The following is a 144,179-nucleotide window of genomic DNA, read 5'->3' as shown; positions in this document are numbered from 1 at the left end:
ACAGGAAAAATAGTTACAGGAGATCCAACAATTATCTAATTAGAATTCTAGAAGGGGAGAAAACCAAGAGGAAGTAACCAAATAAATAATTATGTAAGCACATGAAAAAATTATCAATATCTTTAATCATTGGGAAAATGCAAAATCAAAACCACAATACAATATCACTTCACCCCACTAGGATAGATATTATCAAAGAAAAAAATCAGAAAATGACAAATGTTGACAAAGATATGGAGAAATTGGAAACTTCATGCATGGCTAATGGGAAGGTAAATGGTGTAGCTGCTGTGGAAAACAGTATGATGTTTCCCTAAAAAAAATTAAACAGACTTATCATATGATCCAGGAATTCCATTTTTTGTATATATCCAAAAGAATTAAAAGTAAGGACTCCAACAGATATTTGCATATCAATATTCAAAATAGCATTATTTAAAATAGACAAAAAGTGGAAACAACCCAAATGTCCATCTATGGATAAATGGATAAACAAAGTGTGGTATATCCATGCAAATATCTTCCTCAACCTTAGAAAGGAATGAAATCCTGATACATACTTCAGCATTATGCTGAAACCTTGAAAACATTATGCTTAAATGAAATAAGCCAGGCACAAAGCTAAAATATTGTATAATTCCACTTACTTGAGATCCTTAGGGTAGGAAAATTTGTACAGACAGAAAGTAAAGTAGTGATTACCAGGGGCTGAAAGAAGGGGAGAATGAGGAGTTACTGATGAGTGATTACAGATTTTGGTTTAGATTGATGAAAAGTTCTGGAGATAGAAGGTGGTGATGATTACACCATAATTTGTATGTTTTTAATGCCACTGGATTGTACACTTAAAAGTAGACTGGTAAATTTTATGTTATGTATATTTTTGACACAATGAAAAATCTTGAGACAAAACAAAGTGTATTACATATAGCTTTTTCATTTAAACAGACATTTTTTAAGAAGAAAAAATTATGTAAAATTCCATTGAACTTATAAGTCTTCAGAAAGAATTCATTGAATGCTGAGCAGGAATAATTTTAAAGGAAACAAACCTAGACACCTCATACTGAATTTTCTGAAGTCTAAGATTAAAGAGAGAATCCTAAAACCACAACAGAGAAAAAGTAGATTACTTACCAAAGCATAGGAATCATACTGACATCTTACCTACTGCAAGATGCTAAAAAACAATGGGGTGATGCCTTCAAAATTCTGAAGGGAATTCTTTTTAGTCTAGAACTCTTTTTTTTCAGCAAAACTGGCATTCACATGTGAAGGAACACAAGTTTGGACATGCAAGGTCTCTGTTCACCACTTTTGAACCCTCCTTAGAGCAATTATTGGAAGATGAAATAGGCAAACTGAAAAGTTGATTTTAAAGAAAGAAGTACAATTCAAGGAAACAATAGATACTAAAAGATATTTTAATTAAAGTGAAATAATTGTTGGGGTGCCTGGGTGGTGCAGTTGGTTGAACATCTGGCTCTTGATCTCAACTCAGGTCATGATCTCATGGTTCATGAGTTTGAGCCCCATATCAGGCTTTGTGCTGATGGTGTGGAGCTTGCCTGGGATTCTGTCTCTCCTTCTCTCTTCTCCCCCCCACTTGTGCTCTCTCTCTCACCTCTCCCTCTCTCAAAAATAAATCAGTAAACTTACAAAATAAAAAAATTAAAGTTAAATAATTGTTGATAATGTGCCTATAAACCACACTATAATTTTTAAGAAAAGATTTAAAATAATTTATAATAATTAGAATTTATTTATGTGTTTGTTTTTTATTTTACACAGAGAGAGTGTGAGTGGGGGAGAGGGGCAAAGGGAGAAAGAGAGAATCTCAAGCAGGCTCTATGCTCAGCATGGAGCCCAATTGGGGCTTGATGCCACAACCCTGGGATCATGATCTGAGCCAAAATCAAGTTGGGAGCTCAACTGAGCCACCAGGTGCCCCCATAATAATTAGAATTTTAAATTCAGAGTAATTTCAACAAAACCTGGGGAAGGGAAAGGAGTAGAGAAATTAAACGAAAAGATTTGCCTTGTTTTGAGGGGAGTGAGATTTTAGATATAGATTAAATATAAATTTCAAGAAAAAGTGTAAATTTATATACAGTTATTGGACAATAAAATAATACTGGACAATATTTAGAACTTTCCAATACCATGGGAAGAAAAAGAAAACTTTATTAGCAAAAGGGAAAAACACAGGCAAAAAAAAAAAAAGCAAGATCGAAGTCAAGAAAGCCTTGCAAATAGAAAACACAACACAAGAAGGTAGGAATAGAACTAATTAGTAGATTTAGCAAACACCCAGCACGTGTATTGTCCTAGGGACTGTCCTAAGTGCTTTGCAAGTATTGACTGATTTCACTAAGCATACAATTACCTCAATAAATATGAGTGGGTTAAATTCCTCAGTTAAAAGAGATTCTGATGTGGGGCGCCTGGGTGGCTCAGTCGGTTAAGCGTCCGACTTCGGCTCAGGTCACGATCTCACAGTTCGTGAGTTCGAGCCCCGCGTCGGGCTCTGTGCTGACAGCTCAGAGCCTGGAGCCTGTTTCAGATTCTGTGTCTCCCTCTCTCTGACCCTCCCCCATTCATGCTCTGTCTCTCTCTGTCTCAAAAATAAATAAACGTTAAAAAAAAAATTAAAAAATAAATAAATAAAAGAGATTCTGATGTCTTAAATTATGTTAATACAAGGGGAGAAAGGGAATAACAGTGAAAATGAAAGCAGGAGAGGAAAGAACACCTTAAAACAAATTAGTTAAATTTCTTAAAACAAAGAGCTGGGAAAATTACACCAAACCAAACCAGACCAAACAAATAAGCAAAGCAGGGGTGGCAATATGATTATTGAACAATAAAATTCAAGTTGAAAAGCATTGAATGAAAGAAAAGGATTATTTAATACTGATGAGAGCCATAGACTATGAAAAGCTTTAAGAGTACTGACTTATGAGCCTCAGACTAATATCAAAACATACGAATCCAAAACTGTTAGTAATACCAGGATTTGAATTAATTGAGGGGGTTGAAAAGAGAGGGAGTAATTTTTGGCAAAAAGATATTATCAATCAGTGCTCATACTGAAAAAGAGGAAGGCCATCTGGACTAAAACAGAGGGTCAGTGGAGAAGGGGACTGAGGAAGAAATAAGACTAAAAAGATGCAGCAGGTTGAATGCCAGGTGAAGGAGCCTAGATTTTACCTTCCAGGAAAGGTTATGAGGAGCAGAAGAGAGAAGTGATAAAAGATGTTCTTTAGGAAAGTTAATCAGGCAGCAGTTGCAAGACTGGCTGGAGAAGAAATGGACTACTGGCAAAACAGGCCAAAATATATGCTTACTATTGGTAAATCAGTGGTACGTTTTCATATTACCCTTATGTTCTTGGACTATCATAAAGAAGGGTTTAGAAATTGAATTCAATAGGGTATATGAAAGCACTCTGAAAACTGAGGTATTATAAATATGTAATATTAATATTAATTATTCTTATTCATTCTATAGTATTACATTTAAATACTTAGAGTCTCTAAATTATGATCAGTGTAAATTGGTATCTGTAATCCTTATCCTGTAGGTAATTGGGAGCTTTGAAGAACTTGATCAAAGTGAATTCTTTCACCAAGAAATCCAAGAAAAGCCACAGTACGAGCAATTATAGAGGCTATCCAAGCGTATCTTCTTTCCACTTCTTTTTTTTATTTGCATGGTTATCCCACTTTATATTATGCAGAAAGTTAAGATACAGGAACTTATAAAGGTCCTACTAACTAGAAGGGCATTTTCTCTTGTGGGAGCAGCTTTCTTTGTTAGGATATTAAGTCAGTTTTGTAAATTTAAGAAAATTTTGATATCTGCATTTTTTAGGAAATGTAATTTTTGACTCTATAAGTGCTTAGGACATGCACAGAAACAGGCCTGGTTTTGGGAACTGTTATCAGAGATGCACTCCCCCCAATTTCCTGCATTAGTGGAGAGTAGCAAGATGGAGATAATCCCAGGGCGCCTGGGTAGCTCAGTCAGTTAAGCGTCTGACTTCGGCTCAGATCATGATCTCACAGTTTGTGGGTTTGAGCCCCGTGTTGGTCTTTGTGCTGATAGCTCAGAGCCTGGAGCCTGCTTTGGATTCTGTGTCTCCCTCTCTCTCTGCCCCTCCCCTACTTACTCTGTCTCTGTCTGACTGTCTCTCTCTCTCAAAAATAAATAAACATTAAAAAAAAAAAGAGATGGAGATAATCCCAACAGTAGATCATTCAAAAACACATTGCTCTTTAGTTTGGGAGCATAATCAATTACTTCCTTTTCTTGCAGCTAGGTCTTTCTAATTGCATATTCCCTAGGTTAATGCTCAAATTCATTTGCTATCCCTGACCACACACTAATTTATAATGGGATGAATGGCACAGGTATGCTCATTATCAGTTGTCCATTAGCCCCGGACTAGCCATTTACCACAAATAATTACCAAATGGGCAATTCACACCCAATAACTGAGAATCTTTAAATATATATAATTTTGTTAGGACCAATTATTAAGTGTCTATAATATCTGTAATTCTGAGAGAGAGGGAGAGAGAAAAAAAGTTAAGAAGGATTTTATGGGGTACCTGGGTGGCTCAGTCATGTGAGCACCCAACTCTTGATTTCAGCTCAGGTCATGACCCCAGGGTTGTGAGATCCATTCCCACATTGGGCTGCACACTGAGAGTGGAGCCTGCTTAAGAGTCTCTCTCTCTCTCTCTCTCTCTCTCTCTCTCTCTCTCTCCCTCTCTCTCTCTCTCTCTCTCTCCTTCTCCCTCTGCCCCTCTCCTCTGCTCCCACATACTCTCCCTCTCCCCTGCATCTCTCTCTAAAATAAAAAAAAAAGAAGGATTTTATGATAATTTTATGGTAATGTTTTAGCTCTTAAAGGTAATTACCAAAGTCTTGCTTTTAGGGATTGAAGTCATTCTCTTTAGCCTCTCTCTAATTTGAATATGTGAGGATTTTTATTTTTAAAGGAAAAAGTTCAATGATAATCTTTAAGTAAATGATTTTAATGTCACATACCAGAAAGAGAACATATATATTAAATATGAGGTATCATTTCTCAACTGGTTTCATTAAGAATGATCATTTTCAGGGGCGCCTGGGTGGCTCAATCAATTAGACATTTGAGTTTGGCTCAGGTCATGATCTCACGGTCCATGGGTTCCAGCCCCACATCGGGCTCTGGGCTGACAGCGCAGGGTCTGGAGCCTGCTTCAAATTCTGTGTCTCCCTCTCTCTCTGCTCCTCTCCTACTGACTTTCTCTTTCTCTCTCAAAAATGAATAAACATTAAAAAAGGGGGGGGAAGGGGGGGGAATCATTTTCAGGATTTTTATCAAAGCTTCACACCGGCAACAAAAATAAACATAGTTAATTATCACTCAGGCTTCACAAAGCACCATTGTGAGTCACTGAGAGTACATGTTAAGACAGATGTAAATGCTGGGGCACCTGGGTGGCTCAGTCAGTTAAGCCTCAGTCTTTGGCTCAGGTCATGATCTCGCAGTTTGTGGATTTAAGCCCCTGGTTGGGCTCTGTGCTGACAGCCTAGAGCCTGCTTGGAATTCTGTGTCTCTCTCTCTCTCTGCCACTCCCCCATTCACAATCTGTCTCTCTCTCAAAAATAAATAAATGTTCTAAAAAATTTTTTTAAGATAGATTTCATTATTATTGAAGGATATGAACCATTTATATACTTTTTCATAACATCTATAAAATATAATAATTTGGAAGGAATTATAATCAAAGTGTATATACAATAACATTTTCTTGACAGATGGGAATGGGTGAGTAGTCCATCATTTGGTGAATCTATCCCAAATTACAAGTCTAAAGATAAGATAGTTATTGATAATTGGTAATAGCAATTGAGAAATTAAATGAACACCAGCTTGCAAGACCTTATATTGGAGATGACTACCATTCTACCCACCAGTCATTTTCTTGCTGCCCACTTTCTCCTCTTAGAGAAGATGTCTGACTGTGACCAGAAGGGTTCCTAGAAAATGTGTCCTTGCCTAGCAGACAGCGTGAGCTGATTGGACCAAGGTTGAAATCTCCCCAAACCTGAGGCCATTACATTCTCTCTCTTGGTTTTGGATATGCAAACTAAAATGCCATTTGTAATTGGAGATGGAAGCTGCTATTTTTAGGGCCATACGTAATAGAATATTTTTCAACAGACAAAAGCATGAAGCAGGTGCAGCAGGATAGGACCTGGAGCCAAAGAAACAGGGAAAGAAAAAAAAGTGAGCAAAAGAGAGAATTTCACTGATAACTGTTTGGTTCTGTAAAATTTGGCTATACATCCTGAAGTTGGGCACCTTGAAACGCATCTATATCCTTAAAATAAACTTCTCCTTAATTAGCCCAACTTGAGTGAATTTGTTCTTGCAACCACGCATAAGAAACTTTTCAACCACTATAGTAATTTTCAAGACTTCTAAAGATGGTGATAACTTAACATTTTTCTGCCAGAATTTCAGAGAAAGGCAAGCAAAGCAGATATCAGAAATGCATTTGCCTCACTTTTGATTTGGATCTCAAATCAGGTTAGGGAAGCAGTGTGTGAACATTACATTTACATGACCCACAGTCAACTTACTCTACTCAAAAGTGGGACTGCAACTCTATGGAGATAGAAATAGCCAAGAATTTTTAAATTATTTTATTTTAAGTGATGGTAATACCAAGTGTGGGGATTATGTGGAACAACTAGATCTTTCATTAATGACTTACAGAATTGTTAAATGTTACAATGACTTTGGAAAACAGTTTTCTATAAAGTTCACAATATATCTACCTTTTGATCCAGCAATTCCACTCCTAGATATTTACCCCAAAGAAATGAAAACATGTCCAGAAAAATATTGAAATAAGAATTTACTTATTGTAGCCTAAAGTATCACATATAGCATATGGTATCACTTATTATAGCATAAAATTAAAAACAGTCAAACTGTCCATCAACAAAAAGATGAAGAAACCAGCTATGGCATAATCACACAAGGGAATGCTACTTAGTGATAAAAAGGAAGAAACTACTGATACATACAACAGCATAAATGAATTTCCAAAAGACTACTGAGTGAATGGAGCTAGACCCCTAACCTACATGCTGTGTATTCAATAACAGGCAAATTTAATATATGGAGATATATAGAGGAGAGAGGTTGTAGACTTCAAAGAGAATTTTCTAGGGTGATGGCAATGTTCTATAATTTGATTGGAATATTGGTTTATAAGTGCACACGTTTATCAAAATTCATCAAACTTTACACTTGCAATGTGTGCACTTTACTGTGAGAGGAAAGTAAAGATATTATTTGGCCAAAAGATATATAAGAGGACAAAAACGGTTACTAAGACAGAGTTGGTAGGGGTGCCTGGGTGGCTCAGCTGGTTAAGCATCCAACTCTTGATTTCAGCTCAGGTCATGATCTTGCGGTTCATGGGCTCAAGCCCTACGTTGGGCTTTGTGCTGGCAGCTCAGAGTCTGCTTGGCATTCTGTCTCCCTCTCTCCCTGTCCCTCCCGTGCTCACTTTCTATCTCTCTCTCTCTCCAAATAAACATTTAAAAAAAAGAGAGTCGGTAAAACAGGAGAACAGAGGTGAGACACATTCAGAGGAAACATGCTCCAGCTTGTTGTTCAACTCCAAGGTTTTTAGCATATCTGCTTCCTCTGGAGACCCAGTAATAGACACTGACCTTGAAATTCTAGCACACATGAGATGTATGAGACCCTAGACAAGTTAGTTAACCTCTCAGCTGTAATATGGTGATGGTGACAATGATGGCACTCACTTAGTGGGACCACTATAAGGATTAAATGACTTAACACACATAAGGCTCTTAAAAAGTGCTTGGTATATAAGAAATACTTGATAAATGTTAGAATCTTGTTCTTTTTTAGAAAACCAAAAAAGAACTGTAAAGTGGATCCTCTTGCTTAGATACACTATTGTGCAAATCTTAATACACCAAGTTAAAAAAAAAAAAAAGATATATGGACTTTTGAAAATTTGAACCTGCCTATATATTTCTCTGAAAATAATGGTTTCTATTCAGGGAAGAGGCAGTTATGAACTTGATAGGGCTTTTCGCAGGAAATCAAGAGGCTGTGAATTGTAGTAACGGTTTCACTATGTTGCGTACCACAGTTGGGCGGGAAAGGCACTACTGGGGTTAAAAGCATTCCTTCCCATCCAATGATTGTAAAGTGAACATCCCATTAACTGAGGCAGTTATTGTGTCTGCTTGTTTTCTCCAAATTACATAAACTATAACTAGTCAGACTACTAGTGGAATACAGAATGGTGCATTTGCTCTTATTGGTTCATCCTTCATTTGATCAAAGGCCATGAACATCTTCATTTCACTTCAGATTTTACCAACAGTATCCATGAATTAGACCTCAAAATTACTACATTACTGCAAACTAGATTAACTTAGCAGGCTTATGTTACTGGCAATAGTTTGTCTTTGTTCTGAGATAGATATACTGTCCTAAAAATCTGATATAGCCCTCTTTAAAAAAATTTTGATGAATTCCCCAGTAGTGTACAGGAATCCAGAGACATTACTTACTGAAATGGATGCAACTGTATAATGTATCTTATTGAATCAGGACTATTTCCCAGTTGATTATTGGATGCATAAATCCAATCAGAGTTATCACCTATCGAACTGAAAACATTAAACTTACAAAGAAAAATGGATCACCTGGCAAATCATAAATATTGCCATACCATTTGACATCATGGTACTCTGTTGTTTTGAGTCAGGACTAGGGAGAAACATTAACTCTTTCAGGGGACCAAGAGTTAAAGTGTATTCTCCTAGAGATGACCCCCTGTAATCAGGTTTAGGAAGCCAAACTATCCTTCACATCTGAAAAGGTACCTTTCTAAGCAACACATGACAGCCTCCTTCCATCTCCCTGTCCTTTCTCCCCCTGGAAGCCAATGACCTCCAGAGCTGTAGACAAATCAGCTTTTCTGCTGCATTTGAAACAAACAAACAGCACAGGAAGGTGACCCCATGTGATCAAGAGAATATTAGGCTGTTCTCACTGATCATAAGAATGTAAAGTTGAACTCTCATTAATATGCTGTTCCTGCCTTCTTCCAGAGAGAACGTTGAATTTGGGGTTAGCAGGAGAAAGCAGGGCCATCCCAGGGTAAAGTAAAGTGGGCTTTTAATTTTAATTTTAGAATGGCTTGTCAAATCCTCTATTATTCCCCTCCTCTGTATGCCCCATTATGTTTTTCTTTGTCTTGTGTGTACACTTACACATCAAGTAACCATACATCTTACATATTTCTAGACACTTCTGCTTTCAAATACGTTATGCTATTTTAATTTGGAGACCAAGGTCACTAGTACACCCACGATGAAAAGACTGCCCTGTTTCCATACAGGCTGTCTGTCTTCATTCCTCTATCATTAAAGTGTGGCAGACATTTTGCTACATTGGTATTCTCTGCCATAGTCTGTATGTTAGTTAACATTCTTTTGGTTGCAAGTGAGAGAAACAGTCTCTGGCTAAGTTAAGTAAAACAGTAGTTTATTGAAAGGATGGTGAAGCAGTTCTCAAAATCTAATGATGAAGAAAACAGCCAAGCCTGCTGGCTGAAATCTTGGCAGCAGGAATCCCTGGACCTTCTCTCTGTAGCACTGCCCCTGACATGAATCAGCTCCAAGTGGTCCCATCTCTGTATGTCTCCATTCAAAATCCCAAATTGGAGAATCCTTCTGGAATCTGATTTTCTTAGCTTAGGTCAGATGTCCCTTGCTGTATCATTCAACTTCAGCCAGAAGGGAAAGCACCTTGACATAATATGGCTGCTGAGGACTGCCCCCTCTTCCCATAGGGCATTTCTCTGATAGGCACGGGAAAATAGCTGTGAACTGAGAGGTGACACCAAGAGGCATTTGAAGCTCAGCAACCCCTCTGTCTATTGCTTTGCCTGGCAAGCATTTCTTCAATACTTTGCCAGAGTACTTTCAACAATGGCTGGGAGTATTGCCTTTCCATCCAAAAAGAATGGCACATTCTTCAGCCCAAATGTTTTCATGGCTTTAAAAACATCGTTTGACTCACCTTGACATGGTATATCAAGAGTGCAAGTTAGCAATGGATTACAATATACCTACCAAGCGTGATAGACCAAGTTTTGAAATAGAAAACTTCTAAAGCCAAATAAGATACATCTACCTCCCAAAAGACATAATTTAGGATGGAAGAAAGAAGGGCTCTTTTAAAATGCCAGCTGGTTAGTTTATAGCCTCTATCAGAGCTGCAGAGATGGAAAAGGAAGGTGTCAAAAAAGTAAAATAGCTGATTTACTATCTACAAAAGATTAACAGCTTTGCTAGGCCAAGCAAGTCTGGAAGTAGAGCAGAGTGAAATGTTCCTGCTGGACCCACACTAATGAAAAGGGGTTGGGTGAGCAGATTGACCAACTTCTTTCTATTGTGGTGAAAAAAAATGCTATCCATCATGATGGAATCTAGTCAAGGATTTGGAAAACCAGATTGTTTAAGGTTCATTTTCACAAACAGAGACAAACAATGATTCTGGAACTAAATAACAAAATTTCCACTTCTTATCTAAATTAGTCTCCTCTGAGGATTTAGTCAAGTCCAGGTTTTTAAAGTAAGGGATACCAAAAGCTCCAGAAGAAAGTTGCAACTTGGTGAAGGTTAACATCGGTAGAGTTGATATGACCAAAATGCGGGTCAAACCTGGGAAACAAATGTCGGGCAGGATTGGAGGCAAGCCAGTTTCAGAGCCAGGATTGGCTTGTCCAGGCATCACATTGGCTCATCTTCTCTCTGAACACTGTGAGAGGCAAGTGCCTTGCTGGGAACCACAGCTCCTTCTGGCCTTGAAGCAAGAGCAGCACCAACCTCCCAACCAAGCCTGAGTCTGGAGGAAGGGGATGAGGAACTGAGCACAGGACAGTTGCTTCCACACAATGGCCTGGAACCCAAGATCACTGACTGAAATAATCTAAGGAGGTCATAAAGGCATGGCTAAATTCTGGAACATATTGAGATAAAAATTAATAAGAAAATACCTTTCTAAACCTATAAAAAAAATCATGTTGTTTAGCAGTGTGCTAAGAAAACCCATCAGAACCTTATCTAATTTCTAAGTATTTCCAATGTTAAAGATAGTTTTCTATTTACACATGACCCTGAGTATGACTCATGGAATGCACAGCCCCTCTCATATTTAAAGTGTGCTACTTAAGCCTCAGAGATATTCGGGTATTAGGGTAGTACTTTAAAACCCTGTCAGACCCAATATCTCCTTATAGAGCAAGTATTTTATAGACTCTTCTTTCCTATTTTGAAATGATAATCACAGATAATGTATCTTAACTTCACTCATAACTTGAAAAAATCAATATAATGCCATAGCTGAAATTTTAAGAAATAAAAGGAATGTAATTTATAATAAAGTATTGTATATTTCAATATGTAAAAGCTCAGACATGCCTGCATTACAAGAATGAAAATGTCAGATGTTGGTACCCATATGTACGATTACTATGACCACAACACCTAAAAACGCCAGTGTTACAGGCACTATGTTGGCAACTCCTGTGCCCCAAGCAGTATTGCTGTCAGTGATAACAATTTTCTGAAGTGGCTAACAAGTTTTGTTAAATTCACAACAAAGCAAAGTATAATCTTCCATCAATTTGCATGGTAGTTGCACTCATAGATAATTCAGTATATATTTAAACTATACCCAATATGGTCTGTGTTTATGTGAAAGGAGAGTTAGGCTTTAGGCTTACATAATTATAAACAGGTTATTCACCTACATTGATGTCTTTTGGGATGTTTAAAAGTCGTGTAGATCATGCATCAATTATTCACTATGCACAACCATCTTGTTTATTGCAGAATATATACAATCCCTGACACTTATCTCATGAATGGTCATTGTGCCCCCTAAACATTATGACAATCAAAAATTCTCCTCCGTGTTTCCAAATGGTCTTAGGGGAAGGTATCCCTGACTAAGGCATCTTAGTATGAGATACCATTTAAAAAATAAGGATCAATTAATTGGCCCTTAGGCAGTATCTTAAAGCATACAAGACTTGAATCTAGGGGCAGGTTGAGAGAGGGGACAACTTGAGGGTCCCTCAAATAATTGAAGCCAAGAACAAATAAGAATGTTATAAAAATTAGGCATTTGATCTAGAGAACTAGTAACTATATTGTTGAAAACTAAAATCATGGACTAACTTACAAGGCTGAACCTGCCAGGTTTTAATCAATAGTCCAGAATGGAAAGTGTCCGTCCATTTTAGCTTGCCTCATCCAACCGAGAAATCACTAACATGGTGTTAGATTCTACTTTGTCCTGTGCTTCTGACCTTCTCGAACCCAGGACCACAAAAGCAGGTCCTGTGGCCTGCTTTTATGAATGGGACACTAGCAAACATACCAAAGGAAGCTTGAAATGTGCTTGCATGTTGGGATTCAGAACTATTGCTTGGAAACCATGTAAGCAAGCTTGAACTTGCCTCCTAAAGAATAAGAGGGTATGGAAATACGTTGCAGCCATCCAGTCCATCCACGGGCTGACCAAAGCCACATGAGTAAGCCTGGAAGACCAGCAGAACTGCCTAAGTGAGTCCAGCCCAAATGGCCAACTCCTAGAATCATGATCTAATTGGTAATTGTTGTTTTAATCCGCTAAGTTTTGGGGATGGTTTGTTACATAACACAGTTGAACTGATGTAGTAACTCCACATCTCTCGGCGATAGAAACCTCATCACCACCAACAGCCGCTGTGAAGTTCTCCCGATGGCGCTGCAGAAGGCTTCATTATCTGGCTCACTGGAGACATCAAAGTTCCCAGCTTATCCAAAGGAACACTGGCCACTCTGATTACTGACTTGTTTTATATATCCAACTTTCACACATAAGGATTGCAATCTTGCGAGGTTATCAGATCCTGAAGCTGCCTGAGAAAAAGAAACTTCATGGTCCAGTACACCTACCTGACATTTTTAGGCAGTTTCTCTGACTTTAATTTTACCTTTGGCTTATGAAACCTTATATAATGCATCAGTTTTGCTCCCTAAAAGCTTCAGGGTTTTATCAAATTACATGTTGTTAGTTGACCTCTATGTATTTCTTCTCCGTTATGCTGGCTTACTACAAGGTACATGTGATTAAATATCATTAACCAAAGGGAACTAAGGAAGTCTCATATACAGATGGGCCAACTATTGAGCAAATACAGTTCGCAGGCTATCTCAGAAAAGAAATGCTGGAGTTTTCTTTTGGCACGTCTATTTCTGAGTTAAATTGGGGCCATATGAGGTGAAAGGAGTGCTAACGTAAGAGTAGAGAGGCCTGGTTTCCTACCTAGGCCATTCCCTCTATTTGCCATGAGATCTCAGAGTTATGTAACTTCACTAAGCCTCAGTTTTCCCATTCACTAATGGGGATGATGAAACCTGTTTTGCCACTCACAGGGTGCCACTCACCACGTTGGATCAATGGACACTTTCCGTGCCTGCAGGATTTCTACACTCCTTTTATCCATACCCCCTGACTTTCGAGGGGCCTGGGGCAGGAGGAAGAATGGGAATCCACATTCTCTGTGTGTAAATATTTTTAAGGTATCAAGTAAACTGGGGCTCCTGGGTGGCTTCAGCTCAGGTCATGATCTCACTGTCCGTGAGTTCGAGCCCTGTGTAGGACTCTGTGCTGACAGCTCAGAGCCTGGAGCCTGCTTCGGATTCTGTGTCTCCCTCTCTGCTCCTTCCCTGCTTGCACGCTGTCTCTCTCTCAAAAATAAATAAACACTAAAAAAAATAATTTTTAAAGTACCAAGTGAAATAATATAGTGGTTAGGTAAATATATTCTCATATTTTGACAAACATTGACCTTGAAGGCCAGTTTCAAATTTAGAATTCCTCAGGCTTCTCAAACTTCCTTTCCAGGACACGGTGGCTCCTAGCTCACCCTTTATATTCCATCCTGCACATGGAGGGGGTCTTAAGATCACACACATGTGGACATCTCTGTCCTCAAGCCCAAGCTCCAACCATACTCTCCATAAATGTTAGTGTTTTTGGCCACTGGTCAGGCTGAAGAGTGTGCTGGGGGAGTACTGTCCACATTCAGCAAGGCAGGCCCAGGCAGTGGTTTGCACAGGAAGTGGGTCTGTTGGGCAGAGACTTCTAGGGCCCTAGATACCTGGAGTATGGTTCAGAAAGGGAGTCAGGGTCCCCTTAATGGCTGTGTTCCCTTTGTCCCATCGACTCCTGATACCTTCAGCTCTCAGTTTCACCACTTCCCTTTCTCCATCTTCAAAAGCAAGCCATGACTCAAGAAGAGGTTGGTGATGACATTAAAAGCTGTTGTAAAAAAATTTTTTTGGTGTTCATTTATTTTTGAGACAGAGAGAGAGAGAGAGAGCGAGAGACAGAACACGAGTGGGAGAGGGGCAGAGAGAGAGGGAGACACAGAATCCGAAGCAGGCTCTAGGCTCTGAGCTGTCAGCACAGAGACTGACGTGGGGCTCAAACTCATGACCTGTGAGAACATGACCTGAGCCGAAGTTGGACGCTTAACCGACTGAGCCACCCAGGTGCCCCTAAAAGCTATTTTTAAAATGAACATAGCATGAGTACCATCCAATCATCCAACCATTCTACCGGTAAAAATAGACACAGATTATGAGCAGTTGCTATGGCCATACTTCTGCTTGGAGCTGGCATTGCTTTCTATCTGATATTTGTTCCTGGCTCATCCCACTCCCTGCTACACTGGCAAAGTCCATACAACTGAGGCTCTGTCCCAGTCCACTTGCTAGAGCTGGAATGCTTCCCTGACTCCTGTGTCCTTGACTGGAGCCCTGATACCCTTCCAGTTCTTCCCAGCTCCTCTTACAGGGACTGGATGCCCCAGACAATAAAATGACCTAGATGCATAGTGCCATTACCTGTCTGGCTGTGGTGAAACCTGCTGCCTGTATCCCCACGGCCCCTCCCCACCCGCTGGCATGGGCCCCGTTGAGCTTGTCTGGAGCTATTCTTCCCTTTCACGTCCTGGGCAGTGGGGAGCCATCAAACTAGTTATATGGATAGACGAGATGTGAAAACAGAGAACCAGAGGCAAGTCTTTGATTCAAGCAGAGTCCCATACATCTGGCCTCTGCTGTCCCTGTTTCCAGCCTTGATGGTCCCCGGTTTCTACCTTTGTGGCTAGGAGCTCCTTTTCATCCCATCCCTCCAGCCCAGAATTTCTCAATTCAGCATCTCCTTGCTCCACTTTCTTTCCACCCCTGGTTGGCTTCCCTCATTGGCTCTTTCTGCTCCCTGCTCCTAGCAGAAGCTGTGTCCTGTGCTCCAACATACCTTCTTGCTCACCCGGGTAGAGCATCTGACTTGTCACCTCCTGCCTGGGAGAGGTGGGATTCCTGGTGCCCTCCCTGGGGCAACAGGCCCTGTGTCCCGGGCAGGGTCATGTGGAGGACCTGGGCCCCAAGTAGAAGTACAAATAGAGGTCTATATATAGCATGTCTAAATATGTTGAAGTTCTACATACATCAGGCCAACCAACCGCTAAATAAAACATGTTCTATTATGTTATCTGGACAAATATACCTTCACACTGTCCTTGAAGTCTAGATTGAAAATTCGTTTATTGAACTCCTCAGAGTTTTATGCCAGAGTGTGGAGGTGCATAAGAACTAGGCCCCAACCTGCCTGACAACCCCCTTTTCTTTCTGACCTGGCTTTGCTCCACATGGGGAGCAATCGTGCAAGGACATGTGTGGACGGACATCCCAGTCCTCGTGCCCACATTCCATCCACTTTCCTTGAAAACATGTTTCCTTTTCCCACCCCATCCCTGGGGTGACTAACCCAGGGAAGAGGCCAGCACAGGCCCTGGAAGCAGGCCTGAGGCTATCTGGACAGGTAATTCTGGGGTACTGGATACCCACGCAGGTGTGGCCTAAAGAAGGGGATGTGGCTTTAAATGGAGAGTTCCTGTGACCCATGGACTTCTTGCCTTGTGGGGACTGGTGGGGAAGGGAGGGAATGAGGCCCTGTAATGCCTGAGGTCCAATGCAGGGCTCCTCTTCCTGGCCTGGAGGCTGTTAGGAGAGAATGAAGAAGTTTGGCTTTAGATGTGTCCAATTTGAGGATGTGGCCAGAAACCCACGTGGAGATGTCCTGGAAGCCTTTAGAAACATGGATGTAGGGGCCCCTGGGTGGCTCAGTCGGTTAAGACTCTTGATTTCAGTTCAGGTCATGATCTCACAGTTGTGAGATGGAGCCCAAAGTTGGGCTCCTCGCTGGGCATGGAGGATGCTTAAGATTCTGCATCTGCCTCTTTCTCTGCCCCTCCCCCACTCCTGCGTGCCCTCTCACTCTCTCTCTCAAAAAGAAAAGGAAAAGGAAAAGGAAATAAAAGAAGAGAAATATGGATGTAAAGTTTGATCAAAGAACCACAAACAGCAGGGGCACCCTGGTGGCTCAGTTGGTTAAGCGTCTGACTTGGGCTTAGGTCATATCTCATAGTTCTTGAGTTCAAGCCCCAGGTCGGGCTGAGCCTGGAGCCTGCTTTGGCTTCTGTGTCTCCCTCTCTCTCAGCCCCAACCCCTGCTTGCGCTTTCTCTCTCTCTCTCTCTCTCTCTCTCTCTCCAAAATAAACATTAAAAAGGGGAAAAAAAAAAGAAACAAATAACACAAACTTGAACATCACTGAGCTAAAGAAAAAAATTAAGTGGGATTTCCCATACTAACTGACAGATGGTAGAAAGTTGTTAGACAGTGGAGCTTTGCTATGCCCCTAAAATCACTGCTCCTAACAGTGCAAATGTTGTTGCCTCTGTTTGCTTGGTAAGGCTGTTTTAGTAGGATACATGGCTTACCAGGGGCCATCAGGGGCATTTGAAGGTATACTAAGACTAGGTGTGACTACAAATGCCAAAAAATATTAATGGCTTATATAGTAGCAGTCCAAGCTGCAGTGTTGGTGCTGCAATCACTAGGAGCCCAGACTCCTTCTATCTATCATTCTGAATAATAGTTTCTACCTCGTGGCTCAAGGTAGTTGCTCAGGCTCCAGTCATCACATCCACATCCTAGCAAGCTGGAAAGAAGAAGAAAGTATATACCTATCCTTTTAAGGACATTTCTCAGAAGTCCCGCAAGGCATTTCTGCTTTCATTTCATTGTCCAGAACTTAGATACATGGCCAAATCCAACTGCAAGAGGCTTGGAAATATGGCATTTATTCCAGTCAACTTGGATTATCTTCTCACTTCCCTAAAATGAGGGATTCTATTACTAAAGAATAGAATGGAGACTTAGGGACAATCAGACAATTAGGGACTCTGCCACAGGTTGGAAGAGAAGAGGTAACAAAGTTGCCTTAGCAACAGCCTCCCTTTGCTTCTGATACACTGAAAGGTCCTCGAGGGTATGCTCATGTTTACACCCTGGTCCTTCTGCTGCTGTTTAGGAGGGGGTGACAGAAACCTCCCCTACTCCCCAGCCCCATTCCTTTTCAAGAAAAGCCTGCAGCAGTAGGTATCTAGATACTGGGTGAGAGTCACGTCTTAATTTGTCCTTGCTCTGCTCATCAAAGGCTATTTCTCTCTTTGAATGAGCTGTAGCTGTAGCCGTTATTATGCCCGGAAAGGCTGTGAAGTTTCCACGGATCAGCAGTTTTGGTAGTTGACTCTGCCTGATCAGATGTAGAGCAAATCATAAACTATTCAACATGTAAACACTGAGGATGTGCTCTGCATGGGTAAATCATAGGAGATTTGGTTTGGCTCAATGGGTCCTGGGAGGGCTTTAATCCAGTCCTTGTGGGGAGGGGCGATTCTAAATCCTATCAGTCCAGTGTGGCAAAGTTAGGGAAGGAGAGGCAGTTGAAATGAAGGAAAGGGAAAAAAATAAGGAGTGGAGTCTTCCCTATAAGAGTCTGTCCTTTTCCTTCCCGATTAGCCCCTCGAAACCAAAGACTTCCTGGGAGCTTATTGATGGAAGTCTTCCACACACCATCACACAGCAGCTTAGGGAAGAAAAGATGGCAGTACAAGTCCCTTGGGGCACCAGCAAAGTGTCCACTCAGGCTCACTCCCAGCACCAACTTGCTTCACCTGCTAAATCCTTCACCAGAACAACGATCTCATTGATCTGATCTTTCCACCTCTTATCACTGCAGGCGCAGGATGGCAGAGCACCATTATGGCAGATGCTTTGGGTTTGGAGACAAGTAGACCAGGTTAAAATTCCAGATCTGCTATCTACTAGTTACATAGTCTGGTTTTTTTAAAAAAAATTATTTATTTATTTTGAGAGAAAGAGAGCGCACGCGAGTTGGGGAGGGGCAGACACAGAGGGAGAGAGGGAATCGCCAGCAGGCTCCGCGCTGTCAGTGCAGAGCCCCAAGCGGTGCTTAAACTCACGACCTGTGAGATCACGACCTGAGCCGAAATCAAGAATCAGATGTTTAACCGACTGAGCCACCCAGGCTCCCCATGTAGTCTTAAACATAGTAGCTTTCTGAGCCTTAATTTTCCTACCTGTAAAAGGAACGGGAGGGGGAAATACCTCACAGGATTGCTATGAGGCTTGAGTCAAGATAGTACGAATAAAACCCCAAATCCATTCTGGCCCATTCAGGTGTATGAGCTGTACTCTCCTTTCATCTTCCCTTCTTCCCCACTAGAAACACCAAAGCGTATGTAGAACCTGGCCAGGAAGACCTGCTGTATCTAACAATTCTTGCCCACCCCCACTGCTCCCAGCAACAAACTCCCTTCGGCTGCTGCTCCTGACTCTCTGATGGAGCCCCACCCTTATCCAATTCTGTTCTCAGCAGTCACAGCATGTCCTTCCTCAACAGCTGCCTGGCCTGCATCAAGTTCTCCCTGCCCCAGAGACTCATGGAGGAAGTCTTTAATTTCTCCTGCTACAGAAAACTGCTTGTTGGCTAAGCGATACCTCAGCCCAGATGACCTGCCTCTGGCCAGTCCAGGGTGACGGTAAATCCACAGCTGTGAAAACATGCAGTCCTCATAACTGAAGTCCCCTGATTCTGAAGGCCCTCTACAACACCCTCACAGGGACTAAAATCTTCTCTTGGATCAGAGCAGGATACAGGACTAACTGGAGAAACTGGAACCCTGGAAACTTCCTTCTGGGCTGTTGCACGTATTTGCAGTTCAAATCCCCTCATTCCTTCCTCAACTGCCTCTGACCTGTGACATCAGCTGCGGCCAAAGGAGCCTGGCCACAGGGAATCCAGTTAACCCTAGAGGCTTAGAGTGGCAGACACAGAACTTGCTCCTGATCCTGACTTGCTTTCTCAATAAGACACACTGGGGAGTACTGCATCTGCCTTATTGTCTTCTTCCTGCAGCCACAGGGCCAGGACCCTGGTGGCCAGCCCTCTGCTTGGGCTCACACCCCAGTCCTTGAAATGGTGTCTGCCATTATCTCCTTTCTCCTCTTCATTATGAATGCTTCCTTCTGGACTGGATCATTCCAAACACCATACAAACACACTTTATCATCTCCCATTTAATAAACAAAATAAAAGAGACTTTCTCCTCACCCTGCATCACTCTCCAACCATTATTCTATTTCTCAGAACCTCTTAGAAGAATTGTCAGTACTATCTGCCTCCTCTTTCTCATCCCCATTCCCTCCACGACATAGTCATAGTTGTGGCTTCCCTTCCTTTCTCTCTGCTGCCACTGTTGTTATCAAGACCCCAATGATCTCTATGTTGGAAAATCTAGGAGAATATTTTCTATCTTCATCTCGCTTGACTTCACATCAGCTTTCAGTGAAGTTGACCACTGTCCTTTCATCCTTTCCTCCTTGGCATTCATAATGCCAACTGTCTCCTGATTTCCATCCTTATTCACTAATCTCCCTCTCTCTCCAGCTCCTTTGCTAGTCTACCCTCTTCTGTCCAACCCCTAAATACTGGGATTTCTCACTGCTCAGTCCGAACCTCATTTCCCTCTTTACACCCTATCAAGGGCCAGATATGTCTCCTCAATTCTCTTGGGTTTAGATCTCTTTAAATACCATTTATATGCTGATTACTCCTCAATTCACAAATATTCCTCAAACTTCACCTCTGAAATTCAGACTCAGCTCACTAGTAGAATTCTCCATTGGGGATCTCATAAGTATTTATTTGCAAATGGCCAAAATGAAACTTTTGATTCCCTTAAACCTCTTTTTATTCCTCAGCATTCCTCAACCAAGAAAAAGGCATAGCAATTCTACCAAGTTAGTTGCTCTCGCTAGTGATCCTTGTTGAGTGTAAGATCCACAAGGGAAGGGATTTTTGTTTGTTTTCCTCGCTGGCATATCCCAGACAACTACAACAGTGACTGGCACATAGTAAGCACTCAATATGTATTTGTTGAATAAATGATTCCCTTAATTTTTCTCATGCTCCACACCTAATCCACCAGCAAATCTGATTAATTATACTTCTATTTCTAACCATACTCCCACCTGCCCATGCCTCTTGATCTCATGGCTACCATTCTGATGATCTCTTACCCGGATGTCTGAAATAGCCTTTCTTTTTGTCTTGCTGCTTCCACTTTTGCTCCTTGCCAATCTGTTTTCTCTCTAACATCAGATGATATCACTCCTTTGCTTAAAATCCTTCAGAGGCTTCCCACTGGGCTGCAAGAAAATATGAACTCCATTCTTTGGTTTACAAAGACTTGAATGGCTCTAACTTTTTGACCAAATTTCATAACCTTTCAAACTTTCTCATTAACTTTTAGTCATTGGTCTTCCATGCATTCCTGGAAATCTCCAATTTCCTTCTGCCTCAGGGTCTTTTCCCTCACTTCTCCTTTTGCCTAGGAGTGTTCTTTCTCTTTGCTCTTTGTATGGAGAATTAAGGTCTCAGCTTAAATATTCCTTTCCTAAGAGACCTCATTGACTATCCTACATAAATAGCCTGCCTTGGTATTTTTTATTACAGTCCTCCCATTATTAACATTGGATAGAATCTATCTTTTTTTTTTTAATTTTTTTTTAACGTTTACTCATTTTTGAGAGACAGAGTGTGAGCGGGGGAAGGGCAGAGAGAGAGGGAGACACAGAATCCGAAGCAGGCCCCAGGCTCCGAGCTGTCACCACAGAGCCTGACACAGGGCTCAAACCCACTGACCTGAGCTGAAAAGTCGGGTGCTTAACCAACTGAGTCACCCAAGCACCCCAGAATCTATCATTATTTTGACCATTTGTGTAAATGTTTATTGTCTCTCCCCCTGAGTCTTCCCCTACTCCTCCCACACAAATGTTAACTTCATAAAAGCAGAGGCTGTGTCTGTCCTGTCCATCATCATATGCTACTGGGTCTGGTATATGTACCAGCATTTGCTCTATACTGTATTTATTGAATAATGAGTGAATGACTCAGATGTGCCTCATCTGTCAATTTACATGTGCATTCTTGAGATATCTGGTCCTCCTTCACAGGTATTTGAATGTTAAGTAACTCAGACATCAGCCTGAGGTACCCATTCTTTCAGATTTACATATAGTTGAGAGGAACTCTCTTTCCTGCAAAAGTTCAATGTCCTCTTCAGGATGTTTATGAATTCCTGGTGTCTTATGTTCTCAAGAGCACTTCTGGTTTTAATTTGCTGCTCCTATAAATTCTCCGTCTCATTCACATCTTTCCTCACGAAGCTGTTCTTAGATTTCTGCTCCAACATGACCCAGATGAGAAATGGCTTTCTCATTGGTTCCAAACACCACCTGACCAGGCATTTGAGGATGAAGCAGACTTTCTTGAAGTCTTGGAGCATTAGTCAGGATGGAGAAGAAGCCAGGGAAGCAACAGTGTTTACACTTCAGCACTAAGCAACAAATAGCTTTAAATTTCAATGTTAAGCAACAAATAGCTTTAAATTTCAATGTTAAGCATTCTTGTTCTTAAAAGTCCTAGAGCCACCACCATCACCACCACCACCTGCCATTGGTGACTTCCACGGATGACATTTCATGGCTCCTCTTCTCCTTTCCTATTGTTCTTCCCCTAATTTCTTTTCAAAAGTAGCTTAATGCTCTTTTCCTGTTCTTTTAAACCAGAAGGTGGTGGGAGAAAGCAAAATGGGAGGGGAAAAGCAACACTTGCCTTTCAAATAAATACAGACATAGTCCGGTGCCTTAGAAACAGAGTGACTTCAGGTTGTGGTTCAAAAAAGCACTTCTTTTTTACTCTATTTTACCTACTTATTCTGTGTACCAATTAAGAGAAGTATATTTATTGCTATAAGTGCCTACATTAATAGTGATATAGAGGGATGATAGAGGGATAGTGAGATAGAGATAAAGATAGAAACAGATAGAGACAGAGATAGAGACAGAGATAAAGATAGAGACAGAGATAGAAATGATTGGGCCACTGTTTTGTTTTTTTCCAGAGAACACCTGTGGAAATGCCAGAGTCCCGTGGGCTCAACTCTCGATGAGTCATGACTTTGGAGTCTGAGCAAAGATTCCTTTTGACTGGGTCTGCAGCCCCCCAACCTCCACTCCTTCACAGTGTACCTGTTGTATACCTTGGCTCAGGTAGACCAAGTAAACAAGTCTGGTAGAGTGAGCTGTGAAAAGGATTTAAGACATTCACAAAAATCCCAGTTAATATTGGAGCCAGAGAAAAAATAGGAATCCTTATTTGGATATAAAAGTATGGAACACCAGTGCAATGGTTTGACTTGATTTCCAAAGAACAACTCTGAGCACAAAAGAAACCCCACACATCTCAGAAACAATAAGGAAAATAATAAAAGGACAATGTTCCTCTGGTGAAAGAGAGTGAAATCATTTGCTTTAGATGAAAACATTTGGAAAGGTCATGTTTAGATTACCCAAGGAACATAAGAGCTGACTCCCCAGAGCTCAGAGCAAACTGCACTCTCAGACTTTACTCTGCAATTGAAGTAGATTCTCTTTTGCTCTGAGTACAAGTCGATATATTCTAGACCATTCAGGTCAAGAAAACCTGGTCTCTAAATACAGAAGAATTTCTACTTTAGAGAGAGGTCTGAGCCATTGCTGGCTTGCTTAAATTAATGGGGAATGGGATTATACATGGAATGGTAAACATCAATATTTCTGTGGGTTACTGAGAGAGATACATGCTCTAGAAAGAACAGAGAGAGGACCGTCCCACCATCTATGGATCCATGGTGAGGTGGAGAAGCCAGTGGCTGTCGTCGTTCTGAAAGGGCGGGCCTACGCCAGCCGACTCCATCTTGTTATGTGTCCTTCACCTTGACCACACCTCCTCCCCTTGAGTAACCCCCCCTCACCTGCCTAACAGGACTCGGACCCTTCCCCAGGACCCTTCCCCAGCCAATCAGCTGAGGCCATAGCCATTACCTCACCAACTGCCCCCAGGCCCCAATAAAACCTTTGTCCTTTTGAAACTCGCTCCTTTTCCCTGGTATCTCACCGCTGCGTCGGTGCAGGTAGGGGATTGAGCTCGAGCTAGCTCGAATAAAGGCTCTTTGCTTTTGCATCGGACTCGGCTCCCTAGTGGTCTTTGGGGATCACGAATTCGGGGCATAACAGTTCCTGTGGCTGTCCTCTTCCCCACAGATGGTAAACAGGGCCAATGCTTGTTCCCAGCTCACTGCCTCTCCCAACATGCTTCCTTTGTAAGCCAAGCCTTTGAAGGAAGCTGGGGCCTGTCCACTGGGCCAGGCGCAGTCCCCCTGATGACCAGAGCTGTACTCTCGTTCTGCACATGGCTTCTACTACCAATGCTTCCATTACACCCTCCTTTGCCTCTTGCCTTCTTGACTGCTACCTCACTAGATTAGGTTCAGGGGAGGTCACTTGGTCAGAATTAATGACTAAATGGATTCCTACTCAGTCTCTTCTCTGCCTTCAGTCATAACTCACTTGGGATACTTACAAGTGAGGATTTAGGGGGCTTCTGGATTGATGTTTGTGGTCAGTAGGAACCCAAAGTCCTTTTACTTCCTTCACTGAGTAGTTCTGTAGCGCTACAGGCACTGACATGACTCCTCCCCTTCCTCCACTCCCTCCAAATTCAGTATATAGGCCAGACATTCAGATAGATCTCTCAAAGCCACCTCCTTCTCTCCATCCCCACTGCCACCAGCCCAGCCCAAATCGAGACTGGTGTGATTACAATTCCAGACACTTCCTTTTCTTCTCTCTGTTCCCCATTTTCCACACAGTGCAGCCAGAATGATCTTTTAAAATGCAAATCAGATGATATCTCTGTCCTGCTAAAGCCTCCACTGCACTTGCAGCTTCAGAATTTCTATACAGGTTGGAAGAAGGACTGTTGAGTGTCATTTACCTAACATTGTGGAAGCAGCAAGTAAAGAATGAGGGGAGGAAGGACTGATGGGGTTATTGGAGTGGGGGAAACCTCAAAACACTTTGAATAAAGTCTACTGTATCCTATGGCTTGAAAAGCCCTGCGAGGGGCAGCCCTCCTCTTTCTCTCTGACCTGGGATAGGCCTGCTGTCCCTCTGCTCACTGTGGGATGGCCACACTGGTGCCTCCCACAAGCCGAGCTGCTCTGGCCTAAGGTCCTTAGCACATGCTCTTTCCTCCATCTCTGCTTCTGCATGACTGGATCCTCCTTAGCCACAACGTCACCCCCCCCCCAGAGGTCTTCCCTGTCCTCTGTCTCTGTGAACCCCTTTCCCTCCGCCCTTCTCCCTCCCTCCCATTATTCTCTATCACCAGTCTGGGTTTTTTTCATAATACTTTTCTCCATTTTGTCAGTCTTCCTGACTAGACTGTAAATTCCAAAAATACAAAAAAGCATTTTGATTTTGCTTCCCAGCACCTAGTACAGTGTTCATCCTAGCACAGTGCTCAGCACTCAAAATATATTTGTGAAATATTCATGAATGAACAATGTACACCGGCTGGCTATTATTTCTTTTCTGGTTAAAAGAAAGAATCATGTGTTACTAAATTAAGAAAGTAGCAAGGATTAACAGTGAACTTGGGCTCTGCACACACAGTTTCAACCACTCACATGCATAATCCTAAAACCGGAGTTGGAAGTATAGATACATTATTAAAGGAGAGTCTGATGGCGTCTGTATCCAGAGACCAGGTATCCGGGATCTGGGAAGGCACATGCAGAAATATATCATTACCATGTTCAAGTACATCTAGAACCATATGGTCTAGTGCCGGGTTTCTCAGCCTCTATAATTCTTTATTGAGGGACTGAATAATTCTTTATTGTGAGGAGCTTCCATGTGTGTTGCAGGATGTGCAGCAGCATCTCTGGCCTCTGTGCGCTAGATGCCAGTATCATCAATTGTAAACAACCAAGAATGTCTCCAGAAATTGCCAAACATCCCTAGGGAGCAAATCATCCCAGTGGAGAACCACCGGTCTAGGGAAACACTTACCATCTTCAGGTGGATTACAGTGATCTGAAAAGCCTTGGATACCACAAAAGAAACCAAGGAGAAAATGAAATTGGTGATAGGTTGCTTTTTATTCCTGGCATGAGGACGAGCACGAAGTATTCAAAGGCCAGAATGTGTAATCAGTCTAGCTTTAGCTTCAGAAATAGACAAAAGATCTACAGGATGAAGCCTGAAGCTCACTAGAGATTTCCAAAAGAAGAGAGAGGTGAATTAAATATGACGAGATAAAATAATTCATGCAACAGCAACAGGACTTAATTATGGGTGACTGCAGACTATGAATGTGAATCAAAAAAGTGCCAAAGGCACATCGAGCAATGATGACTGAAATGATGCTCATCATAAATGACTGGCTTATAAACCAGGGCTTGCTGGATGGAACGCATGGAATAGCTGCATCTGGTAGTGGCCTTAATCAATAGGCGAGTCCAGGTAAGCAGTTCAGAAGCGGCGAAACTGATGGTATCATTGGCCCATGGCACTGGGATGAGAGTGCTTTATAAATCATCTTGACATCAATCCAAGCAGTAGGAAAGCAAAACTGAGGTTTCAGGTCTCAGGTCTGGAAGGATGCGGCATGTGCAGAGATAAACTGAGCCGAGAGAAATGATAGGGAGGAGACAGAAGTGAAATGTGCTCTGCCCATAGGAAATAAATGCCAAAACTATTATTGCGGAAATGCAAATTTAGACACAGAGAAGGCGTCAAAACAGTTAAGTAAATCAGCCCAGAAGGCACTTGGAATGGAAAAACGATTACAGCACAGAGCCCTCCCAAAGAAAACAGGAAACACGCTGCACAGGGAAGGGGGGGGGGGGGGCGGGGCACAAAACCTTCCTCAAACAGACGCTCTTCCATGCAAGTAGAAACTTGAAATGAGACATGGAGCCACAAACTCTCACACAAACACTCAGTAACCACATAACAGCTGCCTGATGCAGAGCAGAGTCTGTGAATATGTCTTTGAAATTATCAGTGGCAACAGCTGAATAAGACAGAAGCTGTGAAGGCTTCTTCTCTGTTAAGCGAGGCTTTTAGAAAATATCTAGGAGACCACGGGCTTCATGATTTCAGCAGCAGGGAAAGCGTTTTGAAGCTCCAAGGCACAGCTTGAATGTAGGGATTGCTAAGAAAGTTATGTTTAATTACAAAGAAATCAGCACACATTTTCAGCAGGGAAACTGTCTTGCAAACCTGTGAGGTTAAGCTGCAAAGGAACATGTTAATGGCTGAAGCAGCCTATCCAAATAATTCAAACACCTTTCTGGAAAGCATTTGACACCATTCTTTGTAAAAACCCTAATCTGCCAAAATATATTCTGGCATTTACAAGGCAAGCTATTTTAACCACAATGAGAAAAAGAATCCTCCCCACCCCCCCTCACCAATTTTGAGATAGGCTATCGGGTTACAGTCAATATTCTGGCATGGCAGGAAGAACACACGCTCATTTGAAATACGGTGTGCAGCTCTGATAAGGACATAAATATGGAGAAGGTGGAGCAGAGAGCAACCAAGTGATAAAGAGACTCAAAGGAGACATACTTTACATTAGCACGTATCTTGCAAAATCAGCAACTGCACAGCACTTGGTCAGCAAAGAAGGGGATTTATGAGAGAATTTCATTGAGATGTTGAGGGAAAATCTAAAGGGATTACAAATGGTAATGCAACAGGGCTGCTTGATTTTGAATGTAAGACCAGGGTCTGCAAATTTAGGTTGAATTTTAAAAATGTAAAAAAAAAAAAAATCCTGTTTGTTCATTGGTGAGGGCTTGGGTTTTCTGAGGTGGGGAGGAGCCTTGAGCAGTGTTGGGAAAGAGGGCACAATGGAGCTGCTGTCAGAACAGTGGGAAGGATAAACAAAGAAGGAAATGAATCTTATAGCATCTTGGACATGGCAGGGTAGACTCATCCCATCCGAGACCAGAGAAATAGATATTTTCCTCTTTGGGTCTATCTCATGGTTTTATGTATGGATATTTTTCTTCTTGGATCAGCCTCATGGTGGGTTTTGTGTAATCCTACTCCATGAGGCAGAAAGCAGGTTGTTTCACCATCATAGAGATTCTAGACCACATACATCAGGCTTCTTAATGTTCTCTCTGGCTTTTCTCTTCTCTTATTTCAAGCCCAACACATCTTTCAAGATTCAACCCAAATTCTATCCCCTCTGTGAAGTCTTTGCTGGCTTCTTTGGTTGAAAGTGATTTCTTCCTATTCTGAACCCTTCTGGCATTCTCTTCTTTTCGTGACACCATTTATTGTGCGTTTACCTTGTACCTAGCATAAGTTATATCAAAGAAAAAAATGAAAGACTATGGCATTTTGAGTGGGGAAATAAAGTAGGAACAGATGACAATTAGAGAACTGGGATCTAATTCTAGTTAAGATTTGAAATGGAAGAAATCAACTTTCTTAGAAAAGACAAAAAGGACTTTAAATGCTAATATAGGATTATGTTTATGCTACATTATGTTTTCATTATGTAAGCATAGTCTATGATATATGAGTGTGTACACACATGTACGTAAAAAAAATTTTTTTTTAATTCTGGAGGGACAGATACCTGCTAATAACTGTGACTTCCTCTAGGGAATGGAGTAACTGATAGGCCCTCAAAAAAGACCTAATTTACTTGACCACATCCAATATGGAGTGTGAGAAGGGAGAAAGGATGATTAAGGACTTGCATTTGCCTCTATTAGTGGATTATTTTTATTTTTGTAAATGCATGTTCCCCTGTGTATCTGCCAAGGTCTCAGAAGAAATAAACCACCCTAATTATTTTAACAGTGAGAATTTAACATAAAGAATTTTTAACCAGGTGTAAAAGAATTTAAAAAGCATAAAGAGAACACTGAAGTATCACAGAGGTAATAACTGCACAAAGTACCCACCACCTCCATCTAGGGAATAAAGAGAGGCCAGGATTATTAGTAGTAGTATTTTTTGGATTATTACATTTTAGACGTTTGGAAGGGAGCTTGGCTGGTGCTGGTGCCTGAGGATCTTAGAGAATGAATTCAGATCTCCGACAAGGGGTGTCAGCGAAGATTGGGAAAACTGCACAACTGAAATCATTGCCTCTGGGCGAGAGTCAGGGGGAAGGGCCATTGCTGGGTAACCCCCACGGGAACAGAAAGAACAGGAAGCAGCTAGTTCTTCCTCCTCCTTGCACCTTTGTCTCCTCTTTGGCGCCCCCTAATGGAGACAAATGGCAGAGCTTCCCTTTCAGTCCCAGGGAATTGTGTATAGCTTGTTGATGAACCTTATTCACAGTTTATCGAGTAAGTTGTATTGCAAACTCTACGATCCTTGTGGGTGAAATAAACAATTCAGCTCTGTCATAATCCTAGGAGTCAGAAATAGCCTCAAAGAGGTTAGCAACGTAACTAGTTTCCTTGGGGAGGAACATTGGTTTGGTAGAGAGTATGCATAGGTAGGAGCCAACAAGTTTTATTCTTTTTCTGGCTCTGCCACTAAGTAGGCAGTCTCATTCAAACCATGTAATCTCTTTTTTTTTTTTTTTTTTTTCATTTATTTATTTTTGGGACAGAGAGAGACAGAGCATGAACGGGGGAGGGGCAGAGAGAGAGGGAGACACAGAATCGGAAACAGGCTCCAGGCTCTGAGCCATCAGCCCAGAGCCTGACGCGGGGCTCGAACTCCCGGACCGCGAGATCGTGACCTGGCTGAAGTCGGACGCTTAACCGACTGCGCCACCCAGGCGCCCCCATGTAATCTCTTTTAAAATAGCAATATTAAGAATTAATCCCTGTCTAGTGCTTATTATGTGTTGAGCACTAGGTGTTTTACATATAGTAACTAATTTAATCCTTACAACATTTCTATGAGGAATAAGGACTTGGGGTGCCTGGGTGGCTCTGTCGGTTAAGCATCTGACTTTGACTCAGGTCATGATCTCACAGTTGGTGAGTTCGAGGTCCGTGACTTCAAGCACCACATTTGGCTCTGTGTTGACAGCTCAGAGCCTGGAGCCTGCTTCAGATTCTGTGCCTCCTTCTCTTTTTGCCCCTTCCCTGCTCATGCTCTGTCTCGCTCTCTCTCTCAAAAATAAATAAAGATTAAAAATTTTTTTTTATTTAAAGGAATAGGGACTTTAGTTAATTCACCCAAGGCCACAAAATAGTAAGGGGAAGACCAGCATATGAACACAGCAGTCTGATGTAGAGATTTTTCTCTCCACTAACAAGCTTTGCTGCCTCTCAAACATTTATATGAGGTTTATCACATGCCAGGCACCTTTCTAGGCCCTAAAAATATAGGGCCTCATCTACAGATTAGGAAAATGAAGCCTGAAGAGACTGTGACTCTCTGGCCTCCGTTTCCCTGTCTGTCAAATGAGGAGGTTGGACCAGCTGACACTGAAGGCTTTTTCTACAAGACACTAGGATCCTATTACAAAAAAGCTCAAGGGTCCTGACTAAAACAGAACTACAAAGAAAGCTTGTCTCACATATTTAGGGACCCCTGATCTCACAGGACTGATAACAGCACAATCTTGTACTTCAGTACAAAAACTGCCAACTTGACATAGGTTATTATTCTCCATCATCTATTCTCCTGCTAGGAGCTAGGTGAGAAACAAAAGGAAGGGGATCAATAGCTTTTTAGGAAAAAATCATTTAGGATAATCTGTTTCTTGCTTTGGGCATGTGGCACTGTGGTCATTTCACATCTGACTATAGCCCTTAGTATTAAATTGGGGAGAGGATAGCACATATTTTTTTATTACTTTTTTTCTCCCATTTTTATATCCTGTTTGACTTTTAAATTTTCAGTCTACCACAGGCCTTTGAGATGGGTTAGTGTTTTCAAAACGGGAAAGCCCAGAGACCACAGATGCTTGAGAACTTGCCTGAGGACACCCACCTGGTAAGAACTGAGCTGGGATTTGAACTTGTTATGAGTTTTACCTATAGTGACAGTACTAGGACTGCCAAGGCTAAAACTGATCTTGTCTTAGAAATCCTAGTTTTTAAATAAAAACTCTCCTGTCAGCATGTAACCTTGTAACTCTTGACAGGCCAGGGATAGGGACATTAATAAATTGCCAGCCCCTCAGTCAAATGACCCGACACTGCTGAGTTCCTGGAAGCATCACCAAAGCAAGTCACAGGCCAGCCGTCCACCATGCTGATGGGGTACACAGGTGTCCAACATCCCCAGGAACTTCACACCCCACTATAAGGCCTGATAGGTAAAATACGACAAAACCCCTAAAAGCCTCAGGAATTAAATGATTTTATAAGGACAGACACCCATTTTCTTAGAAATGTTCCTGTGGGGAAAAAAAAAATTGTGCACCTGAGCTAAATCAAGCCTTTTTCACCAACATATGCCACTTTGGGCTTATGAAAAAGTCCCTAATAGCCTTTAGGACCCTACTCTGCTGGGAAATAGAGGGCTCACTGTAATAACAAGAGTCCTGCCTTAGAGGAAGATCTTGATTCTTCATCTGAATATTCATAGAGCCCAGGAAAGAGCCTGGATAAGGAAGCAAGTGAAGGGAGAGAACGAGCCTCCCCAAAGAATGGTCCTGGAGTGCACGTTCCACGGTGGCTCTCCAACAACAACTAAGCAGGAGGCTGGCACGCGGTTCCTGTTTCTCCTCTCCCCTCCCCAGATGGGCTAGAGGTCTTTTAGGAATTCCATACCCTCTTTGCAATGCAGCCACAGCTTGTGCCCAATGTCTCCCTGGAACCTGAAAATGAATTACTTTAATCCACTATCAAAGTTAACAACTAATTGAATCCAATATTGCTGAAGGGAAGTTGGAAGGCACTGGGGGTTTCTTAAATCAGGGCTCAAATTCCAGGTCCTCCACCGGCTGTGCAAATCTATGCAGGTATGTAGCCTCTTGAGCCTGGTGTCTTCATTTGACAAAGGTGAGTAATAATGCCCCTCTCATTGGCTGGCGTGTTAGTTTCCTATGGCTATTGTAACAAAGCACCATAAACTGGGTGGCTTAAAATAACAGGGACTTTTACTTTCATAGTTCTGGAGGCTGGAAGTCCAAAATCAAGGTGTTAGCGGGGAGGGGTATGTTTCTTCTGAAGGCTCTAGGGAAGAATCTTTCCTTGTCCCTTCTGGCTTCTTATGGCTCAGACATATCTTGGTTTATGGCAGCATAACTCCAATCTCTGCCTCATCTTCTCACTGCCTTCTCTCTGCATCTTTATGTCCTCTCCTTTCCTTTGAAGGACATCAGTCATTAGATTTAGGCCAACCCTGATTCAGATGATCTCATCTTGATTCTTAACTAATTACATCTGCAAAGACCTTATTTCCAAATAGGGTCAAATTCTGAGGTTGCAAGTGGACATGAATTTGGGGACAGGGTACATGAAAAGTGCCTCACACAATACTTGCATGTTACAGGTCTTTCAGAAAGGAATGGTTCTTGGTTTTGATATTATTGCTGCCCCTGGAGCCATTTTCTTCCTAGAGAATTTTAAAAAAAGGTTTGACCTGGGAATGAAAGGGCAGGCCTGAGGAGTGGTAGGGGAAGGGACAGCATAAAGGCCTGACAGAGAAAGTAGGAGGTTCAGAAAGAGGGAGGAGAAAGTGCTGAGGTGACAATTACTGTGTGGGCTTGCTGGGTTTCTGAGTGCCCCCAAGGCTGAGGCCCAGGACAAGCTATTAATATTGGTCAGGAAAACTGGACCTCAGCTGAGCACAGCCTGGCCATCTCCCAGTGTGGCTGAACTTTTATGAGGGAAAAGGAACAGAAGAATCTGGGGAAAGAAACTCTCCACATCCCCATTTCTAGTGTACGTATTTCAGAACATTTCTTATAGGAGTGGAAGAAGAAGAGATTCTGGAAGCCACACTCCCATGGGCTGAGACCTTCTCACTGAAAAGTAAGTGACTCTCTCTCAGAGCTGAGCATGGACAGAAACTCCTACAATTTCAGATGATTCCTCAGGTGATTTCAACCAAGTGTAGTGAAAATGTGAAATCAAAGGCACTGGAAAAGCTAGGTCCCTTCCTCCCCAAGGTCAGGATGACAGGCCCTAAAATTTACTCAACACAATTCTGAATACACTAAAATTTCATTCTGATATAAATTGTACACTGACAAGCACTGTAACTAATACTTTTGATATGTTTGACATATCTTTATGTCACCAGAGGAGATGGAAGAGCAAGAGGTGAGTCACAACTAAAAATTATTAAGTGTAAAGATTCCCTTGAAGACTAACTTCTTTTTCCCAGAGACCAGCCTAGTGGCTTCTCAGCCAAGCGTTCCTAACCTTCTCTCTATACCGTGAATGCTTTTGACAGTTTGGTAAAGTCCATGGGCCTCTACTCAGAATGTTTTAAACAAAACAAAGTAAAATAAAATGACATAAAATAAAATAACATAAAATGACATAAAATGACATAAAATGACATAAAATAAAATAAAATAAAATAAAAAAGCAAAGTAAACTAATTTTCTCAATATTAAAATACCAACAACAAAAAACAAATTTGCTCTATGGTCCATATGTGCTTCTTTATTAATGTATTAAATAACAAGATCCAGCAGCAGGTCCTCTTGCTACTGGAATTTTGAAGTAATGAGGGATACAACCAATATTTCAAGATCTCTGCCACAACTATGTTGGGATCCACAGATACCTGTGATTTGTTACCTGCATTCATAATTAAAGAAAATGCTAAATTTCAGTTAGAGATTAGTGAAAATAAACAGTTTTTCCCTCACCCAAGTTCACAGAATTCTATCCATAGAGATGGTGGCCCCCAAATTTAGAACCCCTGTTCTAAGCAAGCTTTTCAGAGGTACCCAATTTCTGGTGGGTAGCCTGAGCTACCCAGCTAGCCTGAGCTAGCCTGAGCACGCCTGAGCACCAACTCAGTTATGTTGGCAAAGGAGGCCCCCTGCTGGCCGGAAGGCTCATGCTAGTCCTCGGAAAATTCATTTAATTGGCCGTGTTGGAAAACAATGGGTCAGGCAATTAATTCACTGACTTATATCAAGAAATGGAGCAGGAAAGCTACTTGTCAGCCAGGCTCTGGGGTATCTAATCAGTGCAGATTTAGAAGTTCCATTTGGCTTAATGGGGAAGTGCTGATGGCTTGTAGCTGTTGGTCATTAGTTGAAGAGGACGAGATGCCAGCCTGGCAGGCTGTTTGTAAGGGGGCTGCTTTGACCTGCTCCTGCTAAACAATAACAAAAACGCTGCAGATTGATTAAAGGTTAGATTTCCCAATGGGCTTGTCTAACCAAGATCTTTAGGACCTGCTTTCAGTACTTGGAGCATGGAGCCAAGTGGAAGGGAAGGAGAGCAGAAATGAATTTAGGACTTACTGTGCTGGAAACCAGGGTATGTACAAATATGCTATCGCAATCAATTCCTAAAGCAACTCTGCATGGAATTTTTAGATTATTTTGTTTGTGTGTTTGATTTTATATACGGATGTGAATGAAGCTTGGAGAGGAAACTTGTCACTTGCCCATGGTCACTGAAGGAACTGCCGTGTGGGCTGGGGGGATGGGAGCCCATCTGATGCCCAGTCTCCACCACCAGAGGCAGGACAGTGAGATACCCACAGCACTACGCATTCAACTTGGCACAGAGTCCGGGACCCTGTTGTCTAGTTTGAATCCCAAGCTGTACCACCTACTAATGGTGTGAATTTAGACAAGTTAACGAATCATTCTGTGCCTCAGTCTCTTGATCTGTAAACTGAGGATAATAACAGTACCTGTAGTAAGGGATGTTGCATTGATTACATGTAAAACCCACAGAACAGTGCCCAATATCTGTAGCAATCGCTAAATGAAAGGTACCATCACTCTCAGACAATACTGCCTCCTGAATACCAACACGGCAACACAGCAGCCAATAGCTTAAACCCGTGTTCTTCAACTGACGGCGAGTTTGTTCCCCTGGGGACACTTGGCAATTGCAAAGACGTGTTTGGTGGTCACAACTTGGAGCCAGAGATATTGTTAAATACCCTCCAATGAACAAGACAGCTCCTCCCACAACAAAGAAGTGTGTAGCCCAAGTGTCAGTAGGTCCGAGGTTAAGAAACTCTGCCCTGAACCGAACACAAATGAGGTAAAGAGTATTTTGCCAGATATGAGGAGGCACTAAGTTGAAATCAGAAGCCCCCATCCTAGTGGAGGAAGGCCAGACAATACACAAATAAATAAACAAGAAACTACTGGATGACAGTAAATGCTGTGAGAAAAATAAAGCAGGAACAGAGCATGATTGGGTCGGGCTGCTTCAGACTGGACAAGCAGAAAGTCTTCCTAGAAGAGGTGACATTTAAACTGGAACCTTCTGTCATTGAAGATCTGAGCAAAGAGCACGGAGCTGGCAAAGGGACAGGTTTTGCAGAGATACCACAGTAGGGACAACCTGGATGTGCCTCAGGAGCAGAATAGGAAGCTAGTGCTGAGGAAGGAGGTAGAAAGGCAAGTGAAATTCCAATCAGGCCACACAGAATGGCTTCTTTTGGACAATGCTGCCTCGTGGTGTACTCCCTAGGAAAAAATGTTGCCTCAAAGCACCTGATGGTAACTAAAATACATGATTTGGTATGTGGTGTAAATTTTAAGTTGGTCTTTTTCCTCCTTTAGGGAGCAATAAGAGGGAGCCTCTTTCCTAGCAGTAAATTAGTTAACAATAAATTAGCCAATTATTGGAATTGCTGTTTCTGTTTGAGATCAACCGTATTTTGCTCCATCAGAGCTTTTGCCCTGAGTAGGATGCTGTATCGCAATGCACATTCTGAGGAGGGATAAAGCCAGGATTGGGGGCGGGGAGGGGGGCAGACAGGGTGCTCCACTAAACCCATGCAGCTTTGCCCATATCTCCTCTGCACTCACAGTCAGAGGCTAAGGAAAGTCTCACCAAAGGATCTGATTAGGTACTTTTTCCACCGTTCCTGATGGATTTCTTCACATGAAGGCAAAAAGTATCACTACTACTCATACAAAATTGAACCAGAGTTGTAATTTATTAAGCAAGTGTATGAGGCAAATTTTGATAGAATGTCCAATAGACTGATTTGGTTTATAAAATGGAGGGGAGGACAGTCAAGAGGAGGTTTCTATTTTTGAATATGGGATAAACTATATCCAGAGTCCTCCAGGCAGGAATGTGTGTGGTGTAAACAACAGGAAGTGAGCCCTCAAAGGTCTGGATATATTATCTGGAGCATCCTTAAGCCACTCTGGAATCAAAATTTTCTCTGGGTGCTCTATTACATCAAGGTTTTAAAAACTAGTTGGGCAATGTTTAGGACTACTACCAGACCCCAGCTAGAAAGCATGTGGGGTCTCTAAAAGCTCGTTCTCAGTCAGCAAATCTGGCAAGGTGAACCTGTCAGCCATCTACCAGAGTCCACACTCACGATTCAAGCAACCTAATTAGAGCAAATTGCTAGCTGCGTCTTCCTCTTCCTTTAGTCTTAGAACCCCTAGTTTTATTTGGGGCAATTAAATGTACCCAGCTAAAACACTGTATTTCCCAGACCTAACAAAATTGTGTATGGTCGTATGACTAATTCCCAGCTAACGAAATTAAGTGGAAGGGTTTTGTATGATCTCTGGGAAAGCATCTTAAAAGACAACTGATGTATATCTTTGCTTATTCTTTCCTTCCCCCCATTCTGCCACTGGAATGTGGATTTAGTGGCTGGAGCTCCACTAGCCATTTTGTACTATGAGGACAAGGGTCATACTCTCAGGAAGGCAATGCTGACTGGAAGAAGCGTGGACACCCAAAGAGCGTCTCTGTGGAGACTCCCAACTCTGTGGAGACGCCCAACTCTGGAGTTGGCATACCAGTCCAAAGAATCCTATATCTGGACTTTGTGTGTAAGAAAAATCAACTACTTCTATATTATTTAAGTCATGATCTTAAAAGTTTATTTCACGCAGTCAGAACTAATCCTAAATGATACATTGATATTTGCATAATCTACTCAAATTGAGATTGAATGACCAAGATTAAGTACTCTCATAAGGTCTTATTTTATCTAAGTTTCTTAAAATTATTATTTTGAAGCAATAAACAACTTATCGGGGTGCCCAGGTGGCTCAGTTGGTTAAGCATCCGACTCTCGATTTCAGCTCAGCTGGTTATCTCAGGATGTGTGAGATGGAGCCCCGCGTTGTATGGCTTTGTAGTCATAGCATGGAGCCTGCTTGGGATTCTCTCTCCACCCCTCCCCTGCTCAAGCTCTCTCTCTTTCAAAATAAATAAATAAACTTGGGGCTTCTGGGTGGCTTATTTGGTTAAGTGTCTGACTTTGGCTCAAGTCACGATTTTGCTGTTGGTGAGTTTGAGCCCTGTATGGGGTTCTGTGCTGACCACTCAGAGCCTGGATTCTGCTTCCAATTCTGTGTCTTCCTCTCTCTCTGCCCCTTCCCCACTCATGCTGTCCCTCTCTCTCTCAAAAATAAATAAACATTAAAAAAAAGATAAATAAACTTTAAAAAATAAACAATATATAATAAAGGTTGACACTATATAAAGTCTTAGCCAATCAATTTTGAGTTTGTTTGATGCCCCCATTAATCTAAAAGGTTTTGCTCTTTTTAATTCACTTATTTATTTTTGAAGGAGATTGAGAGCACAAGTGGTGGAGGAGCAAAGAGAGAGAGAGGCAGACACAGAATCCAGAGCAGGCTCCAGGCTCTGATCTGTCAGCACAGAGCCCGTCATGGGGCTTGAGCTCCCAAACCATGAGATCATGACCTGAGTCGAAGTCAGATGCTCAACGAACTGAGTCATCCAGATGCCCTGCATCAAAGGGGTGTTTTATTCTTTATTTTTTTTTCAGTATATGAAATTTATTGTCAAATTGGTTTCCATACAACACCCAGTGCTCATCCCAAAAGGTGCCCTCCTCAATACCCATCACCCACCCTCCCCTCCCTCCCACCCCCCATCAACCCTCAGTTTGTTCTCAGTTTTTAAGAGTCTCTTATGCTTTGGCTCTCTCCCACTCTAACCTCTTTTTTTTTTTTTTTCCTTCCCCTCCCCCATGGGTTTCTGTTAAGTTTCTCAGGATCCACATAAGAGTGAAAACATATGGTATCTGTCTTTCTCTGTATGGCTTATTTCACTTAGCATAACACTCTCCAGTTCCATCCATGTTGCTACAGAGGGCCATATTTCATTCTTTCTCATTGCCACGTAGTACTCCATTGTGTATATAAACCACAATTTCTTTATCCATTCATCCGTTGATGGACATTTAGGCTCTTTCCATCATTTGGCTATTGTTGAGAGTGCTGCTATAAACATTGGGGTACAAGTGCCCCTATGCATCAGTACTCCTGTATCTCTTGGGTAAATTCCTAGCAGTGCTATTTCTGGGTCATAGGGTAGGTCTATTTTTAATTTTCTGAGGAACCTCCACACTGTTTTCCAGAGTGGCTGCACCAATTTGTATTCCCACCAACAGTGCAAGAGGGTTCCCGTTTCTCCACATCCTTTCCAGAATCTATAGTCTCCTGATTTGTTCATTTGGGCCACTCTGACTGGTGTGAAGTGATATCTGAGTGTGGTTTTGATTTGTATTTCCCTGATAAGGAGCGACGTTGAGCATCTTTTCATGTGCCTGTTGGCCATCCGGATGTCTTCTTTAGAGAAGTGTCTATTCATGTTTTCTGCCCATTTCTTCACTGGGTTATTTGTTTTTCGGGTGTGGAGTTTGGTGAGCTCTTTATAGATTTTGGATACTAGCCCTCAAAGGGGTGTTTTAATGAACCTTGGTAGATCTCATCAAATGAAGAAAATGGAATTCAGGTGTTCTATGGCCTTTTTCATTTAACACTGGTTTAAGATCTGCAATCATTGGTATATAGAAATAGAGACCTTCACCTTCAGGCTCCTATAGAAGAGTAGTAAATAATTCTCAACTAATAATAAGTCACCAGAAGATCTGGGAAGTTCCTTTTTCTCCTGAGCTTCCTGATCTTTCTGATGCAATAGTATGAGTTAATTGGCTCTACAATAGCCATTCTTAGAATTAAAACAAGAGAGATAGTTACCTGCAACATGTGCTAACTATTGTTACTGCTTACCCAATGCTTCTCAATCTTCCAGCCACATGATAAAATTGTACTTGGGGGACCTCTGTAGTTGAGAAGGGTCATGTTCTGGCCAATAAACTGTATCACTTCCAGGTTTAGGATCTAATTGCTCATGTGAGATCCTTCAGAGGTAGTGTCTCATTTACCATCATATCAGGTAGAGGCTGACCATCAGCTGAGTCCAGGAGGGCAGGTGATACCACTGCGGAGCACAGCCCCCAAGTATCTCTTACTGGACACGTAGTGTGAACAAAAAATATACCTTTTGTTTGTTTGTTTGAATCCACTGAGATTTAGAGATTGATTGTTACTGCATAATCTATATTATCCTAACTGATATACTACACCATCCAGAAAAAAACCTTCTGAGGATGGGGGTAATCACAGCAGAACTCAATGATAAAATCTGTGGTTCCAGCAATCAGAGAAGAGATGTAGGTAAGTTCCCTCTGATTTGACTGATGCACTTAACCCTTTTAACATCAACAAATTCTGTCTATTAAACTTTTTATTGAGCAGTTTCCTACAACATATCCATCTACGAAAAATCTGCCAGTAAGCAAAGCCATCTTCCCATTGCTCAGTGACTTCAGACCCTATCAAATTTACTGCCCATCCTGGCATTTAGATTCCATACACAATCAGCGCCACCGTGTGGTATTTAGAATAAATGACATTTATTATAGGACTGTAAAAGCAAGTTCACCTATCAAATTATACCATTTACCCATTGAGAAGGGGATTATACATAATAAAATAAACTACATACACCTTGCTAGGGCATCAAATCAAAAGCAGGAGGGAAAATGTTCCTGTCATGTGAGCATTGAAACTCAGTAGTAGTGAGGCTTGCTCATTGATTTATTCATTCAACTAATATTTCCTGAGGTCTGCCATGTACCGGATATTGTTCTGGGCCCAGGAAATACAGCAATGAACAAGATAGACAAAGTCCTTGCCTTAGTTGGAAAGACAGACAATGGAATAAATCAACAAAGTAATATATACTACAATGGCAGATATGATAAGTCCTATAAACCAAAGTAAATCTGGGCCAGGGCATAGAGAGTGAAAGGGAAGGAATTATTTTAAATGTTGACAGAAATAAAAGAAAACAGTCTACATTTAGCTGCCCCAAAGTTACTTTAGATAAATGATCCAAATTTGCAAATATATATAAATATGAGCATTCTCTTGCAGATATTCAATGTTTCAAGATACCCAAAGCTTGGTTTCTAAACATTATCCTGTTTTGGTCCATTCAGGTTGCTGTAATAAAAATACCATAGACTGGGTGGCTTAGACAACAAACATTTATTTTTCATAGTTGGAGAGTGGGAGGTCCAAGATCAAAGTGACAGCAGATTCAGTGTCGGTGAGAATCCCCTTCCTGGACTGTAAATGGCCATCTTATCACTGTGTCCTCACATGGCAAAGGAGCTAGGGAGCTTTCTGGGGTCTCTTTTTTGAGTGCATTAATCCACTCATGAGGTCTCTTCCCCCATTACTGAATCCCTCCCAAAGGCTTCATCTCCTAATGACATGATATTGAGGGTTGGGATTTTAACATATGAATTTGAGAGGGACACATTCAATCTATAGCAATCATTCTGAAAAGAAATCATGATTCTTTGAGGTAACATTGATTTTTTTCAAGTCTGAGGCAGGAAATAGATATGAAGATCCTGGGACATTTTGTTATGCTAAAAAATGCAGAAGCATTCAAAAACTAAAAAACAGGGTGATGATAGTCTTTAACCTGTCACAGTAAACAAATTATAGGGGCTCCCATTAGCCAAAATGGGGACTAGTTAAGCATCAAGAGAACATTAACTATAATTGATATTACATTGGATGATTAAAAATCATGAGTTTGCGGTGATTTATTTCTTTGAAGGGAAGGGGCTCTGTTTTATAGAGTGCCAATAGAAGGTATTATGGAATTAGAGAATCATTATTTTGCAAACTGTAATAGAAATTCATGCAAGGATCATCTTGTATATTAATTTCCTCTTGCCGACATAACAAATTACTACAATCTTAGTGGCTTAAAACAACACAGATTTATTATTTTATAGTTCTGGAGGTCAGAAGTCTAAAATGGATCAGCATGGCTGTTTTCATTCTGCAGACTCTAGGGCAAATCTGTTTCTTGCCTTTTCTAGTTTCTAGATGCTGTCTACATTCCTTGGCTCTCACGGCCTCGCATCACTCCCACCTCTGCTTCCATTATTGCATCTCCTTCTCTCTGACTCTAACCTATCTACTTCCCTTTTATAAGGACCCCTGTGATAACATCAGGCTCACCCAGAGAATCCAGGATACTCTCCCCATCACAAGATCATTAACAGTATCTGCAAACTATCATTTTGCCATGTAAGGTAACATATTCACAGATTCCAGGCATTAGGATATAAACATCTCTGGAGACTTATACAGCCTACCACACATATATATGTGTGTATATATGTGTATATATGTGTGTAAATATATGTGTATGTGCATATATATGTGTATATACATATACATACATATATATATACACACAAACACATATATATACATACATATATATATGATATAAAGGACACAGATCACTTGTAGGATATTCTTGCCAAAAATGTTGAACTTGAATCTAATCAAACCTTTAGCCCTAAGTTCCAGCCAGCTTACAGAAATGACACCATAATAAAATAACAACACATATTCCACATATGGGACATGCTATGTGTTTACTACCCTAGACTCCTCAAAATTACAATGTCATAAAAATGAATGAAGGATATTCTAAAAGATTTTTTAGTTTGAAAAAAAATGTTTTTTTAATCTTTATTTATTTTTGAAAGAGAGACAGAGTGTGAGCAGGGGAGGAGCTGAGGGGAGGGAGACACAGAATCAGAAGTAGGCTCCAGGCCCTGAGCTGTTGGCACAGAACCCGACAGACCTGACGCAGGGCTCGAACTCACAGACCGTGAGATCATGACCTGAGCCGAAGTCGGACCCTTAACTGACTGAGCCACCCAGGTGCTCCTCTCCTTTAAAAGTTTTAAAAGAACTTAAGAAACATGATAAATATATGCAATGTATAAACCTTGATTGGATCTTGGTTTAAAGTTATTTTAAAGACAATTGGTGGAACTTTAAACTTGGCTTAAATATTAGATGATATTGTGGAATTATTGCTAATGTTCTGATATTTATGTAGGATAATGTCCTTTTTTTTGGGAAATGAATGTTGAAATATTTAGGAGTGAAATATACACTGCCTGAAACTTACTTTCAAATGATTTAGATAAAAACTGTGTATGTAGAGAGGTGGGAGAAAGAGCAAACATTATGGCAAAATGTTAATGTTTTTTGACTCTAAGGAGAGAGTATGTAGTTGTATCTTGTACCTGTGACAGTTATTTTTATGAGTCAATTTTGCTAGGTCATTACACTCAGATATTTGGCCAAACATTATTCTAGATGTTTCTATAAAGGCATCTTTATATGAGATTAACATTTAAATCAGGAGATTTGAGTAAAGCAGATTTTCTTGCATACTGTGGGTGGGCCTCATTTAATCAGTTGAAGGCTTTCACGGAAGAAGATACCAATCCCCTGCAAGAATGAATTCTGTCAGCACACCACTTTTGTCTTGAACTGCAGCATCAACTCTTCCCTAGGTCTTCTGTCTGCTTGCTTATCTTGCAGATTTTGAACTTGCCAGCCTCCACAATCACATGAGCCAATTTCTTAAAATCTCTCCCTCCATCTCTCCCTCTCTCTCTAGCACATGTATACCAGGAAATATTTTATTATATATCATATATAGAGCATTATATAATATATATAGCACACACATAATAGGATATATATGTTACATACTAGTGTGTGTATATATATATATATACACACAGTGTATATATATATATATATATACACACAGTATATATATACTGTATATATATTGCGTGCGTGTGTGTGTGTGTGTGTGTGTGTATACATATATATATATACATACAGTAAAACCTTGGTTTGTAAGCATAATTCGTTCCAGAAACATGCTTGAAATCACAAGCACTTATATATCAAAGTGAACTTCTCATAAGAAATGGAAACTCAGATGATTCATTCCACAACCCAAAATATTCACATACAGATTATTACAATACTGTAATATAATATAAAATAGTAAAGAAAATACAAAATATAAGAAAAACAAACAAATTAACTGCACTTACCTTTGAAAACCTTTGTGGCTGGTGTGAGAGAGAAAAGAGAGAGGAGGGTTACTGTGCAGGACGACTTCCACTATTGCTAATGGAATCACTGCTATCTATTGGCTCAATGGAATCTTTTTTTCTGCATGGGGCCATTATATTCGCTTGCACAGATGTTGACTACAGTACTTACTAATAAACTCTTGTAATATACTGTATTTAATGTAACTGGCAATAAGACAGCAGAGGAAAGGGTCTATATCTCTAGACAGCCTGACATAGAATGAAGCAAAGCATTCCTAAGCTTACTCTTGCATAGATAAAGAAAGGACTCTCCATATGTGCTTTGAAGTGACAAAAATTACACTGGTGCCAGTTGTGGGCACCTTCCAACGTTGTGAAAAATCATTAATTTCTGCCAAACACCATACCCTGAGACTGAGCATCCAAGCATAGGAGACGATCACCCACAATCCCGCAGAGAGAGAGAGAGAGAGAACCATTGGCCCAGTTGTGATCATGTGACATTGGACGTCACATACTGCTTGTAATTCAAGTCATTGCTCATTTATCAAGTTAAAATTTACTATAAATGCTTGTTCATCTTTTTTTTTAATGTTTATTTTTGAGAGACAGAGAGAGCATGAGTGGGGGAGGGGCAGAGAGAGAGGGAGACACAGGCTTGGAGAGGCTCAGAGCTGTCAGTACAGATCCCGATGCAGGGCTCAAAGTCAAGAATGGTGAGATCATGACCTGAGCCAAAGTCAGATGCTTCACCGACTGAGCCACCTAGGTGCCCCAGAAATGTGTGCTCCTCTTGCGGAACACTCACAGAACAAGTTACTTGCAATCCAAGGTTTTACTGTATATGTATCTTCCCTGGCTATCTAATTTATACAGTTAGCTTGCTTAATTTCTAGCCTCTCAAAAAGCAAAAAAATGATTAAAAGCAGCAGGATGGGGGACAGCAGGAGGAGATTTAAATAACCCAACTGTGCATAAGAAAATGGCTTCGAAAGGGGAAAAAAATATATATGAATTGCACTACATAGGGACATGTCATTTTTCTGTTATGGATAATTGAAGGCAGATTCAAAATTGTAAAGGAAGTGATGATAAATTAATAACAGACTTTAAAAATAAATTTCAGGAAACTTTTAAACATAGTAGACAGAGTACACCCACCACCTGAAAGAAAGGAACTTTGTTCTCTTAGCATGACTGGGCTCACACCTAAAATAGGGGATTTAATCAAAAAAAGTACAATGAAATGGAAATTTGCCAATTTGGAGAGTTCTAACATGTAGCTGAACATTTTCAAAGAGCTTTAAATGGTAAACTAGCTAGAAATCAAACCAAACTTATGTCCCTTTAGATAAAATAACTGGCTCCCAATCTAATACCTTGGCAATTGTAAATAATGCTGCAATGAACATGTTTTAACTTTTCTAGAATTTCACAGAAATATAATTATACAGTTAGTCCTCTCTTGTATCTGGCTTCCTTAACTCAATTGTCTATCCATCAATCTACTGAACATTTGGGGGTCTTTCCAGTTTGGAGTCATTAAGAAAAAAGCTGTTATGAACATTCAACACTTTGTGTCGATGTATGTTTTCACATCTCTTGGATAAGTACCTAGGAATAAAACTGCTGGATCCTGTGGTAAGCACATGTTTAACTTTATAAGAAACTGCCAAAATACCTTCCAAATGGCTGTACCATTTTGAGTACTGACAATGTTAGAGAGTTCCAGCTGCTTCAGATCTTCATCAATATTTGGTACTGGCAGTTTTTGTTCTTGAAGCCATTTGGTGGGTTTGTAGTGGTATCTCCATGTGGTTTTCTTTTCCTATGGACTAAGGATGTAGCACATCCTTCTATGTGTTTATTGGCAATTTTAATGTCTTTCATGGAACATCCATTGACATTTTTTTGTTTTTTTTAATTTCCTTAAAGCCTTTATTAGGTGAGATCTCTCTTGCAGTTTAGATAACTGGAGAGAGCCTTCCTGGTGATTCCCCGTGGTCATACAGCATGTTTGCTTTTAGTGGGTTTCTATCAGAGGCCAGGACAGATTTTAACTGGAGGTTGTTGGAAGAAGGCCTCTTTCTTGCTCCATGAGGATGTTCTGACCCCAGGAATAACCTGGCACATCAGCCCTGAAGGTGGGCCCTTTGCCTTTTGTGCAGCCTTGAAGCCAGCAGGGAGTTCCAGTGGATACCTGGAAGCCTCAGGGGCTTGGAATTAGGCTGGAGCTTTTCCCTGCTCAATATTTAGCTCATTATGGACCTATAAGCATTATGTATATATTCCAAGTATAGGTCTTTTGTCGAATATATTTATCCCAAATATAGCATAAGTTTTAATGTTAATATATTCCAATTATTTTTTTCTTCATGATTCATGCTTTGTGTGTCTTAAGAAATCTTTGTCTATCAAAAGAAAGTGATTTCAAAATTCAATTTCTCTCTAGAATTTCTAGAGTTTTAGCTTTTATTTAAGTCTATGACCCATTTCACAATCTCAATTTTGTACTAAAATTACGTATGGGGTGAGGCAAAAGTTGAGCTTTATTTCCCATTTGAATATGTAATTTTTCCATTTGTTAAAAAGACTACCTTTCAGAGTGCCTGGGTGGCTTAGTCAGTTAAGCGTCCCACTCTTGATTTCATCTCAGGTCATGATTTTACGGTTTATGGGATCAAGCCCCACATCGGGGTTCTCGTCCCCTCTTTGGCTCTTCCCCACTCGTATGCACACACATGCATGCTCTTTCTCTCTCAAAAATAAATAAACTTAAAAAAAAAAAAGACTGCCTTTTCCTTACTAAATTACTTTCGTACTTTTGTCAAAAACCAAATGTCCAATAGGCATGGATCTATTTCTGAACTCCATTCTGTGCATTGGTCCTTAACATTTCTTATAAACCAGGTGTGCTGGTCTACTGGCAACAAATTTACTCATCTTTTCCCTGTATGAAAAAGTCTTTTCTCACCTTTTCTGAAGGATATTTTGGCTGAATATATAATTTAGGTTGCCAGGCTTTTTCTTTAAGCACTTCAAAGATGTTATACCAAGGTCTCTAATTTCCACTTTGAGAAAAGACATATATAGTCATTCTCTGTATGGAATGTATCCTTTTTTTTTCTCCAGCTGCTTTACAATTTTCTCTGGTTTGATCATGGTATACCTTAGAGAGGTTTTCTTTATGTGTCACCCTTCCTGTTGAATTTCTTGGATCTGTGAGTTTATAGTTTTCATCAATTAGGGAAATTTTCAGACATTATTTCTTACATTGTTTTTGTCTCCCCTACCCCAGCTTCTAGGATTTGAAATACAAGAATGTTAGAAGACCTGATATTATCCCAGAGGTGGCTGAGGCACTGTTGTAATATTTTACTCTTGGTGCTTGTAGTAAGCTTCAACTTCATTGATCTTTAGTTCTGCAGTGACCGATACAGAATTCCATCTAGTCCTTCTCAACTAGCTAGTGAACAGAGGTAATCAAATAGCAGCAGTGATTTTTAAAAATAAATCTTAGACATACTTGAATTATTGGTATAGATGTATTAACCACAAAATATTTAAGGACTATTAATTTAGAAATGTGTAGTTTTTTCAATACCTTCTTTACTGTCTATAAAATTAGCTTATGTATATACATAATATAGGTAACATTAGAAATGATACTGAAGGGGAACAGCATGGAAGTTTTTTTGTGTGTCTCCCATCCATGAAATACAGCCAGACCAACACTAAACCATCCTGCACACCTAGAAAACTGGAGGATTAACACAACAATCTGCACAACCTGAACCACAGAATTCAGCAGGCACCCGGTGCGGAGAAGTGAACTTGGGGAGCGAGAAGGCACAGGAAGGGAGGTGCTTTTGCAAGCGGAAAGAGGATGGAGACTGGGTGGGGGGGAGAGAATACAAGAAAAGCACCCCTCCCCAAAAGCAGCTGGAGAGAAAGTGGAAAATTGGAAACAGCCACAGGAACCAAACTAAAAAGGGAGAAAGGAGAAAGGAGGGGGTTTAAATTCCATTAAGACTGTAAACAAGGGGATCGCAAAGGCTGCAATTCTGCAGCTTGATACCTGGCGATGCTCTGGTGGGAAGGGTGAATCCCCAGGAAAAGAGTGGGGTCTGGGAGGTTCTCAGGCCACACAGGAAAAAGCAGTTCCACTGCCGGAAGGACATTTGGTAGAGACTGTTGAAGCCACCTGGTCCAAGCAGACCCCAGAAAACGACCACATTCACTGGTGCTGGAACAAGGTGGTTAAGGGTAAAGCCTGGTGCCAGATGTGTGATGTGATTTCCCATAATCCCTGAAAAGCTGCTGCTACACTAACTCGTGAACTTTTTCTGGGGTGGGCTGGCACCTGGCTGCAGTCTCGGGGCACCGGCAGCAGCAGGGTCCAGCAAGCGTTCCTGGGTGCAGCCGACATTTGGCCATTGCTCATTCGGTCATTGCTTGGTGAGACCCTCCCATAGAGGGGCGGAACGGGTCAAAGCCACAGTCCTTCAGAAGTAAGGGGTCAGGGAAAACAGCTGCATCTGAGACCAAACTCGGGAGAGAGGTACTGCCTGGAGTCTGGTCACGGAGAGTGAAAAAGTGGAGAGTGGACAAAGCTGAAGACAGAGGACAGGTGCATGATTGCTCATCCTGGAGAACAGAGTTCCCAAACTAGAGACTGGGTAGCTGGGTGGCACCATTTTCACCGATCCCGTGCATGTGCACACGCACCTACGAGCGCCACAACACTAGACCCAGTAGGCTAGCAGTGCCATCTAGTGGAGAGCTGAGCTGTTACACTGAGCCCCACCCAACTGGGCCAACTTCACTCCTCAAGAACACAAATCACACCGGCTGCTTAGTTTATGGACTATAAAGCACTACACAGTCTGACTTCTAGTGGAAAACAAAGTAATTTCAGTCCTACTTCAATCTGTTACCAGCTCCATCTATTCAATTTCTTTTTCTCTTCTATGCTTATTTTCTTTTTCTTGAATACAGAAAGAGAAAAAATTCATTTCTATTTTCAATTTTTATTAAAAATCTTTCTTTAATTTTTATTACTATATTTTTTACTTTTGTGTAAATTTTTTCAAATTCTATTTTACTTCCATTTTATTTTAGTCTACTTCAGTGTATTCACCTTTCCAAATTTTCAAATGATTTCCTTTTTTTTTCTTTTTTTCTTTTTCATTTCTTTTCTTTTTCTTGAATGCAGAAAGAGAAAAACTTCATTTTTACTTTCAATTTCTATTAAAAATATTTTTCTTTAACTTTGTTAACTATATATTTTGCTTTTATGTAAATTTTTTCAAATTCTATTTTACTTCCATCATTTTATTTTAGTCTACTACAGGGTATTCACTTTTTCAAATTTTCAAACTATTTCTTTTTTTAATCTTTTTCCCTTTTTCATTTTTTTCTTGAATACAGAAAAATAATTCATTTTTATTTTTAATTTTTATTAAAAATATTTTCTTTAATTTTTTCCTACTATATTCTTTACTTTTGTATATATTTTTTCAAATTCTATTTTACTCACATCATTTCATTTTAGTCTACTTCAGTGTACTCAATTTTTCAAATTCTCAATTTCCTTTTTTTTTCTTTTCTCCCCCCCACCCCCAACCCTTTCAACCACTTTCAAAACCCAGACCAAAACACACCTAGGATCTAGCATCATTTATTCGATTTGTGTGTGTGTGTGTGTTTAATTTTTTAATTTTAATATTTTTTTAATTTTAATTTTTCTACATCATTAATTCCTTTATTCCCTTCAAAATGACAAAACAAAGGCATTCACCCCAAAAGAAAGAGCATGAAGAGAGGGCAGCCAGGGATTTAACCAACACAGATACAAGCAAGATGTCTGAACCAGAATTTAGAATCACAATAATAAGAATACTAGTTGGAGTAGAAAATAGATTAGAATCCCTTTCTTCAGAGATAAAAGAAGTAAAAAATAGAATGAAATTAAAAATGCTATAACTGAGCTCTAATCACGGATGGATGCAGCAGCGGCAAGGATGGATGAGGCAGAACAGAAAATCAGCGATATAGAGGACAAACTTATAGAGAATAATGAAGCAGAAAAAAGAGGGAGATTAAGGCAAAACACGATTTAAGAATTAGAGAAATCAGTGACTTATTACAAAGGAACAACCTCAGAATCATAGGGGTCCTAGAAGAGGAAGAGAGAGAAATAGGGTAGAAGGTTATGTGAGCAAATCATAGCAGAAAACTTTCCTAACCTGGGGAAAGACACAGACATCAAAATCCAGGAAGCACAGAGGACTCCCATTAGATTCAACAAAACCTGAGCATCGACAAGGTATATCATAGTCAAATTCACAAAATACTCAGGCAAGGAGAGAATCATGAAAGCAGCAAGGGAAAAAAGTCCTCAACCTACAAGGGAAGACAGACCAGGTTTGCAGCAGACCTATCCACAGAAACTTGGCAGGCCAGAAAGGAGTGGCAGGATATATTCAGTGTGCTGAATCAGAAAAATATGCAGCCAAGAATTCTTTATCCAGCAAGGCTGTCATTCAAAATAGAAGGAGAGATAAAAAGTTTCCCAGACAAACAAAAATTAAAGGAGTTTGTGACCACTAAACCAGCCCTGCAAAAATTTTAAGGGGGACTCTCTAAGGGGATTAAAGATGAAAAAAAAAAAAAAAATATATATATATATATATACACACACACACACACATACATACATACCAAAAGCAACAAAGATTAGAAAGGACCAGAGAACACCGCCAGAAACTCCAACTCTACAAGCATCATAATAGCAATAAATTCATATATTCCAGTACTCACTCTAAACATCAATGGACTCAATACTCCAATCAAAAGATATAGGGTAACAGAATGGATAAGAAAACAAGATCCATCTATATGCTGTTTACAAGAGACCCACTTTAGACCTAAAGACACCTTCAGATTGAAAGTAAGGGTATGGAGAACCATCTTTCATGCTAATGGTCAACAAAAGAAAACCAGAGTAGTCATACTTATATCAGACAATCTAGACTTTAAAATAAAGACTGTATCAAGAGATGCAGAAGGGCATTATATCATAATCAAGGGGTCTCTCCACCAAGAAGACCTAACAATTGTAAACATTTATGCGCCAAATGTGGCAGCACCCAAATATATAAATCAATTAATCACAAATATAAAGAAACTCATCGATAGTAATACCATAATAGTAGGAGACTTCAACACCCTACTCACAGCAATGGACAGATCATCTAATCAAAAGATCAACAAGGAAACAATGGCGTTGAATGACACACTGGACCAGATGGACTTAACAGATATATTCAGAACATTTGATCCTAAAGCAGCAGAATATACAGTCTTCTCTAGTGCACATGGAACCTTCTCCAGAATAGACCATATACTGGGACACAAATGAGCCTTAAGTAAGTACAAAAAGATTGAGATCATACCGTGCATATTTTGAGACCACAATGCTATGAAACTCAAAATCAACCAAAGGAAAAAATTTGGAAAGGTAACAAATACTTGGAGACTGAAGAACATCCTACTAAAGAATGAATGGGCTAACCAAGCAGTTAAAGAGAAAATTAAAAAGTATATGGAAGTCAATGAAAATGATAACACCACAACTCAAAACCTCTGGGATGCAGCAAAGGCAGTCATAAGAGGAAAGTATATAGTAATCCAGGCCTTCCTAAAGAAGGAAGAAAGATCTCAGATACACAACCTAACCTTATACCTTAAGGAGCTGGAAAAAGAACAGCAAATAAAACCCAAAGCCAGCAGAAAACAGGAAATAACAAAGATTAGAGCAGAAATTAATGCTATCAAAACCAAAACAAAAAACAAAAAACAGTAGAACAGATCAACGAAACCAGAAGCTGGTTCTTTGAAAGAATTAACAAAATTGAGAAACCACTAGCCAGTTTGATCAAGAAGAAAAAGGAAAGGACCCAAATAAATAAAATCAAGAATGAAAGAGGAGAGATCACAACCAACACAGCAGAAATAAAAACCATAATAACAGAATATTATGAGCAATTATATACCAATAAAATGGGCAATCTGGAAGAAATTGACAAATTCCTAGAAACATATACACTACCAAAACTGAAACAGGAAGAAATGGGAAAATTTGAACATAACCAGTAAGGAAATAGAATTAGTAATAAAAAATCTGCCAAAAACAAGAGTCCAGGGCCAGATGGCTTACCAGGGGAATTCTTCCAAACATTTAAGGAAGAGTTAACACCTATTCTCTTGAAGCTGTTCCAAAAAATAGAAATGGAAGGAAAAGTTCCAAACTCTTTCTATGAAGCCAGTATTACCTTGATTCCAAAACCAGACAGAGACCCCACTAAAAAGGAGAACTATAGACCAATTTCCCTGATGAACATGGATGCAAAAATCCTCAACAAGATATTAGCCAACTGGCCCCAACAATACATTAAAAAAATTATTCACCACGACCAAGTGGGATTTATACCTGGGATGCAAGTCTGGTTCAATATCCACAAAACAATTAACATGATCCATCACATCAATAAAAGAAAGGACAAGAACCATCTGATCCTCTCAATAGATGCAGAGAAAGCATTTGACAAAATACAGCATCCTTTCTTGATAAAAACCCTCAAGAAAATAGGGATAGAACGAGCATACCTCAAGATCATAAAAGCCATATACAAGTGACCCAATGCTAATATCATCCTCAATGGGGAAAAACTGACAGCTTTCCCGCTAAGGTCAGGAACAAGACAGGGATGTCCACTCTCACCACGGTTATTCAACACAGTATTGGAAGTCTTAGACTCTGCAATCAGACAACACAAAGAAATAAAAGGCATCCACATTGGCCAGGAGGAGGTCAAACTTTAACTCTTCACAGATGACATGATACTCTATATGAAAAACCCAAAAGACTCCACCAAAAGCTGCTAGAACTGATTCACAAATTCAGCAAAGTTGCAGGATATAAAATCAATGCACAGAAATCGGTTGCATTCCTGTTCACCAACAATGTAGCAACAGAAAGAGAAATCAAGGAATTGATCCCATTTACAGTTGCGCCAAAACCCATAAAATACCTAGGAATAAATCTAACCAAAGAGGTGGAAAATCTATACACTGAAAACTATAGAAAGCTTATGAAAGAAATTGAAGAAGACACAAAAAAATGGAAAAAGATTCCATGCTCCTGGATAGGAAGAATAAATATTGTAAAATGTCAATACTACCCAAAGCAATCTTCATATTCAATGCAATCCTTACCAAAATAACATCAGCATTCTTCACAGAGCTAGAACAAATAATCCTAAAATTTGTATGGAACAAGAAAAGACCCCGACTAGCCAAAGCAATCTTGAAAAAAAACCAAAGCAGGAGGCATCACAACCCCGGACTTCAAGCTATACTCTACAAAGCTATAATCATCAAGACAGTATGGTACTGGCACAAGAACAGACACTCAGATCAATGGAACAGAATAGAGAACCCAGAAATGGACCCACAAACATATGACCAACTAATCTTTGACAAAGCAGGAAAGAATATCCAATGGAATAAAACATTCCCTTCAGCAAGTGGTGTTGGGAAAACTGGACAGCGACATGCAGAAGAAGGAACCTGGACCACTTTCTTACACCATACACCAAAATAAACCCAAAGTGGATGAAAGACCTCAGTGTAAGACAGGAAGCCATCAAAATCCTCGAGAAGAAAGCAGGCAAAAAACTCTTTGATCTTGCCCGCAGCAACTTCTTACTCAACACGTCTCTGGAAGCAAGGGAAACAAAAGCAAAAATGTGAACTACAGCGACCTCATCAAAATAAAAAGCTTCTGCACAGCGAAGGAAACAATCAGCAAAACTAAAAGGCAACCGACAGAATGGGAGAAGATATTTGCAAACAACATATCATATGAAGGGTTAGTATCCAAAATCTACTAAGAATTTATCAAACTCAACACCCCAAAAGCAAATAATCCCGTGAATAAATGGGTAAAAGACATGAATAGACACTTCTCCAAAGAAGACATCCAGATGGCCAACCGACACATGAAGAAATGCTCAACATCACTCCTCATCAGGGAAATACAAATCAAAACCACAATGAGATTCCACCTCATACCTGTCAGAATGGCTAACATGAACATCTCAGGCAACTACAGATGTTGGTGAGGATGCAGAGAAAGAGGATCTCTTTTGTACTGCTGGTGGGAATGCAAGCTGGTGCAGCCACTCTGTATGGAGGTTCCTCAAAGAACGAAAAATAGAACTACCCTACGACCCAGCAATTGCACTACTAGGCATTTATTCAAGGGATACAGGTGTGCTGTTTCGAAGGGACACATGCACCCCCATGTTTATAAAAGCACTATCAACAATAGCCATAGTATGGAAAGAGCCCAAATGTCCATCGATGGATAAATGGATAAAGAAGATGTGTTATAGATATACAATGGAGTATTACTTGTCAATCAAAAAGAATGAAATCTTGTCATTTGCAACTATGTGGAAGGAACCGGAGGGTATTATCCTTAAGTGAAATTCAGAGAAAGACAAAAATCATATGACCTCACTCATATGAAGACTTTAAGAGACAAAACAGATGAACATAAAGGAAGGGAAACAAAAATAACATAAAAACAGGGGGGGGGGGGCGCCTGGGTGGCGCAGTCGGTTAAGCGTCCGACTTCAGCCAGGTCACGATCTCGCGGTCCGTGAGTTCGAGCCCCGCGTCAGGCTCTGGGCTGATGGCTCAGAGCCTGGAGCCTGTTTCCGATTCTGTGTCTCCCTCTCTCTCTGCCCCTCCCCCGTTCATGCTCTGTCTCTCTCTGTCCCAAAAATAAATAAAAAACGTTTGGAAAAAAAAAAATTAAAAAAAAAAACAGGGAAGGGGACAAAACAGAAGAGACTCATAAATATGGAGAACAAACTGAGGGTTGCTGGAAGGGTGGTAGCAGGGGGGATGGGCTAAATGGGTAAGGGGCACTAAGGAATCTACTCCTGAAATCATTGTTGCACTATATGCTAATTTGGATGTAAATTAAAAAAAAAAGTAAATATAAAATAAAAATAAAAGACACACAAATATAACAAAGAAAAGAAAGAAAAGAAAAGAAAAGAAAGGAAAGGAAAAGAAAAAAAAAGAAAAGAAAAGAAAAGAAAAGAAAAAAGAAAAGAAAAGAAAAGATACTGAAGGGGTGCCTGGGTGGCTCAGTTGTTTGGGCATCTGACTTCGGCTCAAGTCATGATCTCACGGCATATGAATTCGAGCCCCAGGTCGGGCTCTGTGCTGACGGTTCCGAGCATGGAGCCTGCTTCAGATTCTGTCTCCCTCCATCAATCACACTCTGTCTCCCTCTGTCTCTCAAAAATGAATAAACATTAACAAAAAAATTTTTTTTTAATTTAAAACAAAAAAAGAAATGATACTGAATATGACACCAACAATGAGCTGTTGTAGTTTTTTTACTTTGATCTCTTTTATAGAAGGTGATAATAATCTGTGGAAAAGGCTTTACTGTACCATGCCAATATACTACAAGGAATATTTCAAAATAATACAAAAGTGATCCACAGACTTGACTATGTGAAGATCAACTGATCCAAAATGGTTTTTTCCTTAATTTTTCATAGTAATTGCCAAAAGTCCAACAAGCTGATTTTTCAAGAAAGATCATTCTAATAACTTTGAGTGTTCAATCCGTGCGATGGTCCAGTCAGGCTTTACTCCTTGTGTAAACTCCCTCTGAAATCTAGGGAAAAAATTACAAATAATATGAATCTTACATTAGTCCAAATACTTCTTGGATAACTATATCATTTCCAAATGTACATTAGAGGCAATTTTTAGCAACAAGCTAATGGTTAATCATAAATAAAAATCAAAACAAAAAAGTTTAATTTACCAATTCAATCAGGAAAAGTATCGTCACAAAATTAGAACATTTTCCACTAAAATGAGAGCATGCACAGAGGAGGGGCAGAGGGAGAAGGAGAGAGAATCTCAAGCAGGCTGCACGCCCACTAGAGCCCAATGTGGGGCTCAGACTCATGATGGTGAGATCATAACCCGAGCTGAAATCAAGAGTCAGACGTTTAACCACCCAACCTACCTAGGTGCCCCTAAAATGAGTATTTTTAATGAACTGATATATACTCCAACATCTACCAGTCCTTGAGAGAAACTTGGGTATTATTCTGTTGTTAAATACTAGCTAGAACATATGCCTAATATGAGGAAAAATAAATTGGGCTATGGTGATGGAAAGGGTATTTTAGTGGAATTTGGTTTATATACATTAGATCAATCTTGAAAATAACAGTGTTTATGAGCTGCCCATGGCCTTAGTAGGGAATATCAGAGGAATCAAAGGTGAGTATTGATTATATTGTTCTTTAATTACAAGTGATATCTTTAAAAGGAGATGATTCTGTAGATTGAAGTATTTAAATATATATTTTATATAATTACAAATAAAGCAAAATTTAAAAAAAGAAAAAAAGCACATTTCTTTCAAATAAAGTGAAAAAATAAGGATACAATTCCCTTTTACCTTACTGAAACAGAACAGATTTTCTTAGGTCATTTTTGGGATTTATTATTTTAAATTAGGTTTATATACTTTCAGCAACATAATAGTATTGTCTTTTAAATATTAAATTATGTCTCCAGTAACCTGCTTGACTGGTTCACTGTTCCAAATTTTATTAGCAAAAAATACACGATAGTGTCTCTTTTAAATACATTGCTAACCTACTAGATAGTACCTCTTTACAGGCAGGAACTGTTCATTTTTGTATCTGAAACCCTACCAGGGTACTTGATAAAGAGGGAATGATCAGTAAATGTCTAGTGAGTGAATCACCCATGTGCCACCTGTGGCAGATTTTATTTCCCGAGTAAGGTTATAACCATACGCCCCATCCCACATGCTCTTCTGCAATGGGACCCTGCTATTGCCCAATAAAAAGTGGAATCTCTCCATGTCCTTTCAACTGTGTAGGTCCTATGACTGCTTTGACAGGTAGACTAAGGTGGAAACGATGTTCCGATCCTGGGATAGCCCTTTACCAGACTAGCTGACCACCTGGTAAAACATGTGAACAGCTGGAGACTGCCACAGGCCCAAGCCATGAAGAGAGGCCCTGGGGAATGAGACATTATGTGCGGAAGTCAAGGAGCACCAAGCGGGGCACGTGTGAGTGAAGAAGCCATCGTGGAAATGATTTCTCCAGCCCTTGCCACCCTGGTTGATGGCAGGTGAAGCAACGAAAACCTCATGGCTGTGCCTTTCCAAAATTCCTGAGCAGTAAAGCAGCACACAAAATAAATGGCTGCTTAAAGTTACTGAGTTCGGGAGTGGTTTATGACACATCGATAGACAGCTGAAACACCTTTTAATTACATTCAGCAGCATTACCTCTTTCTAATTTCTCAACACTTCTGTTTCATATCCAGTATGCCTTTATGACTTTCTCTCTTCTTAAATAACTTGCCAAATTTCAATGCTTTTCTTCCTAAAGCTCCCTTTAGCTTTCATACCTTCATACTTCCTTCATACTACCTTCCATTTTCTAGAGAAAGGAAACAATGAGATGGGATTAGACTTACTCATAGCTTGCACTAAGAAGTTGTTTAGTTTCCACGTTCTGATCCCCCAATTTAACCTGGAATACACTGGCTCCACTTAAAGTTTCACTGGGGATGTTGGCACTGGTTAGATACCAAAAGCACATCAGGATGTTAACAAACTTCCTTCCTTAGAGAAAAAACACACACACACACATACAAATACAAATCACAATAATCTATCATCCATATATTCAAAATGAAATTAGAAAGTGGCAGTAGCTACACGAGTTTGTATAGATCCTATTTTGTACGTATTCTAGTCTAACTAGAATAACAAAGTAAGATACTTACATTGATTTCTTCTTATTTTTATTTTTATTTATTTATTTTTTCAACGTTTATTTTATTTTTGGGACAGAGAGAGACAGAGCATGAACGGGGTAGGGGCAGAGAGAGAGGGAGACACAGAATCGGAAACAGGCTCCAGGCTCTGAGCCATCAGCCCAGAGCCCGACGCGGGGCTCGAACTCACAGACCGCGAGATCGTGACCTGGCTGAAGTCGGACGCTTAACCGACTGCGCCACCCAGGCGCCCCTCTTCTTATTTTTAGAAAATTCTCCTAGGGTTTATGACATATTTACCTTCTCTGTATCTCAGAAATAATAGTTATGATTTATTGAACATGTACTATTTACCTTCATTCACTCTGCTATGTGCCTAGTGATTCTAACAAGGTCCTGGGTTAAAATCAAGTAGTGACCATGGTGCTGAGATTTAATTTGAAATGTTAGGGAGAAGAAAATATTTATCACTAGAAGTACCTATAAAAATGTTTCAAGTTAACATGCGTATGAAAAATGTTTAACTATTAAAGAGTCCTATATCAGAACTGCCTTGGAAAGTATGTAAGCAAAGGCTAGATTTCCTGTGTGCCTGGCACATACTACATTTGCAAATATTTGTAAAAGGAACAAATGAGTCAATAAATTTTGGGGAATAGTATAGGGGAAAATGTTTGCATTGGACAAGGAGAAAAATGAGATAACCAGTAAAGTTCCTTTCAATCTTTTTCATTATCTCCAAATAAATCCAATTTGGGAGTTCCACAGTTAATCTTACTTTCAAAACAGTCTTTAACTGATATTTTTTACTTTTTACTCATCACTCTTATTTAATCTACAGCTAGACATTTAAAATGTTCAATTGTTTCCTTCAAATTAGGAAATCTGAAACATATTTTCTATTTGAGACATGATAGCAGCCTTAGACAATCGTCATCAACTTAAGTGACAATATCTTCTCTTGTGAATGAAATAATAGTAGAGGAAGGTGCTTAGATAGAAGGGCTTAAATAACTATTACCATATCTTAACTCTTTCGTAGGTAGGTCCTTAAAGAATGAACGTATTATTTTTCTTGAATTTCTAAACATATCCACTGTACCAACAAAACCCCACTATTTCATGATTATCCACTAGTTTAGCCTATCTGGGCAATTATTTATCATTTAAAGTTGACTATGTTCCAGCAGTACCTTTCTCATCATAGTAAATGGAGATGTCTCCTGTTGATGTGTATACAATTTCATCTATGTCAGCAGCAAGGGCATTTTTATGGTTATCAGGTAATGAAGTAACCTTTTCCTTCAATACATGTAGCACCTAAGTATGGAAAAAAGCAAACCATAGTTCACCTACTGAATTTTCAAAAGCCTTTCAGTAAGCAGATGAATTCTTTATGGAATGAATTTTTCTAAACCTACTTTTTTTAATGTTTATTTATTTTAGAGAGAGAGCATGAGCAGGAGAGGAGCAAAGAGAGAGGGAGACACAGAATCCAAAGCAGGCTCCAGGCTCTGAGCTGTCAGCACAGAGCCCGACGTGAGGCTCAAACCCACGAACCGCAAGATCATGACCTGAGCTGATGTCGGATGCTTAACTGAGCCACCCCAGCACCCCTAAACGTATTTTTAAATTTACTACATTTACTCATATTCAAAAGCAATCCTGAAAGGCATCTAATTGTTCAACAGGTAATTCCTACAGAACATTCAGTACAAAAACAAGTGTAAGACATCGTATTTACTTAGCTATACCTTAAGTAGCAAGCATTCTATGCTTTTATATGACCCAAAGTACCCAAAAGTAAAGATACAAGGACTCTACTTTGGCTGATGGCACACATACTACTTTTAAGCATAAATAAGGGTAATGCATATCATTCTATTGCAAGAGAGTAATACACTTATTTTTAAAGGAAAATTAAAAGTATACTTTACCTCTTTGGCCACAAGTTCTTCCAATAGATCAAATTTGCATTGTGACAGCAACTTGGACACATGAGCAAAAGCCTTTTAAAAAAAAAAAGGTGAGGAGTGGTAATCATTATTTCAAAACATCATGCAAAATACCATACAACATACAATGCTCATACTTAATTAGCTTAATATCACAAAGACTATTTTATGATAAAGGATAAACAATGTCAAATACTATCATATGCTTCAAAGTTGCTTGGCTTGTCTCTTCTCATATGGCCTTCCCACATACACAGTAGTGAGCTGATTGCCAATTACGTAACCACTCTTAGGACCTGGGAAAAGATGGTATGTGTATAAACATAACTCTTCACATAAAAATCCTCCTACAGAATTCCTTTTAAAATAATAATGAAGTAATCACTGTTATCACTGTAATGACTATTATATGACCCCTCCCCCTTCCCCAAGAACCCAAAGAATTTTGTAAGTAGTACATTCTAGATTGTAATGGGAGTCTGGAGATCTGGGCTGCAATCTGAACCTCATTAAGATAGGGAAGGCAGGTTTGGGAAAGTGGGAGAAAATATAATGAGTTTACACAGTCTAATATAGTGAGATGTATGAGATCCCATTTAAAAAATATTTTATTTATTTTTGAGAGAGAGAGAGAGAGAGAGAGAGAGAGAGAGAGAGAGAGATTATGAGCAGAGAAGGGGCAGAGAGAGACACAGAGAATCCCAAGGAGGCTCCACTCTATCAGTGCAGAGACCAATGCAAGGCTTGAACTCATGAACTGCGAGATCATGACCTGAGCCAAAACCAAGAGTTGGATGTTTAACCAAATGAACTACCCAGGTGCCCCGATATCCCATTTTAAAGTAGGGAGGAACCGACTACAATCCTCCATATTTTTAGCCGTGAGAAACGAAACTCTGTATAAGACCTACCTGTTTTCAAGTAGCTTTCAGTCTACTTGAGAAGGGAGGCAAGTAAACGGACAAGTTCAAGAATTATGACAGGGGCAAGAACAGGATGACTTGAGCAGAAGCACCACTTAAGTCAATCTGGGAGGACCAGAGAGGGCCTCTTAAAGGAAGGAACATCTCAGATGAAATGTGAAGAACTGGCAAGACAAAGCAGATGCAAAGTCATGTCAGACAGACAATAATTGTTTGGGATGGAATGTTATGGGATGAACTGTTTCCCCCAAATTCATATGTTGAAACCCTAACTCCCAGTACCTCAGGACTGAATTTGGAGAAAAGGTCTTTAAAGAAGTGATTAAGTAAGATGAGGGGGGGCCTTAGCCCAACCTGACTAGTGTCCTTATAAGAGGAAATACTGACACACAAAGCACCAGGGGCACATGCACACGGAGGTGGGGGGGAAGGGGGGGGACAAGAGTGAGGACACAGAAGACAGCTATCTGCAAGCAAAGGAGAGAGACTTCAGAAGAAACCAAACCTATCAATACCTGGATCTTGGACTTCTATCCTCTAGAACTGTGAGGAAATAAAGTTCTGTGCCCCAGACTGTGGTATTTTGCTATGGCAGCCCTGGCAAACAGACATAATAAGAGTTGTTGTGGGGCGCCTGAGTGGCTCAGTCGGTTAAGCGTCCGACTTCAGCCAGGTCACGATCTCGCGGTCCGTGAGTTCGAGCCCCGCATCGGGCTCTGGGCTGATAGCTCAGAGCCTGGAGACTGCTTCCGATTCTGAGTCTCCCTCTCTCTCTGCCCCTCCCCCGTTCATGCTCTGTCTCTGTCTCAAAAATAAATAAAACGTTAAAAAAAAAATGAAAAAAAAATAAGAGTTGTTGAATTTTCAGAAAATGCATATATCCAAATGGATTCCAGGACCCCTTGCAAACATGTGACAGGCCCTCAGGGTTCAAAGACACTATCTGTATTAATAAGCCTTCATGTGAGGAAGACGGGTGGTATTTAGGTAAGAAGAAAAAAGACCATAACGATCATGGTGAAACCAACCACTACATTCTAGTTTGTATGGGCAAGGTGTGATGTTTGTGTGGCCTAAGAAGATCACACCTGAGCAAATTATCTGATCAGATAATATCGATCAGGAGGCTGCTCTGAGAAGGCTTAGATGATACAGGAGTGTCTAACCTAAAGAGGCTAGGAAATAGCCTATACAACATGCAAGAAGATACAGGAAGATACAGGAAAATAAACACTATATGATTAATGTGGTTTGATGGCAGTAATAGGGAAGATGGATCATATGCACATATCAATAGTGTGACATTGTGATATAAGAAGAAAATATACACTTGTTCTCTGTTCCACCTCCTGGCACAGAGTTCCTAAAACAAGCCCCTTTCAACCATACTGGAGTTCAGGCTAATGAGGTGACTGTTGTCAGAAGAACCAACCACGTGATCAGAGGGTTGAAACTTTCAGCTCCACCCTAGACTCAGGAAGGGAAGAGGGGCTGGGGATTGAATTAATCACCAATGGCCAATGATTTAACCATTCGTGGCTAAATAATGGAACCTCCATTAAAAACCCTAACGAAGGAATTAGAAGAGCTTCCAGGTTGGTGAACATGTGGAGATGCTGGGAAAGTGGTGCACCCAGAAAGCACGGGAGCTCCATACCCTTCCCACATGCCTTGCCCTATGCATCTCTTCCATCTGGCTGCTCCTGAATTGTATTCTTTCTAAAAAACTGAAAATAGCAAGTAAAGTGCACTCCTTAGTTCTATGAGCTGTTTTGGCAAATCATGGAACTTGAGGAAGGGGAATGTGGGAACCCTCCATTTATAACTGGCCCAGTTAAATGGAGGCCTAGACTTGTAATTAGCATCTGAAGTGGAGTCAGTCATGTGGGACCGAGCCCTTAACCTGTAGGATCTGTATTAACTCCAGGGAGTTAGTGTCAGAACTGTCGTAAGCTGCCCTGATGAGGCATTGATGACAAGGAGTATCTAACCTAGAGAGGCTTCTAAGAAATAGCCCTCTTTTTCATAGAAAAGGACAAAACTTAAGATATATAAGAAAACATACAGTATATGATTACTGCTGTTTGATGGCAGTAAGAGGGAAGATTCCATATTATATGTACATATTAATGGAAAGCAGGGTCTGTGGAGCTAATAAAGCTATAGCACTGGACCACATATTTCCCTGGCTCATGTGATGAATAAAAGCTTATTCAGACCATAATTAACCTTCTCAATTTCTAGTGACTGGAGGACCAAGACTGCTTATAGACAGGGTCACAAGACATTGCTTACAATGCATCCTTGAGCCAACTGTTTTATCATCTGTAAAGGAGAATTAGACTAGAATGGTCCTGAAGATGCCTTTTTGTTTTCATGTTCTCTGATATAAAAAAAAAAAAAAAAAAAAAAAAAAAAAAAATCTGAATGAACGTGCTCTAATGATAACTTGATATTCACAACCCAAGGTAACATTTTATTGCTGAGAGGTTAGATTAAGGAGAAAGGGCAAGTGGAGCCCATGAGAGTAGATGAACTAGCTAAGGCTTTTGCACCAGATTATTCCTAAGCCCTAGACTTTTAAACCCATGCAAAGAAGACACAGTTGCATTATTGCATAAAGAGATCTAGTAGGGTGAAGGTTTTTTGGCCATGTCCTCTTAAATCTTAGGTGTTAAATAACTGATTTGCTTGATATAAAAGGTATGTTATAAGTAAGCATTGGTTTAAAGGAATTGATAAATATTTGCCATGGATGGCCCAACATTCCTTTTGGTAATCACAATGGTTAAATGCACAAAAACCGACTTAGATGAGGCAAAACGTGTATACAGACTGGCTGATGAAAGGATGGAGATACTACTTAATAGCAAGGATGAGGGCAAAAATAGCTAATAGCTAGAGACCAGAGAGTGATCTGGATCAGAGAGTGGCTAAAAAGTGTCCCATGCTCCTCTATGTTCAGAGGACATGGGGTGTAAAACCTGATTCCTGCCCAAGAAGGGGAGAGGGTTTCCATTCCTCACTGACACATAAATGAGCTGGTACAGTCATTTAATATGTTATGAGGCACACAAGTTCATGTGTCCTCAGTGGGCATTGTGGAGGATAGTAGAATCACACCAATTTACCTCTACATGACAAAAGAGTTTGAGAACTGATATGAGCAGAGGTTTACCACTTATAACGCTATTAATCAAGCCTGCCTTTTGCTTTTTAACTTTTTTATAAACACATAAATCAGTCAAGAGTTGACTCAGGGAAGCAGGAGGCAGGAGTTAATATTGACACTGATTATATGAAGTTGGAAACATTTATTTATACAATCAGTACTGCGAAATAATTACAGTTATAGTATAAGTTTAAGGTATATGGCAGTATGAACTGGGAAATAAACTATGACTTCTATTTATCAACAGTTCTGAAATGTTTGGGAATGACAAACTCTCCGAGGGATTCGAAAGACATTTATAGATGGACTTTCATCCTAGAAAAGTGCATGTACACAAAAAAATCCGTAAATAATCTCAGGACCCAAAGTGACTGTTATGGGACAAGGGTAAGGCAAGGTATTATCAGCCACTCAGAAAGAAAGAGAAAGAAAAGGGAAGGGGTCAGGGTTATGAATCACCAAAGGCTATTTCTCAGTGTGTAGGATGTTATGCACTTATTAGCGACCAGGTTGCTCAGCAAATTCTTTGAAAGGGTAAAACTCCTTATCTCTAAATTAGTCTTTAAAGAGTATGATGGGGGAGAATTCGGGGGTAGGGAGATGGGCTGGGGAGCTCTGCCAAATGGCTAGCAGGAAGTTTTGTTTTTCTACCTAAAATTACATTATTGCATTTGAAAATGCTACCTTATTTACTCTTCAAAACGATCGCATCTACTCATTCATTTATTCAACTAACATTTGTGGAGCGCCTGCTATGTGCCAGGCATGGTCTTCTTAATTTTGCAGAAAGTGATGTTCAGAAAGATAAAACCATGTAGCTTTAGGTGGCAGAAATGGGCTTTGAATCGAATTCATTTCTATCGGATTCAAAACCTGTAGAGCAGAAAAAGGAATTGGAGGACTTCAGCTGGTGGAACTGGTGTCTCAATCGAACCCCTCTTCCTCCTCGGCGACCGTGCAAACGTAAGAAGCAGCTGAATTTTAGTCAAGAAGTAGCGGAGGGCTATGTCTGGGTCACTACCCACTTTGGATACCTTGGGACCCAGTGAGGAAACCTCATCGCTAAACACTTTTTGCATGGAACCGCTGAATGCAGGAGAGGCGAACAGGTCACCCCCAAGCAAATGAACAAACCTGCTTCGCTCCCTCAGAGAATTCTGCGATGCTGAACTCTTGGTCGAAATAGGCCCAGATCAGGAAAGCGTAAATTCGAGTCCGAACCCAGTTGATGGGGTTGGAGAATCCCAGAATGATCATCTTGGTTTTCTGGCGCGGCTGGGGCTGCTCCTCGGCGCTGTAGCTGCGCCGGGGGTAGGCAGGGAAAGCGGAGAGGGCTGCGGGTAGTCCCGGAGGGCTGAGCAGGGGACGCTGCGGGCCCCGAGCGGGCAGCGCCGAGGCCCAAGTGACTCGAGGAAGCGGGACCGGTCCGGAGCCGAGGCGGCGGCGGCAGAAGCGGCAGAGTTCAGCCAACGGCGGTCTCACCTCGGCTCCACGGGGAGTCCGGGGTCGGCTGGCCCCGCCGGGCAGCGGCGGAGCGAGCAGCAAGCGGGGCAAAAGACGAACAGCCAGCGCCATCTTTATGGCTTTTCACCCCAGTCCCTGTCTGTGCCGTGTCGAATCAAAGTCGGTGGGAAACCAGCTTGGCCGCATCCGGAGGAGACTAGAGAGTGAATCTGGCCTGTTGCTGCCACCTCTGGTGAGTCGGCCTCACTCCGGCTCTCCGGCACGCAGCTCACGCGGAGGCCCTGTGGCCCCGGGCCCGGATCTCCGACCAGCCGCTCTAGCGAGTCGAGCGGCCCCGCGGACCTTTTCTCTCCGGGTTGCGTTTCCGGGCGGATGGCGCGCTGACGGACGTGTCGGGCCGGGGTTCCTGGGACTTGAGCGGGACAGGCGTGAGCGACCATGGCCTGGCAGAGCATCCCGGTAGCCCGGCTGGAGGGCGTTTCGCAGGAACAGTTCACGCAGCAGCTGTACCCGCAGGTGAGGCCCTCGGGCAGGCCGAACCGCAGGGAGCCAGGGAATACCTGTCCCTGCCACTCGGGCGGCCCCGAACTGCTTTCTGGAGACCCAGGGTATGGGGAGGAGGCGGCAGGCGGCTGAAGATGGCTTGTTGGCTCTGTGGCCAGGGGAGAGAGCACATGGGGGATGTCGAATGGATCATCTGTCAAGTTTTCCAGGGAGAACAGCGCCACGTTTTCGGGGAGCAGGGTGACAGCGGAGCCAGGAGTGCGAGAAATAGCTTGCCTGATAAGCGCTGCTCGCTGCGAAGGGTGGCTCTGGACGGACTTTATTATTTTGTCTTCCTCCGTTACCATGGCAACGAAGGGAGTTGCGTTGGGTTTCTTAAAGTTTAGAGGTTTCGTCGCCCCACTGGTTGCGTGAAAGGCGCGTGTTAGTCTACTCCACTGACTGGGTTCAGAAGAGCAATTTTTCACTGCATCGAGCCAAAAGGGAAAGCAATGGGAATCCCTCGGGAAATTCCCTGGTCTTGGGTTCTAACTAACCTGAATTCCAGTTCAGACGTTGGAACCTCTTATATGTGTAATTCGAACCTCAGTTCCTTAAGAGAATACTCAAGAGGATAATATTAAAGAGAAGTATTTTGACTCGCGGTGCTTTGTAAGGGAATCCAGGCTTCAGAACAGACTAAAGAGTCCAGCAGGTACTTAAAAAGAAAAATATAATACAAGCTTACAGTTAGTATGCTTATGGTAGAACTCTCCCTCAGCAATTTTACTTGATATTTAGAAGGGTGGTCACAGAGCTAGTTCTCAGTATGAAAAAAGTCAGGAACGAAGTTTTTTGATTGCTTGTTTGTTTGTTTGTTTGCTTTTAGGAGTTAGCAATCTAGAGCGAAGATCTAAGCCTTCATTTATTTGTGGGTCTAGTGCTGGATGGGTTGTTGTTGCCCTCCCTACTCCCACCTCAGGATGTGATCGCATAAGATGCTTGTAGGGCACGATTGTGGAGAAACAATGTATGTGAAAATGCTTTCTAAGATGCATGGCAAAGAGTATTTTGTAACGTAATCTTTACAGACAAGATACATATAATATGTCACAAAGTGGACATACTTAAGTTTCCTAAAGTGGGATATTGCAAACAACACCCTGGCCACGATGTAATAAAGTAGAAACTAATAAAACTGTGAAACAAGACCTTTCTACTTGGAAACACTAAAGAAAATCGATGAGGGGGCATAGTCCTCAGATTTTTAACATGTTTTAATAATTAACAGTGTGATATAGGTGCATGAATAGATAGACCAGAGAAACAGAATAGAAAGTCTGGAGGTGTACATCTAAATAAATTTCCATTCATATGGGCATTTAGTATGTGATGACCATGATGTGTTAAAAATCACTGGGGCAGGGCGCCTGGGTGGCTCAGTGGGTTAAGCGGCCGACTTCGGCTCAGGTCATGATCTCGCAGTCCGTGAGTTCGAGACCCGCGTCGGGCTCTGTGCTGACAGCTCAGAGCCTGGAGCCTGTTTCAGATTCTGTGTCTCCCTCTCTCTGACCCTCCCCTGTTCATGCTCTGTCTCTCCCTGTCTCAAAAATAAATAAAACGTTAAAAAATTTTTAAAAAATCACTGGGGCAAAGGAACTTTTAAATAAGTGATGCGGGGGCAACTAGTCATTTTAAAAAATGATAAAATTAGATTTATATCTGACATCATACACAAGAATAATCAAATCTCTAAATGGATCAGAGACATAAATGTAGAAAAATTAAACTACACGGGTGTTAGAAGAAAACATGGATAAATTCCTCCATAATCTAGGTCAGTGGACAGTCTAACTGTGACAGAAAATTCAGGTGTGGTAACAGATTAAAATTTGAATACATAAAATACAAGCTGGGGAAGAAAGTATTTGCAACATGTTTCATAAAAGGGCAGAAAAGGCCATGTATATAAAGAACTTCTAAAAATTAAAGGGGTGGGGTGTGAAAGGCCAAAAATCTGATAAAATGTGAGCAGTTGACCAAAAAAAAAAAAAAAAAAAAAAAGATAAAAAATAGCCTCTACACATGAAAAGATGTTCAACTTTACTCATAAGAGAACTTAAAGCTACACTGATACACCATTTCTTATCTATGGCTTTAATAATACTCTTGGTGAGGCTGTGAAGAAACTGGAACTCTCACACTTTATGCCAAGTGGTACAACCCTTGTGGAGAGGAATTTGGCATATCTAACAAAACTATGTGTGTTTACTTTATAACCCAGCAATCCCTCTTTGAGGAGTTTACTTTGGGGATTATTGCAAATAATCTAAAAATACTATGCACAGGAGAGTGATTGGTTAAATTGTTCATTTACATTATGGTGTACAAAGCAGTAAAAAAGAATGAGGGAGATAATCTGAACTGATAGCAGTGATTTCCAGGATATATTTTTAAATTAAAAAAAATATCAAATTACCAAAAAAAAACCTCACAAAATATGCCACTTTTTTTTTTTTTTGTAAAAAAGAAGGGGAAATAAGGAAGTATATGTGTTTCTGTTCTCTGCCAAACAAACAAACAAAACCAGGAACAATAAGCCAAAAATGAGACTGGTTATCTATAAGGGATGAGTGAGCAGGAAGTGGAAGAATATGGATGGGATGACCTCTTCGCATAGTTTTGACTCTGGGGATCACATTAATGTTTTACATTCTAAAGTAATACTGATAATAAAATTAATGGTGAGTAGTGATTAAAAAAACAAAAACTCTAATGTAGAATTTAAAAAAATAACAAGTGAACTTAAGTAAGGGGGAGGGAGATAAGTAACCCAAATCACTTTTGAGCACAGTACTTGGTATGTCTTCAGTCTAAAGACAAAAAGAACTGTAAACAAATACTGAACTCTAGTTAATAGACTTGCTTTTTACAGTGATATGACTTAGCAATCGTGAAAGTATTTATTGTGAATTCTGGGATTATGCAATTGATTAAACATTGAAGATGATAGCAACAAGGTTTCTCACTGTTAACAGAAGAGAGTTACAAATATATAAACAATGAAATTTATTTATTTATTTATTTATTTTTAATTTTTTTTTCAACGTTTATTTATTTTTGGGACAGAGAGAGACAGAGCATGAACGGGCGAGGGGCAGAGAGAGAGGGAGACACAGAATCGGAAACAGGCTCCAGGCTCTGAGCCATCAGCCCAGAGCCCGACGCGGGGCTCGAACTCACGGACCGCGAGATCGTGACCTGGCTGAAGTCGGACGCTTAACCGACTGCGCCACCCAGGCGCCCCTAAACAATGAAATTTAAAATGAACCTTGTGTAAGATCGGTATTGGGGTTTCAGTGTTGGTGGTATTTTGGTTTGTTCATACATACATCTATTAAGTGCATATGTGTATATAGTGTATATGTATGCTTGGAGAGAGAGAGAAATAGATATAGGTATATACATATGTGGGCTATGTGTGATTATGTGTGTGTCTTTGGGAAAAGGAGAAATGAATATACACAAACTTTCACACATTTCTTAGCTCTGTCCACTGAGAAGGCCTAGAAGTAATGACACCCCAATAGCAATGAACACACCTAATACCAAGATCATGGTTTCTAAATATGAAATGACTGTAGGGCTGGGACAGAAAAAGTATAAAAGGATTCTGGATTGTGGTTTTTTGCTATAAAGAAAGGATGTGTTCAGGTAAAAATTCACAAGAGCCAGCTTGATTGGATCCTACTGGCCAAATGTGAGATATTTCAAGCATCAAATTAAATCAGTAGATTAAACCAAGTGAATAAAATAAATAAATGGAGATGTTAGAGCTCATTTTGACATTAGAATGCTACCTAATGTAGAAGATGATGAAATTTTTTAAAAATCATGATTTTTGCATTCATCATAGTAATACTTGATTCAGGCAGGAATTACCAGTTGCTCAAAATTAACATCACAAATAATAGAGCAAAATATGTGCTACCTGATGTGTTGCACTGAGGAGGACACAGCATTGCTTCCGTGGTACATTTCTTCCAAAAATGTATGACCTGAATCTAATCACAGAGAAACATGAGATAAACTGAAATAGAAGGGCATCCTACAAAATAATTGGCCTGTACTTTTCAAAAATGTCAAGGTAATGGAAGAAAAAGGCTGAGGAACTGTTCCAGATTAAAAGAGACATGGCAACTAAATGCAATGTGGGATTTCAGAAATAGACAAAAAAAAAAAAAAAAAAAAAAAAAAAAAAAGTTATAAGAGATAATAGGACAATTAGCAAATTGGATATGGATTGTAAAGTAGTAGTATTTTTATCAGTGTTAAATCTAATTTTGATAATTATTCTGTGGCTATGTAAGAAAACATCTTTGTTCTCAGAAACTATACTCAAGTTTTTGGAGATAAAGAAGTGTGATGTCAGCAACTTACCTTGAAGTTAATTTATTTTTAATAATATGTTCCTCTCTATACACATAGTGAACATGAGAGCAAATGGTGAAGTAAATGGGGCAAAATGTTAAATTAACAGTTGGTGAATCAGAGTAAAGAGTATATGGGAGTTCTTTGTAATGTTCTTGCAACTTTTTCACAAGTTTGAAATAGTATCAAAATAAAAAGTTACAAACAATATTGACTGTAAAGTACACATTTTAATTATTTATATTTTTGTTATAAATAGCACTTGTGAAAATGCTGTAAGTAATGTTCAGATTTGTTGTTCCTAGCTAGTGATGGCACTGCTGTTTTGTTTGGTTTGTTTTCCTAATGTTAAATTTTGTTCTAAGTGTATTACATTGTTGCTCTTCCTGTTTCAGTTACAGCATGAATTGTCAAAAGGTCTGAGTCTGAGCATCTTAGGATCAAGAATCATTTCTTACTGTTTTTGTCCCTGTCTTGCCAAATATAACTCCTCATATATTATTCATTTTCCCTAATTTTTTGTTGTATGTTTTTGCCACTTACAGAGAAAACCTCTAGTGTTGGAAGGAATCGATTTGGGGGCATGTACAAGCAAATGGACAGTGGATTACCTGAGCCAAGTTGGAGGGAAGAAAGAAGTAAAGATTCATGTTGCTGCAGTTGCCCAGATGGACTTCATTAGTAAGAACTTTGTATATAGGTATTTTCTTCTGAGGCTTACTCTGGGATTACAAATAGCTTTTAAACCTTTATAAAATAGTTTTGTATTATTATACAAAGACCATACTGCATTTCATCTTTTGGCTAGTTTGATACAGTCATGGAATAGCTTACTAATTTTTAAATTCTAAATTTACATAATTGTATAAAGACATTTTCAAAGACTATTTTTTAAATAGGGTATATGCCTGCTACCTTCTGGAACTCTGGAAGGAACCAGATTTCTATAACTTGAGTTAGATTAACCCCCAAATTGGGTCTGCTGTAGTCATTCAGTGCTTCATTAATTAATTGATCCTACCTCATTAGTAATTGTTATCTAGAGTAATGAATTCTAAAGTTTCCCTTCATAACCTAGCTTGATTTTTAATGCCCTTATTTTTAAAAGATTTTCTAATTCTTCATTGTTAGAAAAGCATAAGCCCATGCTTTCTTTTTTCTGCTCCCTCCAGAAATATAGGTCAGGTAGTTGCTATGTTTGCTATAGGTTTTCATCAACTTGGATAACTTAAAAAATCATAATTTTCTTTTTTGACACAATAACCTTAGATGCTTTTAATTTCCCTTGTGTTTATCATTTTATGCTTGAGATGTCTTAAAAGTAAGTAAGATAGTTAAAAGCTGCTGAATGTCCAAACTTCAATGTTTTAAATGCTATAATCTTACAGATTTAATATGCTATTTATTCCCATAAGTTTCATTAAAAATGTTTAAAAAAAACCAAATTTTTATATTCTGTGCACATGCAGTTTCCAGCAAATTCAGTTGAAAAACCATGTAGTTCACAAAAGACTGATTTTTAAAGAAAGGTGGTTCTCACTGTTCCTTCCAGAGTTTAGAGATGAGTTAAACAGAGCTTCTAATGTCCAGAGCCATTCCTTTCTCATTAGAAATATCCAAGCTCATATAGCAGCTTGCCAAAGTATTTCTTAGTTTTTGAGCCTTTGAATATTCACCATTATAGTTTTGGTGTTTAGTAGGCCATGAATTGAATTTAATTGCCATAAGTTTTAATAAGTGCAAGAACTTTTCATTTTTTATTAAACCAGAAAAGTGGAAGAAAGTGCTGGAATGATGAACATTTTTAAGCCAGTAATTAATGATGTTTATTTTCCAGAGAGTCCAAAACCATAACAAATGGGCATTGAAACTTCATCTTGAATTGCTTTGATGTTTTGTCATGTTCCATAAACTTTTCAAAACTTGTTTTGAAGCACATACATTATGTAATAGTTCTTATCCCAGCTTTCTCCAAGCCTTTCACTAGAGCTACTAAAGAGTTGCAAGATTATTTTCTTAGTGCAAGAAAAAAATAGATGCAGTCATTTTTGGCAGTTACCAACCAGGGAGTAGGAAAGAAGGGAGGCATCTAGGTCAAAAGGAGTCTAGAAAGTAAGAAATCCTACACACATGTATCATTGTTACCACTTCAGTTTAAGGTTGCATTTCTGCTTATTAAATATTTGAAAAGCAATACATTCCCAAGTCTTAGCTTTTACTTCTTCCTTCTTGGTGCCTTTCATTGTTCCTCTAGAATCAGGGTAGTATGAGGAGAGTCTTGTGTGGTGAAAGAATATTGTTGGTATTTTTCTGGGCGTTCAAAAAAATAAGTAAGTCTGACTCTTACATAAGCTTTATTTAACTGCTTCTGTCTATCACGTCATCTAATTCCTGTCATCATCCTGCTCTTACTTATACTTTTATTAATCCTGATCTTGATTTTGCAAAGCAGCCTTTGCAAATGGGGACCAGGACAGTGAAGATTTCTTTTTCTTTTTTAAAATGTTGGTAACTACTTTCATGCTGCTAATGGGTACATTATCATTGTTGTTCACCCTACCATCTGTCCTTTCCTGAGCACTTACTATATATCAGGTGCTGTGCCAAGCATCCTAGATTATATTAGTCATTTAATTTGGAAACTATCTGTGAGGTAGTTTTTGTTGTTTGTTGTTGTTGTTTATGATTACACAGTTGAGAAAACAGAGGCTTAAAAACATTAAGTAACTTACCCAAGATCATATACCTTGAAATAATGAACCAAATCTATACCCAAATTTGCCTGACTCCACAGAGCCCATGAGACTAACCCCTCTTTGATACTATCTCCCTTACTGGTCTGTCTACCAGTCCAGACAAATGGAATTTAAATAGCAGTTGTCCTTTTTTTTGAAACATGCATAAGATAGATAAAACCTCTAGACCAAGGAACGTCCTAATTCATACCTCATTTCCCCCTGTCTCAGCTTTGCTTACATAGAAGCTCTGACAGGCACCACTACATGAGGGAAAAGATTGCTGATAGCACCCAAGTTCTGCTTTTCTTCATTGCCCTGTTCTCGTGCAGGTCTTAAAACCCTTCTGAGTTTTCCTAGTAAAAAGATAAGCCTGGGCTACTGTGCCAATTACAGGGGTAGCTCTGGACCAGAGAAGCTTCTACATTTTCCCCAAACTCTTCAAAGATGCTTTAGTAGGAATAAGGGTATGTGATGAGGTCAGAGAGGAAAACATTGCATAGGGGGATTCCAAGTAAATTTGTTGATATAATTAGCCAGAAACTGTAGTAGGAAATTGGTCTGAGCAAATGGCAGACTCCTTTCTTCTCTCTTGGCAGTGCTCACTCTTGTACATAATTATCAGCAATGTCCTCAAGTTCAGACTGACATTCATAGCCACAGGACTCACTAGTTCGTAATCTGGCATCAGATTCACTTAGCTTTACAAAAGGATACAAGGCGGGAAACCACATTCTAGCAGTATAGGATCAGTGGGAGTCTTTATTCCAATACAGTAGCCATTTTTTGGCTCACCAAGTGACAGCTTAGTTGTAAGGGAACAAGACTATATAGGTGGGTACAGAAACACCCTAGTTTAGTCAAGCCACAGAATCCACAGAAACCAGTGACACGAAATGGCCCCGTGAATTTAGCTTCTAGGTTCCACCAAGGGACAAACTCAGTTACAAGAGTTACACTGCACACAGGGAAGCCAAATCTTTTGCTTCTTAATAAATATTTACAGTCCACTCATCAGCCTTTTAGTTCAGACATAGTTTATCAATCAAGGGTCATTTTTACAATACACAATGTTACCTGATATCACAGCTAACATTCCACATTTATCTTAAATCAGTAAGTTTTTATGAAAACATTGCTAGGAGAAGGTAGGCCCAAGGTCATCTTCTTATAGAGAAGGAGAAAGGGTTTTTGCTAACCCTTTCTCCCCACCTCCTCAGTACACATTTAAGTGGGAAGATATTAGGTAGGAAGAATGAAAAGATTACAACTCTTAATTGGACTTTTGGAGGTTGGAGTGCAGTGGAGGGGTGGAGAGGCTTTTGACCCAGATGCTTTTGAAGACTTCATTTTCTTGATGTTACTGTTTTCATCTTCATGTGGGGGTCAGTACTTTTGATTCTAGAATGTTGAATAGATAGGATGGGACCCAGAGAAATGGTAGCCTTCCAGGCTCAAGAGTAAGACAAAAGGCAACAAACTGCTTCTGTGATGTTCATCTCTGTTTATAAGGGTGGAAGGAGATAGCCATTTAAACAGAAATATTGAAGAAGAATAAAATTTGGTCACTTCACTGAATTCTTCTTGAGGTATTCCTCAGGATCTTAAAAAAATTTTTTTAATGTTTATTTATTTTTGAGGGAGACAGACACAGAATGCAAATGGGTTGGGGCAGAGAGAGAGGGAGGCACAGAATCTGAATCAGGCTGCAGGCTCTGAGCTGTCAGCACAGAACCCGACATGGGGCTCGAACTCACAAGCTGTGAAATCATGACCTAAGCTGAAGTCAGATGCTCAACTGACTGAGCCACCCAGGCACCCCACCTCAGGATCTTTAAAATGACAGAGTGGTGGTGGGGCGCCTGGGTGGCTCAGTCAGTTGAGCATCTGACTTTGGCTTAGGTCGTGATCTCATGGATCATGGGTTCAAGCCCCGCGTTGGGCTCTGTACTGACAGCTCGGAGCCTGAAGCCTGCTTTGGATTTTCTCTCTCTCTCTTTCTCTCTCTCTCTGCCCCTCCACCATTCATGCTCTGTCTCTCTCTCCCTCTCAAAAATAAATAAACACTAAAAAAAAATTTTTTTTTAAATGACATAGTAGTGAAGGAGACTGAGAGCAGTGTTATGGGCCTCTGTTTTCTGTGGTAGTGCCTAAAGGCAGGAAGATCAGTGAGAGAGGGAAGGACTTGATCTTCACTGGACCATTTGCTTACTATCTCTTCCAAAGTAGCACTAGTAGTTTGTTCCATTTGTCAGTCACAAGACTTGTTTTGCCATGACACTTGAAAATAAGTAGCAAGTTTGAAAGTTTGTGTATATGGAGAGATAACCAGATACCACAGAAACATTTTTCTAACAGTAACTTGGAATAGGAGGATATTGACATTAGAATGATTCATTTGCACCATAGATTTAAAAACCTTTAATGTTTGAAATCAAAACTTTAGACAATCTAGGTCAAATAAGCACACGAATGAATTTTGAAAAATTGCACATAATAGATATAATAAAAATTATGGATACTGTAAAACAGAAGATCATATAACTCCAACAAACCTATATATATACCTATAGAATATTACTGGTTGATTTATTATTAAGTCTAAGGCTACTTTTTTGTTTATTTCAGAACTTTACCTTTTGATTTATTAAGTCTAAGGCTTCTTTTGTGTTTATTTCAGAACTTTACCTTTTGATAAGTTGGTTCAAAGGGCAGCTGAAGAAAAGCATGAAGAATTCTTTATTTCAGAGGTAACTGCTTTGAACATTATTTTCTTTAGAAAGCATTAATATCTGTATACTAGGTGGATTTTCTTGTACAAGAACATTAGATATACCAGAGTTGTCGCCTTCTCTGATAGCTGTTTTTAAGGTTTGGTTGTATATGCCGTAGATCTAGTTTTGCTATTTATTAGATCTCAAACCTTGGCCATGTTATTTTTCTGTGCCTTGATATACTCATCTATAAAACAGGAACAATAATAGTACCTATTTGATAAAGTTTTTGTGACAGTTAACTAAATAAAATCAATGCCTGACATGTAGAAACTACTCACTAAATGTTAGCTGTTAATAATACTTTCTTAGAAAATGCTTTGGTGTGTGGGCACCTAGGTGGCTCAGTCACTTAAGTGTCCGACTTCAGCTCAGGTTATGATCTCACGGTTTGTGAGTTCAAGCCCCACATCAGGCTCCATGCTGACAGTGTGGAGCCTGCTTGGGAATCTCTCTCCCCGTCTCTGCCCCTCACCCACTCATGCTCTCTCTCTCAAAATAAACAAACTAAAAAAAAAAAAAAATGCTTTAAGAAAATGCTTTGGTCTGATATGCAAAGTTCAAATGCTAAAAGAGAACTTTATTTTCGTATCTTATTGACTGTTAGACTGTTTCTATATTTTATTATTGTTAGTTATTATCAATGTGATTGCTGTTGTATTTGCTGTAACATTTGTTCAGAATTAAATGCAGAAGAATTCTACTTATTTACATTATAATCCAGTTTTAAATAATTCAATTTAAATATCTTGAGATAAGACATTGCGGCTTATATAGAAATACATTTTTAACAAATTCACTGTTATCTCAAAAGCACATTTTAAAAATAAACTGCTTGTTAAGTTTTGAATAAAGCTGTTGTCTGCATTTGAGCCAGCTGGGCTGGTGGCCAGTTTGGTTGTGATGGGTGCTGCCTGTTCACGGTTGTTTCAGCAGGTAGTGGTTACACTAGATTATCACCAGGATCCCTCCACACTCTGCAGGGCTGTGATTCTATGATATGATTAGATTGTCTACTAAAACTGAATCCATTAGCTTTACCTGAACTAACAGTATATTCATCTTATTTACAACTTTCCATAATTTTTAGACATAAATCCATAATTTTTAGGTGTAAGATGAATATAGACTATCAACTCAGTCCTCCAGGAAGCAGGTGCACAGATGGGCTTAGGAGTGCAAAAAAGTTTATTGGGGAGTAATACTTCTGAAAAGAAAGGGGAGGGTTAGGTGGGGGAAGACAGCATCTCTGCCAGCTCAAGGTGGAACTCCTCAGCAAAGACTGCCTGTTAGAGGAGTCCTGTGTGTGTGGGTGGGTGACAGTGTCTAGTCCTTTTCCATCTTGCTCAGTCAGTGGTTGGGGCTACCCCGACAAGAGCATGACCTTGAAAGGCTGAATTTATTTTTTTCAATCCTGAAATATTAGAACGGACAGAAAACTTAGGATTCCGAAAACCATACTTTGAAACCTATTTACCCAGTAAGAAATTTATAGAAATTATATGACGCTAGTTAAAAACATAAAAACACTGGATCTGAGGGGTGCCTGGGTGGCTCAGTCGGTTGGGTGGCCGACTTCAGCTCAGGTTATGATCTCATGGTCCGCGAGTTTGGGCCCCGCGGCGGGCTCTGTACTGACAGCTTGAAGCCTGGAGCCTGCTTTGGATTCTGTGTCTCCCTCTCTCTCTGCTCCTCCCCAATTCGCACCCTGTCTCTCTCTATCTTTCAAAAATTAATAAATGTTAAAAAAAAAAATTGAAAACACTGGATCTGGAGCTGAGTTAAATTTTTGGTCCTAGATTTATAATATGTTGTTAAGATAAATAATGTAGGGGCGCCTGGGTGGCGCAGTCGGTTGAGCGTCCGACTTCAGCCAGGTCACAATCTCGCGGTCTGGGAGTTCAAGCCCCGCGTCGGGCTCTGGGCTGATGGCTCAGAGCCTGGAGCCTGTTTCCGATTCTGTGTCTCCCTCTCTCTCTGCCCCTCCCCCGTTCATGCTCTGTCTCTCTCTGTCCCAAAAATAAAATAAATAAACGTTGAAAAAAAAAATTAAAAAAAAAAAAATAAAAAAAAAAAGATAAATAATGTAGATTTTGAATTTTGTGTTATGATGGTAAGGTGTAGGTATAAAAGAGGCAGAATTCCTGAGTTGGATTGCCCCTGTACTTGACCCAGTATCTCAGTTCTTTAATTTTTAGAGGAAATGCAAGCAACAGTAGTGTTTTATAATTCAAACACTTCTCTACTCTAGCTACTCAGTGAAGGGTAGTTGACAGTTTTTTAAAGTATCGACATAAATTTACTACTCTGATGTGACATATTTCTAATTCATACATGAGCTGACTCTAAAGGATTTGGCTTGAGAATTTATATGATCAGTTATAAGGCTTACCTTGATAAAATGCAGTGTTCCGGATTTTTAAAATATTTATTACTGAAAATATAAATTGTTATATTTATCTCCTATTCTACATTTGCATTATATGAAGAAGTTTGTTGTTAGCTTCCACAATACCTTGAGATCATGTGTGTTATACAAATGAGAATTCTTTTCAGTCTTATAAACTGTTAAGAGTCTAAGTAATTTAGAGCATAAAATCTAAACTAAGCACTGTAGGGACGCCTGGGTGGCTGAATCAGTTAAGCTTCCAGTTTCGGCTCAGGTCATGATCTTGTGGTCTGTGAGTTTGAGCCCTGTGTGGGTCTCTGCGCTGAGTGCTCAGAGCCTGGAGCCTGCTTTGGATTCTGTGTTTCCCTCTCTCTCTGCCCCTTTCCTGCTCGTGCTCTCTCTCTCTCAAAAATAAATAAACATTAAAAAGTAAATTAAGCATTGTGTTTTAGACATAGTAGGTATGTGTTGCCTTTCAAATTTATTTCATATAACATTTTGTGGATCTAGTCCTTCTAATAAGCGGCCTATGAAGCTATTTCTTCATATGGCCACCAGAGAGCATTAGTAGAAAGGGTAAGAAAACAGAACTGTTTCGAAAACAACTTAACTGGGTTAGATTTTAAGACTCATTTCCTTCTGTCTTTACTTTCTAGTATTTTTAAGTGAATATTTATGTTATTTTTCTTTGCAATATTTAAGGATGAGAAGTACTACTTACGGTCACTTGGGGAAGACCCTAGAAAGGTAAGAATTCTGAATGTAAAACAAATGCTTAAGACCTAAATGGATATATATATTTTAATTGGCACTGTAGTTTTATACTTAGTGCTTGACACATGACTTGTTTCATCTTTTTCCATTCTTTTCTCAATGATTTGTGCCCTTGAATAAGACAAAATTATTAAAAGTTGGTTACTTAGTTCTTAGGCAGGACCATAGTATCTTAGTGTTTAAAGTCATCTACTCTAATCTCTATATAATTAAGAAATCCTTTCAACAATATATTTTACAGATGGCCATTCAACTAATAAAATATAATCTAAAATAATTATAAACATTCTGAATAATTCATTATATAAGTTTTGACATGTATTCAGAGTCAAATTAATATGGCTGCCTAAAATGATCAAGTAAGGGGCACTTGGGTGGCTCAATCGGGTAAGCATCCAACTTAAGCTCAAGTCATGATCTCATAGTTCATGGGTTCGAGCCCCACATTGGGCTCTGTGCTGACAGCTCAGAAGCCTGGAGCCTGCTTCAGATCCTGTGCCTTCCTCTCTCTCTGTCCTTCCCCTGCTTATGCTCGCTCTCGCTCACTCTCTCTCAAAAATAAACATTAAAAAAATTAAAAAATAAAACGATCAAGTAAGATTCTGGTTTTTCCTTTTATTTCCCATTTCATTCTTTACTTTCTTTTAGTTTCCTCCCTTAGTAAAACCCACAGGTTTTACATAGTTGATAATGTTCAAATTGTTGACTCATAGATTTTAAATACTTAATGTTGGAGTAGATGGCAATTATATGATTGTTGTTTAAATAGGAAGAACCTATTAATTAAGCACATAAAGCTTAACAGTACTGATATTGTTGAATCTGCAGTCTTGTTACATAGTCTGTTATTACTTCATTTGAAAGAGCATGTGTTGGCTGTGGTCACCTACTAGTATTTTAAAGCAATGAACAGACTTTTGCCCCATTCCTCCTTGATATCTTGGGCTCTGATGGCAGACTGAAGTAAAACAAGCATTACACCAATATTGCATTTATTATTAAAATTTTTTACCATGTTTCTTTCAATGCAGGATGTTGCAGATATCAGAAAGCAGTTTCCTTTACTGGAAGGAGATATTAAGTTTCCAAAATTTTTCAAAGAGGAGCAGTTCTTTTCCAGTGTTTTTCGAATTAGCTCACCAGGATTACAACTTTGGACCCACTATGATGTATGCTACATAAATGAGAAATCTGAAGCTATAGTCAATCTTTCGCATTTATAGATATAACATTTACAGTTTTAATGTTCTGTAGACTACCCTAAAGATCTTGGAGATATAATTTACTGAAACATGAGCTTTGAAAACAGGTGCTCTGCAAGTTGGTGCCTAGTTTCTCATATTTGCATTTCTCTGTGGTCTTGTTATATTGTGTGTATGTAAGTTTTGTGCAGGGTTTTTCTTTTCTTTTCTTTTTTTTTTGTGAAAAATGGCCACCAGATGAGGGGGGAAAGTTGCACAAATGGCAAAAGTCATAAGGTTATGATATGAGGATGTGAAGATGACACATGTGACTAGGTGGAACTATTTCTCAAGAGAAAGGCAGAAGTTTGTGGAGAGCCATTTCCAGTTGTAAGAATTTGGGGATATCTGAAGATCTTAGATTATATATCCCTTGAGAATGTGAAATGTCAACTGTATTGGTTGAGCAGCAAGATGTATATCATGGTATTATAATTTTACTTGCTTAAATATATGCATATAAATATTTTAAACACATTAATCCTACACATTAAAAGTGTAGGATTGTGTATGGTTTGTTGTTGGGTGGAGAAATTTAGGAAGCTAAAGCAATACCTAATAAGTTTCTAAACATAAAATAATTTTGGGGGTGCCTTGGTGGCTCAGTTGGTTAAGCGTCCGACTCTTGGTTTCGGCTCAGGTCATGATCTCATGGTTCGTGGGTTCTGGCCCCATGTCAGGCTCTGCGCTGGCACTGCGGAACCTACTTGGAATTCTCTCTCCTCTCTCTCTGCCCCTCCCTCTGCTCTCACTCATGTGTCCATTTTCTCTCTTTCTCTCTCAGAATAAATAAACTTTAAAAATAAATAAATAAGGATAAAATAATTTTTTTTAAGTTCTAAATCAAGCTATATTGTTTTATAAATGTATTATAATTCAGCTGAGGATCTCTTGGGAGGATTGTAACATAATAACTCTAACTAAATGAGGTAGACAAATTCTTAGCTTAGTTTTTAAATGTTTTACATAAATGATATGGTGAGAAAATGATATGGTAACTGAAATATATTTTTAATTGTATTATGTGACTATTTTAAATTTTAACTAGTATCACTTTTATCTGGATTTATAATGAAATTTGATAAATCTTTTCTTAAAAATAAGTCAAAGGAGTGCTTGTTATATAGTTAAGGTTTACATAAGAAAAGGGTTAGTGAAAGGAGAAATGCTTAGGTAGAAGCAAAATGTAAATAATTATGAATATATCTTGCTTAGTATATATTTTAATTCCTTGGCTAAGAATTATGTATCTCCACCTTTTAACATTTTCCACAATGTGTACCAACAAAGTATATCCTTGCATATGCAGAAATCAAGATTACTCCATTAGTAAGTACATAAAGAACATTTGCCAAGTTATAGTCCAGTAGAAATAATTTGGAAATCAGGATGCCGTAACTAAATTATGGTTGGCTATATAAGAGTTTAGTAGTGGTTGATTACAGCAATACTTTGTGTTTTTCCAGCACCTAATTTTTCTAAGTGCTTTTCAATCTGTTGTCCAATGTTCATTGCACAGCATCCCCTGACAAATAAGTAAAATAAGTACTAACCAAGGGGAGCCTCAAATAGATGTAACTACCTTCTCTGTCAGAATACTGGGGCAAGGGCAAATAGTCCTCAGATTTCCTAATGGCTTGCCAGTCCTTACCATTTTAAGGCAATGCTGCTGGAATACCTCTAATAAAGGCACAGTTGTATTTAGAATACAAATGTTTTCTTTGTTAGATTAGAATATTACTGTAAGAGTTTTAGATAACGTGAGGCAAGTCTTACTAAAGGATAGGGTTTACATTTAACTGTTTGGAATACCACTGGTTCTATTTATTTGAATTTTAGATATTGCTTATCCATAAGTTCTTATTGGCCTTCAGGTAATGGATAACTTCTTGATACAAGTGACAGGAAAAAAACGTGTTGTACTATTCAGTCCTCGAGATGCCCAGTATCTATATTTATCAGGTACTTTTTTTTAAGTTTATATTTCTAAGGTCTGGTCTATTCAGTTTCTCTTTTTAAGAATTTTCATAGAAAAATATCTTAGGGCTTCTTCCTAATTATGATGTATTTGTGTTCACTGTGCATGTGTATATAGGTAATAGGCTGTGTGAACAATGAAATTTTCAAATTTTCTTAAATATATTAAATGGATGTCCATGGTCATAAAGGGTGGGTCACTGAAAACTGGCTTAGGTTTCAGAATAGTAATTGTTCTCACAGTGTGGATAAAATAAATAATTGTACAGAAAAGAATACACTTTCAAGTTTATATTTGCGATTACCTTTTAAGAAATGCTAACTTTGCTTAATCTTTATTATCCTTTTTTGCAACTTTTCAGGTACTAAATCAGAAGTACTGAATATAGATAATCCAGACTTAGCTAAATATCCACTGTTTTGCAAAGCTAGAAGGTATGAATGTTCCCTTAAAGCTGGAGATGTATTATTCATTCCTGGTAAGATTTCTAGACCTCATTAATTTGCTGTTTATAAACTCTGTACTCTGTCACTCATCCATTATATGATATTTTTTTTAGTACAAAAGTATATTTATTATATGTTCTGTCCTATACAAGTTGATTTTTATATACAACTGTGTATGTGTGTTTAAAGTATGCTTAAGCAAATTCTTATAAAATTAATAATCTTGTTTTTCAAAGGCAACCTATAAATATATTATTAATTAATATAATACTCTTAATTACTTAATGACATCAAGCAATAGACTTATATCTGGGAAAAGATTAGTTTGTTCTTTTTAATCACTTCATTTCTAAAATATTTATATATTTTAGAATTATGTCACTTAAGCATTTACAAAGAAATGGTAAATATATTTCAAAGCCAAAGGAGATTAGAAATTTTATTAAGTATCAAATTATTATAATCTTAACACCTATGATGTCTTTTTTGTGCATTATATTCTAAGGTCTGAATTAGTGTCGCTTAATTTCTTTGTACAATAAATAGGCATTAGTTGTTGTAGTTAGTGATGTAATTAATATCTGTAATTATTATTCAAAAGTGAATACCTGAAGATAAAAAAATCATAATTAAGATTAAAGGAGTCCATTAACAAATTCTGTTTATATAGTCCTATTTCCCATATTTTATATATTTTTAATCATTAATACCTCTTTTTCAGGGACAGAATTAAGTAAAAAAGTATTAGTAAAAATATGATGAGGGGTGTCTGGGTGGCTCAGTCGGTTAAGCGTCCAACTTCAGCTCAGGCCATAATCTCACAGTTCCTGAGTTTGAGCCCCGCACCCAGCTCTGTGCTGACAGTTCAGAGCCTGGAGCCTGCTTCAGATTCTGTCTCCCTCTCTCTGCCCACCCCCCACTCATATTCTGTCCTTCTCTCTCTCTCTCTCTCGCTCTCAAAAATAAACATTAAAAAAAATTTTTTTTAATATGATGATTTCATTTGGGGCTACATTATACACTGCTTGAGGATAAGTAACCATGTTTTGGTAATTTTTGTATTCTCCAAGGGGCCTGTTACCATGTCCTTAACATAATACTGATTTGATACATTGACTTATTTATTCTTATGTTCTCTGTAAACAACCAGCATACTAGTCTTTAAATCTATTGCCATTATTTAAATCTTGGGGTTTTATATCTTTAGACAATGGTTAGGAGCTATGCAGTTTTCCCTTATTCTATATACAAGTTAAAAAAAAAAAAAGCCAGAAATACTGAACATTTGCATATATTTTGAAATAAAAGCAAAACCCCATCTTTGCATTCAAATTTAACAGAATGGTTAGCTTTTTTTTCCTGTTATACTGAATAAGGCAAAAAGATTCTTAAAGAATAATTAAGATTAAATCCATGTTTGAAACTAGTTTTGCAAATCAAAATATTTTAAGCTTTGTTTTTCCTAGAGCACTCTTAGAATGAGTTTGTTTGTAAAATTTAGCATCTTGTAAATCTTACTTTCTCCCATTCACAAGATTAAACACTTTTTGATGTGACTAGTATTTCATCTTTATTATATTGTGATGTTGCTTTCATATTCCTATAGCACCTGTAAGTTTGAAAATGTTTAGACTCAATGGAAAACAAAGAAATGTTCTAGGGGAAGTGAAAAATTAATTAGCTATATCATTTGACAAAGTTTACTCATCATCACCACCAGATATGTGCTTTAGTTTTATATATTGTAAAGGAGTTGAAAGAAATATAAGAAAATTATAATTAATTTAATTAGAAATATGAAACTAAGGAGGCTACAATGAATGCAAATTTAAGCAAGTTAGAAAACCAAATATGCAGCTTGAATAGGAAGTCTTTGAGAACAAAAGTACTGTGCTGAGGCAGAAAAGGTCAAAGATACTCCTCAAATAATTGAAATGTTCTGTGTACAAAAAATAAACACTTTTGATGTGGTTGTAGGACTCAGGAAGTGTAAACAAGTAACACAAAACATAGCCCCAAATTACAGAACTACAAAACAAATACAACTTTATTATGTCTTTCAAGTTAAAAGGGAAAATTGCTATTTCCAAAGGTTTTAAACGTAGGGTTGTGTTATTGACACTTTAAATTGGTTGGCAGTTCATAAAAGTTAAAATGATTCTGTTAAAAGCTGGGAGTGTGCTAACGAAGGCATCTAGTTACAAGAATTTCTTACATTGGCTATATGCAATTTGTGATATTTCACTGACATTTTGGTTTGTTTTTTTTTTTTTTTTTACTCTAGGTTTTATTTTTAACTTGGTTGTTGTTTTTTTTTTTTTTAACTTTCTCTAGCTTTATGGTTCCATAACGTAATCTCTGAAGAGTTTGGAGTGGGAGTGAATGTTTTTTGGAAGCACCTTCCGTCTGAATGCTATGATAAAACGGATACCTATGGAAACAAAGACCCTACGGCAGCATCAAGAGCTGCACAAATTCTGGACAGAGCTTTAAAAACACTGTCTGAATTACCAGAGGAATACAGGGACTTCTATGCACGGCGAATGGTCTTACACATTCAAGATAAAGCCTATAGTAAAAACTTTGAGTAAATAATGAAGTGAATGCAATTAATATAAACTTTGCAATACAGTTCAACTCAAATATTAGAAAAGTATAACATATAAAATATTTTTTAAAGATTGATTCTTTGTTAAAATAGGAAAGATAAATCAATCTCAGACTTATAGATTAAATATGAATTTGTATTTATATGGTTTCTATTTAATACAGTAGGTTGAAAGAATGTTGTACTGGGTGGGACCACTCTAGCTTTCAGATGCAAATAATTAAAAATCCAACTTAAAATGACTTAATAAAATAGATTGGTTGGCTCAATCGGTTAAGTGGCTCAGGTCATGATCTGTTTGTGGGATTGAGCCCCATATCAGGCTCCATGCTGACAGTGGCGAGCCTGCTTGGAATGCTCTGTCCCTCTCTGTTCTTCTCCCCTGCTTGTGCTCTCTCTGTTCTTCTCCCCTGTTTGTGTGCTGTCTCCCTCTCAAACTTAAAAAAAATAAAATGACTTAATAAAATATACTGAATCATTATACATGAAGTCAACTGATAAACGGGCTTCAGTATTTCTGATCCAGTGATTCAGTAGTGTCACCAAGAACCTCTAGGTTTGTTTCTCCCATTTTCAAATGCAGCATTGGCATCATCCTAAGGCTGGCTACCCTCGTGGTCACGGGATGATTGCCAATAGCAGTTGGAGCCATGTGCTTCTTCATTTACATGCAGTGGAGAAGTCAGGCTGGATTCCAAGGGCCTTCTCTTAATATGCAAAAGCTTTCCCAGGGTCTCATTGATCTAAAGTGGCTTAGACCTGTCTACCGCTGAGCCAGTCACTGGGAAACGGTATGGAATAACCCTTAGAACAACTGGGTCTCCTGGAGCTTATAAGTAGAATCCTCTTCCTCTGAGGTACATGAGGTATACATGCGGACAGCATGGATAATTTTTAAAATTAGGATTCAGGTTAGGAAAAGAAGATGAGCAACCAACGATGTCTACTACATTTTTCCTTTGAGCTTTTTAAAACATACAGTTGTCTAGGCACCAACTTTGTAGACTTTATTCGGTTATGTTTAGGGTTTGGTATAGTATCTGTATCTGGTAGACCTCATAGGTTGTTTTGATGTATAATCAGGATTGAGAACAACTGGATTAAATGATAGTAATTTGGATTATTGGTTTTGTGATTTGTCCAAAAAGTTTAATCTGATCCTGGGGTTTTTTGGCACTCAAAGTCAGATCTGCCCCTTTTTTCAGTTATTCAACGTCAGAAAATGTTCAAATCTGTTTTAATTTATACTTACAGCTAAATCTCAGCCCAATTAGTTTTACCCACTAAATGATTTTCCACCTCTTTTTAAAGAGAAAAATTCTTTTTTTAAGAACAAATACAGGAGAGATCCCAATCATGTTGTCATCATTGAAGACAATGAGCCATTGTATGTGGATCTGTGCCATTCTTTGTAATTATATTGCAATTTCATTGAAGAAAGACCAGATATATTTACTGAACACAAATGTGTTCATCTAAAGCAATCTGAGTGCATCAAGTTGGTGCGTTTTAATTATGGACAAAATAATTTTCTGTTAAAGTAATTCGTCTGTTCATATCCTGTGTTTGGAGTTTGATTAATTTCAGGTATAAAAAACATTACGATAAATAACGGAAAAGTATATAAAAAATCATTCTGAACTCCCTAGGTGCCTTTGGGAAGAGAGATTGAAGTTACTCAGGTCAACAAAAGTAAAAAGACGGTCTGTTAGAAAAGCAATTGTCACATTAGCCTGATTTAATTACTAGTTTTTTTTTTTTAAATTATCTTTAGTTATTAGATTAAGCAAAGAAATTCTTTAATGATTCCTTTTCCTTTGGGAAGAAAAAAAAAACCTCTGTTAGTTTGAACAGTATTTATGCTCAGCTCTTTAATAAACCTCCTGGGTTTTGCCTCTTTAAAAAAAACAACACAAAGAGAATCAGTGCAAAGTATATATCCAGAGTCATGTAGAAAACTTGGAAGTAAAACAGATTATAATCTTCCCAATGAATATTCATTTTAATTCAGTTTATTTGGGGAGCACACTGCATGACCTTAGGCAAGTTAAATAATTTAATCTTTCTGAAGCTTATTTTCCTCATCTTTAAACTTGTACTTTATATGGTTGCTACAAAATTACAGAGATAATTCCAGGGCAGGGACAGTGATGGCTGGTGCTAGCTTTGAGATTTGGGGTGGCTCTTGTGGCAGTATTAAATTATAATGCCTACAAAACTAGAAGTGAACCCTTAGGGAAATTTTAAAATGATTTCCTTGGTCATATTTTTTAATGTTAGAGTCTTAATTTTGCATTTATCTTTTTTGCTGACCTGATTGAGACCAAATGAGATATTTTTAATATATAACATATTAAACAGTATGTGTTAGCTGCAACGTCTCAGGAATTCCAAATCTTAGAACTTTATTGCTGAAAGGGATCTTAGAAATCATTTTATCAATCCACATCGCCTAAGTGATTGTCCAGGCTTGTGACAGAAACTGGAATTACAGCTGTGGTGACCAGGTCAGTAATTGTCCACGCTTTCTCCCTTAGGTGCAGCACATCTCTTGTTATTCTTTGACTACAGTTTGGGGGCTTGACCTGATACACAAAGGAATTTTTCTTCTCTGTCAGCAAAACTTGTCACTGTACCACTCACTGTACCACATAGACAAGGGATACAAAGTAAGACTAACAAGTAAACAACAGAGTGTAAGAGAAAATGGAAAACTATGAAGTCAAACAATGAGACAGAGGTATTGTAGTACTGGCAAGAAAGTTTTCAAGGTAATTAAATGAGAAAAAGGTTGGAAACTATGGATATAGTGTACTGCCGTTTGTGTAAAACAAAGGTTTGCTGTAAGTAAACATTTATATTTGTATATGTATAGAATTATCTCTGCTAGAATATACAAGAAACCAGTGATAGTGATTGCCTTTGGGAAGAAGGTAGACAATTTAGGTGTGCAGACTGGAATCTGCAGTTGTATATTTTGACTTTTTTTTTTTGGCCCCTCTATCATTCTTTCAAAACAACTTTTTTAAATACATGTGTTAGACTGTATTAGTTTTTCATGAACACTAACAGTATTTGTCTTGGCACATAATTACATTGGAATTCTACTTATTCAGTAATTGATTTAAAACTTGTCACTTACAGTTTTAAAAAGGGAAATAAATTCAACAAGGCTTATTTTGTACTTTCCACCCTTTTGAAGAGCAGCTATGGGAACATTTGGAAAGAATCTTGGTAAGGAGGCTTTTCTCTCACCTATCTGAAGTTGCCAACAGACATCTAAGCTGAACCTGAGAAGTTGAAGGAAAGCAAAATGCAGGAAGCTGGAGTGCAGGTATGTGTGGGGTCAGAGCTGTGCTGCTGGGACTCCTTCCTCCAGGGCTGAGACCAGACGTGGTGAAGAGCCAGTCAGGCAGTCACTCACACATCCCTGCTGTTACCTCAGTCTTGTTGCAAGCACACATGCTGAGTGTTTGGTGTTTTAAGTATGCCTAAGTTGTATTCTATTTTTAAAGCTCCATTAAATGGGATCCTAAAATGACCACCCTAAGCAACTGCCTGTCTCTACCACTAAGAGCTACTAGACCAACCTGAACTTACAGATGAGGTCTACCTATGTGTCGATCATATCCTCTGAGGCCCTTAAATGAAGTATAACAGAATAGCTCTTTTAAAAATACTACCTTTTGTTTCATATTTTCACTTTGAAGGCTTAGTCTATTACACATTTCCATACTCAAATGCTTGAGACTGGTTTGTCCGAGCCTAGATCTTTCTTGCCTGGGTGGGTGCTTATATATATCATTACATGGGTGAAATGAAAAGCAGATCACACCATATTTTAACTAAGACTCTTAAGGAGAGCACAAGAAATACATATACCTGAAATTATTAGCACATGAAAGGAAAAACCTACTTACTTGAGTTTTTCTTCCACAAGAAATTCAGCAAAAGAAATGGAAATAAAGCAAATTTTTGTGGGGCAACTTAAAGGAGAGAAGAAATGTATTTTTACAGGAAAGACTCAAAGTTGCTCATATGAAAAGACATGGAAGGTTAATGAAGACATATACAAACCTAAACTAGCAAAGTGGATAGAAATAGCTTCCTTCCAAGTAACAATCTGAAATTTTAACAAATCTATTAACATAAAGCACATCCAAACAGACTTCTCTGGATTAAATTTAATACAATTGTACATTCATGCTGTGGCGGTAACAACTTTCACATTATCTATATGACTTCTCAGTTGATTCTCATGACACAAACACAAAGGCACAATCCAAAAGGATACACTAACATTTACAATAGTTTTAAACAAATGTAGAGAAAGAACAAATTGGAAGTCATAAATATTCGAATAGGGATCAGCTGGAATATATTTTCATTCAAGAAAATATTTCTACTTTCAACACTCTCATCCTGTTGCAATGGCAGTTCCAGGTGTCCAGTGAGTTATTCTTAACATCCATTGAACACATAATAATTATAATTAAGCAGTCATATGACTAGATAGCTAAAGAACCCAGATTTTTAAATATCTCAGATTTTTCAGATAAATCCTTCTTTTTTCCATTACCTAATCCTGTGAAATAAGTGCTTTTCCTTCCCCCTCAGTAGTGCATTCAGTAACTTAGCTACTTAACATTAGATACACATGAATTTAACCAAGGATTATTAAACATTGAAAGAAGCCATCCAACCAATCATGATACTTTCAGATTAGGTAATAAAATGCTAGAATCAGGTTGCTGGTTTCCTTACTGGGAATTTTTGGTCTTAAAAGCCGGTAAAGAAATTGAACCAACATAAACTAACTTGTCCTTAAAAAAAATTGAGATACTATTCTGTACTTTATACAATTAAGGGATGTCATTTCTAAGCATTTGGTGAGCAAGAATTCTGATAAGTTTGAATATTTGGAATGTATTACAGAGTCATTAAAATATAAGTCTGGGAAGAAACCAAGAGATTAACATTTTAATTCTGTATTTTATAAATTTAGGTCCTCTGGGTTATTAAGATATTAAGCTTCAGTATCTTTTTTTATCAATTTGAAAGCGGCAATGCCTGCTTAATTATTTCATGACCTGCAAAAGCTAATTATTAATAAGCAATAAAAAAGTGACTGCTCACCTTTTATTGTAATCATACAGCTGTCAGTGTTAGTTGACACTCATTAGATCTTGGTTTCTCAAAATGTATTTATCTAGGTCAAGAAAAACAGGCAGAAGGAAACCTCACCCAAATTATGTAGCAGTGTTAAGCAAATTCAGTTTTTGAGCCAAAACTAAATCATTTGTGTCTTCAAACTTTCCCTTGTAACTTTTCTTATAGCAATATAATTTTGCATTTTGGCCAAAGAGAGCTGCTTTCTTTTGGCAGACAAAATCAAGCTTCTGGAGAAACACTAACTTAGATGTATAGAATCTGCCTCCTTTTCAATAGAGCAGTAACAAATCGAGTGTTATATATTTATTTCACCTAAGTTGATCTCTTTCAAAAGACTGATATGATGAAAAGATTTTAAATTTGTAGTCTATTTTTATGCAGTATACCTAATTATGTTCTAATTAAAACAATTTTGCCAAAGAACTGGTTTTTGGCCAAGAGTCAAGTCCAAAATGTCTTATCTAAAAGCCACAGTGCTTAAGTGTAATGTTTTTAAAAACCAACTGTACATTACTACATGTTTTTGGAAATGTGGAAACAAATACATTTTGACTTTCAAGAAAAAAAACACTTGGTGGCACATTAAAGGATGACTATGAGTTTATAAAACATAAGAGGCAGGATATAGTTATTCCAGAATTATGGAAAACATCAGTGTGCCTTTGCTTTATTTGAAGAAAAATGGGAGTTTTGAGTGCCAAAATAGCTAATTACCGTTAGTGTCACCAAAATTAGTTCCAAACATTAGTACTCAGAAAATAAACTATTTCCAACAATAACAATTTTCATTACCTTTTAGAAGGACTATATCATAACTCTCATTCCTAAGGGTCTTGTATCTCCTTGTAAGGTTATCACAAATCACCTTTTACTTTTCAAATGAACTAATTCTAACCCAATCCAAATTAAAAACTGTTCACATTCACGAGCAAGGAATACTATTGCACATTACACTCTTTAGGAATGTGTGCTTCCTCCCCCCGCCCCCCCCGCCCCCGAAAAACTGACAGTGCATCTATGAATTAGATCTCACTACCTGAATTTATAACACTCAAAGTGCTTCTGCTCTTCCACTGAACAAGGACATTAATGTTCTTGTAGTCTCAAAATACTTCATGAACCCTGAAGTGATTCTCTATGGAAGGAGCTTCCTTTGCAAAATGAATTTGGCTAGTCACCTGCATACCAAAATCTCCAAGTATTTGAACAAATTTCTTGTGCTCCTTTCCAATCCAAGATCTCATTGGATCACATACTTGGTAAGGTGTTACATGGGTATGAACAATAATTCCTGTTTGTGCAAATTCTTTCAAGACTTCTGGATAAGTAACCCAAGTATTGCTTCCTCCGGAATGACCACCATCCAGCCAGTACATTGTTCTTATGCTTTTGATAAAAGCATCTATGTTCTTGTCTTTCTTGGCTTCTTTTAATTCAAAAAGCAATTGATTCAAAACAACACAACCTTTACTGAATCCGATCAAAGTAAAAGAAGCACCATTTAGTGATGGTGGATAAAAACTCATGGCAGACTCATCAAACTTTTCACAGGTCCTCTCTTTTTCTCCCTGGCAACCATTAGTAGTGTGAGAAGAACTGGATCTACAATTAGATGCTTTGGAGTCCTGATTCAAATCTTTCACATTCTTCTTTGATAACAAACTGTTCTGACTTAAGTTAAAAGCATTAACTAATAACATATAAAGGTGCTTAAAAGCTCCAAAGTCAGTATTGTGTTCTGGAGCACCAAACATATTACTTTTCACAAAATTATCATAGCAGCTGAATTTGTGCAAATGCATTCGAGAACACTTTATCACCCAAATGTAACTATTGGGGAACCGGTGGGCTAAAATGTTGGCCACATTTTCTAGACTCCAGTTTTCCCACTGATAATTCTCAGGATGACGAGTCATAATTTCATGGTAATTCTGAAAGGTAAGAAAGATGAAACAAGCATTAAATACACATTTACATAAAATTATTTCCACAAAATAGATTCCCATTTTTATGGTGGAGAAAATTGGGATGTTATATGACCGACCCATGGTTAACATACTAGAAATGAAAACTACAAATATGTCATTACTTTCTGATAGAATTTTAAACAAATCATTTAATCAGTTTAAACCTCAAAACCATCAAAAGACAGGGTTATGAGATACAGCTAAATAGCACAGTAGAAATTTAAAAATAAAACTTACCTTAAAAGGATTATAAATAATTTTAAATAAATGTTATTTAGTATACATACAATCTCCTACTCCTAACATATTAACTGAAAATAAAAACTGGTTTATTAAGCAGACTTTTTGACCAAGACAGAACTTTAAAAATATTTTCCCTTTAAAGCTGTTACCCTGAACCCCACCCCTCTTTGGACTACTGGAACTGAATGCTAAATTTGATTTCATTTTGGTATTACATAGAGTTGACCCTTCAACAACATGCATTCAATCTGTGAAGGTCCACTTAGAAGCAAGTTTTTTCCTATACATACAGTATACTGTAAATGTATTTTCTGTTATGATTTTTTTAATAACATTTTCGTTTTTAAAAAAAAGATTTTATTTTTAAGTAATGTCTACACCCAATGTGGGGCTCGAACCACAACCTCAAGATCAAGAGTTGCATGTTCCACCTACTGAGTAGCCAGATGCCACCTTAATAACATTTTCTTAAGAAAAATGTCACTTTATTGTAAGAATACAGCATATAATACATATACAAAATATTCATTAATTGACTATTTACATTATCAGTAAGGCTTCTGATTCTAATCAGTAGGCTATTAGTGGTTAAATTTGGGGGGAATCAAAAGTTATATGTAGATTTTCAACTATGTGGGGGTCAGTGCCCCTAACCCCTGCATTGTTCAAGGTTTCATCTGTACAAAGCTGCAATGGATGTTAATAGAAACATCTTTTTATATATCTGTGATTATCTCTTTAAAAATAAATTCCTGGATATGGAAAAACAGGGTAAAAAAATATCCATAATTTAAGATTAGTTATACAGACTACAATACTGTCTTCCAGAGAGATATGTATAATTTTTCTTCTATCTTTGTGCAATTTCTTAGGCAAAGGATAGCTTATTCTAATTTGGATTTGTTGAAAATTTGAATGAAGTTGAAACTTTGTTTATATATTTATTAACGACCTGGATTTCTACTTGTGTTTGTTCATAACTTTGGCCCTTTTTTATTTGGATCTTATTTATTTATAAGCATTCTATATATAGTAGTAACGTTTTGCTCAGGTTCTAGGATATGCACATAAATTTTGTTTTCCTTTTAATTTGTATTCATAGTAGCTTTTTTAAAAAAAGAGGAAATTCAGATTTATTCATTTATTTTATGAAATTTATTGGATACCTACTGATTGGGTATGGATCAGAACAGACTAAACCCCTGCCCACATGGAGCTCACATTCTAGTACAGAGATACACAATAAACTACTGTGTAAGTAAACAGAGCAACACTGTCCAACAGAAATATAACATGAGCCACACATTTCTAGTAGCTACATTTTAAAAAGTAAAAAGTTAACAGGTGAAACTATCTTTAATAATGTATTTTGAACCCAAGATGTGTAAAATATTATAATTTCAACATGTAACCATTATAAAAAACTGAGAGATTACTACATTTCTTTTTCTTACAAAGTCTATGAAATCCAGTGTGTATTTTACACTTACAGCACATCTCAATTTGGATGCTGAATTTTCATTGGAAATACTAGATCTGAATTTAGATTTTGTAAAATTTACAGTCAAAAAAGTAGACTCATTTACCCAAGTTGTTCAAATATACTTAAAAGTTTTCAGGGGCGCCTGGGTGGCTCAGTCGGTTAAGCGTCCGACTTCGGCTCAGGTCACGATCTTGCAGTCCGTGAGTTCGAGCCCCGCATCGGGCTCTGGGCTGATGGCTCAGAGCCTGGAGCCTGCTTCCGATTCTGTGTCTCCCTCTCTCTCTGCCCCTCCCGTTCATGCTCTGTCTCTCTCTGTCTCAAAAATAAATAAACGTTAAAAAAAAAAAAAAAAAATTAAAAAAAAAAAGTTTTCTAGGAACTGAACTATCAGTTTTTAGATTTCAATTTAAAGTTAAATATAATTAAAAATTTCATTCCTTGATTAGACTAACATTTCAAGTGGTCAATAGCCACAAGCGGCTAGTAGTCGGCACAAAACATTAGATGGTAGTTAAGTGCAATGGAGTAAAATTTTTAAAAAGCAGGGCAAAAAGAATACAAGGCTTTGGAGAGGGTGGAAGATTCTTATTTAAAACACAGGGTGGTCTGCAATAAGGCGGCTACTTGAGAAGGAACAGAAGGAACCAAGGGAGTGAATCATGACATTTCAGGCATAAGGAACTGCAACCACAAAAGGCCCTGAAGTGGAAGCATGTTTGGTAGAGCCAAGATACAGTAATGAGGCTAGCGTAGCTCCGTATCAGGAACAAATAGAAAAGTCAAAGTCAGAGAGATTGTTGGGGAGGAGGGGAGGTATGAGGGCTCTGGCTTTTGCTTGGTAGGGTTTGGAACAGAGGGCTAAAATAATTTATGTCTTGAAATGATTACTCTGGCTCCTATGTTGAAGGGTCGGGAGTTGAAGCAGGGAGACCAGTAGGGGGCTACTGAAGGATAATCCTGAGAAAAGAAGGTAGTTTGAATAAAAGTGGTAGTAGAAATGAAGGCAGTAAAAAGTGGTCAGAAAAAGAGAAACAGAGTTGTGATTTGCCTTTTTTTTCTAACAGCCATAAACTATATATGTTGAACAATTTTAGAATTAAAAACATTTTTTTTAACGTTTATTCATTTTTGAGAGACAGAGCATGAATGGGGGAGGGGCAGAGAGGGAGACAGAATCCAAAGCAGGCTCCAGGCTCTGAGCTGGCAGCCCATGAGGGGCTTGAATTCACGAGCCATGAGATCATGACCCGAGCCAAAGTTGGATGCTTAACTGACTGAGCCACCCAGGCACCCCTATGTGGAACAATTTTAAATGAACTTCTCTTTTGACCTAGTAACTCCACTTTTAGGAATTTATCTCAGTGGCATACTTGCATATATGCATGAACAATTAAGTATGTATAAGGTTATTTGTTTCAAAAGAATAGACATGTGTGAGTACTAACACGGGTTGTAAAATAAGGGCTAAAAATCCACTGTATGCTATGCTACCATTTGTGCTTTTTTTAAAAAGTTTGCATCAGCATAGAATGTCTCTGGAAGGACATATAAATCAGTAACAATGGTAGCCTTGGTGAAGAGAAATGGGAGATTGGAGAGACTGGGGTGAAAAGGAGATTTACTTACCAACGTATAACCTTAAAGAAACTGAATTTTTAACAATATGCATATATTTTCTATTAAAAAACTAAAACTAATAAAATACTCACTATAAAAACTGTCTACATGCAAAGGCATAAGGAAGATAGAAAAATCCTCCATAAAATTATCAATTAGAAGTAATCATTATTAAACCTTTGAAGTCTAGCATTCCAGTTTTCTTTAGTATACATACACATATACAAATACATATATAAGAGAGCATTCTTGGGGCACCTAGGTGCTTAGTCAGTTAAGCGTCCCAACTCTTGATTTCGGCTCAAGTCATGATGGCAGTTGTTGAGACTGAGCGGCGAGTCAGGCTCTACACTGACAGCACGGAGCCTGCTTGGGATTCTCTCTCTCCCTCTCTCTCTGCCCCTCCCTCCCTCGCACGCTTGCACACATGCACACTCTCTCTCTCTCTCTCAAAATAAACATTTTAAAAAAAGAGCATTCTTTATTTCTCCCTCAACAAGCTTATGCATACAGTTTTCACTTAAAAATATATTACAGGCATGGTTCCATATCATAAATATAGATTTGCATGATAATTATTAGACTTTCCATAAAAAGATTAATATCAATTTACATTTCACTGGAAGTATATAAGAATTTACCCACATCCTTACCCACAGTGGCTATTAGCATCAATTTTTAAAAAATTTCTACTATGATAAATCTTACTTTTATCTTTTATTATATATATATGTATTTTTTTTTTAACGTTTGTTTATTTTTGAGAGAGAGAGACAGAGCATGAGCAGGAGAGGGGCAGAGAGAGAGGGAGACAGAATCTGAAGTGGGCTCCAGGCTCTGCGCTGTCAGCACAGAGCCTGACATGGGCTCGAACTCACAAACTGTGAGATCATGACCTGAGCCAAAGTCAGATGCTTAACCAACTGAGCTACCCAAGCACCTCAAAATAGCTTACTTTTAACTTGCATGTTTTGATTCCTAATCAGGTTGAATTTTTTTCTATGTTTATTGGCAATTTTCTTTCTCTTCTTCTGTTCTCGGTTTCATGTCCTTTGATAATTTTCCCAGATGCTCAAGTGCTTCTTAACAGTTTGTAATCTCATTAATGTTGACTATTTTGTCATACATGTAAAAACTTTTAATTCTCAGAAGGCTATCATTTAATTTTTTATGGATTCTGCTACTGTACTCTGCATATTGATTTGTGACATATAATTAAAATAGGAGCTTAGATCTGAAAGGGCTTATCTAAATCCTTTATATAGCTAAGGAAATGGAGATCCTAGAAACTACAGTTATTATATTATATAGTTATTTAGTTAATGAGCCAAAATGAACTCAAGATTTTACAATTCTCACAATTTACCACATAGGAGGTGGTAAATCTAAAAACTTGGTATTTTCTTTGATTAGCCCCAGGTTACATGATCAGAGGGGGAAAATGCTTTTAATGCATAAAACTAAAACATAAAACATAAAAACAGGATGGTTACTGTTGTGTCAAAACCTTTGCAGCTCTCAAAACAATGGATAAGTACTCCCATATTCTAAAAAGAGACATCCCAATAGGACTTGCTAAAGGTAGCCAAAGCTGGTTCTGCAACTCAGGCTATTAAAACAAGGCCAATCTACAGAAAAGGCTAAAGACTGCAGGAAGAGAGCATTTTCTTTTGAGAATTTTCATCCCAGTTGGGAAGGCAATGCACTTATTTACCTTTTAAGGGGGAATGCTTCTAGTGGGGCATGCTTCTCTTCATCACCAGTGAGACAAGTGGCAAAAGAATGTCTTGGAGCAATTAAGAGGTGGTTATTTCACAGGTAGATTGACCTGCAAAAACTTACAGGCCCACCCCATACTGCTATTGAAGTAAAAGTACAAAAGATTTTTAGGAAAGCTTGACATGCATGTGTCTCCAATAGTTTGGAGACATTCAAGATAAAGTTTTAAGCTAGGCGAACTATTCTTACACCAGAGCAAGGATAACTATATGGGATACGAGCTGTACTTCCATCAAAAATGGGGGAAGGGGACATCTTTATTGAGCATAAAGTGGACATCCCAAGTAAGCAAGCTAGAAGGACCATAATAGCCTAAGAAGGCTGCCCAACAAGAAGCACAAGAAACCCCAGAGCATATATCAAGTGCAAAATAATAGAATACACACACACACACACACACACACACACACACACACATACATACACCCACACACCTGTCCCTGGCTCCTTGCACAGAGCTCCTAAAACCCTTGGAATTTCCTGGGTGACAGGAACATCTTTGCTCTAATGAGATGACTCTTGGTGGACTCCTGGATAGGAAGTGGTCAACCAGAAAGACCAAGACATGATTAGAAGTTTGAAACTTTCAGTCCCACTCTCCATTCTCAATAGAGAGACTGGAAAATGGAGTTAATGATTGATTATGACCATGCAATGAAGCCTCCATTAAAAAAAAAAAAAAAAAAAAAAATTCCCAAATATGGGGCTCCTGGGTAGCTCAGTTGGTTAAGCATCCGACTTCGGCTCAGGTCAGGATCTTGCGGTCCATGAGTTCAAATCCCACATTGGGCTCTGTGCTGACAGCTCAGAGCCTGGAACCTGCTTCAGATTCTGTTCTCCTCTCTCTGCCCCTCCCCTGCTCACGCTTTGTCTGTCTCTCAGAAATAAACATTAAAAAAAATTTTTTTTTTAATCCCCAAATATGGGTTTGGGTAGCTTCTAGGCTGGTGAACACATGGAGGTCCTAGGGTAATGGTGCACTGAGAGAGGGAATGGAAGCTCCATACCCCTTTCCACATACTTTATCCTATGCATCTCTTCCATCTAGATATTCATCTGTATCCTTTATCACATCCTTTCATAATAAGTGGGTAAATAGTAAGTAAGCTGTTTCCATAAATTCTGTGAGCTGCTCCTGCAGATTAACTGAACCCATGGAGGGGGTCACGGGAAGCCCAATTTATAGCCAGTCGGTCAGCAGTACAGGTGACAACCTGGGACTTGGATGGGCATCTGAAGTGGAGGGAGCAGTCTAGTGGGACTCAGTCCTTAACTTATGAAATGTGACAATAACTCCAGGTAGATACTGTCAGAATTGAACTGTAGGATATCCAGCTAGTGTCAGAGAGGATCACCTGGTATGGGGAAAAACCCCACATATCAGGTTTCAGAAGTACTGTGAGTGTGGTAGTAGTGTAAATAGTAAAGGAGTGAGTCTTCTACTCACCAGGACATATATGTAGGGCATACTATGTATCCTAGCCTTTAGGAAAACAAAATTTCTTTAACGGTTGGAAATGACCAAATGTTCACCAAGCGCTGAATGAGTAAACAAACTGTATATCTATACACAGAAAACGACTTGGTAATAAAAAGGAACATACTAATGATACAGGCAACAATAATAATGAATTTCAAAAGCATTATATATTAACTGAAAGAAGCCAGATACAAGACTACATACTATGCTTCTAAATTATTGAAAATCTAGAAAAGGCAAAACTATAGTGAAAGAAAGCAGATCACTAGTTGCCTGGGGCTGAGAAAAGAGACTGACAGAAGTAGGACACAAGGGTACTTTTTAGGGTGATGCAATGTTGTATAACATGATTGTGATGTTGGTTATATAACTGTAACATTTGTCAAAATTCATCAAATTGTAAGCTTATACTTAAAAGAGAGAGACAGATAAGTATAATTTTACACCCTGAGGCTTCACAAAGCAAGAGAACTCAAGAAAATTGGAAAGTGTCTACTTAAAAAAAAATAGATTCCCCCTCCAAAATCAGAGCACCTAAAGAAATATGAATTACTATGTTCTCAGCTCATCTGTTAATTCATATGAGAAAATAAAAAGTATAGAATAAAAAAGGACAAAATGATTGCAAAAGGAACATCAACAAAGTAATGATAATTAAAATTTTAAATTACATGGACCATCAGATCCAAATGATACCAAATCTGTGTTAACATAAGGTAAGCTCTTAATGGTACCCTACAAAGTTCCGTTGGCCCTATTTTGTTCAGTACTTATCCAAATTAAGAATAAAGATACAGAAAGAATGCTTATTTAATCTATGTATGATACAAAGCAAAATAATGGTTCTATAAAAGGATCAATAAAAAAGCTGAGCTGTATTTAACAGCGTAAATTTCATATAGATAAACATTAGGCTCAGAAGAATCAAGTACAAAGATACAGATGAGGAAATCTAGCCCAAAAGCATTTCATATAATAACAGCCAAGATTTATCAAGCACTTCATCATGCATTGCTCAAAGCAACTTACATATATTCATTCATTTATTTCATTCAAAAAATTATCTACTGAATATTTACAACATGCCAGTCAGTAAGCATCATAAACATATTAGTGAAGAAAACAGACATGAAGCTTACACTGTAGTGTTTGAAGACAGGTAAAAAACAAAATGACTAACTAATACAGTAAATGAAATGGATAAAAATAAAAGAGAAAAACTGACAGGAATCCTGTGCATATATATGATTACTAAATAGGTTGGTCAGAAAACACCTCATTGTGAAGGCAACTTTTGAGTAGCCTTGAGACAGGTGATGTAATGAATCCTACAGGTATCTGGAAGAATACTGTTGCAGGCAGTATGTGCAAATCTTTTGGGGTGAAGTATGGCTACCATGAATGACATTTAGAATGCTGGTGTGGCTATGGCAGAGTAAAACAGAAAAAGGAGACAGGAAAGCAACAGAATGGGAAAACGTAAAGGAGTGAAGAGCCATACAAACCATCAAGTTCTCTGGCTTTTACTCTGAGTGACATGGAAAACTATTGGAGAGTTTTGAGCAGTGGTATGGCATGATTTGACTTACATTTCAAATTGATAATTCTGATCACTTCCAGATACATTTAGGAGGAGAAACAACTTTGTTGATTGAGTGAGATATGAAGTGTGAAAGAGAGGTTACTAAAAAATAACTTCAAGGTTTCTAACTTGAGCAACTAAAAAAAGAAATTCTATTAACTGAGATGAGGAAGACTGCAAGAAGAACAGATTTAAAGGCAAAGATTCATGTTTGCTTTGAGATATGTTTGAGATATCTATTAAATATCCAAAAGGCAATATTGTGCAGGTGACTGGTAAGTCCAAAGTTCCAGGAATCTAGGCTACATACAAAAGTGTTGAAGGTCATCAGAGTACAGATAGTATGTAAAACCACAAGACTGAAAGATTACTAAAGGAATAAAGGTAGAGTAGAAAAGTTCACAAACTGAGCCCAAGGGTAGCCCAATAATAAAAAAGGTCATCAGAAAGATGAGAAGAAACTGTTAGTCATTAGGTATTCATATAGTTAGTCCTCACTGATACCTTCTAAATTTTTACTCCTATTTTATAGTTGAGGTAGCTGCAATTGGCCAGAGATTTCATAGCTAAAAAGTGCAGAATCAGGGTTCAAACCTAGGCAATCTGGCCTCAAAGTCTTTTGATGCATTATCCTATTCTTCTCTAAAGGACCTGAGTTTTTAAAGCACTTCATATTCTGCATAAATCAACACTATATCACTGTCCAAAAAGCTAATGGAATCTCGGGCTACATTAGGAAGTGAATAATGTCAAAACGAAAGGAGGTATTACTCTATGTGTATTTAGCACTTTTTAGACCTCATCTGAAGATACTGTATTCTGGCTGGTACACTTTATAAACATTTAATAGGTACTCAAGAAAGGTTAGTTACTATCCTTTACTATCTACTATCCATTACTATCATCACCATCATCATCATCATTATGATGCACACAGTAGCTGGTCCTCAAATCTCTGGAAGTCGCTGCTGTCAGCATTGCCAGGCTATTTTCCCAAACTGAGCAACAGAGCATCAATTGAGTAAATTAAGTATCTTGTCTTAAATCTAAATACTAGTTTTTTCAGAGTTTTTATTAGAAGTCAATTAGACTAGTCAATTGTTTTAAGAACGAGAGAAAAAACTACATATATCTTAACCATTACTCGACACAAGGCACAAAGTTTGTAACTATATCATTTAAAGCATCAATTTCAAAAACAATAAAGTAATATTGTTTCATGGTATAAGAAACCTATCTAACCATGCTGCCTAGACAAGCCATGCTATCTACATCAGCACTACCGAACAGAACTTTCTATGATGATGGAAACGTTCAGTGGAAATGCTTTGTATTTGTGCTGTCCATTAGGAAACACACAAACCTTAGGTGCTACTGAGCACTTGAAATGTAGCTAGTGTGACTGAGAACCTGGATTTTTTATTTAATTTAAACAGCCACATATACCCAATGGCTAACGTATTAGACGACGCGGTTCTGAGTTAAGATCCAGATTAAGACCCGGCATTCCAGGACAAAATAGCCACAGATATTTGCCTGAAGCTATAAAAATAATAATTAAGATAAAATCACATACAAAAACAAAAGTAAAGAATTTAGGTGATCATCAAAATATTGACATGCTTAATTACTGTCCCTTTTCTTCCACCCACCCTCCCTTTCTAGGGTAACTGAAAGTGTCATACCTTGTTTTTTTTTTTTTTTTTTTTTACTTGCTTGCTTTTTAATTTACTGTCAGCGTTTTCGGAACCCTAAAGTGCTAAGTTAATTTACAAGTCATTCCTGTCTCCTGTCTAACACACACACACACACACACACACACACACACACACACACACACATACACTTCCGAGAAACGAAGTTATCGAATGGATATACATTGTGTCTCATTCCTTCTGTCTCAAATTCCAACCCATCTAACACACACACACACACACACACACACACACTTCCGAGAAACGAAGTTATCGAATGGATATACATTGTGTCTCATTCCTACTGTCTCAAATTCCAACCCATCGAAGCCTACACTAAACAGCTGGCTCTTTCGAGGTCGTAACCCTCCAAGGACACCTTCCCTCTGGGGCTCCAGAAGCACAGGGTCAGGGGTGTGGCAGGGGCGGTTTTGGATTTCGTGGAGCAACGGAAGAGCCATGCCGTGAGCGCATGTGTGGGTGTGTTCAGGACAGGCAAGGAACCGCGCACTAATACGAGGGGGAAATGGGGACATTCGCATATGCACACGAGGAAGGAACAGGTGTCCAGGCAGTCCCCAGGTTACCTGCACATCCCCCGGGAAATAGAGAACGTGATGCTGGGACGCTGGCTGCGGCTCCTCCTTCGCCCGGTCCCCAGGGAGGGCCCGCCGTTCCGGTCCCTCCCCGGCTGTCTCCGCCGCCAGCAGGAGCAACTCGTTGCTGCGCTGCGGGTCAGCTCCCGGCACCGTGGACAGCTGCAGGCACTGCGTCCGGCGCCCCTCCGCCGACGGGGAGAACGGCGCACCGCTGCCGCCGCCCAGGTTCATGGTTTCGGCCTGCGAGCGGGACGCGGCGATTCCGAGGCTGAGCTGCGGCAGGAGGAGCAGCAGCGGTGGCGACCGCAGGAGCCTGAACTCCCACATGGGTCGCTGCCGCGAGAGCAGTTCAGGGGTGGGGGGACGTCCTGAGGGAGGGACATCGGCAGGCCGCCCAACGGTCGGCTGGAGCGGCCCGGGCGGGACTCGGCGCGGGGGCGACGACGGCGTCACAGGCCGACGTCCCCGCGCAGCGTGCGTAAGGGAAGGAGGGGTGTGCACGAAATCCGACTCGGCTCCCAGAGGGGGCGATGGGGGCGTGGCCCTAGGAAAGACGTTTGTGATTGGTGGGTTCTGCTTTGCCCGGGAAGTTCGAACGGAAGTCTGGGAAGGAGTTGGGAGAGCAAAGGAAGAGGGAATGTAGTAAGGACTCTGAAAGAAGGGCAGAAGTTGTAGCGTACTCGCAGCAGCAGGAGTGGCTCGAAGGTCGTTGTCCAGTAACTGGGTAGAATTTTGAGTATGCTATACTCCCGTTTCAGTAGGCTCACCTTGCAGGTGAGGTGTTGTTTGTTTGTTTGTTTGTTTTGTAGTTCTTTGAATGTTAAATGAAGGGAATCTCCCTTTTCTCACCAGCTCATTTTCTTTGTAGATAAACTAAGATTTCTAGGTTGATGAGAATTTGTGGTTAGATACGAAATCTAATGCACCTTTGACTGGTACTGGGGAACAGGGCACATGAGTTGGAACAGGAAAAATGGGGCAAGGCATTAGCTGTTACACAATTGTTGTCCCTGGGGATTTGCAGCCAACAAGATTTGCTGTTTTAGGGTTTTCAAAAACCAGTTCGGGCAGTAGGAAAATGATAGGTGTCCAACAACCATCTGTGTCCAGTTGTGTAAGAGGAAGATTTGGCCAAATGTATGCTAAAGGCAGGGAGGGGAAGGGGAAGGGGAAGGGTCCAGTATTCTAAACTTCAGGTGCCTGTGAGGCAAGGCACTGTAAAGAGCCCTATAGAAGACAATATTAGTGATGATTGTAAAAATTACAGCCAACATTTACTGGGGCGTTACTGTAGGTCAGGAGTTGATACAATAAAGGGAATTCTCAACTTTCAGTGTTTGTGTCCTGCTCACGGGCTCTCAGGGAAGCCATACATTTACCAGAGTCAGCAAAATCTCAAAGCATGGGCTCTGTTTCTGCCTTGAGTACACATTGTACATCTGCTTTGTTTACAAACAACCTAAAAAAGAGCATTTCAATCATAAAGAGTTTAAAAAAACAAAACAAAAACCTCCCTGGTTCCCATAAGATTAAGGTCATACAGCCCTGCATGTACCAAAAGCTTAAGATTAGGTAATTTTCTGAAATGTCTTTTATCTAATGATTTGTAACTTTTTATGTAGACCCTACACAAAATATTCCTTCCCTGGAGGACTCTCTATGATGATTGTGCATCCTGGGAAGCCGTCCTAACTTGGGATGAAATAAAACTTTCTTTCTTTTAGAAATTCTAAAAGATTGCTCATTTTGACAAACTAAGAACTTCATATTATTAACTGTTCTGAGTCTGTATATGATTGTGTTTATACATACTGTTTTCTTTTCTCCACATTTCAAATATTAACAAATAGTCTTGAAGTAAGAACACAAATGAATAAATGATAAAATATAATTTTCTTATATATACTATAGTGACTTCATTGAAGTGTACTATGCTAACCTACTTTGGTTCAAATTATTGGGTTCTATCTGACATCATAATAGTGTAACCAATCAAGAATTAATTATTATTATTAAGTAGGTCTGTTTTTTTGTTGTTTTTTTTTTTTTTTTACAGAGTACTGGTTAAAAAGAAAATTGAGGCCAATTATATAATTATGAATATAGAATCGTGTTTAGGAAACCAGCCTTCACTCTATTTTGTGAATCACATACATATTGCTACTTTCTCTTGTTAGGTAGAGGATTACTGAAGTGTAATCCAGTAACCCAAACACGTACATGTACTCCAAATGCAGTTTTTGATTTATGTAGTCTTGTTTTTAGGTTGACCTTTTAACTGAATTGGTCACTACTGAAGAGGATGGAGACGGTGGCTGGTGGGTGGCTCAGTTGGTTAAGCATCTGATTCTTGATTTCAGCTGAGGTTATGATCTCAAGGTCATGAGATTTAGCCCTGAGTTGGGCTCTGCGCAGCATGGAACCTGCTTAAGATTTTCTCTCTCCCTCTCTCTCTCTTTCTCTCTGCTCTTTCCCTTAAAAAAAACCCAAGAGGGTGAGGAGTTCTTGTGCTCTAGAAAGATTAATTGTAGTAAACATTAAATACTATAAGTTGTCCCAGTTGTTCTAAGATAATTGAGGTCTTTAAGAAATACAAATAAAGATTTAAAGGGTCAAGTAAAGAAACAGACTGAAATAAGCACAAGGTGTTTTTTTTTCCCCCCACAGTTAAGGATTTACATAACCCTACAGGAGCCACTTCCAGAGAAAATAACAGCTCTTAATTCATTAGTTGAGGTATGTATGTCATTTATGTTAAGTCATTGACATTATAATTCCTTTTCATTGGTCCTATTGATGTTACCATAATATCTCTTTTCTTTCCCTATCTCCTCTTCCTTTTTCCAGGAAGACCCAATTTTGTAAATCTCTACTTAGCTAACAGCAGTAGGCACAGACTGCCCACCACTTTCCCCCTTTATTCTCTCTTGGAGATGGGCTTTTCTTCCCTGAAAGAGGTCTTGCATATACAAAGTTAGTGTAACCAGTTGTTTGGATTTCCTCTTTGTTTTTATCAGATAGCGGTCTCCACAGGAATTTTAATATGTTTATAGGGCCCAAAAGGCCACAGCTTATCTCTGGACTCTAGACATTGCTCAAGGGATCCTGTGGGGCTTTCAGAACTTTTGTTATACTATTCAATATAATAAATAGAAAAAGTTGCAGAATTGGAAGGAATCTGAGAGAGCGTAATTAATATATATTAAAAAGGATAGCATTAAAATGTCATAAATTCCAATATCTACAGAGGCTAAGCCTGTATCATAAATAGTAAAATTGGCCATGTGTAATACAATAGGGAATGGTAAAGACCGCAGCAAACTAGAAGAAAATAATCATATTTGAATGAGGCAGTCACTATTCACTGCCAGCCAGTAGTAAAATGAAGGCAACATTTTACCAAACTCCAATTTTTCTTTTTTTTTCAAACTCAAATTTTTCAAGAGAAATCAGATACATAGATTTTTATGTGTCATTTCCTAATTTATAAATCTTGCAAACTAATTAAATTTGTATTTAAAATGTTTTATCAAATTAAATGCACACATAGACCAAATTTGGCCTACGGGTCACAAATGTGCAGTTTCTCTACTAAAAGGTAAAATGAATGGATACAGAAAAGCAGAGAATGGCGGAAAAAAGAAGACCTCAAATATGGGTTCCTATGGGAGACTGAATGTGAAAGAAATGGAAAAAGGTTTCTAAAAATTTTTTTTATTGGAACTTGAATCAGATGGCATTTGATATTCTTTGAGAGATTCCAATAATGTTTTAAATCTTTTCAGTTTTTCTCGATTTTGGACAGGTGTTTAGCATGCTTTCATATGCCTCTGTACCAAAATTGGACACTGAAAGGAACGGGCTTCAGATGAGGTATGCAACTCTAGCATATAGTTTTGCCCCCAAATGCCTAACAAAACTAAATTAGAGAATAAAGGCATCTGGGGATTTGGAAGCTTACTTTTTGGCTAGTCTCACTAGCTAAGTGACACTCTTTACACTGGTCTTGTAGCATATGGTTTAAATATATACTTCAGCAAAATCCATTGCTTCAGCAAAATATAATCACTATGTGTCAAGACCTTATGGACTATTTTTAACATTCAGTGAATGCTAAAATGCAATGATTTAACTAATTGTACTTGCATACATTATACTTAATCCACTATTAAAAAGTTAGGAAATACCAACTAAAAACTTAATAAATCTTCAACAAAATACTAGCAAGCCAAATTTAGCAACACACAAAAAGAATTATGCACAAAGTAGGATTTATCCCAGAAATGCAAGGTTGGTTTCACATTTGAAAATTAATTAACATTATACACCATACCAATAGAAGAAAAAACAAAAGTGACATGATTATCGTAATGGACTCAGAAAAGGCATTTGATAAAAATCCAACACCCTTTCATGACTGAAAAAAAAAAAATTTCAACAAACTATGAAATAGAAGGGACTTTTTTCAACCTAATAAAGGATATCTATGAAAAGCTCACAGCTAACATCATTCTTAATGGTGAAAGACTGATGGCTGCCTAAGAACCAGACACAAGATAAAGATGTCTACTCTTGCCACTTCCAATCAACACTGTACTGGAGGTTCTAGCCAGGGCAGTTAGGCAAGAAAAGGAAATAAAAACCATCAGATTGGAAAGGAAGAAGTAAAACCATGCAGATGACATGATCTCGTATACAGAAAATTCTAAGGAATCCACTGAAAACTATTAGGAATAATAAAAAAGTTCAGCAAAGATGTAGGATGCAAGATCAATATACAACTATCAATCATATTTCTGTACACTAGCATTGAACAATACAAAAGTGAAATTAAGAAAATTTCATTTACAATATAATCAAAAAGAATAAATAGGCATAAGTTTAATGAAAGAGATGAAGAATTTATATACTGAAAGCTACAAAACGTTGTTGAAGGAAATTAAAGACTTAAATAAATGGAAAGACATCTCATGTTTGTGGATCAGAAAATATTAAGATGACAATTCTCTTGAAGTTGATTTACAGATTCAGTGTAATCCCTATCAAAATCTGAGCTTCTTTGTATAAATGTACATGCTGATCCTAAAATGCCGATGAAAATGCACAAAATAGCCAAAATAGTCTTGAAACAAGATGATCAAAGTTGGAAGGCTCCTAATTCTCCCATTTCAAAACTTACTACAAAGGTACGATAATCAAAACAATGTTGTACTGGCATAAGGATAGATATATGGACCAATGGAGTAGAATTGAGAATTCAGAAATAAACTTTAAATTTATGGTGAATTGATTTTCAACATGGGTGCCAAGAAAATTCAATGGCAAAAGAAGTCTTTTCAACGGGTGGTGCTAGGGCAACTGAATAGCCATATGCAAAAGAATGAAGCTGTTACCCCTTTCTTATACCATACATAAAGACTAACTCAAAATGGATCATAGGCCTAAATGTATGCACTGAGACTATAAAACTCTGAGGAAAAAAAAAATAGTAAATAGTGACCTTGCATTAACTAAAGCCTTTTTAGACATGACATTAAAAGCACAAGAGTCAAAAGAAAAACAGTTAAGTTGGACTTCATCTAAATAAAAAACTTTCAGTGGCTCAAAGAACACCAGTAAAAAGTGAAAAAACAACCCACAGAATGTGAGAAAATATTTGAAAATCACATACTTGATAAGGAACTTGTATCTAAAATATATAAAGAATACTTACCAATTAACAATAAAAAGAACCCAATTTTTAAAATGGGCAAAGGATCTGATATTTCAGAGATCTATAAATAGACAAAAAAGACATGAAAAATACTCAACTCACCACTAGGGAAATGCAGATCAAAAGCACAAGAGATCCCACTTTATACCTACCAGGATGGCTATAATAAAAAAATATAGATAATAACTAGTCTTGGTCTTGATGTGGACAAGTTGGGGAACTGTCAGGCATTGGTAGAAATGCCTGTTGGTAGAAATGGGGAAGCTGCTGAGGAAACAGTTTAACAGTTTTCAAAATGTTAAACGTAGATTTGCCCTGTGGCCCAGAAATTTCACTCCTAGATCTATACTCAAGAAAAATGAAAACATATCCAGGTAGCAACTTGTTTGTAAATGTTCATAGTAGCATTACTCAAAACAGCCAAAAAGTGGAAACAATAAAATGCCCACTAACTGATGAATGAATAAATAACATGTGATATAGCCATATAATGAAATATTATTCAGTAATAAAAAAGAGTGAAGTGCTGATACATGCTGTAACATCAATTAACCTTGAAAATATCATGCTAAGTGGCAAATACTAGTTACAAAAGACCAAATTGTATGAGTCCATTTATATGAGGTGTCTGGAAATAGCACAGAAGTAGATTAGTAGTTGCATAGAGCTGGGGAGGAGGGAGACAAGTTAAAAACTACTCACTAAGTGCAGCCCACACTCAAGGGAAGAATTAGGCTCTACTTGAAGGGACTAAGATATGGATATATCTTAAAACAACCACACCCAGATTCTACTCTAGTGTATTAGAATTCAGAGATCTTTGAACTTAAGCACAAGGGGAATAAAATAAGAAGGGAAGCAGACTTGGCTAAGCCATTATCTATAAAACAAACATAAGATGACTCTGAAAGGTAGAAAAAAGAAAGCAGACAGGCCAGGGACCTTGAGACTCAAAGAATAATAAGATGGTAAATACACTGGGTTTTCTTTTTGCCTTGTATACTATAGAATTAAAGAATCCAGCAACTCAGAAACTCCATTAGGCACAGACAGCAAAAGTTTCAAGGAAAGGCTGCTGTCTGTAGGGACAGCAGGAGGGAAGGGGAAGCCTTGCAAGATAGCAGACTTTTAGAAAATCAATGCTCTACTCCAGCGAAATGTCACAGGAAACACTGCGCCACCCAAGAGGCAAAGGCTGAATGGAGAGCCTAGACTTCTACCCTCATGTTGAACAAGGTATCTTGACACCCTTGCTAGGGTGGTGCCAGAGAGGCTCAAGTAGAGAGCCTGGACTTTTATCTCCATGTCCAGTACAGGCTTCTCCTTCCACCACATTGTCAGTGGATACGATATGGAAATTCAGGACTTTTGCCATTGCCCAGCAATAATGAGGCCACCCCTACCACAGTGTCGTTATAGACTGTGTGGAGAACTGGAATATCTCTCTATACCCAGTAGTAATGAGAAGCTCTTCCCTCCCATCCACTGTCAAAGCAAGCCATGCAGGGAATCTGGATTTCTATCACTACTTGGCAGTAGCAAGCTAATAGCCCCTCTCCCCTGCTGGAATGGTATCAAAGTTTAAAACCAAAGGTTTAAATAAGATAGAATCATATAATATGCAAAATTCCAGGTTTTGTTTGAAAACCACTTGTCATACCAAGAATGACTTAAATCTCAAACTGAATGAAAAAGACGATAGATACCAACAGTGAAGTGTCAGAGGTATTATAATTCTCTGGTGAAGAATTTAAAGCAGCAATGATAAAAATGTTTCACCAAACAATTGCAAACACACTTGAAACAAAATTGAAAAAGAGAAAGTCTCAACAATGCAATAGAAGACATAAAAAGGAACCTACATAGGCACCTGAGTGGCTCAGTTGGTTAAGCATCCAACTCTTGGTTTCGGCTCAGGTCGTGATCTCACAGTTTCATGAGTTCGAGCCCCACATCAGGCTCTGTGCTGACAGCACAGAGCCTGCTTGGGATTCTTTCTCTGCCCCTCCCCCACTCATGCTGTCTCTCTCTGTCTCAAAATAAACACATAAAAACGTAAAAAAAAAAAAAAAAAAAAAGAACCTATATAAGAACCATTGTGGATGGGCTCAAAAGCAGTGTAGGAAATAGAGGAAAGAATCAGTGAACCTGAGGTAGAGTAATAGAAATTACGTAACCTGAATAACAAAGAGAAAATAGGCTGAAAAAAATTAAAAATAAACAGCCGTAGAGGGTAGTGAGACTATCACAAAAGGTCTAATATTCATGTCATTAGAGTTTGGGAGGAGAAGAGGAAGAGAGTAGGGTTGAAAAAGCACTTAAAGAAATAATGGCTAAAAATTTCCCAAATTTAGCGAGACATAACCTACAGATTCAAGAATCTGAATGAACCTCAAGCAGGATAAAGCAAAAGAAATCTATGCCACTGTACATTGTAGTTTAACTTGTGGAAACTGAAGACAAAGGAAAAATCTTGAAGGCATCCAGAAAAAGCTGACACCTGATAAAGGAAATTTTCAACTTTTAACGTTTGTGGGCTCTGCTACTGGGCTCCCAGGGAAGCTATACTTTAACACTAGCCAAGGACAAAGTGACTTAAAACTTCAAAGCATGGGCTCTATTTCTTCCCCAAGAACATATTGTACATCTGCTTTGTTAAGATAACCAAAAAGGAGCATTCTGAACAAAAGATAAGGAAAAGGAAGAAACTCCCCTGATTCCCATAGTCATATAGCCCTATGTCTATTAGCAACTTAAGATAAGGTCTGCAACTTTCTGAAATGTTCTTTGTCTAATAATTTGTAACTTTTTATGTAAAAAAATGTATATAACCCTATACCAAATATTCATCTGTGGAGCACTCTCTTTGTGAAGTTTGTGTAACCCCCTCAGCTGTCCTAATTTGGACTTGAATAAAACTTTCTTTCCTTTAGAGATTCTTAGAGGTTTGTTCATTTTACTTCAACACACCTTACCTATAGGGAAAAAAAAAAAATTGAAATGACAGGAAATTTCTTACCAGACACATGGAGGTCAGAAGGAAATAACGTTTTTCAAGTGCTGAAAGAAAAGAACTGTCAACTCAGAATCCTATACCTGGTGAAAATATCATTCAGGAATGAAGACACATGAATCTACAATTTGAAAATAAGTTCAGTTTTTAAAACTTTCATTAGACTCATTTTTCATCTTCTTATTGTAGGCAACAGTTTTGCCAGTTGTTTGCTATCATTTAACATAGGGCATCATTTTTCAAGGCTTCAATGTAATTTCCTAGTTGACTTAGTATCCTAGACTCCTTACACTGTCACCAGCCTCAGATATCAATCTAGGTCTTTCTTGGTGGAGGCAGTGGGGAATACCATTATTCCTGACATATGAAGAAAGCAGGTTTTCAGAAAACCTGCTTACTTATCAGAAAACAAAAAAACAGAAATCAAATTCTCAGTTTTAGGGAGGCAGGTGGGGGGATGGGCTAAATGGGTAATGGGCATTAAGGAGAGCATTTGTGGTGAGCACTGGGTGTTATATGTAAGTGATGAATCCCTGAATTCTACTCCTGAAACCAGTACTACATTATATGTTAACTAACTTGAATTTAAATAAAATCCTGGAAAAAAAAAAAATCTCAGTTTTAGTCCCTAAAGCCCTGGGCTGTCTTTGTTTCTGGGAATCACCTCAGTAACATTTTTTTTTTAAAGCACAACCTTTTCATTTATATTCAATTACATGAATTTTACATATACTGCTTAGAAAAATTTTAAATTTATAACTTTATTTTTAGAACAGTTTCGGGTTTACAGAGAAATTGAATAGAAAGTACAAAGAGTTCCCATATTTCCCCTATCTCTCCACCATAGTTTCCCTGTATTAACATCTTCTATTAGTGTGGTAACTTTGTTACCATTGATGAGCCAATAGTGTTACATAATTATTAACTAAAGTTTATAGTTTGTTTACATTAAGGCTCACTTTCTGTGTTTTACATTTTATGGATTTTGTCAACTGTATAATGCCATGTACTGACCATTACAGTATCATACTGAACAAATTCCTTGCCCTAAACGTCTCCTGTGCTCCAACATATTCATCCCCTCATCACTCCCCACCCCAAACCCGTGGCAATCTCTGATCTTTTTACTGTCTCAAGTTTTGCCCTTTTCAGAACATCATATAGTTGAAATACTATAGTATGTGGGCTTTTCAGATTGATCTCTTTCACTTAGCAATATGCTCTTGAGTTTCCTTCATGTCTTTTCATGGTATAGTAGCTCATTTCTTTTCACTGCTGAATAATGTTCCATTGTATGGACTTGTATGGACGTACCACAGTTTGTTTATCCATTCACCTATTGAAGGACATCTTGGTTGCTTCCACATTTTGGCAATAATAAATAAAGCTACTATAAACACTTGTGTGCTGTTTTTATGTGTGTGTGTGAACATAAGTTTTCAAGTCATTTAGGTAAATACCAAGAAGTGTGATTGCTGGATCATATGGTAAGAGTATGTTCAGTTTGGTAAGAAACTGCCAAACTGTCTTCCAAAGTGGCTGCACCATTCTGTATCCCCACCAGCAGTGAGTGAGAGTTCTTGTTCCATGTCCTAACCAGCATTTGTTGTCAGTGTTTTGGCTTTCAGCCATTCTAATAGATGTGTAGTGGTATCTCATTTTATTTTACACTTTTCTGCTGACATGTAATGTTGAGTATGTTTTCATAAGTTTATTTGTCATCTCTATATGTTTTCTGGTGAGATGTCTGCTTAAATCTCTTGTCCTTTTTAAATTGGACTGTTGTCTTATTGCTAAGTTTTAAGAGTTCTCAATAGATTTCAATATCAATCCTTTACCAGATATGTGCTTTGCAAAGATTTTCTCCCAGACTGTGGATTGTCATTCCATTCTCTTCAGTTTTTTTCACAAAGCTCTATATTTTTTTAATATTCATAAAGTCCCACTTACCAATTTTTTCTTTCATGGATTGTGTTTTGGGTGTTGTATCTAAAAAATCATCACCAAGCCCAAGGTCACCTAGATTTTCTTGTATGTTATCTTTAGGGGTTTTTTAGTTTTGCATTTTACATTATTTTTAATTTTATTTATTTATTTTGAGAGAGAGTTGGGGAGGGGCAGAGAGAGGGAGGGAGAGAGAGAATCCCAAGCAGCTCTGCACTGTCAGCATGGAACCCAACATGGGACTTGATGCCACAAACTGTTAGATCATGACCTGAGCCAAAAATCAAGAGTCAGACACTTAACTGACTCAGCCCCCAGGTCTACAATACATTTTGAGTTAATTTTTGTGTAGGGTGTAAAATTATGTCTAGATTTTTTTTTTTTTTTTTTTTTTTTTTTTTTTTTTTTTTTTTTTTTGCATATGGATGTGCACTTGTTCTAGCACCATTTGTTAAAAAGACTCTTTGGGGGGCGCCTGGGTGGCGCAGTCGGTTAAGCGTCCGACTTCAGCCAGGTCACGATCTCGCGGTCTGGGAGTTCGAGCCCCGCGTCAGGCTCTGGGCTGATGGCTCAGAGCATGGAGCCTGTTTCCGATTCTGTGTCTCCCTCTCTCTCTGCCCCTCCCCCGTTCATGCTCTGTCTCTCTCTGTCCCAAAAATAAATAAAAACGTTGAAAAAAAAATTAAAAAAAAAAAAAGACTCTTTGGTCTATTGTATTGCTTTTGCTCCTTTGTCAAAGATCATTTGATTATCTATGTGTGGTTCTATTTCTGAGCTCTCTATTCTGTTCCATTGATCTTGTCAGTAGCCTTTTAATAATTTCCTTTATTTGCTTATGCTGATTTGAGTTGAATTTTTATCAGTTGCAGCTGAAATATCACTGATTAATTCAAGCACTTAGTACATGCCAAGTAGTGTGCTAATCTCTTTACATAAATTTAATCACAACAGTCTTTTGAAATAAATGAGGAAATTTGGGGTTTGTGAATTTAAATAACATGTTCAAGATCATATCGCCAATAAATGACCCAGGTCTGTCTGCCTGTCTATATTATACCGCCTATTAAAGATGACCTTTTAACTCCTCACTCAGACTATTATGATTGCTCTAATAGTTTTCTTCTGCTAATTACTGCCTTTAATTACACTATAGTTGCCTTCTAAATTAAATACTGACTCCTTAGCTAGCATTTGAAGCCGAAACTACTTCTCCAGCTTTTTTCCTATATTCTCTTACGTGTTCAGTGAGACTAGTCTGTGATCTTGTATTATACCTTCTGCTTTACTATATCAGTATGTGACCTAACATATTCCTTATACTTGCTGCATCTCCAAATATCACAATTCCTCTTGTCAGAATCCATCTCAAATGCCATCTTCTCCCTTGACCCTTCTTAATTTTGTACCCCCACCTCACCTCAAAATTGGAACTAGGAGCTCTCTCCTTAAAGTCATCACAGCTTTTTATCTAAACTTCACTTGTGGCATATTTTATGCCTTATGTTTTAGTTATATGAATTTGACTCACTCTTACTACCAGACAGCCACCACCTTTGTAGCTTGTATACTGTGTAGAGCCTGGCATGTATTTTTTAAAAATTTGATTGAGTATATATCTATACCAAAAACTTCACTGAATGCTGGGATGGCCAAGATAAAAGACGTAGCCAGCACTTTAAAAACAAACAAACAAACAAAAGCCCTACTAGTCTAGTAGGAGAAGCCAGACCAGAATACAATTGATTTTCTGTGAATTACATTCTAATATGAAAGTAAACCTCCGGTACTGTAGGATGGAGCACAGAGTATGGAGTACTTAATGTAGTGTGAGTCTGGGAAAGAGAAGACTTATCAGAGGTCAACAAATAGGAGGTAGGCTGCTGAATGGACAGAATATTCAAAAGCAGAGAGGCCTAGGAGAGCATCACATTTGGGGTGCAAGTAGTTCGGATTAGCTATACTGAAATGTTTGAGTTAAAGAATGTCTAAGGATGAAACCATACAAGTAGGGAACAGCTACATCTTAAAGAAATTTCTGAGTCTCGCAAAGGAATTTGCATGGCATCTCCTGAGGGACATGAAAGTCATTGTAAGGTTTTAAGCAAGGAATTTCATGACCTTACTCATACTTAGATGGATCACTCCAACAGATATGTGCATAAAAGATTAGAATTAGCTGAAACTAATGTCAGGAAGGAAGAGCAGGTAGCAGAATGCTACAGTAGTCTAGATAAAATAGGATCTGAATAGGCCAAGGTGAAGAGAGAACTTATTTGCGAGATATTTAGGAGATAGAATTTATAAGACTTGGTGATGGGGTAAAGGAATTCTTTAATATCTCATATTCTGTACAGCTGGGGATTCATTTAAACTGTCTTTCTCATGCCAACTTAAAGAAGTACTGCTTCCGGGGCACCTTGGTGGCTCAGTCGGTTAAGCATCTGACTTCGGCTCAGGTCATGATCTGGTAGTTTGTGAGTTTGAGCCCCATGTCGGGGTCTGTGCTAATAGCTCCGAGCCTGCTTCAGATTCCGTGTCACTACCCCTCCCCCGCTTTCTCTCTCTCTCTCTCTCTCTCTCTCTCTCTCTCTCTCTTTCAAAAACAAATAAACATTAAAAAAACTAAAAGAAGAAGAAGAAGAAGGAGAAGTAGTAGTAGTAGTAGTACTGCTTCCTCTTCCACTGTATAAATTACTGGGATCCATCTCCTTTCTTATCACCAAGAACCACTTTGCCAAGACAGTTTCTGCTACCAAAGGGACTCTCCAAGAAGGTTCTGCCTTATCAGAGCCTCTGGTGCTACCAGAAGGTAAAGGAGCCTCTGCTCACACTGCCACACTTGGGAGAAATATACTTCTAAAATTAGAATTCATTTTGTCTTAGGAATAATATTAAAAGATAGGTACTCAGGTACATCACGTGTTAAATGGCCCCTTTATGGTCTATTCCAGGAACATATAACTGTTCATGGCACTTCAATGACAATTGCTAAACAACCTTCTTTTTAAAAAACCTTGAAAATTAAGTTGAAGGCATCTGGGGTGCCGGGTGGCTCAGTCAGTTGAGCATCTGACTTTGGCTCAGGTTGTGATCCCAGGGTTCGTGAGCTCAAGCCCCACAACGGGCTTGCTGCTGTCAGCCTGTCAGCACCGGAGCCCTCTTTGGATCCTCTGTCCTCCTCTCTCTCTGCCCAATGCTCTCTCAGCTCAATGCTCTCTCTCTCTCTCAGAAAATAAATAAAACATTAAAAAAAAAATAAGTTGAAGTCTCCTTATAGATACCGGTGTACCTAGGAGTAGGGAACATTTCACCTCAGCAAGAAGGAATGTTTTATTGGTGACATTCTTTGGAATTGCTGTCACATGATGATATTAATGATAATAAAGTCGACCTATTTTTAGTCTGCTTGATTATTATCTTTAAATTTTCTTGCAGCCAATGCAGCCCTTGTTGCCTGCTCTTAAAGCTGCTGCTTCTAGTCTTCCTTCCACCTCACTACTTGGTCCAGTGCTGCTTATATATGAATTAGAAGTTGGGAAATGGAAATTCAAGGTACGTTGTAAGACAAAAATTCTGAAGGAAAAAAGCCTAAACATGAATCTGTGTTCTCCATTTTACCCACAAAATGATCTGGGGCTACTAACAACTTCTCTGAGCATCAATGTTCCCATCATTAAAACAGGGTCAAAACATCTATTTTGTTGAAGATTAAATAGTGTCATCTATTTAAAGCACTTGGCTCTTAGCATACACTCTCAAAATACTAATTCTTTCCTGTAGAAAACATTTTCATATTCTCTGGGTGCCCAGGTTGTTTTAAATATTTACTTGTTATGCTTAGGGAATTCCTAGTCTTAATGTAAGTGCTGCTTCCCCAAGGTAAGCTCTGAAAATGAAATTTCCAGACTCTCGCAGCTAGAGCGCAGACATATGACCTGGGCTTCAACATCCAGCACACCTGCATAAGACTTTGACTGGAAGTTAGTAGCTTGAGGAAGGAAAGATTCTGCTTGGAAACCAATTTGCTGGCAAAGGCATCAGACATTTGGGAGTGGGAGTGTTCGCAAGGTTAAATTCCTAGTGCAGAAGTGGCCCTAGTGGGCAGTAGAAATGGCAGCAGTTGCTTTTAGTGTTTGTTGGAGTAGTTAGTAGTGGCTGTGACCTCACTGGGCCAGTTCCATGGAGCAGTTGTGGGCATTGTTGTTGGGAGCTCAGCTCCACACTGTCCCTCCAGCCTCCCAGCCATTCTCTAAATCCTTCTCCTCTTAAACTTCTTTTCTGCTCTGTTAGCCAGAATTAGCTTATGTTTCTTACAACTGGGAGCCCTGACTAATCTATGTGTCTTCACTGGTATTTCCACCTGTAAGTAACAGGCCAAGAAGAATGTCAAGATAGAGCAGTGATGATGTAATGTATAGCCACCTTAAACAAAAGTACATGGTTCTAGAAAGCAAATCTTAGAAAAGTGTAATGAGCTATAATTGAGTGGAGATTGAAGAATAGCTTTTGAGGAAATTATAATATTAGAATACTTCTACCAAGTTTTTCCTTCTCTGTTATGTTGGAAATAGTTAAGAGACCTAGATTTTCATGCTCCCCCAAAGAAATTATTTCAGAACCAGTTTATTAAACAAACAAACAAACAAACAAACAAACCCATTTAATCCCTGGATGTCGATTCTGCAGAGCAGTCCCAAGTGAGTTTATCAATTCGAGTCAAAGCCAGAATCAAAATAAATCAGGCATTATATGGCATATTAAATTTCTGGAGCTCAACTCAGTTCCCTTAATCTCTTAGCAGCAGTAACAGAGTGGCAGCTCTCACTCATTGCAGTGGGGAAATAACAAAGCAAGAGTAAAATTGCTGTTGCAAAATGAAGCACATCACCACATTTCCATCTAATGCATTATAGTTCATGAATCTCCCAGGAGCCAGAAAAACACAGTGAAGTCTTTAAAAGTGAATCCAGATGTCAGCCATCACCATAGCAGTGCTTTAATTATCAAAAAAACAAAGAAATAACTCCTTAGGTACATTCTAAGCAGGTGTTCCTTCACAAAAAAACAGAATAGCTGAAGAAACAGCTGTGGTATTATATCTGCTTCAGACTAAAGAAGAAAACTACAACCTAAATAACAGACTACCCAGAGGGAGCACAGAAAAATCACAATTATTAGGATTTTGCAAGTATTAATCTATACAACATAATGATTGATTAATGTTAATTACTCCATTTTACAGATGGGAAAACTGAGTGCCTCCTATAGCAGCCATTTCTTTTTTTTTTTTTTAATGTTTTTATTTATTTTTGAGAGAGAGAGAGAAACAGAGTGCAAGCAAGGGAGGGGCAGAGAGAAAGGGAGACACAGAATCCGAAGCAGTCTCCAAGCTCCGGGCTGTCAGCATAGAGCCCAACATGGGGCTCGAACCCAAACTGTGAGACCATGACCCGAGATGAAGTCAGAAGCCTAACCAACTGAGCCACCCAGGCACTCCTATGGCAACCATTTCTAATTCAAAGTCTGTCAGTCTGGGACAAGTTCACTACTTAATAAATTTATTTTGCAAGATTTTTTTAAGTATACTGATAGTAGGGGATTTTTTTTTTTTAGAAAACATATCTCAACAGAAAATATCTTCATTTTGGGAAAATTAGAACATAAAGAACACAAAGGAAACCTTTAAACCATGTCTAATAACTGCTATTTTAAACTGGAATTTTAAAACTAGGTCCATGCTTGGGCTTCAGAAAATCTGTGAACCTCTGAAACTAAGCAAAAAATGACAATGTGCATTTTTCTTGGGTAGGGATCTATGTACCTTTTATCAGGTTCTCAAAGTGTCATCATTCAAAGATGAAGAACTGTCTATCCTTCTGGGCTTTATCTATGTGACTCTGAGCAACAAAGATACCAAGTCATGGCCTGAAAAAGAAGGTAGCCTTTATCTAAAATATTAAATGGGCCAAAACGAATAGTTATTTCTAAAATTTGGCTTCGCTTTTGTGCATTAGTCTTGCTAAATTATGGAATATTAGGAAAACATTTACTTTCTTAAGGGTTTTATTTTTTGTTTTTGTGGGGTTTTGTGTGTGTGTGTGTGTGTGTGTGTGTGTGCGCGCGCAATCTTGACACTTAGCTGCTGCTGTTTAAGCAGAAAAATAGATACTTTCGCAACTCACATTAGTGGGAAGATGTGACAATAAAGTGTCTACAAGGAGTAGCATAGCCAAGGTGGTGATATCAGGGATGAATAATTAAAACCTGAATATACTTGATGGCAGAGGGGAAAAAAGCCAGTTCAAAAAGAGTGAGGAGATAAATGAGGGAATGAAAGAACTGATAGCATATTTTGGATGCATAAAAGAGCTGGGATTAGGGCTTTGTGACTGAACATGAGAGGAAAGTGGGGGACCACGTTCCTTTGATGTTAATGAAAGAAGAAAAAGGAAAAATATCGAGAGATACCCTGTGGTATAAAACATAGTAGATGGATGGGTTATTTGATGAATTATATCATCCATGCAACAAACTTTTAGTGACAACTTACTATATATGAAGCACTATGGATAGAAATAGATATAAGAAATATCTCTTGGCCCAAGGAATTTACAGCATAACTGGGGAGACAAATAGAAATGAGTCCTGCAAGGTATCAGAGTCACAAATCGGGAATAGTAATGTCTGTGAGATCATAGTGGGGGTGGTCAGGAAAGGCATTAAAAAATGGTACTTGGGGCACCTGGGTGGCTCAGTCGGTTAAGTATCCGACTTCAGCTCAGGTCATGATATCACAGTCTGTGAGTTCGAGCCCTGCGTCAGGCTGTGTGCTGACAGCTCAGAGCCTGGAGCCTGCTTCAGATTCTGTGTCTCCTTCTCTCTCTGACACTCCCCCATTCATGCTCTGTCTCTCTCTGTCTCAAAAATAAATAAACATTACAAAAAATTAAAACAATGGTACTCAAAATGGGTCTCAAAATATGAATAACCATAGAGGAGAGAAAAGACAATGCAGGAGAAGAGAGCAAATACAAAGGGACGAGAAAGCATAGCATGGGTAGAAAAATGCCATATGCATTGACATGGTGGGGAAACACAGGACTCCGTAGGGGCAGGGCTGATGATGATGCTGGTTTCTGCAAAAACCCAGGGAAAAGAAAGAGATCCTCAGTTAAGGCAGTGACAAGTGGGGAGAGGGAAAAGAGGATTAACTTGAGAAATATTTAGAAAGTAAGAGTATCAGGATTTAGTACCTTTTGGGAAAGCCATTATGAGCCCTTGCCAAAGCTGCATTACCAACAAAGACATTGATAACTTAAAGTTAGAATCAAAATCCCACCCTTCATAACAGACTGCAAGAAATAGTTCTCTGTTTACCTCTGTTTATCTCTATTGGGGCCAACCTTCCCCCAAACGCCCACCCTTATACTTCTTCAGTTACTAGCTCCAGGGCCCTCATGATGCAGGACTCAGGGAGTACTATTTACGTTGTATTCTATGTGAATAGGACGCAGGGTACAAGATGAATGATGACCTGCTTGTCCCTTCCTTAACTCCCAAATCCTTTCACTGTGATCTTCAAAATGCCCTCCAGAATGTCTTACTCTGTGATCAGCAAACTGTCATACAACCTCAACTTCTTGTTTGAATGCTTCCTTGCACAACTGAAAGCTGCCTCAATTCTGAAGTCCTTGCTGTTATTGCAGCCTGCCCGTGTGGAAGCTGTCTTATCTCGCACACCCAAAGCATCTCGGGCCAAGAGGTGGAGTAGATGGCTTTGTATCCATGGCCTCTTTCGAACCATTTCACACCCTTCTTTTCTTTCTTCAAAACTCATTCCCACTTCTTCCCCTCATCACCAATATTTAATGTTCTCCCTCCCATCTTAACCACTGAAGACTTCAGCTGTTGATTGAGTTTTTCTCTTCATCTCCTTCTTTGCCATCCCTAGAACTGTGTCATTCGTGTGGATAATTCATTATCCACCTGCTTTCTCAGTTTTTGGATCTTCTCACCTCCAACAACTATTCCTCCATTACATCATAGCCATACTACCACAGGCATTTTTTTGAATCAATCAGAACCAAAGTTTGGTACCACTGAAATCTGGACTGTTGATATCTGGCTTTGGGCCATTATCCTTTTATCCTTTTATACTCTTTTCCTGTAGAACTCCCCCAGCCACAATCTGTTGATTTAATTGAGATTCCCAGGACCCTGATCCCACCCATTTTCATTATCAATCAATCCCCTTTTCCCTTTACCTTTTGTGTCTGGCTTAAATTATATGGGCAATTATTATGATGACTCCTTTGAGAATACCTATCTTGGCTTCTTTATTCATTCTGCCTGGAGAGGTAGAGAAACTTGTCTGATTGGAAAATTTAGGAAGAGTATACTGGCTCTGCTCAGCTCAACTTTTCCTTTGTCCCTTTGGTGATAAGGCTGCCTAAAAAGAGGCTCTAAAGGCAGGCTTTTTCCCTGGGCAAAGATGGGAAGAGGCCTGGTCTGGACCAGTGCTGCACAGTTCTGGGTGAGCAGGTTCAGCATTAGGAAACTCATTTCTGTTTTCTCTTTTGCCCCTGGTGTTTCAGCCATACCGGTCTTTAATTTCCTAGAAAAACCAACTCTTTGAACCTTACTGATTGTGGCCTTTCTCTACCTGGTTTACTCTTTTTTCTGCCTTTTTTTTTTTTTTTTTTTTTTTTTTTTTTGGTGAGCTCTTAATTTTTTCAAGTTTCAACTTACACTTCTCTAAAGAAGCCTACCCTGACTTCACTATTTAAGGTAGGTGGTTGTCCTCCCATTGTTCTTACCTCAGCCTCTTGTGGAGTTTGACGTGAATATATTGATCTGGATCTCAAAGGAGAAGGTATATGCCAATTAGGATTTAGACATATGGAGGCATATAAGATGGCCCAAGGAAACAGTGTTGGATAAGTGGAAACAGTGTTGGCCAAGATCAAAACTCTGAAGAGTCTGTAAGAATTATCTCCAGGAAGAGAAATTCAATGATGGAACTTGAAAATGAATGGTCAGAGAGATAGGAATTCCTTAAGACAGGTGAAGAGGGGAGATCTTTAAGGAAGGTTTAGTTTACAGTGTCAAAAGCAGTGTTGAAAACTGTCAAAAGGAATCCAAAGTTGGGGCCTGGGCCTTTGTTACCTTTGCGAGAGAAATTTTAGCATTAAGTATGGGGGTCAGAGCCAGAGTATACAGTGCCTTGGAGACTAAACTAGAGATGTGGAATAATTTAGAATAAATATTTTTGGAAAGTTGGCAATGAAAAAAAGGTAAAGCAGAATGACTAGAAGGGAACTTAGGACCAAACAATTAGTATGAAGGCTGCTAAAGATTTCACCAGTTTTGGGGCACCTGGGTGGCTCAGTAGGTTAAGTGTCCAACTTTGGCTCAAGTCATGATCTTATGGTTTGTGGGTTCAAGCCCCGCATCAGGCTCTGTGCTGACAGCTCAGAGCCTGGAGCCTGCTTCAGATTCTGTCTCCTTCTCTCTCTGCCCCTCCCCCACTTGTGCTCTCTCTGTCTCTAAAATAAATAGACATTAAAAAATATATATTTCACCAGTTTTATAGGTGAGAATATCAGGGAAATTGATGGTACAGATAGTCTAGGTAGCTACAGAAGACAAGAGGCAGGAGGGTAATCAGCCTTTCAGAGGAGTAGCTAACTCCTCCTAACATAGGAACACTTCTTCCTCTGACCCTGGAGGGAAGGATACATATGGACATAGATCATGTTAGGAGACAGATAGACAGGAAATCCATGAAGGAAACAAGACCATCAGTTGAGAATGTAAGAGTCGTGGCCCTGAGGAGAATGGTAGAAGTTTATAGTAGCAGCTTGAGGTGGTAGGTGGGATGAAAGGGGGAATAGTAAAAGGATCAGCAAATAGTATTAAAGCTCCAGCTGAGACCAGTGTGAATCTTTATCCACTAACTCAGGTCTGCAGAAAGTACCATACTGTTTTTTAAAGCCAATTTAAGGGCGCCTGGGTGGCGCAGTCGGTTAAGCATCCGACTTCAGCCAGGTCACGATCTCGCGGTCCGTGAGTTCGAGCCCCGCGTCGGGCTCTGGGCTGATGGCTCGGAGCCTGGAGCCTGTTTCCGATTCTGTGTCTCCCTCTCTCTCTGCCCCTCCCCCGTTCATGCTCTGTCTCTCTCTGTCCCAAAAATAAATAATAAAACGTTGAAAAAAAATTTAAAAAAAAAAAAAAAAAAAATAAAGCCAATTTAAATTTAACTCTGACCCTCAGATTAGTAAACCTGGAGAGTAATTCATTCTCAATCATTAGTGGGGCTCCTAATAATTATTCAAAATTGTACAATCCCAGAATTGTACAAAAGCTTCAGAGAGCCTTCCAGAAAACTGGATTTAAGTTATTGGTTCCTTCTGTTTACTACTAAAATAACCACTACTCCAAAATGTCCACTGACAGAAGGATGGATATATAAATTCTTGTTTATTCAAATTATGGAATATTATACAACATTGAAACATAAGCAAACTATAACCAAAGGCAATAACTTAGGTGATTGTCAGAAATATAATGTTAGTAAAAAAGTAAATTACAGACAAACATAAGGTATGATATCATATAAGTTCAAAGACATATCAAACTAAATGTGATTTAGGAATATACAACACTCATTTATATTAAAAGCTATTTTGGAAAGAAAAGGAATTATAAATAATAAGATAGGTAGTTACTTCTGGAAAAGGTGATAAGGATAATCACAGAGAGGCTGGAAGGATTTCAAAGGTAATGTTCCTTTTCTTAAACTGGGTGGTAGCTATATGGATGTTTATTTTTTTAAATCATATATATTATTTTATATGTATCATTTTATATATGTGTGTATTTGCACTTATATATACATATATTCTTTTGTAAGCATGAACTACTCCATAATTTTGGAAACTCACAGTAAAATAAAATAAAGTGAATTTATTAGATTTCCAAATTGTGTCTCAAAGCTTAAGAAAAATTAGTTTTACATTTACAACTTGAATAAATTGGCTGCTATAAAAAGCACAACAGTTGTTAAGTACTGGGGTCCTCTTCACGCATAGAAACACTTTAGAACATTTCAAAACTCAACTGGCCCAGTCCATACCTTTCTTTCTGGCTGCCCTTTCTCCACTCCCCAATGGGGTCCCTACCACAATATTTTTGATGAATTTTAGCTTTTACAAAAGATGGAAGAAGTTTGAATGCATGCAACTTTTTTGTTTAAATCACACCTGACAAAGGGAACTGTAGCTACAAAACTTCCCTGATAAAAGGGATCCAAAGCATAGCTGTCTGCTTGAAATGGAGGGAGAGAAAAATACAGGGAAATAGAGAGAGGACAAGCACAAACTAATAAATTGAATTACTCTGCTATAGATGTTTCATTATGATTTTATAATTTCTTTTTCCCCATTCAATTTTTTTCTGGATTTTTACCATTTATGTGATCCCTTCCTATCAGTGTTATAAATAGTATGTTCATTTGAAAATGCCATATGCTATTTTAATAGTATTAACAGCCAGAAGCTTTTCTCCTCTCACACATATTTTTTCAAAATGTTTTTTAAATTGGTCTATTCCTGAAAGTTAGTCTTTCATCCTGGCATCTGAGTCAACGAAAGAGCCTTAAATCATCCCTAGTGACTTTATAATCAAATTTCCCTCAATGAAATCCTTGTGTGGGTATTTGCTGACTTAAACCAAAAATCTCCCCACTACAAATTGCCCTTTAGGCTCTAAGTTCTGTGCTCTTCCCTTCAAAAATTCTGCATAGTTTTTTTCCTTTGGCAGAATTTTCTTTTATGGATTTTAAAGTAATAATTAGGCAAGAGACAAATTTCAGAAGCCCCCTGCCTTCCTTTTGCGTGTGACCTTCAGTTTTCCTCCCTCGTGTATTCATTCTTTTTCTCCCTGTACCTTTAGCTACTTTTCCTTTGAACTCCTCCCCTTTTCTGAGTGTGTAACTATTAATTCTCCAATTTGCAAAATAAACATATGAGATTTGGTATTTGGTTGCTAATCTGCCCCATATTTTTGCTGCATCTCTGTTTTGCTTGTCTCTAGTCCCTTTTCAATTTTTGTCCTGCCTCATTCCAAACATAATTTTCTGCCTTGTGCCAAACACATTTTCTCTTGGTTTTATTCCTTTTAAAACTTTAACTCTCCCTTTCTTGGCCATTATTTGAAAACTTAACAAAAGTTATTACTTTATAAATTTTAACTTTACAAGTCATTAACTCACAAAAGTTATTCTATTATTTGAAACTTACAAAAATTTCTCCTGGGACCAAGCAATAGATTTGACCTCTAAATTCTCATTTAGTATTTTATGATAAAGGTGTAGTTATTACCCACAGTTTACAGATGGCCAAAGGAGGTATAGAAAGGAAATATCTTGCCATAAGCCATATGTTAAGTCTGTGAGAAAGGCAAACTAGATCAGAGATCAACTGCCCCGCATCTACCAACACCTGGTGCACTGTCACCTGAACCACTTTATTCTCAAGAGGGATCTAGGAACCATCTGCATCAAAAGTCGTCTTCATGCTCTTTTGCTCTAGACCTGAGGATTCAGATTCAGGAGATAAGGCCCAGAAATCTCCATTTTTAACAACCCCAAAGTCATTCTTAGGCAAGGAAGGAAGGAAGGAAGGAAGGAAGGAAGGAAGGAAGGAAAGAAGGAAGTCAGGAAGAAAGAAAGGAAGAAAGAAAGGTAGAAAGAAGTGGAAAGAAGAAAGGAAGGAAGGAAGGAACGAAGGAATGAAGGAAAGAAAAAAAAAAAAGAGAGGAAAAAAGCCACTGCTCTATTTTAGCTTTGCTTCCTAAGACAGTGAAGGAACTAATCCTTTTTGTGTATATATTGTGTGTCCAGTATTGTGGTCTATTTTTACATAGACATGTTATTAATTGATTTAATTCTATAAAAATCCATTGAGATAGTTCTTATATTCATTTTATAGTAGAGAAACTAGGTTTGAGCCAAGGTCATTCAACTGGTAACTAGAAAAGTCCATGTCTGACTCCATTACCTTGGATTTTAAGAACCATGGCATGGTACTTGTTTTAAATTTAGCATAAAGAGCTATCAGATATAATAATGTTATCATATATATGGGATTATATTAATCCCATAGTATACTGCTGACTACAAAACAGATCAGTTGATTAAACTCATTCAAGTGTGTCTGCTTTTTTTATTGATATGCTTGACATAAACATTATAGTAGCTTCAGGTACACAACATCATGATTTGATATTTATATATATTGTGAAATGATCACCACAATAAAATTAGTTAACATCCATCGCCATTCATAGTTACAATTTTTTTCTTGTAATGAGAAATCTACTCTCTTAGCAACTTTCAAAAACACAATACAGTATTATTAGCTATAGTCACCATGCTGGACATAATATCACCATGACTTACTTACTGTATAACTGGAAGTTTGTACCTTTTGACCAGCTTTACCCATTTTACCTACCCCCAAATCCCCATCTCTGGGCAGTCACCAATCTGTTGTCTGTATCTATGATTTCAAATTTTTTTTTTTTTTAGATTCCACATATAACTGAGATATTTGTCTTTTTCTGCCTGACTTGTTTTACTTAGCATAATGCCCTTAAGATCCATCCATGTTGTTGCAAATGGTAGGATTTCCTTCTTTTTTATGGCTGAATAATATTCTGTTATATATATGTGCCACATTTTCTTCATCCATTCATCCATTGATGTACACTTAGGTTGCTTCCATATTTCAGCTACAGCGAACATGGGGGTACAGATATCTTTTCCAATTAATGTTTTTGTTTCCTTTGGATAAATACCCAGACGTGGAATTGCTGTTTTCTATAGTGGCTTCACTAATTTACATTCCCACCAATAGTGCAGAAGGGTTTTCTTTTGTCTACATCCTTATGCAAATTTGTTATTTCCTGTCTTTTTTATAATAGCCATTCTCACAATGACATCTCATTGTGGTTTTGGTTTGCATTTCCCTAATGATTGGTGATGTTAAGCATCTTTTCATGTTATCTGTTGGCCATCTGTGTATCTTCTTTGGAAAAATGTCTATTCAGATCCTCTGCCCATGTTTTTAATTGGATTGTTTGTTTTTTTGCTATTGGGTTGTATGAGTTCTTTATGTATTTTGGATATTTATCCCTTGTCAGATACATAATTTGCAAATATTTTCTCTCATTCGGTAGGTTGTCTTTTCATTTTGTTGATGGTTTCTTTTTTTGTGCAGAAGCTTTTCAATTTGATGTAGTTTCACATGTTTATTTTCGCATATGTTGTCTTTGCTTTTGGTGTCAAATCCAGAAAATCAGCATCAAGACTAATGTCCAGGAGCTTACTGCCTGTGTTTTCTTCTAGGAGTTTCATGGTTTAGGTCTTATGTTCAAGTCTTTAATCCGTTTTGAGTTGATTTTTGTGTATGGTATAAGATAGTAGTCCAGTTTCATTCTTTTGCATATGGTTGTCCTGTTTTCCCAATATCTTTTATTAAAGAAACCATTTATTTCTTTATTGTATATTCTTGGCTCCCCTGTTATAAATTAATTGAGTGTGTATGAATGGGTATAGCTCTGGGCTTTCTATTCTGTTCCATCGATCTATGTGTCTTTTTTTTTTAATTTTTTTAAAAAGTGGATTTGTGGGGTGCCTGGGTGGCTCAGTCAGTTGAGCGTCCGCCTTCAGCTCAGGTCACGATCTCGCGGTCCGTGAGTTCGAGCCCTGCGTCAGGCTCTGGGCTGATGGCTCGAGCCTGGAGCCTGTTTCCGATTCTGTGTCTCCCTCTCTCTGCCCCTCCCCCGTTCATGCTCTGTCTCTCTCTGTCTCAAAAATAAATAAACGTTAAAAAAAAATTAAAAAGACCTTTTAAAAAAAAATAAAAAATAAAATAAAAAGTGGATTTTTTTTTTTGAGAGGGGAGGGCCACAAAAGAGGGGGAAAGAGATCATCCCAACCAGGCTCCACACTGTCAGCACAGAGCCCATTGTGGGGCGTGAATTCACAAACTGTGAGATCATGACCTGAGACAAAATCAAGAGTCCAACGCTTAACTGACTAAGCCATCCAGGTGCCCTTATGTCTCTGTTTTTGTTTTCTTTTCTAATGCCATATTGTTTTGATTACTATAGCTTTGTAATATAGTTTGAAATCAGGAAATGTTATGTCTTCACCTTTGTTCTTCTTTCTCAAGATTGCTTTGGTGTGAGAGCCACAACTTTACCTTTTCCTGAAAATTATCTTTTAATATAGGAAACATATAAACAAACACAATGACAAAAGAATTAAAAATTATGAATATGCTAACTATGTCAAAGAATCATGATCACATGCTAGTCATAAAAGCTACAACGAATTGTTCTGGATGGGGAATGCCTATTTTTAGTTCCTTCTACCAAGACTATGAATGCAACAGCTAGAGGTAGAGCTGCCACATCAAATCACAAACTAGAAACTGAATATTGGAGATGATGAGAAGAGCCTGAGTCTGAATGTGTATCCATAATATCCTGAACTGCTTTCTAGATTTTAGATAAGAAAGAAACTTCTCTCTCATTTAAATTCTGTAATTTGGGTTTTAGTCTCTCACCATTGAACCTAATCCTAAACAGTAAATACTTCTGTTATAAAATTCTATCGTGATAAATATTAATGATTGTAAAAGTTAACAAAGCTATATTTGGTATAATTTAGTAAAATACTCATTACATTTACATACAAAAAATCATTACATTTAGTAAAATACTAAATGTAGTTTTTTAATAGTATTAATGCATGTTAATGTAGTAATGTAGAATGTAGTATTTTACTAGTAATTAACATATATGTTACCATTTTTATAGGTTCTCAGTTACAACAGTTAAAATTCTGTTTTGTGGTTATCAAACACAGGAACTGTTTGTAGCACACTTTGAATGTAAAATGAACTCAAGGTGAAAATGACAGAAAACCATTGTTAAAATAATTATTTCTGATTCCATGATAACTTTTTAGAGATAACTTTGCTATGTCAAAACCAAAATGTGAATGCTATAGGACAAGTAATACATTGAGACAACAGAGGTACTCTCTTTTCCCAGAGTTTACAGTTAGGGTTCTGGCTCTACTGAACCAAAGCCAAATGTCCTATGTCTGTATTAAGTACTCTAGCAGCTTTAGGATTGAAACGCAAGAATTAGGTTGTAATATTGGATAAAACTGGAGCTAACAGGAGGAAATATGAACTCTTGGGGAAAGTTCAAGTATCAACTAAGCTAGTCAGAGAATTAAAATTTATCATTATAATTGATACTTTGAAAAATATCTTCTGAAGAATTAAGTGAAAATCCTACATTCCCTATTCTAGAACTTGACCCATTATGCCCATGGTTAAAATTATTTTTCCACCTTGCCCTCCTCAGAGGGACAGCATCATAGATGTAGGAGGTGTTTTTGTTACTTTAAATCTATATCCATTGTATATTTAGGGAGTGGGTAGGTGGATGAATTTGGAAACCCATAAAGAGCAGGAAGAATCAAACAGTGTGATTCAAAAAGGGAAATTAATGTTTTATAACTAATGATTAGGGAGCGAGGAGCAAGCTGAGGGCAGAGTACAAGCTAACAGCCTCCCCACCCCCAGGTGGGATATGTGTGATACTCCTCAGACACTCCTGGATGCCCAAGTACAGGGAAAGGAAAGAAAGCAGATGGTTGGCTGATAGAGATCACAGTCATGCAGGACAGGAGTTTCTTTCAGTTTATGGATAGCTTAGTAAACTGCAAGAAAAAGGCCATTTTATCCATAGCCTAATCTCTAGAAATTTATAGACTCCATTTCCTGGAGTCCTAATATCACCCTCAACAAGATGTAAGGGGGTTTAAGTGCTTGCCCTGGTGATGTGGGAAACAAAGGCAAATGAAAAATTAAATTCCCTTACTGCCTACAGCCCATCGATGAGTCCTTGAGACAAGCAGAGTGACCTTCCTCTAGGAGCTCAGTTGCCTCCATGATACTTGCTAGGGGCAAAAGGGAATCTTGGCTTAACATTATCCTGACCTCCCACCCCTCAGGATCCTGTGAGTCTCCTTAAATACATAAAAATTCCTTTGCAAACCTCCTTTATCTTTAACCTCCAAGTATATGTCGGCAATTATACTCCAAGCATATGGCCCCTGACATACATCTGAAAGATCTCATGATTGAGGTTTTACTAAACAGTAATAAATGATGTTTTCCTAATAACAGCTAGCCCCTCAAGGTCCTGGAAACCTTGCTTCCAAAATTCCTTAGAGACTTACACTGTCCCTAACCCCCTCCCAACCTGAGAGTATATTATCAGTCACTCTTCACAACCCCAGCCAGTGCAGCTCTTCCTGCCCGCAGGTCCCATCCCGGTGCTTTTTTTAAATTTTTTAATTTTTTTTTTAATTTATTAATGTTTATTTATTTTTGAGACAGGGAGAGACAGCATGAACAGGGGAGGGTCAGAGAGAGAGGGAGACACAGAATCTGAAACAGGCTCCAGGCTCTGAGCTGTCAGCACAGAGCCTGACGCGGAGCTCAAACGCAAGGACCTTGAGATCATGACCTGAGCCGAAGTCGGATGCCTAACCGACTGAGCCACCCAGGCGCCCTCCATCCCGGTGCTTTAATAAAGTCACCTTTTTGCATCAAAGACATCTTCAAGAATTCTTTGTTGGCCATCGGTGCTGAACCCCACCATAACCCCAAAACCCCGCCACTAAGGTAACAAATTTTAAGAAATTACTCTCTTTCTTGTTACTGCTTTCAAATGCAAGATTCAATGAACAGGCCCAAGCAGGAATTGAGAAGTGGACTTTGGTGGACTTAATGAGGACCGATTTTCTGCATTTGAAATAGTTACTACTACTATTTTCCTAAATGTTCATGTTTTAAAAAACAGATAACTTTGATCTCACGATCTTAATAAGTTGGATTTCCCCCTTTTTTATTTAACATAAATAAATGTTAAAATCTAGAGGCATTCTCCAAAGCTGTTAGAACTACTGCAAGGCCACACAAGGATTCCATTTGAAGATCTCTCCTAGAGGACATATTTAATGAAAGCTCAATTCTAATTTTCCTCCTATATAATGCCAGAAGACCAAACTGACCCTGTTGGGATGTGATCCTTTAACTCAGTGATTTCTCACCTGAGATTTGGACCACATAATCATGCTTTAAGTACTTGAGCAAGGCGTTCTGACACTGCATTTCTAATCAGGGAAACATAAAACAAGATTTGTCCTCAAGCTGTTTTACTTGGCATATAATGGTCTCCATTTCCTTTCATGAGGCATTATCTTGATAAATTGCTGTTTTTTAAAGATCACTTTTTGCCTGGAAAATGTGCAATAGATCAGACACTGAAGGTTCTTGTTGGGGTTGAAATTTTGGCCACATGTATAACCTTACTGCATGCTGTATTAATACCCCATGATATTCCTGACTTTGCTTGTTGTTTCTAATTTGTACACTGGCAATTTTAGCAAATTAGACTGGGTAGATTCTCCCAACAATAAAGCACAGTCTTTAGTTAAACTAAGGACTGGGGGCGCCTGGGTGGCGTAGTCGGTTAAGCGTCCGACTTCAGCCAGGTCACGATCTCGCGGTCCGTGAGTTCGAGCCCCGCGTCAGGCTCTGGGCTGATGGCTCAGAGCCTGGAGCCTGTTTCTGATTCTGTGTCTCCCTCTCTCTCTGCCCCTCCCCCATTCATGCTCTGTCTCTCTCTGTCCCAAAAAATAAATAAACGTTGAAAAAAAAATAAAAAAAAAAAAACAAAAAAAAAAAAACTAAGGACTAAAAAGCATACAAGATTAACATACTCAGAAAAATCCGTAAGGTATTGAAACTCTGTGAAAGAAAGAAAGAAGGAAGGAAGGAAGGAAAGAAAGAAAGAAAGAGGAAAAGAAGGAAAGAAAGAAAGAAAGAAAGAAAGAAAGAAAGAAAGAAAAGAAAGAGAAAGAAAGAAGAAAACAGTCCTGCAAGTCAGATCACATTCCTTGAATTCAAATGTTAATTATTCCCAGTGAAAATTACTGACGTAACTGATTTATAGAGGTATGTTAGAATTTGAATCACTTACCTGCATTCATCCCTAGAAATCTAGCAGTAGTTCAAAGAAAACTTACATGGTAATTTGTCTGTACTTATTACACTTGGAGGAACACTTAAAAAACACTACACATAAACAAAGTACAAAGCAGGCACATCAGGGTGGAGTACAAGTTCCTTAGAGTGACAATAACAATTAGTATAAAAAGAGCAGCGTTGGCTCCATTGAGGACTATTTCCTCAAAAGCAAAGGAGAAATTTAGAGGAAAATTTTTGGAATCAGTCACCATATCAGCGAGTCAATTGTTAAATAATGCCCTGAACGAACTCTGAAATAATACATGGGTATAGCACTGCTACTGGCAAATGGTAAAGAAAACATTTCTAAATTCATTTATATTTACCTGAACTTTCTTTCAGTCAAGTAAGTTTTTTTTTAATTTTTTAATGTTTTATTTATTCTTGAGAGAGAGAGAGAAAGACAGAGCATGATGTCAAATAAGTTTTTTATCACCAAGAAGTCAAGAAAACACCTGTCCCTCTGTTAATTTTTTTATAATATTAGACTTATACCTCTCATAGAGGATTAAAAGACTAGTTTATAATTATCAAGCATGACTCTCAATTTCATATTTAAAAATAAAGTTCATGTCATGCCCAAAGTCATGGAGAAATTTAGAAGTGGTGTTTAAAATAGAAATTTAGACTACTGACTTGAAATCTCATGTTCTGACCACTAGACCACATGCCTGCCCAAGGACACTTAAATTTTTTTACTGTGTTATTCTTCTTTGTAATTAGATGCAGTGATTAGAGTGTCTTTTGCATTACTCTGCATTTTTCTTTTAAGTTAGGGTTGTAACCCACATAGGGCAATGTCCCTTACAAAACTAAACAAGGGATTTTCAGTCTTGCAATACAATCTCTTGATATTTGTTTATAGGTTTCACACATCAAAAAAACAATGAAATCTGTAATTTTTCAAATTACAATCTTCTCATTCTCTAAGTTATGTGCCTATGAGAATTTGCAAATCTTTTGAAGAGAATGTAATCTTTATGCTTACAAAATGTAGGCTTTCATATTTGGGTACAATTACAAATCAAGGCCCCTTTTTCCTCCCATAATAATCAGTTCTCAAAGTTGTGGGTTTTCCTCATTTGAAAATAAATTAATGGGAATTTTAAAATATAATTCATCCAGTTATTAAATCTTTTCAATCTTTAAAATTAGGAGCCATTTCTTTTCTCAATCTGCCAAGAAGCAAAGGCAGAATATTCCTTATAGCATATTACAATTTAATTTTTGTTGATTGAGGAAATAAAAATAAATAGCTAAAACCATTTTAATCTAAATTTTAAAAAGTAGAAAACTTCTATGTGATTCCTTATTATTTTGTTTTCTTTTTCATGACAGGTATGTATTGTGTGCTTAAATAATTGAGTTTTTCTCTATCAAGTACTTGTCAAGAGAAAAAGTCAGTTTTGGAAACACAAAAACTCAAAGTACTACAGATGGCTTTCTAAAGGAATTTGAATTAGATAGTATTCAGTGTTGCAAAAAACAAAGATAACTTTTATAGCCCTAAACATCATGTTTTTAAATTAGAGATTGATATATAAGGGAACTGATTTTGCTTAGTCTTTCATTTTTAAATAACACATCATAGTTACTAAATTATACAGTTTTATGTAGAGACATACATATTTTCTGAATGCTGTCATGTAATTATTTAAAAATTTCATTCTTAAAGTCATGAGTTTTAGACACCAGTTACTTTTTAAAAATCATTAATATTTTATTTATTTTATTTATTTATTTTAAATCATTATTACTTTAGAGATGAAGATGTGGTTGTTCACATTTTTTCCAGACCTTGCTGGAGCAATCTGTAGGGCAGGCAGTGGGAGCTAGGGAGCATGGCAGCAATAGTCATATGGGAAATTTGTTAACCCTCATATAAAAAGTGTAGGCTGCTGTAAGGGTGTAAAGAGTGTTCCAGAGGGAAAATAAAGTGGAATCAGGAATGTCAGTAGCTCTCCAAAGAGGTACTCTTCCACATAGTGGTTGCCTCTTTATCAGAACTGTAGAAAATAAGTTTGGAGAATAAGTTCTTTATCTAATTTGCACAACACTGTATCTCCAGTGTCTAGAACAACAAATTTGTATTAAATGAATAAATGAGTGAATGGATGGATGAATGAGTAGTGATTCCTTTGGATACCTTTTAACAAGTTGCCATATTAACATTAATAACCATGGGTAAACTGAAGGTAATCCCCCCGACAGTGAGTGGTGTAGGAAGTATACACAGTGAAGATGTTTGAGAGTAGAGAACTATGGCCGGGATCAAGGATTCTTGACAGCAAATGGCCACTTGGACAACATGAACTTTTCCGAAGTAGTTGTAAGTCATGGAGAGACCAGTGATCTACTGACATCAAAACCTCCTCTTAAATTTATGGATGAAACATGATATCTGGTCTGTTCTTTAAAATCATACTTTGAGGGCAAAGGTAGGGGGAACAGGAAAAATGGATGAAGTACAGATGAAATAAAATTGGCTACATGTTGGTAATAGTTGAAGCTAGATACATGGGATCCATATACTCTTCCCTACTTTCATTCTTGAAACGTTAAAAGTCAATAAACACACAACTCTCCACTTAAGCCAGAGATAATAAACATTTATATTGCCTAATATGTAGATAGTCTAATCTTAAAGAGGCCTACTTATACTATATAGATCAAGAAAATTTTTAAAAAGATTTGCCTTCATGACAAAAAAATTACTTGTAGCTCTAGATGCAATAAATTATGAGGGAAATCATTGCCATATCACTGATATCAGGTTTTTAATAATCTTGGGGGAAAGCTAAGGAGCATATCTTTACCCAAAGCCCAAGTTGTCCTCAGCACATTTTCACAGTCGGATGAGGGCTGAGGAAGTCAAGGAGATTAGTGGAAAGGTAACCAAATAACGAAGGTAGCCTTGATAACCCACCTGCTGCTGCCCACTTGCAGAAAAGACTTAGGTGTGGCCCTCTTATCAGGCACTGGAATTTATTACTTTGTAGTGCTTTTATGTTATTCTCATTGCTTGGTCATGAGCCAGATTTATTTATCAAATTACATTAATCTTAAATTCTGGCCTAACAACCCTATCTGAGTCCATTCAGGCTGCTGTTAAAAAATACCATAGACTGGGGACCTTACAAACAACAGAAATTTATTTCACACAGTTTTGGAGGCTGGAAGTCTGAAATCAGAGTTGGTGGTTGAGTTCTATGAAGCCCCCTTCCAGATTACAGACCACAGACTTCTCTGTATCCTTTTATAAAGGCATTAATCCCATTCATGAGGGCTCCACCCTCATGACCTAATCACCCCCAAAGGCTCCACCTCCTAATACCATCACCTTAGGCATTATGTTTTCAACACATGAGTTTTGGGGATGACATAAATATTCAGACCATAGCAAATCCTTTAATGACTTTATGTTTCTCTTAAAGTCTAATTTCTTTCTTTTTTTTTTTTTTTTAATTTTTTTTCAACGTTTATTTATTTTTGGGACAGAGAGAGACAGAGCATGAACGGGGGAGGGGCAGAGAGAGAGGGAGACACAGAATCGGAAACAGGCTCCAGGCTCTGAGCCATCAGCCCAGAGCCTGACGCGGGGCTCGAACTCACGGACCGCGAGATCGTGACCTGGCTGAAGTCGGACGCTTAACCGACTGCGCCACCCAGGCGCCCCATTAAAGTCTAATTTCTTAACAAGGAAGAGAGACTTTTCCCTGCCTCTTCAGAGGACTTTTTTGGGTCTTTTTCAGCTCAGTGATTTGTGACTTCATAAATAAACAGCCTAATATATATTAAGTAATTGAGGTAAAATGAGTTTGAATTTTTTAGGCACCATCATAAGTAATATGATGCATTCAAATGCAAGTTGATGAGAGAACATGAAGTGATTTTTCTAGCCAGATCCCCATGCTGCCCTACTCAAAGGGTATTTTCATGGAGATTGATTTGCAAATGTTTGGCATGAAAGCTTTAAAAAAACAGCTATGTATTATAGAATCCTGGAGGGCAGGAATTATCTCTCCACGGGTACCTTTTTTATTTTCTCACAGCACCTTATAAATAATTGTGTCTCATAGTAGACCCCAATACCTTTCTTTGTACTATTAACCATCAGTATCACCACACAGCCTGACATGAAAATAAGTGATTTCCATATTTAATAGTGTTAATCTGAAAAATTTTAAGCATAACTTGTTATTGAATTAAGAAAATCCACAATGGCATCATTGTACAATTGAAACCCACCCCCTGTATATTAAGTACTAAGACTGAAAAATCATACTGTAATGGAAGAAGGCCAAAATTAAGTGAGCTGTTCACTTCAAATTGTACTGTAACTCTAGTATTCATACAATATATTGCAATTTCCAGCTGACCTTTCAAATCTACTTACAAGAAGAGAGGTTTATAATTCAAATATTGTAGGAAGAGGAAATCTAATTTTGACCTTGAGTCAAATTGATGCCAAAGGAACTTTATGGTTTTCTTTACTTTATAAGCTGTAATTGCAAATACAGTTTCCTTCATCTAAAAAACTATTCCACCCTGAAATTTTCAAACAAAAATAGTTTGCAGAAACATTGGCAAAAGACATCTTCAAAGGAAACTAACTAGTTTGAATTAGAAGGAGAGGGAGGAGAGAGATGGTGGATATTTTTAAAGGGATTATGTTTTCAATATTTTGGGCATTCGATGTCTAATTCCTGTTGCTTTTTTTAAAAGCATTTCTCATTTAAAATTTAAAAGTAGATTAGTAATTTAAATGTGCTTAATTTGTAAATAAGATAAAAATAACATGTGTATAAGATACTTGAAGAGAAAAAAACATGTGAAAATCTTCTCTTTAAATATTAAATAGAAATAAAATTATCATTAGTATATGCCATAAAATATTAAAATAGGTGACTCCATATTGTGGCATTAATAAAGACATAGAAATGGTAAGAAGTTCATTTACCAAAAATATTTTGACTATATTTACCAGAATGCTTGACAATATAATTTCATGTTCAATGCCAGTGTTGATTGCCCCCAACACTGTTCATTATTGTGCATCTATAGGTTAATTTTATTTTTAAAAAATTAAAAAAAAAATTGTTTAAGAGAGAGAATGCGCAAGTGCGTGCAGGGAGGGGAGGGGCAGAGGAATAGAAAAAGGATCTTAAGCAGGCTCCATGCCCAGCAAGGAGCCTGATGGAGTTCCAACTCATGACCATGAGATCATGACCTGAGCTGAAATCAAGAGTCGGATGCTTAACTGACTGAGCCACCCATGCACGCCTGGTGTATCCATAGGTTAAATTTAAAACCATGCCTAACTTTGAGATTTACTGGCTCATTACCTTTGCCGCAACAATTGCCTAACGTTCAACATAAGGCACCTCTGGATTCTGGTTTTATGAAGTCAGTGTATTATTTCAGTAGCTGAGATTATAGCATAGGGTATGAGGTTAGCATTAAGTAAAAGTGTTATCCCTTCTTACTTCCTATTGCAGCAAATTCCAGGTCATTACACTGATCTCAGTTCTCAAATAGATAAGTGTGTGTGTGTGTACGTGTGTGCGTGCGCACACGCACACAACTTTCATATTTGGGTGCTTTTGATTCCAGTTGATTGCACATGGATTTTCACTACCCAAACCATGTCTGACCAAGGTAACACAAAGGAACCCACCAAATTCAACTCAAATGCTTTTAGTTTACCTTTGAATTAAATGTATCAAATATTGAAGTAATAATTGCAGCAACGGAATAGGAGATACATGAATCAGTGAGAGTCTGTAAATGTTGGATTAAGGTAGTTCACTTATCAGTCAAATGACCATCAGATTAGAAAGAAAGTTCAGAATTTCTTCTTTGTCTCTAGGAAGAAATAATTAAACACAATAAAAACAAAGGAGCTGGAAAAGATTCAGAGAAGCATCACATCTTCACAGAAATGGCTTTTGTGTTAGGTCAGGATAAAATGATAGGCTTAGAAGGATAAATCCATTTCCAGAAGTAATAGACCCCCTACAAAAAAAAAATCCCACCTGATTAACAAAACTAGAATAAACTAAACCAAGAAAAAAACAATAAGAAAATAAAGATGGGGCACCTGGGTAGCTCAGTCAGTTGAGTGTCCAATTCTTAATTTTGGCTCACGTCAGGATCTCAGGGTTTGTGGGCTCAAGCCCCACATTGGGATTTGCACTGACAGCGTGGAGCCTGCTTCAGATTCTCTGTCTCCCTCTCTCTTTTCCCCTCCTTCATTCGTGCTCTCTCTCTCTCTCAAAAATAAATAATATTAAAAAAAAGAAAGATAAAGATGGATTTCCTAATCATTAAAATTATGGTGAAAGATAAAGATGTATTTCCTAATCATTAAAATTATGGTGGCTATTATACATATCCAAGAAGACAATACACCATGTGGTGAGATGCAATCTTGTTTTCATTGTGGAAAACTTACACCTCAGGGAGTAAATGCTGAGCAGGACCTCTTCAAGAATAGATTTTTTACAGGATATGTGATAGTGGTTTGTAAAATATGGAAAGTTCAGAGAATTGAAAACTAGATTTTTGAATAGTAGAATTAGGAGCTCTGCTCTGAAATTTGAAGGAAATATTTACAAGTAAAATGAAATATTTCTGCAGAGATGTATATAAAGAAAATAAATGGCATTAAGAAAACTTAAAAAACTTGGCAGATAGTAATTCTACTTCTAATCACTAGAAGTAGTTAGAGATGGTCTTGTTAGATTCCTAAACTGCGCAGGGCAACACTATTCAAATCATCCCTTGGTACCCACTCTCAGAAGAAAGAGAATGTGAAGATTGGGCTATGCTTCTACCCAATAGACCACTTCATAGAATCTTTTTTTTTTTTTAATTTTTTTTTTTTAACGTTTATTTATTTTTGAGACAGAGAGAGACAGAGCATGAATGGGGGAGGGTCAGAGAGAGAGGGAGACATAGAATCTGAAACAGGCTCCAGGCTCCGAGCTGTCAGCACAGAGCCCGACGCGGGGCTCGAACTCACAGAGTGCAAGATCATGACCTGAGCCAAAGTCGGCTGCTCAACCGACTGAGCCACCCAGGCGCCCCAACCACTTCATAGAATCTTAACCTATTAAACTGGAAAGGACGACAGAAGCCCTGGTCCAACTCCTTCATCTTACAGATTTGGAAACTGAGGAGCAGGGACCCTGTGTCATTCATCCAATGTTACACACTTGATGATGACGGGCTGGGATAAAAACATGGCTTCCTGATCTCTGGTCTGAATTTCTTTCCACTATGCAATATTACTAATCAGGGACATCTCTATATCAATTCAAAATCACAAATGTAGTTCAATCATCTTCTTACAATGGTAATGTGGGACCTAAATGCCTTTGCAATTATTATCATGGTTGTTAGATTTCATGGCCATTATCCACCTGCTGGGGCTCTACTTAAAGGCACACAGGCAAGCAAAGTAGTCTACTGTCCTGTAACATAAAATAGTTACTTTGAGGTCAAAACAATTATGTGAAAGTTCCTGCAGGAAAAGTTCTCTTAATAATACCTTTGCCTTCTCCCATTTTCTAAAGTAATGGTAACTTACCCAGTTGCCCCAGGCTGAAACTGGTTAGCAATTCTTGGTGTTTCCATTTGAAGAGATGAACAAAGGAGGTATCAGGGAACAAAAGCTTTTAGTGTAAGGCTATGCTCACTTTATCTCATGGAGAAGAGAAGGCAATTATGTATTGGGATGGGAAAAACAAATAAGAATTATAACCAATTGAACATTTTGTCTGTAAAATTAGAATCTAATTACATCTGTTAATAGAAATGCCTTTTCCATATCAGCAATTCCATATAGGTTTCCCACACTGCCCTTAGCATTTGGTGCTCCTGGTAGTTTGTGCTGAATATTTTCTTTCAAGTCACAAAGTAAAACTCACATATTTGAAAAAGAGAAGAAACCTCAAATCTATTATGTTTTACATTATCTCCTTTTCATTTTACTGTCCTTTTAGATTTAGAATCGATTTATATAAACACATATTTAGGTTGAATGCCAAAAGGCTTAGTATTGCAACAATTGTTAGAGGTTGAAACCAGATATCAGCATAGAATGAACTTGGATCTAAGAAGAAATGTGAAATGTAATCACAACTATACTTTCACATTAAAAAAATGTCAGTAATTGAATCTTTTTTAAATGTTTATTTATTTATTTTGAAAGAGAGAAAGAGAGAGCATGTATGAGCAAGGGGTGGGAGGCAGAGAGAGCGGGAACGAGAGAGAATGCAGGCTCCATGCTGTCAGCACAGAGCCTGATGTGGAGCTCAAACTCCCGAACCATGAGATCATGACCTGAGCTGAAATCAAGAGTCAGACCCTTAAATGACTTGGCCACCCAGGCACCCCAGAATTTTTATTTAATGCTTATTTACTGGGGGGGAGGGGAGGGGCAGAGAGAGGGAGAGAGAATCCCAAGCAGGCTCAGGGCTGGCGCAGAACCCATTTTAGGGCTCAATCCACCAAATCATGAGATCATAACATGAGCCGAAATCAAGAGCAGGATGCATAACCAACTGAGTCACTCAGCACCCCATCACTAAATAGAATTTTTAAAGTTTGATATGGTACAGGAACAAATATTCAGATTTCTGTCAATCTATTTCCCTATTTCTCATTTTAACAATTTAAAATTTCTTGTTTTTGGGGTTCCTGGGTGGCTCAGTTGGTTAAGTGTCTGACTTCAGCTCAGGTCATGATCTCCAGTCTGTGAGTATCAGCCCCACTTTGGGCTCTGTGCTGATAGCTCGGAGCCTGCTTCAGATTCTGTGTCCACTCTCTCTCCACCCCTCCCCTGCTCATGCTCTGTCTCTCTCTCTCTCGAAGAGAGATATAATAAACATAAACATATAAAACATAAAAAACATAAAAATGATAAACATAAAAAAATAAAAATAAAATAAAATTTCTTGTTTTCTATATAACTATCATCTTTCATAACCTTCCCTAATTTTGCAATACTTTGCTCTTCCAATATGTCCAGCATATAAGGAAATTTTAATTCCAAGTTATATCTATACATTCAAAGTGAATATTCAAATGTTAACAAATACATTAGAATGGCCTTCCTTGTTGGCATTATGCCCCTGCTTTGCTGTCTGAACATGATGTGGACATGATGATGATGATGTAGGATTGTGGCTATTTGACTTTTCAAAGGCCATAGGGAGGCTGTAGTTGAAGCCAAATTGAAATCTTGGCCAAATACCAAAGTCAAAAACAAGCTTAACTAAGTCCCTGATTCAGAGTTTGGTAGAACATTTCAATAAGCGAAGAATGTCCTAATTTTTTTTTTTTACAGTTTTTCTATTTTTTTTGTCTCCCTTTCTGGAGAAATAACTAGCCATTTTAAACTGAAGTCAATGAATTCCTCTAAAATCCACAAGATGGTGCTATGAAGTGGTGTTTAGAAAATTTTTGAAAACCATATGCCTTCTAGGAGCAACTTTTAGGCAGGGCCAAAGAAGTACCATTTAATAATATTGACTACAAGTAAATGCCATTTTAAAGAAAGTAATGTCAACCAGATTAGTTGATATAAGGAAGGCATACCTTTACTTCTAATGTTGCTTTTTAATACTTTGTCCCCCAAATTATACTTCTATAATTCTGTTATTGGTCTCAGGTTTTAAAATGTCTTATGAGGGGCGCCTGGGTGGCGCAGTCGGTTGGGCGTCCGACTTCAGCTCAGGTCACGATCTCGCGGTCTGTGAGTTCGAGCCCCGCGTCGGGCTCTGGGCTGATGGCTCAGAGCCTGGAGCCTGCTTCCGATTCTGTGTCTCCTTCTCTCTCTGCCCCTCCCCCTTCATGCTCTGTCTCTCTCTGTCTCAAAAATAAATAAACGTTAAAAAAAAAAAATAAAAAAAAAATGTCTTATGAGAAGACTAAGAATTGAATTTGGATCTCAGCAGGGCTGTCATAATGGAAAAAGTACTGGACTGAAATAGAGACAAGAGTTCTTTTTTTTTTTTTCATTTTTTTTAATGTTTATGTTTGAGGGAGAGAGAGAGAGCAAACAAGCACGAGTGGGGGAGGGGCAGAGAGAGAGGGAAACAGAATCCAAAGCAGGCTCCAGGCTCTGAGCTATCAGCACAGAGCCCAACTCGGGGCTCAAACTCATGGACCATGAGATCATGACCTGAGCCGAAGTTGGATGCTTAACCAACTGAGCCGCCCCGGTGTCTCGAGACCAGAGTTCTAATCTCTGCCTGCCACCTGAATGGCTGCATCCAGTCAGCCTTCCATCTATTTCAGCTATACCCCATCAAGGGCAATTTTACTTCTGGGGAATACTTAGCAATGTCTTGGAGACATTTTTGATTATCACGACGTCGGAGTGGGACTGCTACTTGCATCTGTAGGTAGAGGTCAGGGATGCCACTGAGTATCCTACAATGCACAGGAAAGACTTATCCACAGTAAAGAATTATCTTGCCCAAGATTAATAGTGCCCAGGTTGAGGAACTTGTCCTATTCGTTCACTCTTTCATTGGTTTGTCTGTTCATTCATTAATTCATTCATATATTCATTGACTTCTGCATGTATGGATTCATCCCTTCAACAAATTTTTACAAAGTGTCTACTATGATTCAAGACCAGACTAAGGTCTAGGGATTAAAAAGACAAAAATTATACTATTACTGTTCAACCTTATGAGGGAGCAAGACACTTATGAAATAATATAGCAATATGTGATCAGTGTTTCAGTGTTAAATGTAGGATATTCTGGGAATAGTAGAGTATGATGAACACTGGAGAAGAGGGCAGAATTCAGGAAGTCTTCACAAGGGTGGAAGTTGTTTACTGGGTGGGTGAAGGGTGGTCGTAGAATGAAATTTTGAGCAAAGCACAAGCTAAGCCAGAGATATACAGTAGTCCAAAGTGTGTTTGGTGAGCCATATGCTGCTGTGGCAGGAGATTAGAGTGAGGAGGGAGGTTGGGAAAAGGAAAGGTGAAACTTTTAAAAAGGTAGAATGGGGTCCCACTGAGAAGGGCCTTGGATTTCATCCTCCAGTTACCAAAACTTAAAACAGAAGAGTGATATTAAACATGTGGTGGTCCCTTTACCTCTTTAGGGCCTGGGTTTCACACCCTTAAAGTGTTTGATGAGATACCTTTCAGATGGCCTTTAGCTTTAAAACTATGTTTTGTAATTATAAAGACAGTCCATTAGATATGTTAAATGCTGTATATTCTTAGATTGATATTACAACTATCAATTAAAATTGCAATATCTATAAAGAAAATATCTTTTTTTTTTTTTTTTTAAATTTTTTTTTTCAACATTTATTTATTTTTGGGACAGAGAGAGACAGAGCATGAACAGGGGAGGGGCAGAGAGAGAGGGAAACACAGAATCGGAAACAGGCTCCAGGCTCTGAGCCATCAGCCCAGAGCCTGACGCGGGGCTCGAACTCCCGGACCGCGAGATCGTGACCTGGCTGAAGTCGGACGCTTAACCGACTGCGCCACCCAGGCGCCCCAAGAAAATATCTTTATACACAAAAGTTGTGTTCTCACATATATTTTCTTTCATTATAATGAACAAAATATAAGATATTCCCATTAATATATTTGGTGTTTGTTTTAAGGGTGGATATACTTGAGAAGATCAAGTTATTCTGTAGAATAGAGTCCCCAATTGGTTAATTCCTATGTCAATTATTACTTTTGGTTGTACCTGGGATAAATTTTTAAAAATATTTTTTCCTTAACCTTTTCTACTTTTATCAATAAGTTTTACTTATTTTAAAAAATTTTGAAGTTTACTTATTTATTTTGAGAGAGACAGAGACAGCACAGGTGGGGGAGGAGCAGAAAGGGAGAGAGAGAATCCCAAGCAGGCTCCAAGCTGCCAGCACAGAGACCAGGGTGGGGCTTGAACTCACAAAACCACGAGATCATGACCTAAGCAGAAACCAAGAATTGGATGCTTAACCAACTGAGCCCACCCAGGTGGCCCTTTTATCAATAAGTTTTAGATAATCTAATTAGATCTAAGTAATTTACCATGTGTTTTATAATTTGAATACTTTAAAAATATGAGTGTTTTGGGGAAATAAAACTTTGAAGTCTTTTATGTCATACATTGGTAAGTGAAGAGAACCTAAAGATTAATAATTGCTTGAATTTCACTTGAGTAAAATTAGTAGTTATCAACTGAATATTTGATATAATTTGAGTATGATTTATAAAATGTATTTTCATGATATATCTCTCATTTAATATTTTTATATTTGTAATTGAAATTCAGCTTTAAAATATAGGTGGCTGAAACCCCACTGCAGTCAAGTTCAGAATGTTAAGTCCATAGATCAAATGACATATGATGAGATAAAAGAAAAAAAAAAAATGGGTGGGGAATACAGAAAAGAAAAATGGGCCCTATATCTAAATAGAACTCTCCTATGAGAAACACTGCCATCATTGTACCCCAAACAGAAATGAAAACCCTGATGTTAAAGGTGACAGAGGCCCTGGGAAAGGCGGGGCTGTGTTACAGTCTTCTGAACTG

General features: G+C 38.5%; 3 protein-coding genes and 1 long non-coding RNA gene across 6 annotated transcripts; 2 read left to right on the top strand and 2 right to left on the bottom strand.

The window, feature by feature from the left end:
- Positions 1 to 39,273: 39,273 nt before the first annotated feature.
- Positions 39,274 to 64,540, bottom strand: MAIP1 (matrix AAA peptidase interacting protein 1). 2 transcript variants are annotated; one of them, XR_015255421.1, is made up of 6 exons: positions 63,961 to 64,540; positions 58,714 to 58,785; positions 57,970 to 58,096; positions 56,474 to 56,621; positions 42,841 to 47,093; positions 39,274 to 42,221 (listed from the first exon to the last, which is right to left on the bottom strand). XR_015255421.1 is itself a non-coding variant. In XM_025912633.2 (5 exons), the coding sequence occupies exons 1-5, from the start codon at positions 64,399 to 64,401 to the stop codon at positions 54,536 to 54,538; spliced, it is 867 nt and encodes a 288-aa protein (XP_025768418.1). In that variant the 5' UTR covers positions 64,402 to 64,540; the 3' UTR covers positions 54,310 to 54,535. The 2 variants fall into 2 exon arrangements, 1 of the variants encoding a protein (XP_025768418.1); XM_025912633.2 differs by lacking the exons at positions 39,274 to 42,221; positions 42,841 to 47,093 and adding an exon at positions 54,310 to 54,614.
- On the top strand, positions 64,531 to 87,691 carry TYW5 (tRNA-yW synthesizing protein 5). Of its 2 annotated transcripts, none has more exons than XM_025912448.2 (8): positions 64,531 to 64,806; positions 69,750 to 69,904; positions 74,620 to 74,689; positions 77,805 to 77,849; positions 78,908 to 79,045; positions 80,992 to 81,079; positions 81,457 to 81,573; positions 83,876 to 87,691. In XM_025912448.2, the coding sequence occupies exons 1-8, from the start codon at positions 64,729 to 64,731 to the stop codon at positions 84,130 to 84,132; spliced, it is 948 nt and encodes a 315-aa protein (XP_025768233.1). In that variant the 5' UTR covers positions 64,531 to 64,728; the 3' UTR covers positions 84,133 to 87,691. The 2 variants fall into 2 exon arrangements, with proteins under 2 accessions (XP_025768233.1, XP_086575349.1); XM_086719223.1 differs by lacking the exon at positions 64,531 to 64,806 and adding an exon at positions 64,852 to 65,052.
- Positions 87,692 to 90,343: 2,652 nt separating this feature from the next.
- Positions 90,344 to 102,232, bottom strand: CC1H2orf69 (chromosome C1 C2orf69 homolog). Its single transcript, XM_025912447.2, has 2 exons — positions 101,754 to 102,232; positions 90,344 to 91,252 (listed from the first exon to the last, which is right to left on the bottom strand). Exons 1-2 carry the CDS (start codon positions 102,090 to 102,092, stop codon positions 90,425 to 90,427), a joined length of 1,167 nt encoding a protein of 388 aa, XP_025768232.1. The 5' UTR covers positions 102,093 to 102,232; the 3' UTR covers positions 90,344 to 90,424.
- Positions 102,233 to 102,294: 62 nt separating this feature from the next.
- Positions 102,295 to 116,131, top strand: LOC147578616 (uncharacterized). The gene is made up of 3 exons (XR_015255420.1): positions 102,295 to 102,539; positions 104,433 to 104,501; positions 115,871 to 116,131. It is a non-coding gene; the product is annotated as an uncharacterized LOC147578616 (long non-coding RNA).
- The last annotated feature ends 28,048 nt before the right edge of the window (positions 116,132 to 144,179 follow it).

This window comes from Puma concolor, chromosome C1, assembly GCF_028749965.1.
Source record: "Puma concolor isolate L17-30 chromosome C1, mPumCon1.1.hap2, whole genome shotgun sequence".
Lineage (NCBI taxonomy): Eukaryota > Metazoa > Chordata > Mammalia > Carnivora > Felidae > Puma > Puma concolor.
This window is presented reverse-complemented; position numbering and strand designations above follow the sequence as displayed.

Coding starts and splice junctions, on each gene's coding strand:
- MAIP1 (XM_025912633.2), bottom strand. CDS start 64,401: ATGGCGCTGGCTGTTCGTCTTTTGCCCCGCTTGCTGCTCGCTCCGCCG. Junction 58,097..58,713: donor AAGAACTTGTGGCCAAAGAG/GTAAAGTATACT, acceptor TTCCATACTTAG/GTGCTACATGTATTGAAGGA. Junction 54,615..56,473: donor CTTCTTAGTGCAAGCTATGA/GTAAGTCTAATC, acceptor TTTTTTCCCTAG/ATTTCAGAGGGAGTTTACAC.
- TYW5 (XM_086719223.1), top strand. CDS start 64,972: ATGTCGAATGGATCATCTGTCAAGTTTTCCAGGGAGAACAGCGCCACG. Junction 74,690..77,804: donor AAGAATTCTTTATTTCAGAG/GTAACTGCTTTG, acceptor GCAATATTTAAG/GATGAGAAGTACTACTTACG. Junction 81,574..83,875: donor AGATGTATTATTCATTCCTG/GTAAGATTTCTA, acceptor AACTTTCTCTAG/CTTTATGGTTCCATAACGTA.
- CC1H2orf69 (XM_025912447.2), bottom strand. CDS start 102,092: ATGTGGGAGTTCAGGCTCCTGCGGTCGCCACCGCTGCTGCTCCTCCTG. Junction 91,253..101,753: donor ATTTCCCGGGGGATGTGCAG/GTAACCTGGGGA, acceptor CTTACCTTTCAG/AATTACCATGAAATTATGAC.